General features: G+C 36.0%; 9 protein-coding genes, 2 long non-coding RNA genes and 1 pseudogene across 11 annotated transcripts in view; 7 read left to right on the forward strand and 5 right to left on the reverse strand.

The window, feature by feature from the left end:
* Positions 1 to 7,035, reverse strand: part of LOC100366735 (ras-related protein Rab-43-like) — a 20,309-nt gene extending 13,274 nt beyond the window's left edge. The window contains exons 1-2 of the mRNA XM_002730394.4: positions 6,729 to 7,035; positions 5,944 to 6,127 (exon numbers count right to left, since the gene is read on the reverse strand). Coding sequence (XP_002730440.1) covers positions 5,944 to 6,127; positions 6,729 to 6,926 — 382 coding nt within the window. The 5' untranslated portion in view covers positions 6,927 to 7,035. The remainder of the gene's footprint in view (positions 1 to 5,943; positions 6,128 to 6,728) is intronic.
* Positions 7,036 to 11,600: 4,565 nt separating this feature from the next.
* Positions 11,601 to 24,224, forward strand: LOC100366889 (calcium-activated chloride channel regulator 1-like). The gene is made up of 11 exons (XM_006811139.3): positions 11,601 to 11,753; positions 15,784 to 16,078; positions 17,158 to 17,441; positions 17,887 to 18,132; positions 19,169 to 19,393; positions 19,779 to 20,075; positions 21,583 to 21,819; positions 22,453 to 22,729; positions 22,989 to 23,159; positions 23,500 to 23,724; positions 23,815 to 24,224. Exons 1-11 carry the CDS (start codon positions 11,601 to 11,603, stop codon positions 24,222 to 24,224), a joined length of 2,820 nt encoding a protein of 939 aa, XP_006811202.3.
* A 3,418-nt stretch (positions 24,225 to 27,642) lies between these two features.
* Positions 27,643 to 34,870, forward strand: LOC100367042 (calcium-activated chloride channel regulator 1-like). Its single transcript, XM_002730396.1, has 11 exons — positions 27,643 to 27,795; positions 29,390 to 29,684; positions 29,983 to 30,266; positions 30,695 to 30,937; positions 31,666 to 31,890; positions 32,277 to 32,573; positions 32,726 to 32,965; positions 33,303 to 33,579; positions 33,760 to 33,930; positions 34,045 to 34,269; positions 34,467 to 34,870. Exons 1-11 carry the CDS (start codon positions 27,643 to 27,645, stop codon positions 34,868 to 34,870), a joined length of 2,814 nt encoding a protein of 937 aa, XP_002730442.1.
* Positions 34,871 to 40,562: 5,692 nt separating this feature from the next.
* On the reverse strand, positions 40,563 to 41,585 carry LOC146747583 (melatonin receptor type 1B-like). The gene has a single exon (XM_085497379.1). The coding sequence runs from the start codon at positions 41,583 to 41,585 to the stop codon at positions 40,563 to 40,565; it is 1,023 nt and encodes a 340-aa protein (XP_085353505.1).
* Positions 41,586 to 57,591: 16,006 nt separating this feature from the next.
* LOC100366746 (uncharacterized) lies at positions 57,592 to 60,729 on the forward strand (annotated as a pseudogene).
* Positions 60,730 to 64,154: 3,425 nt separating this feature from the next.
* Positions 64,155 to 64,685, reverse strand: LOC144353292 (uncharacterized). Its single transcript, XR_013420776.2, has 2 exons — positions 64,332 to 64,685; positions 64,155 to 64,248 (listed from the first exon to the last, which is right to left on the reverse strand). It is a non-coding gene; the product is annotated as an uncharacterized LOC144353292 (long non-coding RNA).
* A 1,496-nt stretch (positions 64,686 to 66,181) lies between these two features.
* LOC100367341 (sodium- and chloride-dependent glycine transporter 1-like) lies at positions 66,182 to 113,762 on the forward strand. The gene is made up of 14 exons (XM_002730398.4): positions 66,182 to 66,319; positions 71,709 to 71,871; positions 74,281 to 74,412; positions 75,396 to 75,678; positions 83,150 to 83,282; positions 92,628 to 92,762; positions 104,343 to 104,446; positions 105,628 to 105,752; positions 106,362 to 106,474; positions 106,740 to 106,871; positions 107,165 to 107,264; positions 108,486 to 108,586; positions 110,910 to 111,083; positions 111,607 to 113,762. The coding sequence occupies exons 1-14, from the start codon at positions 66,275 to 66,277 to the stop codon at positions 111,796 to 111,798; spliced, it is 1,932 nt and encodes a 643-aa protein (XP_002730444.2). The 5' UTR covers positions 66,182 to 66,274; the 3' UTR covers positions 111,799 to 113,762.
* LOC146747584 (uncharacterized) lies at positions 99,186 to 100,247 on the reverse strand. Its single transcript, XR_014928969.1, has 2 exons — positions 99,852 to 100,247; positions 99,186 to 99,359 (listed from the first exon to the last, which is right to left on the reverse strand). It is a non-coding gene; the product is annotated as an uncharacterized LOC146747584 (long non-coding RNA).
* Positions 113,763 to 123,871: 10,109 nt separating the features above from the next.
* Positions 123,872 to 128,027, forward strand: LOC102807668 (proton-coupled folate transporter-like). The gene is made up of 5 exons (XM_006811141.3): positions 123,872 to 124,124; positions 124,559 to 124,690; positions 125,013 to 125,096; positions 125,381 to 125,537; positions 127,604 to 128,027. Exons 1-5 carry the CDS (start codon positions 123,875 to 123,877, stop codon positions 127,686 to 127,688), a joined length of 708 nt encoding a protein of 235 aa, XP_006811204.2. The 5' UTR covers positions 123,872 to 123,874; the 3' UTR covers positions 127,689 to 128,027.
* Positions 128,028 to 131,564: 3,537 nt separating this feature from the next.
* LOC102807776 (proton-coupled folate transporter-like) lies at positions 131,565 to 135,994 on the forward strand. The gene is made up of 4 exons (XM_006811142.1): positions 131,565 to 132,411; positions 132,702 to 132,833; positions 133,292 to 133,448; positions 135,901 to 135,994. The coding sequence occupies exons 1-4, from the start codon at positions 131,565 to 131,567 to the stop codon at positions 135,992 to 135,994; spliced, it is 1,230 nt and encodes a 409-aa protein (XP_006811205.1).
* Positions 135,995 to 137,184: 1,190 nt separating this feature from the next.
* Positions 137,185 to 138,000, reverse strand: LOC146747585 (uncharacterized). The gene is made up of 2 exons (XM_085496528.1): positions 137,891 to 138,000; positions 137,185 to 137,543 (listed from the first exon to the last, which is right to left on the reverse strand). The coding sequence occupies exons 1-2, from the start codon at positions 137,939 to 137,941 to the stop codon at positions 137,247 to 137,249; spliced, it is 348 nt and encodes a 115-aa protein (XP_085352654.1). The 5' UTR covers positions 137,942 to 138,000; the 3' UTR covers positions 137,185 to 137,246.
* A 1,413-nt stretch (positions 138,001 to 139,413) lies between these two features.
* On the forward strand, positions 139,414 to 141,748 carry LOC102807887 (proton-coupled folate transporter-like). Its single transcript, XM_006811143.2, has 5 exons — positions 139,414 to 140,335; positions 140,542 to 140,673; positions 140,918 to 141,001; positions 141,288 to 141,444; positions 141,661 to 141,748. Exons 1-5 carry the CDS (start codon positions 139,414 to 139,416, stop codon positions 141,746 to 141,748), a joined length of 1,383 nt encoding a protein of 460 aa, XP_006811206.2.
* The last annotated feature ends 2,431 nt before the right edge of the window (positions 141,749 to 144,179 follow it).

Here is a 144,179-nt window from a genome sequence, read left to right on the forward strand (position 1 = left end):
CCTCCACCAATCAGATAACCGGATTCACGATTTATATTCTCTGTATTAATTGAGAGAAGTTAGTTAGAACATGCCTTTGTCAGCTGACTGTACTGTGCAAAACAAAAATAAAATTGAATAAATTGTTGTAAATTGTTGCCATGTTAGAAGTGAACTGTACTGAGCAAAACAAAAATAAAATTGAATAAATAGTTTCAAATTGTTGCCATATTGGAAGCCGGCTATAAAATAACCTATATGTGGAACAGCTACAAATTGACTTACTTAATATGTAAATAAGTATTGTATAAAACTTATTTTGATCATAGACACATGTCTGTTATTTAAGTAAATGTATGCGCTACTAATAGAGTAAATACGATAATGCCTGAGAATATGTAAATCTAGCAATGAGCAATATTCAATCATATCTATATGCTGTCTATATGGTAATTTAACACAACGTAATAACCATACAGACTCATATGATCATTAAAAAGATTCACAATTTTATATTTATTTCTGTGTTAAATTTTGCTGTTATTTGCCATATTTCACTAATCAGGATTAGAATGGCGATAGAATAATTCTTTTAAAAAACAATTTACCCAGCCTGTATTTGTTTTGTTTTTAGATCAGTCTGTGCAATGGGGAGTTTATTAGGTGGTCACTTTGTTGATCAGTCATGATTTAGTCTAACAATCACTTTGTCTGAAAGGTAGTTTTTCTAGTGGTCATTTACAAAGCTTTGTTTTGGGTTAAATATAATTACCAGGTCCCAGATGGCAAACATTTTTTAGTAGTTACAGAGAGGACATTGATGCACAGTGTAGAGATTACACCAGATTAGCAAAGGGTTTTATTCCAATTCCTGTTAAAAAAATTATAGATGTTTTTTTTTTTCATTTTCTCACTTTTCTCACTGTAATATATTATTAATTTTTTGCATGTACAATTAATACATTAATGAATAAAACAAATTATTATTATTATTGATAGTGGTCTTATGAAACCAACAGAAGGTAACAATGCCTTCAAATACGTGAAATCAAACTTTCTGATATCTGATTTTGTATGCAGTTTTCAGAAAAGTATTAGCAATGATTGAATATTTCCCTTTAAAACATTGAGAAACATGCCCCTGCTACACCGTCATCAGCATAAATGTTGAGTCCAATGAATATAAATTGTTCTACTCATGCCCAGAATCCTTTTTTAAAGATTTATTAATTTTATACTGCAAGTGTGGAAGCTAGTGGAACCAGACTAGAGTTCTCGCTCAAATCCATTCAGAATCATGTTTATAGCATCATGCTAACATCACATGCTAAAAACACTTCAGCTACACATGTTTTGACTAGACACCTGACTGGGAGTACACATAGTCTGACTATAGTTCAGCGTCTGAGATAGACATAAACTGACAGGCCTTTGAACAACAAAATAAGTGTCTTTAAAACATGATGAATGAGTGAAGAAATGGTTATTGTATGACAGTTGATATTACCCATGATATTTTGTACACAAAAAACATCACTACGCTAGTACAGCCTTTTGGCAGTGGTCACAAGTACTGGTACTGGTATTGAACATGACTCAGTTTTCAGTTACTAACTTATGTCTGAAATGTCTATCTTAGAGTCAATTGTTTAAATGTATCTTGGACAAATATACTTTTAGCCAAGGTTCACTCTTCCTGCTGCATGTAATTTTTCTTTCTTTCTTTATTTGTTCTGTGATGTATAATCTTTTTCGGGAGATATTATGAGTTAATATGAGGTTATTACGAGCATACCGAAAAGTATGCATGAAGACATTACAGCGGCAGTATCGACCGATGCGCAGCGGAGGTCGATGCAGAGGTCGATGGAGGTGTACTGTCTGAGTGCATACTTTGCGATATTCTCATAATACCCTTATTATTATAATCTTTTCCTTCCAAGGATACATCATGGGAATGCCGAAATCCAAAATGTTTAGAACAGATTTAGCGAAATTCCACATGTGCAGTCCGGTCAAACCCTGGGGGCAGCCATATTTGTTTTTTTATTATTAATCGCTCCATATTTGGAATTCGCATTCCCTAATATGGTAGTATGATAATATCCAGTGCAATACTGCTAAATTACGGCACGCTGTAACTTATGGTGTTACGTTGACAGATACATGTATATAATAATAAATAATATTATTATGGTGTGAATTAAGAGTCAGGAATTATCCTTAACTTTACTATGCATGGAATAGCATATTTCAGATTAATCATTTACAGTTCATCTCATTCAGACGATTTTCCTTAAAATATTTTGAGCTGAAATTAACTCATTTTTGTCATTGGTTGGTTTTGAGAGCTGCATTTATGAATATGATGTTTTTCTATATTGAAATTCCTTCTGAATCAAAATATCAATGTCAGACCACTCTTTGAAATTCCAGGCTAGTTGTGACATGATGAATGACAATCAAAATGCTGAAGCATACGTGCAAAACAATTATAAGCATTTTTATAGGTAGGAAATTGGAATTAGAATACTGGGAAGACATTAATTACACATTTTTCCGCTGATTAGCAGAAATTTTTGCATCACAAAAAAATGTGTTAATGTAAAACAAAATGAAATTTGAATATCAGTGTCAATTAGTACATTTTTTTTCTTCTAATTCATTGTTAACCATTTAACTACCAGAATTTCTTTCTCGCCCACATTTTCCTGCACTTTTTTTATTCTAAAAATTTCTGGAAATGAACCCTAATTTGTTTGAGCCAAACAGACAAAATTTGAGTCAAATTCAGTTTTAACCTAAAAATGTGACTACCGTAGTTTTGTCCCAATCTTCTGAAGGAAAGTGCAGACTATAAAGGGGACTATTTCGTGAATTTGGGATGAAAAGAGAGAACTGGTAGTGATAAGGTTAAAAAAACATGCCAGAATAATAGCAGAAGACAGTTTAACAAATGATTAAGTTTTCCAATTCACTTTTTAAAGTGGTTTCTGTATACATGACGGTGGCGGGACTAAAAACAAGAGTGTGTAATTCTCAGGCCACCATCACAATAATAGATGTCATTTAGACACAGCTGTTCAGTGTAGCTACATTTTTATATGTGTGCTATTGTAACATACAAAGTGATAAATCTGATAGATGCATAATTTAGTGCATTTGAATATGTATAATACTAATAAACGTAAGAACGTGAAAGGATGTATATGTCTTGTCACTGAAATAGATTAATCTACCTACTTTAGTTACTACTGAAAAATATGTATTAGAAACCGCGACTTCTATTAAAATGGTACAATGCAACGGAGGGAATGTGGCTTCTAATAGAGCATCTACACATATGAGAAATGATGAATTTTTGGGTCTCAATTATTCAAAAAGAATGGGTGCGGCTTCTATTAGGGATGCGTCTTCTAATACAGATTTTACGGTAGTGCCGATGATATTCCATGTACCGGTACTGTACAATACTTTATTTTCACTATTTTTGCTGAAGGGATGATTCCCTGAAAATAAAATCCAGCGAATATACTTTTTTTCCTATATTTCACATTAAACTCATAAATTCCATACAAACGCCCAAAAAGCCTTTTCAGCAAAAATTAATTCCAGCGAAAATAAAGTATTCCACAGTACTATGTTACATTGGTCTTTTCATAGGGACAATATAGGTACATCAGTAAGTCAAAGGTATAGCAATAAACAGTGTTATCACAAGGTAACCCAGTCATCATAAGGATTTCCTTTTTTTATTTTATAGTTTATCTCTCAGTGGACATCCCTTGATATCATAAGCAATAAGTAATTTGCATTGAGTACCGATTGATGGTTTATTACCACAACATTTTGATGAAAGTTGAAAATGTCACGCAGTGATCATGCAATTATTTATATCAAGGAATTAATGAATAATTATGATTTAAATGATATTACAGAATTAATCTAATTAATCAGTACCATATATACCATATATAAGAATGTTTGATGCAGTTATTAAACCAGTTCTTCCGTACTGTGCAGAAATTTGATCTAGTGACATAATTAAACACACTAGGGAAGTAGGAAGATATCTTCTTGTCATAGAAAGCACTAGGCAAATGATAAAATATTGGATGAGGATAAGAAATATGGCAAATAATAAGCGAAGCATATAAGCTTGGTTTTGAAATGCACAACTTATACAGTAATAGGGTATCTAGTGTGATCCAAATTTTAGATGAGAATTAAAACTCAATATCTGGAAAAACGAAGAATTAAAACACAGTGAAGCCTTAATAATAGACGTTTGTGAAAAACTTATAGCTCAATGCCAGATAAGATGTAAAATATTTATGCACACTGACTACAAAGTACAGAAAATTTAAAACAGATTTTTCACTAGAGAAATACTTCAAAATAATAAAAAACCACTATGTCACTCTGCAAAGACCAAATTGAGGATAAGCGCCCATCGCTTACAGTTAAAATGGGAAGGTACAAAAATGTACCAATCTCTGATAGAAAAAGTTCAGTTTGTGAAAGTGAAGAAATGGAAAACTTCTTGCTGTCATGTCAGTTATATGCTAAAGAAAAGGAAGTTTGTTTAGAAAACACAATATTATTCATGACAACAAAAACAATGAACAGTTATTAATTAATATTTTAAACAATAAAGATGAAAAAATTATAAATGATGTGGCAAAACACATCTATAACTGTTTTATTATATGAGAAAATTTAATTAAAGGAGAAATGCTTAAACCAGCTGTTTCAGAAAATACAAATTACTAGTATCCAATTTTTGAGCGTCTTGTTAGTGTTAGTGTTAGTTATTTTTTATGTTTTCAGAATTTATTACTTTATTGTACTTTTAATCAAAACCTCAAATATGAGGTACAAACAGCAATAAAGATTCTATTCTATTCCATACTGGTACACAGTTTTATATCATGGCCCACCCAAAACATTACTTCTGATATGTATGTTAAAATCCATGTTTACGATTTAGGATAAAAAACTCATGTTTTCTAGTGAAATAAGATACATGATGTTAAAGCGAGGAAGTTGTCAGATGATGCGTCAGATGACCATAGCGTGTCATTGTTTACAAACAAACGTCTATCCATGAGCCTTTGCAGTTTGTACTTTTATAGCATGCAGTAATTTTGTGGTATGTGTACAATGAGAAACTAGCTCAACTGGCGGTTAGTCACCGCGCCACGCATGCACGAGATATATGGGTCTCATATAAATAAAGATGACTTTGACTGTTGCGCAGATCAACGAGTACAAACTGAGACGTTATCAAGCTTTAATTAGGTATTTTTTCAGGTGATTGGAAGTCACCGGTGGTAATTAGTGCAAGTCGTGTCCAGGTCAAACCTCATACTGGTAATTTCCATTAGAAGAGCGCATTGGATTGTGGGAAAATCAATGTTTATCAACACAAATGTTGAACATGCGCAGCGCGATGACTGCCACCCCTTAACACAATAGTTGTGGTTTCATAACACTATTTAATCAATGTGTTGTTTTCAAGATGGGTCCCATGCTATATATACATATGTAACATATGTAAAATACATTTGCCTAAACAATATAATGACATACTGAAAAATCTGTGCTAGAAGCTGTATTTCTAATAGAAGCCATACCCATTCTTTTTGAACAAATGAGAACCAAAAAATTCACCATTTCTCATACGTGTAGATGCTCTAATAGAAGCCGCATCTAGTCTGTTGCATTGTATCATTTTAATAGAAGCAGTGGCTTTTAATATAGATTTTACAGTACAGTGACCTACTTTCTCTAATCTGATGTTCAGTCCATAATATTTCAAAATGGCAACAATGCACAATGTCATTGTCATTGTAAATTTATTTGTGAAGCAGTGGAATCAACAGTTCACTAAGATTTGGACTTATAAACTCTTTACAAGAGTAAAAGGTCAAAGTTGATATAAACATTATTTGAGATACTCACCTATGAGCATCTGCATAACATTAGCGCCTGCGTATTTTTTTACGTCTTCAACCCACCTTGGTACATTGTTAAAACTTTCTCGTTTTGTGATGTCATAGGCAATGATAACACCATTTGCACTACGATAATAGCTCTGTGTTATTGTACGAAACCTTTCTTGACCAGCAGTGTCCCAAACTTGTAACTATGGGAAAAATGCAAATTTTATAAAACAATTAATAATAATTTACATTAATTAAAAGTTGACTTCGTTATAAATTACCATTTTTATGATGACGTGATTTTGTTTTATCAAAAAAAGATATGTCTAATTTCAATTTTTTTTTTAAAATCATGCGTTAATGGCTGAATGGCACGTCAACATCGGAATACGTCAGTTGAGTTGGAAGAGACCGGTCAAAACAAGCGTTAGGTTTTCTATTCAACGTGACAACGTGGACTGTCGGCAGCTGTTGTCTGACCAAATGATATACACACATATCTCGATTTAATAGCGGAGTGGAAATGAAAAACAATGTGCTTTGTTGTATATTGATCCAGTAAGGTACAAGTTTAGACAGTGTTAAGTAGCACAGACTAAAACATTTAGACGGTCGAATCAATGAAATCAATCATGTTGAAGTCAAGTGCTCAGGAAACCAGTACACAGCAATCACTTCCGGGTTCTGAAACAACATTGCTTTCCGTCGCAGCAATCGGTTCGGTGAAGTAGAAAACACGACCCCAATAAAGAAATGAGGCCGATAACACATTTTCCACAAAACACGTCGATTTGTGTGTAATACCTTAACTTTTTTGCCGTCAATATGTAGTGTCTTCATGGTGAAATCCACTCCGATTGTACTGTGCTGTTTTTCGAGGAAGGTCCCTGACTTGAAACGTTGTACCACACATGTTTTGCCGACTCCAGCGTCTCCTATGAGTACGATTTTGAACAAAAAGTCGAAGGAATCATCTGTTTCAATCGGGTTATACGACGACATGCTCAAAAAACAAATGTTTGTTGGCGTATTATTGAAAATCAGGAACGACACAAATTTCTGCTCACTGTAATATGCCAACTGGCGTTAATTTTGAATGATGTCATCGACGCGAACTGCGCAGACGCAACAGAGACGCTGACCAATGCACTGTGGGAAATTGGCTTACTTAGTCATAGGAATCCCGTGACAACACAGTAAATACGTGTACGTGGGGCTCAGTTGCAAATACAATGCCCAGGAATGCGCGCGAATTGGTGTGTGTGTATTAAAGTAATTATTAACGATATTAAGGGAAGAGGAACACATGTCATGGGGTGGGGTGGAGGTAGAGGCAAACAAATTCACAAAACTGCAACTTTTACACCACCACTCCACAATATATTTGACCGAACCTAATTTTCCTTGGATTCTTTGATGAGTGTCAGTTCTAGGAAGAAGAGATGAAGTAGAAGTAACAGGAATTGTTTCCGTAGAAACAATACGTCATGCTCCAAAATGGCATTTCTGTCACGTGACCGTTTAGAGTATAGTTTGGAATCAGAACTATCTCTGGTTACATCCAATCAGGTTCAGGTTCAATATATTTGTTGTCACGAGTTTGTGGGGGCGATTTTCAAAAAATTCTTGGTCTAACTTTTGTCTTACTGCCATCTTTTCGGAATAATCCACATATACTTTTAAAAGTAATCATTATCTATGCGGGTATTCCTATCAATCCTATGCGGGTGTGGGGATGAGAACACATGTTTACACCGGTACCCCTTCCGATAAAAGTGACACAAACACCTAACGACAAAACACGCTATCAAAATGGAACTTCAGTCAGACGAATATTCGTTTCTGTCACAATAGCAACGAATATGCGTCAAAAAAAGACATCAGACTGGGTCACTCATTCATATTTTCTCAGCTTAAACTGAATATATCGACGTTTCGGGTCAATTGTTAACAGTAAAAGTTAGCAAAATGTATAGAGGTTTCTTTTTAATGTCCGAATCTTTGCATTTTATACCACGGTTAAATCTTGTTTGTTTCAGAGATTAAGTTAGAAGAGCGAATTGCCATACTATAGAGAATGCGCACTTATGTTAATTTGAAATTTAGAGGGCGCCCTTCAAATAATACACTCGACACTTCTGATGGCTTAGGAGTCATTATGTTTCTAAAATGAGAATGAAGATACAGATTTAATGGATTTCAAGAAAAAAAAATGTGGCATTGTATGGTATCCGCCTCATTATATTAATGTACCCCTAATGAAATCAAGGAGAAACATTTGTCTATCTTTCCGTTGAATTGCTTGTTGCTATGGTGATGTGTGCAATTAAAAATCGGCACAAGCTAGATTATTTTACATAAAAATAATTTAATGATCTAATTTTAATTGGTTATACTTTTTAATTTGAAGTATAGTTTCGAAAATTCCCAACGTAAGGTTATTGTCTAATTTGAGAAAATCTAAAACCAGAGCCTCTATATTATTTCGAAATTATATCAAATCGTACAAAGTAACAGACATACACTTAAGTACACTTATAAAACAAGAGCTCTTGGGACAATATATATTATCAATATATTTAAGATTTCAACTCCAATACATGTGTATATCATAATTCAGCAAAAAAAATGTTCAGTAATTGATCTCGAAAAACATTTCATAGATTTGGGTATGATGGTTTTTATATAGAACGACAAAACAATGTATAGTATTACCCGTATTAATGCGATACAATACATAACAATATATCATACAATACAATACGTGACTTTACACTACGTTACGCTACACTACACCACGCTACACTACGCAATGCAATGCCACTCGATACGAATACCAGGTGCTAAACAGGGTGAGCTCTTAGCCTCGGTCTTTTTTGTATTTACTTATATAGATCTACGTGTTATTGTAACCCAGAAATCATCTATCATCCTGTCAGCGTGTCCACACTGGACAATGTTATCATTCTTAAAGATCTATGACCTGATTTATTGCCACCATGTGGTCTGCAGCTTGTAAAGCAAAATAAAAATGACAAAGTTGGCGCAACAAATTAAGCAACTCACATTTATTTTAAATGTAAACTACTGTAAACCATTTATTTTCATCGTTATTTGATTTCATTATTTTGATGTTTTGAGCAATGTCTTACTGGGTTTTAATTTCACAAACCTGGCACGAAAACAATGAGTGCCATTGTTATTTCACATTGTTCAAGTGGATTCAATTTAGCGGATTTTACTTATCAGTGAAAACAGCGAAATTAAAACATAAATAACGCTATATAATGGTTTTGTAACGACATGTTTTCAGATTTAAAATTATGTATATATATATATATAATAATAATAATAAATAGTGGTAACTGAAATTGTTGTCTAATCATCGATTTTAACCAAAGGCGAAACATGTTGTATTGCATTTTATAATTTTTTTTAATATTGAAAAGTGAACCCCTGAATTTACCGATACTATTTCCCGACACATCGGAGCCAGGCATGCTGATTTCCTTACAAGAGTCCCCGCGCGCTGAATGCGTATGTTGGAAATATGACAAAAAAGAAACATGTCACCCTCAATGCTATGAAGGAAGTTTCAGTAGATTAACAAAACAGTGAATGTGACGTTGAGAATGCGGTCAGCCTAAGTTGCAATCTGAAATAAACAAATTGAATCGATGAGAAAAGCAAAAGTTAGGAAAGTTAAACTGACAAATGCAATAAAAATAACACTACGATCATTATCGGATATTTGTTTTATCTAAATATTTAGTACTTAGTTTTTCACTTTTCGTAATTTGCCAAAAAGGTGAAAAAAACTATTTAAAAATAGTTATTCCAGATAAAACAACAACAATTATATGTTTGGCGATACAACATAACCCATTTTTTGTGCCACGGAGTCTAGACATTTTTTTCCAACTTTTTTGCCAGTCTGAAAAAGATTCACCACAATCCTTGAAAATCAATAACTTATTTCCACTGGGAAACGGCTCATATGATAAAAACTTAAATAATTCTACTCAGTAAAGGGATATCCACTTTTCGCAGAACTTAGGAACATCCATTTTCGCGGCTGTTTCTCAAATGATAAGAGTCTAGAGGTACTGGCGGCGCACCCCTATCTTATTGCCCACGCCTCGAACATAGCCATCATCACCTCCTGTAATGTCATTACAGAAGTAATAGAGTAATAACAGTAGAAAAGAAAATTACACAGGTACAGTGTTTTCAAAATCTAAATTACAATGAAACATCTGAACTCACACCAGAGCACAATCAACTAGCAATACAAACAGGTCGCTATTAGTAAATGCAACACAACAATTACAAATTGAATGATTTGCAATTGAATTTAAGTATATTATAGAAAGTATTACCCTGGTACACATCAAATGTAAATCAGCCATTTTATTGCTTTTCTTAAACAACATTTATTGTCATTTTTTTAAATCCACGTAACATTATTGTGGTATCAGGCGTGTAGTACGGGGTATGACGGAATCTTAGACACAAAATGGCTGCCGAAATCTCGTTGCGCGCGAGAGAAACATGAGAATTGTTTTTGTTCTCAAATAGCGTTTTATTCAAGATTCCCTTGATCTAAGTTACCATGGTATTTTGAACAATTGGTGCGATGATTGGAGGGGATGGAACATTATTTGGGAAGCGAAAACAATTCCCGCGACTCTCTCGCTCTCAACGAGATCTCGGCAGCCATTTGCATCTAGGGTATATTGTGGAGATACAAATCCCCTCCCTGCTGCCTAGATATTGTCTACATGTTCTTACCATGCACATCCTGGCATGTGTGATAATGTTGTGACACAGCAGGTCATGTATGATTTTAGATCATTACATGTATCACAATATTACGGAAAAATAAAGGGCGACCTTTTAAGAGAACGAATTTACGATATATAGTTTTAATATAGTTTTAATACAAACTGATCATTTCATTGTTCACTCATATAGTAGATAATATTGTCGGCGCCTTGAATTACAATTTTATTGACACACAGTCGCGACAAAAAGAGAACATGTTGTCCAGGTCAGCAACTTCACGCCCGGCGGACTAACAACTGAGTGTAACTACACACAGTGCTTGGGATTCTCATTACGAACCTATTCTCTTCTCGATCTGCGGTGTAATATTCAACGCAAAACAGAAAACTAGTTTAATCCCGACTTGCGGTAGTCTCGTACGTTCAAGTGAGAATCCCCGATTGCGTGCATGATTGACAAATCCGAAAGTCTGGAAAGTAACGTTGAATTTCGTAAGTTCCTTTCTCTCATGGCATAAATAGTGTCCATCAATAGGTAGTCAAAATAGAACGTCGTAAACACCGGCGTTGGTAAAGCACACAAATTAATTACGCACTGATTCGCCCAGGAGTGCTGCTCCCAATAACCGGGGGTATATGACAGGAGTCCAAACCGATCACTAGCTTATTTAAAAAAATATTTCACTGTTAGTTTTGTTCAGCATAGCAACAACTTTTAGAGTGTTGCTATATAAATGATACATACAGAAAGACGAGCCTCCGTAACTGGCAGTGTCAACAGCAGCGGAATACCGAGCCACACCTCGTTTATTTGGCGGAACACTGAACAATCGGCCGCAGTCGAAATTTGAGTGAAGAAAAAAGCGGCGGTAAACCCACGAAGATAATGATCATGAGATTTTCACTTATTTTGACTTTATATTTCGCGGTTTTTGCGAATTGTAGCCGTAATCCCGTTTATTTGGAAAATAATGGATACCGTACAGTACTGGTGGCGATACACGAAAGTATTGAGGAAGATTCTGAGTTAATCGATCGAATCAAGGTAAAGCGTTTCGGTTTTCATCAGAGATTTTGTGTTTTTGTGAACTATGATATGAATTAATACTATCTCAAACGGTAGCATCAGAACGGAATCAAATTGAGACTTTCGGCGGCACCGTCACGGTGTCTATGCCACTTTGCGAAGTTGATAAACTGTGGACACGTTACAGAAATTTACCAACATTTCAAACATTTTCGTTCGAGATTTTATTTTAGACCTTGTTAACACATTTGGGTCTACCAATCGTATGTAATCAAAAGTTGCTCATATGAGTCAGGGGTGAAACGGGACACATACGCGATGAAGATCATCATAATAGGACAATCGGTACTTTATATGTATATATAAGAAGACTTCAGAAGTGACATTATCTGTATTATAATCGCTATGTGTATTCGGCAATATGTTTAAACTCGTGAAGGAGTGAGAAAAAAGAACTGTTGCGATTTTTAATAGAGCAGAACAAAAAATGTTACGCTGGAACAATAGTTATCGATTGCAAAAAGATGGTCACTATATATAAGCTACGTAACCGCAGAATACATTGTTGCTATGGATTTGTTGTCTGATTCATCTCAGAAGTTTCATTACACAATGATCCATCGTGATACGTGCAACCATGTACTTGTATCAATGACATTTATTATGTATTCTTTATTCAAACTGTGATGTCACGGAGCCCAACTCAAATTGATATACAATCTGAACGCGGTAGAATATGTTAAAATAGTGTCACGCTACGGAATGGCACACTGTCATTGCTAGATTCCCAATTATGATCATTTGGATGGATATAACTAACACTGCATAATAGAGATTCCGGTACAATTAATAACTACCGGTCTGTTTCCGCGTCAGAAATTATTAAAAAACAAACATAAGTTCAATTTGATCGCATGGGCAGCTATACTGAAAAAAATTACAAACAGCACTACATTCATGAAAACTTGACTCTATTGGGTGTGATTTGTTTTCTCGATCTGCGCAAGGCATTGGAATTAACATTGTTAACTAAGATTTAAAAAGATGAAATGACCACTGTTCAACGATGTCATAATCGTCAGACGTTATTCCACAGCTGGTTATTCTATTAATGATTATTGATCAAACAAAATTAAATATTGAATACCCCTAAATAAACTTAATTATATCTGATAACTTAGGCATGTACTCTGACGACACACCTATTTCTACGCATGCGTGTTCATTTGGTACCATGGATTCAATAACATTCCCCAAAAAACTACGAAGACCAGCGACAGGATTATTCAATGTATCGTGGCACGATGATACCGCTAGTATAGATACGAGTATTACCCACAGTAAATTATTACTAGTATCATGTTATAAAGATTTTAATAGGCTGTTCTCGATTTTTAATCATTTTGAACGTCACACATGATGTTCGAACTTATACTTTGGTTTCAAATTATGGAGCAAACTGCCAACGCAGGTAAAATCTGATTATTTTAAAATGATATATGGATAAAAATATTGTGACACACATCTATATGCCAATATTCGCTCAATCAAACAATGGCATATTTTAATGCGCATGTGGTCTGTTTTTTTTTCGTACGTACAATACAAACGCCCGCACGTATATTAGAGTTTTTAATGTTTTTGGCGAACGAATATTGTGTGTGGTGCAAAACCAACGTTTTTTGATGAACCATAATCCGATTCGGTTATCAACATACAACATTAAAACATCTTTCATATCGCGTCTCCAAAAAGGAAATACCATAATCTGATTCTTCTGCGTCGTATTTATAGATTGGACCCTTCCCTTCCAATTCCCAATTCATTTTCATTGATCAATTTTCTACTATGTAGACTGCATTAGAAAAAAAAAAGTTTCATCAATCTATGGGATGTACCATTCAGCGATAGCAGTGCATGTAGTGCATAGACAACATTTATAGGTCTTTCCCCGGCTTTTCCAAACTATTAGCATAGGAATATTATAATATCATATAGAACGACTTGCTTTAAGATGCAGTTGTTGTCAGATATAATGAGCTTGTAACTATGGTAACTGTAAGATGATTAAGGATGTCATCAATAACACTCGTAGGTCTGATATATACCACGATTGTCTAACACAAATCATGTGATTGTGACTCACAATGACGTACAGCGTCTATCTCGAGAGGAACAGGATGTGGTCACTGTTTTCAAAACAGATGACGTCACTTTTCTTGTTACTAAGGACTTTGTAATGTCAAACGATATCAAGCACGAGGTATGTATGGGGGTCTAAAAACTAACTCTGCGACGCGATTGTGCGACTCGCCGAATGTCGATTATTGCACTCTGCGACAGGATCGCAGTGTCATTCTGCGAAGAGCGCGATTCGCATTGGTTGGTTGGTCGAAAAGCGTGAATCCCAATGGTCGATGTTCACCGCATGCCTTATAAAAAATTAAGTTTTAAATGGTAAAAATGGTACGGTAAAAAAAAAGTGTGTAAACACTATGTACCGGCGACATGCCGCACTGTTGGGTAATCGGCAAGCACATGGAAGACAACTTGTAGGACCAAACAAATGACACACGGTTTACGGTGATTAGACGCATCACACCGCTGGCTAGAAAACTTAAATAGTGTAACGTGCACGTTGGTTTTGACTGCCTATTTACGGTGTAACGTTATCGCCATCTTGGAGTTGTAAGGCTTCGTCCCGACGACTATGCTCATTAGCATAGGCGGCAGCTTTTCACGCGTTCTGCAACGAATGTTGTACGTCTGCTTTGACTTTGTTGAGTGCAAGTGCAATAATTTGCAAGCAGTGAAAAAAATCATTCACGATGTGCAACGTTTTGCCATGACAGCAGTTGTTTGCAATCGTCTGCCTTCGTTTAGATCATAAACGGACTCCAAACTTGTGGTCTACGATCATGGAACTATAAGGGGTTTATAGTTCCATGTCTACGATCGATTAGCTGGTTGAAAATGAAATACTTTGTAACAGTTGTGAAAAGTAAACAAAAACGGCGTTGGTTTGTGGTATGAATGGAATTATTTGTGTATCATAATTTTCGAAGTCAGTATTACTGAAAATTATGGTTTATTTTTTTAAATGAACGCCAAATTTCGGTGGTCCATATTGATCTTAATGTAGTGGGAAGGGAAATTTTCGGTTTTTTTTTCTTCTTGATTTTTCAATAATTAATAAAACGGTTACTTTGTACATGTACCTTGATTCATCATCCCATCTTTTCCAAATTTCGGATAGACCAGTGCTCAAACGCTAACACTACTACCGTTTCGTTAATATTCGCAGAGTGCAATAATCGACATTCGGCGAGTCGAACAATCGCGTCGCAGAGTTAGTTTTTAGACCCCCATACATACATGCAAGCACACATGACAACAAGGGCAAATGTGAATACTGTGCAATATCGGATATAGTTTCGTGTCATTAGATTTAGTTTATCTCAGTTTTTAGACAATTGTCAACATTGGGGGATTGCACCGTGACAGTTATATGGCATTCGGCATTCTGGCGTAGTATTACGAAATAAATTCCTAGATTCGACGCATTAACAATATCAGTGCAAACAATGTGTGATGTAAGATATATTGTACTGCATGTATTATGACTTTACGGGCATCTGAACTGTTGTACTCTGTCTGGTTGTGTTGACTTAGAATAGAGTCTCTCACCATATTAGCGCTTTCTCTTACAATGAAGCATTGTTGCCAGTGTTAAAAGAAAAGGACGCATTCGACAACTATTTTGACATTTTCCGTAGATTTGTCGTTCTTTGTGTTCTTAAATAACTAAATCAATTGACACTGTCTGAGTGAATATTCTGCGTATGTGATATATAAAGAACACGTAGCCGGCATTTATGATATCGCCACGAAAGAATTTTGTGGACGAGCCTGAAATTCAGAATTCAAAATATGTACTTAGTTGATTAACACCGTGCAGTAATTATGACCACAGAATAGTGGATTTTTCTGTGCATTATTCCATGGAGGTAAAAAGATGATTATTCCTACTTCGTTTTGTTTTTCACAGGAAATATTCACTGACGCATCTTCGCATTTGCACCCTGCCACTAACTACTACGCATACTTTGACAATGTAACAATACTCATACCGAGGACATGGAGCGATAAGCTGAAAGAAGCCGACGCAACCACAGAGAGATTCGACATTGCTAATATCGTAGTAGATCAACCCCACCCTCACTACGGCGACAATCCGTATACGAAACAAATCCTCAAATGTGGACAACCGGGGGAGTATGTTCATCTGACGGAACGGTGGGTCAAAGACGAGAGGTATAGTTGGTATTATTGGGGCGACCCAGGTAAGCAGTCATTATTAAAGAGGAATAACTAGGGCGCCCTCTAACGGTACTAAAAGGGTAGAATGTACTATTTTCATTTTAATTTCGTGATCACGCCCTCAATATAGAAATACAGCCTGAACTTAAGGTAGCTGCAAGATAAAACCAAGATAAAATAAAATCTGATTACTAGTGTGTAACATTATATTGAATTTTTTGTTCATCGTCGGTTTGTCCAAATTTACTGTGCCCGATGCATATTCTTCGTAATGTGTACATTTAAAGGTTGCAGGTAAACATTATATTGTACATTTACATTAACCAGACTGAGTGACGATCTCATAAAGACAGTGGATTTAATTTGCATACTAATTAAACTGTTTCACAAGAATGGCATTGAATAAATTAGTTACATTGCAAGCCATCTTGTTTAAGATCAGACAACTGGTACTAATAATAAGGTTCACGTTAGCATTCCTTCTCAGTGAAATTGATCAGGTTTGTCAATTTCTGCGAGACACTTTTTTTTCCACAAAATAACCTCCAAAAAAAAGAAAGTCGATAAAACCAAAAACCAAAAAACAAAAACAAAAACAAAAACAAAAACAAAACAAAACAAAACAAAAAACAAGAAGCTCACATCTCGTTGTTTTGTATAGTAAATTATTCTTTTTTCCATTCATGTACATGTTTAACCAATATATTTTTGTAATTTTTTAAAACTAGAGATTTAAAGACCATCAATGCCTGATCGATGATAATGATCGATAATATCAATCAAAATAATTCAGTGTTCAATCAAAATATCAGGTGGAAATAGCACTTGTATATTTCTAAAATATGATCGCAATTACATACATATAATCAAGAATAAATCAATGCTTCAATAATTTTGTTTAATGTAAATTAATAACCATTTGCGAAGACGTGACTCTAAAATACACAGTAATAGTAGTATAGGGGTTGAACCTCGGCAGACGAGCCAACATCGCTCATCGTAAGACTGTCTTAAAAACGTTCAGTAGTTACCTTCAATCCCGCAACTGAATGCCAAACATGCGCATACAATATTTGTGTTTCTTATTTTCTGGTATTTGCAGGAAAGGTGATTGTACACGAATGGTCCCACTTACGATGGGGTGTGTACGACGAGTACCCCATTGAAGATAACGAGCATTTCTATTATGACGAAAATGGCCGAGTGCAGCCGACAAGATGTTCCGCTTCTGTCGTAGGAGAGAGTTTAGATTTATATAACGACTTCATACCGTGTAACACCGACCCTGAAAGTGGCGTTATGCCAAGTCCTGGGTGTCGATTCTTTCCTTATATGCGAAAAAACGTTGGTTCAGGATCGTACATGTACGCGCAGTATGTTGAATCTGTGAGTGGTGATTTTATGTGTTTTATAAATCATATTCGGACGAGATTGCTCCGAGATTAAGTCTTGCATATAAACAGCGCCACCTAGCGACAACACGTTCCCAAGTCGTCGGTTAATAGACACAATCTAAATGACAAACGACAATTCAACCAATCACAGTTTGAACCACAGTTTTTATTCATATACGCTATTTTTACTTCACATACGCGTTGGCTCTAGAAGGCACGAGTTATTGGAAAATTACTGTGGACTCCACAGTATGTGACTTCGAAATAATAGATAAACTGTGAGACTCGATTTACAATGTTCGAAGCTCACATGAACAAAGATATCACCGAGCCAGCTATCCGACGTCTTGCGTGCACAGTGGTGAAACTTTTTGTACAAATTGCACATTTCTAATCAGGTATCGTCATTCTTGTCTATTTTTTTTATTTGCAATTAGATTTTGACATTTTGCCACAGTGATGACGACAAGAACATAGAAGAAAAACACAATCGTTTGGCGCTGAACAAACATAATACGCATTGCCGTTATGAAAGCACGTGGGACGTACTGCTACGACACACAGACTTTACAGAGAACAACGGCACGGATGTCAATATCAATGTGATGCCGTCGTTCTTAGTCGTCAAGGAAGGCGATCTACGCATCGTGTTGATTCTCGATGTGTCGGGGAGTATGAGTACTGTAAGTATACGGAAGTTCAACATTTAAGCAAACAATACTAACATATAGCTTTGAAAAGACTATGGTACTGAGGGGGGGGGGGTATTTTCGTTCAACGTAATTGCAATATTTGTTTGTTCGTACAACGTAAATATAAAACGTAAAAATAAATTCCGTAATTCTGTTATCACAGGATAGACGTACAACATAATCAATCAAATATTTTGTTCGTACACTGTAAAAATGTGTCATTTTTCTCGGTACGTACAAGAATTTACATCCAAATAAAAAAAGTCGTAAAGAATAATCCAGGGAAATTACATTTTCGAAACTGTAAAACGAATAGATGACAGAATTCACTTCAAAATTCAATTTTCACTGTAAACTGAAAAAACGTCTTTTATTTCCTTGTAAATTGTAAAAAGCCCTTTTTATTTCCCGTAAAACTGTACCAGCTACCCCCTTGCCCCCTCTCTACTGAGCAACAAATAAGACTACGATAAGGACTCCGTTTTCAACATTGTGAAATTCTTTCGTTTTTATGCAGTAAAATACAGTGTTTTTACCAAGTAAAAATCATATTTATTAAAGTTAATGTTCATACATGAGTTGTTGAACACACTACATAGTTTCATTCAGCTTCTTTCAGTCATAATTCAAGAAAAATTAAAAGGCAAACTTATAAAGAATTTAGCAAATTATCTTTTTTTGTAATATTCTTGTGTAATCGATAATTATGATACATGTAATTATTTATGGGTGCTTAGGGAATAATTTCATTATGCATTATTCTTAATATTAATTTCTGAATTATCTTGTTAATGAAATCGGCGAATTTGAGAGTTTGGTTCAATTTTAAAATTTAGCGCTCTTTCGAACACACACATCACAAAGTGGGTTCCAGAAAATAATGCATTCATAGCACGTACCAGTGATTTATAGCGCATGCGCATTAGCATAGTTCACTATTTCATGAAAGAAATACTCATTTAAACACAACCAATGCAACACATTTATTCAAATAACCGTCTATAACGTGTTTTTTTTTCTTCTTCAGCAAAATCGTTTCATGCTAATGATTCAGGCGAGTACAAAATACATAGGATATACTGTACCCAATGGCACATGGATTGGTATCGTGGAATTTAGCACCAACGCCACCATTTTGTCTTATCTTGAGCAAGTTGGTGATCTAGAAAGCCGGCAGGAAATAATTAGTGACCTACCCACAACTGTTGTCGAAGATACGTGTATTGGGTGTGGTCTAGAAGCTGGCATCGAGGTATTGTTATAAGTTGCATCTCAGACGTATTATCGCATTACACTACACTATATCGCACGTATCGCATTTCATCGCACACTGGGCCACGTCAGATAGCATTAAAAAATAACTTACGCCACAATACTTCACATCACACCAGTCACTACACCACACCACATCACATCACGTCACGTCACGTCACGTCACAGCACGTCACGTCACGTCACACCAGTCATTACACCACATCATATCATATCACGTCACGCCACGTCAGGTCACGTCACGTCACGTCATCGCATCATACATTAACACCTCATCGTATGTCACTTATTCCATTGCATTACACCGAGTATTTCAAATTACAAATATCCCTGACGACAGGGTGAAATTGTTTGCTCTCCACTAGGTTCTCGAATACGGCGGGAAGGACCCAGCTGGTGGAATTTTCTTGTTGTTGACTGATGGGCGAGAAAATGTAGCCCCATACATATCAGACGTTATCGATGAATTAGTGGAGAAAGAAATAGTTGTAGACACAATAGCTTTTAGTAGCCAGGCCGATCCTGGTTTGGCCGAACTGTCAGCAGAGACTGGTGGAACGGCTTATTGGTATTCAGAAAGTGATGAATCTACAGCATTGCATGACGCTTTCACGGACACTATAACTAGCCGAACCAGTTCCAGTACAGATACACCAGTACAGGTGAGTTTGTGAATCACATGCTTGATTTCCTTGATTTGCAATTATTGATCAAATGTAATAAATTAAATGTCTTGTTCTGCTCTGTTTATGTAGTCTGATACGGTCGGCGCCGCGAGTCACTGCGCTCTCGCCAACGGCTTTGCGTCATGGTCAATTCACTAATCTCTTCAATCTCACGAGAGCTGCTTAAAATTTTTTCTTTCTCCTTTTTTGGGGGAGGGGGTCATATATCGCAAGCCTGGAGGGCGTTCTACCATGTTCCGTATGTGCACGATTGACCCTTCCATTTAACAACATTTCAGTAATGTGAAAACAAAGCTAAATATATCCTGGCAAGAATATCTCTGATTGTATCCTGTCATTGTACCAGTTAATCTACAATAGCGTAAAACTGTATCGAAAAAAAGTATAAATTTACGATACACAATCTGTTTATCTTGATTCGATCGCAGTTATCCAACCTATTACATAGAGGTGAAGAAATTTTAAAATATGATGAGAACAACATATAATAAACCCAACTTGTAAACATGAAATGAAATCTATAATTTGAAATCTATTTAACATTAAACTATTTTTCCACAAATTTCATGTTTATCGTCGCACATCTTGTATGACAAATAATTACCAAAATAAGGACAACTAAAAGAAAAGGAAAACAAGAGTAAAACGCTTATTTCCCGTTCCAATCTGAACAGCTTTATATCTACTCCTTGAAAACTAGAGGAGGATACCAGATATAGAAAAATTAAATTACCGGATACGTCATCAAACCATATATGGATGTTACAAATGATGCACTCGTTTGTATTATGTATCAGGGGGTAAATATTCTTCTCCTCTGGGGTCCTCCACACGTGTCAGGGGGAAATCTCGTCTCGGCTCTATATCTCGTCCCCTTGAGGTACGGGATCGGGGAAGTCAATTAAGCTTTACAGTCAAATAAGACACACACAACGAAATACGTTTCAACTTTCGTCTTAGTCGGTCAATCGAGCACTCTACCAGACACAGCGCCCTGGGGAAAAATCCCCAAGACTATCGCAAGGCTGAACCAAGACTCTCTTAGACTGCGTCAAGGCTTGCCCCAAGGCTCTCCAGGACTCGACTCTCTACTGCGTCTATCGTGCTGTGCTCCCAAAGACCAACTCAAACTCTCTTTATTCATTTTCAAAACTCTAACCAATTACAATGCAGTAAAAAGACTCTAGAGCGTAACCTTCAATCATAAAGCCAATCACACTAAATACTGAATACGTCATATCTTTTGATTAATCGTTCACTACATTAATAACTATGGATACCAACTGTCAGAATCTATAGAATAGCGACGGTTATCTCGTAATTAGTTCCAAATCACTGAGCCAAGTTCCGTCCAAAACTTCAAATAGGCCTAAACGATGACAGACATAACACAGCAATTCGCTAATAATCAGCTAATTAAGTCGATTAACAGATACGCGAAAACAAATTCATGACATATGTATATCACTTACAATCATTCCAGTTAACCAGCTACAAAACAACGATCGCTGCTGACGAAAGCATCACTGAATACGTCTACATCGACTCTACAATCGGAAGACACACCATATTCTTTATATTCTGGGACCCTGATCGAAACAAAAACGTGGAGGTCGTCATTAGCTCGCCAGATGGCAGTACCATAGATGAAGAGACGGGTCAATACTTTAAAGATAAAGACATACATACCATTATGATCATCATTAATGGCATTGCACAGGTAATCAATTATAAGTAATTTGCATAAACCTAAGTGTATATTTTTACTGAGAGCAAAAAAGATGTTAAAAATTAAAGCGCCGCGGTGGTCGTCGAGCTGCGCATATGCGACATTTGTATATTAATATTTATTTATTTTCCCATAATCCAATGCGCTCTTGAAATGAAAATCACAAGTATGAAGTTTGACCTGGTCGCGACTTGCACTGATTACTGCCGGTGATTCTTTCGATACCTTCCAATCACCTGAACATTACCTAATTAAAGCTTGGAAACGTCTCAGTTCATACTCTCGTACTCGTTGATCTGCGCAACAGTCAAAGTCGCCATCTTTGTTTATATGAGACCCATATATCCCGCGCATGCGTGGCGCGGCAACTACTGCCCTTTATATGAGTAATACAAGATACAAATGTAAGTAAATTCATCGACTGGATAAAAAAAGAATATGAAACTGGGTCAAGCTACAAAAGAAATCAAAATGTTCGCTGTATGACGTAGATTGTAATTGAATTAAGGGGTGGACCATTGTTTTTTAGTATTTCCCCTTTGAACGATTTTTTTTCAATGACTTTTTCTTGTGTATTTTTTATGACGACACATAAAATACATTGATAAGTACATTGTTTTTCAGTCAGGACAGTGGACATATACTATTACTAACGTCGATTCAAAAGATCAAACCGTTGAAGTTTCCATCGAATCGAAGTCTATTGATTCCAGTTCATATCCACTGCGTTTGCAATCAACTATTGGGAATGAAATAATTACAGAATCACCACCTCTAGTAATTATATACGCCGAGGTATTGAGGGGTTACGGACAAGTCCTCGACGCAAATGTCGTTGCCACTGTTGAGAGACCGTCTCCCTACGAATCAATCGAGCTAAGACTATTGGACAATGGTGTAGGCAAGTAATGAACAAAGTTGATAATTGACTAGGTCCATCATGAAAACGTAGTTTCGATTTCTCTGTATGTCGATAATCAATTTAACATCGCTATATTTTAGGGCGGAAGAAACAAGGCGGAGCGACACACGAGTGAATTACTACTGCACCCCATACCACACATATTCATTGGCGTATACTATGATTGTAATTGTGATTTTAACTGTTACGTCATTGCGACACTCACCACAATCGACTGAATTATTAAATTACGTAACAGGTGCCGATATCACAAAGGACGATGGGACATATTCAGCATACTTTCTAGATTTCGTCAATGCGATGTGTATCGACGATTGTCGGTATTCGATACAGATCAACGCAGACGACGAAGACGGTACGGCTAGTACTAGAACTGTCGTCAACACAGGGGCCCTGCCAATAAACTATGGTAAGCACGTCATATCATATCACCAATTATTCTTGACAACAATCATTTTTTTTTGTTCCGCGTGAGGCGATACAGTTAACGCCAAATTGTGTGGATTGGTTCGCCGCACCACCTCAAAAGACTACATATCATTTCCTATGTATATTGCAAGTAACAATATTTCGTACTTTGCAAACGTAATGCTGCGCACATCAAGTCACACTTAGTTTAGAGACAAATGATCACTCCTTCATTTACTTGCATAATTGTATTGAGACAAAATTGTTTATTCCAATGGGTTCGCCCTCATACATGTAGTTGATTCCATGCAATATCATAACACGAACGTTTTTTCTATTAGATGCAATTCCCATGAAAAGTGATCCTGTTCCCATTGGAGATTTTGAAAGAGTTACTTCTGGTGGATCCATTCAGGTTGACGATAGTGTACACATTCCCGGCGAAGATGAGGATCCCTACCCACCATCACGAATATCCGATCTAGAAAGCCCTTCATCAGACTATGACGAGCAAACCATAACACTACACTGGACTGCAGTTGGCGATGATCTCGACCAAGGAACAGGTACGCAACTAAAAATTACCACCTGTATTTCATGTTATTATTAGTAATTTCTATTCGACAAGGCGTTTAAAAATTTCCATTTCCTTACAGCTGACTTTTATGAGCTTAGATATTCGACATCGTTTAGCGTAGTTTTCGATACGTTCGAGGAAGCCACAGAAGTCACCGATGATGATCTTGTCACTGGCAATTTAGATGCGCCGTTACAGTCTGGCTCCCTGGAAACATTCACGGTGGTACTTCCGACGAGAGGTAATGGTACAACGTATTACTTCGCTGTACGCGCCGTGGACGATGCAGACAACAAGGGTGAAATTTCAACGGTTGCCCAGAACACCATCGTACCTATTCCTTCTAGTGGGCTGGCTTGGTGGGAAATATTTCTTATTGTCCTTGCGATCGTCCTAGCTGTTAGCGTCGTTGTTTTCATTGTGTTATACGCGTATTTCGAAAAGCAAAAAAAACAAAAGGTAGGACTAGAAGAAGCGAACTACGCATAAACTAAACAAAATCAACTGTTTCTATGGTTATTTGTTTAATTATGATATGCAGATTTACATAATATAAGAAACTTAGTTAATAACTCCTAGACATTAGATGCTATCTCACAGTTTAAAATGTACATCATCATATATTTATGTGTGTACATAATATGTATTTCATTTCAGACCCTAGAGATATCATACAATTAATGTTCATCTGTCAGTTTGTTATGGGTTTATAATATTGTAATACCCATGTTCTCTTGACCATATCCTGTCAGTAAATTGATTCAATATACCCATGGCTATATACACAGGTTAACAATACAACAGTATGCCACACTGGTTTTCCAGTAAGTCGAGTTGTTTTTCTTGAATATTGTGCACACATCAATGTTAAATGAATGATATAATTATAGTGCATTTTGCCCTTAGAGTTTTACACATTATACGGGTTGAATATTATGGTCGAGCTAATTGTCTCTTCATGCAACAATCATATATTTACAGACTTTTTTAAAACGTAGGGTGTATCAACCCCGATTTCAGGTATTGCGATTGTTTTATTTGTTCATTTACTGTTTGTATTGTAGTTACACATTTTGTAATTCACATTCTGATTTATCATTTTGATGACAGAATATAATTTTGTAAACAAATTAAATAATAAAATTTAATATTGTGAAAGGAATTATATGTGTTGAGCATATTTATATTACCATTGATGTGACAAGAGAAGACACGACGTGCGGTTGGTCCGAACACCAAGGTATTGTAAACATAGTCTATCTCATTATATTGATATGAAAAGGAGCTTCGTGTTCATGAATCGGGGAATTTCGTCTTGCTTGGCTGGCACTTACACGTAGAGATACCAGATTCGACCCAAATGAACACACATTAGTTCATTAAAGAAAGTCCAGCTTTATTCTTCCCATTGCTCTCCTTCTCTCCCTCTATCTTCTCTTTCTTCTCTCCTCTCTCTCTCTCTCTTACAAAAGGTTACAAACTCTCTATCTTTAAGTTAAAAGTCAAGTCTCTAAGGCGAGTAAACATGCGATCAGCCAATCGCTGTAATCGTTGGCACGATCACGTAATTATCAGGGATGTGTCTCACGGTGCCTTGCAAAGTTGCCATTACTAAATACAAATTTTGTAAATTTTTCTTAAAAGTAAATTGGAAATCATCAAACGTAGCATGCTTGATGGAATTGGGTCGCTACCCTCTCATTGTTACTAGTACAATTCATATGGTAAAATATTGGATCAAAATATCACAGAAGCCAGTATACACACTTCCAAATGAGGCGTATAGACTAGGTATTGGACTAGACAAAACTGGCACACCAAACAAGGTGTCAAGCATCAAATAAACTTTAAACTTGGTGAACAAGGATGACATCTGGAAAAGCCACGAGCCTGAAACCAATAACAAACTTATTACTGCTGTCAAGGAGAACATAAAACAGGTATTTCAAAGTCACTGTGATAAACTTCTATTCGATGACAAAAAGGAGGCAATCATAGAATCAACCTACGCACTTTTAGATTGAACTCGTAAGTTATCTTGAAATAGTCAAAAATCCATTCCGTAGGTCAGCATTGTCAAAATTAAGGATAAGTGCACATACTCTACAAATTGAGAAGGACAGATACACAAACCACGCCTTACAAGAAAGAAAATGTCAGAATGGAGAGATTGAGAATGAAGAACATTTCCTCCTAACGTGTTTACACCATCATGCATTAAGAAAAGACTGCATAAACAAATTTCTTGCAAGACCGACTAATCAAAATAAAGAAGAAAAACTAGTAAATATACTTAAAAACAAAAGACAAAAATATGTTAATAAATTTATTAAAATTTATTATAAATCTGTAACCGTAAGTTACAGCGTGCCGTAATTTTGAGGTACTATTTTACGGGATATTTTCATCCTACTATATAAGGAAATGCGAGTTCCAAATATGGAATGAATACGCGCGCAAGCGTTCTCTAATAATAAAAATACATAATAATAATAATATGGCTGCCACCACGGTTTGACCGAACTCCACACAAAGTTCACTAATTCCTTCTAAACTTTTTGGATTTCGGCATATATGTTTATAATCTCCACTCTAAACATGCAAGTTGTTGATTCTAAAGAATAGTGCAACGGCGCGTGAATCAAATGTGCAAACATGAAGTCGCTACCATAACACTATATAGGAGTGCTCGCGAAGGTGAGCACGTACCCAGATGTGAGAATAACTGACAATACCGTCACTTTAATGGTCATTGAACAATCACGTCGTGATCCATTCAACCTCTCAATCCAAAACCAGACACAACATGCCGTTCCAGAATCGCAGACATCTCACAATAAGTATATACCGGCCTACCTATTATAATGGTTCATTACAGACTTGTACTTTGGATTCTCCAACCCTTATTTGATTCGCAAGCTAACACTGAGCTATGTACTGTACATGTCTATCACTTTGTGCTCTTAGACTGTTATACGGATTATGACAGGCATTAGGTAACATTTGACATTTCTGCTTCTCCAATATAACAATCTCTAGCACTTATGTGTTGGGTAGGGACAAAGTAGGTCACATGTGTCAGTGAGACATTGTTCGACTAAGTTTGACCTGACAATGCACTAGCTTATAGAAGGTCTCACATTACCCCGTCCGACCCCCCCCCCACATCACTAGTGGGACCAGTGCAGTAAAGCCAGACAATACATGGTAACAAAGACACGTGGGATACATAACGGTCAATATATAGAAAAAATACACACATACACTTTTTTTTTCAAATGGGATGAAATGAAAGCTGTATGTAATCGTGTTAGCCATTGACACAATATTTGCAAAATTTGAATAAAAGCCCATAAATACACGGTTTCCCTGGTTACAAGACTTGTCAGCAAATCAAATAAGTTTAGCGTTGAATTATTAAAGTAGTGAAAACTGCTAGGACCGATAAATATAATATACAGAAAATGGTGTTAGGTAACGGTAGTACTTGATTCCTTTCTCGGTGATAGATATTTAATAGAGTCATATATCCTATAAAAAAGTACGCTTACGATTACCTGTTTTTTTACATTTATGTTCATCACTGTGCGTTTACATATACGTAATGCTATGGTTACAAATTCGACAACAATAACAAAGATAATAACATCGACATGACCTTTATGACCCGGGGTGCCAATCCTTGATTGCCCAATTGATCTTTAAATTACTGTCTTCGTATGTAGTATATCGTATTTTTAGACAAATAACTGCCTTCGATGGATTGTACATCGTGTACAAAGACACCCCCGGAACAAATAATTATATATAACGACACCCGTAAGCAGCAGCAATTTCAGTGGGGCATACCAGACACAACAAGTCATCAGTTTGTAGAAAGAAGAACCAGCGATATCGTGGTAACACAATGATGCGAGCCAGTGTTATTTTTTTATTCTATTTTGCAATTTTTGTTCACTGTCGTAATCCCGTTTATTTGGAAAATAATGGATACGGCACAGTACTGGTGGCGATACATGAAAGCATTGAGGAAGATCCTCTGTTGATTGAGCGAATCAAGGTGAGTAGCGTTCTAGGATTTTGTGTACACATACGTACATCAACGATAAGTATGATTGCAAATCTATTTTTAACATGATTCCATGGAAACAGCAACAGTGTTCAGCCGATAGTATTCCGATCGTATAACTAGTGAGTATCACAGTGAAATCTACATTTCAGGTTTTCAGTGTTGCTTGTGCGTGTTTGCTGGTCACTATGAATGGTTTCAATAATGAAGACCATATACTTCTTTGTTGTCCCACAGTCCCTCTATCTATATATGGCATACACTGTTTAGTGTTTTCTACGTTCACAATCTGGCATCAAGATCGCACACATCGTGGGCTGAAAAAATATGATTTTAGGGTACTTCAGAGTTACCGGCATTGTTTGATGAGTATTGATTGAACAGTGGCCTGCTGTGAGTATGCGCAGTGGTTTGTATGAAATTAACTCGTGATTTAATACTTATTATTAAACCAGTAATATAAGACCATGAGTTCTTACATACAAATAATATTAAATTAAAGAATGCACGCCGTTTGAAATTAAACTAAAGTATTATGTCCCTTTCTTGAAAATCAAACTAGATATGTCAACTCAGCTATTAAATAAGTTATTATTTTCAGCTGACGTTAGTTTTATAAATTAGTATAATACAAGTATTATGGTATCATTTTTTCTGTATATTTTTACACACTAAGCGAATAAGTGTTAGACGATGGGGGAATTTCCCGCCTACTGTGACCCATGGCAACGCACTGTTTATAAATCTACGTCACCCAGGCAACGTGGGGATGGTCACAACTATTTTGTCGGCACGAAACTATAGTTGCTAGGAGTGTTCCTCCAAAGTACTTGATATAAACGATAACGTAATGTCATTAATTATATAAAACACAGCACCAAACGCTACAGTAACATATATAACAATGCTTGTGTACCACCTTCCAATAGGTTCAGTTGTGCAATCTAACATCGATGAAACATTTCAAATTTTAATTATTTCATCAACATATTAAGCAAAACTTTTTTTTCTTCAATCGATTGTAAGTTTGCACAAGTAGTGCTCAATTTTGCACTCATTCAATTACAGTTTTATCCAGCACCAAGTTGGAACCGAGACGTTATTCATATTGTTTATAGTTTTGACCAATACTATTAACTATCAAACTGTGTATATACGATGATTTCTTAATTCCTTCAATACAAATTATTAAAGTTTTTATTGTTTGACCACGATACAACAATTAATAGACATTTTATTTTCCCGATTAAATAATATTCTAAATGTGAAATCAAATACTAAATCAGGATGATCTTTTTCGGTTCTACTGAAACAACTCACAATAATATTATTGTGCAGCTATATTACTGTACTTATTTATTATGCATACTTATTATGCATACTTATTATGCATACTTATTATGCATACTTATTATGCATACTTATTATGCATACTTATTATGCATACTTTTTTGTATCCTCCTAATAACCTCATATTATCATCTTGAAGGTATTATATGTACACTATCGCTATTAATCAAAACTAATAATCATTATGTAAAAATGTATATTATTTAATTATGTATAAAATTATAATTTTTTGCAGGAAATATTTACAAGCGCATCTTCACATCTTCATGTTGCCACTAAATACTACACGTACTATGACAGTATAACAATCCTCATACCAAAGACTTGGAGCGATGACCTGAAACAAGCTGCAGCGACTACGGAAAGATTTGATCTGGCTAACTTCATAGTAGACCAACCGAGTTCAATTCACGGCAATAACCCTTATACGAAACAGTTTCTTAAATGTGGAGAACCGGGGTTGTATGTTCATCTGACGGAACGGTGGATCAAAGACGAGGAGTACAGCTGGGCTTTTTGGGGTGACCCAGGTAAGCTATATGCGATTGCCAAAGGATCATAGAGGCAAATGGCCGTCGAGATCTCGTTGAGCGCGATAGAGCAGCGAGACTTGTTTCTACCCCTTAAATGGTACCATAATCTCCTCCATCATCGCGTCCACTGTTCCCTGTACCTATATGTAACCACGATATCGTGAACACTGTAGACACTGTTAAGTGACAAAAAATAAGTCTCGTGGCGGTCACGCTCTCGCTCTCCGCGAAATTTTGACAGTCATTTGCGTCTATGTTATAGACATTTTTAGCAATGATTATCTGGTATTTGCAGGAAAGGTGATTGTACACGAATGGGCCCACTTACGATGGGGTGTGTATGATGAGTACCCTACACAAGATAACGAGCATTTCTATTATGACGAGAACGGTCACGTGCAACCAACCAGATGTTCCGAGGCAGTAACTGGTCAATCGTTTGATATATACAGCAGAGGGAAAGAGTGTAACACAAACCCATCAGACGGCGTCATGCCGAGTTCTGGATGCAGATTCATCCCAGATCTAGAGGACAACGTTGCCACGGGATCGTATATGTATACAAGCGCGATTGAATCGGTGAGTGACATTCCATATTCACTTCGATGAATCAGCTGTGAATAGATGATAGATGTCAAATTAGGTCTCGATCATTTGAAATCATGTGGGATGAGCGGAATATTGGTTTAAAAACTAATTGCAAGCTAGGCACGCAAAGATTTTCAGGGAAAAATATTGGCACATTCAAGACAAATGAAATGTACAGATAAGACAACGTGAAGTAAATGCAATAGTCACACTCTTCCAGCAACCCCCCATGCTTTCAAATGTTTGACCCCTTACGAAGATTAATTATATCAAAGGTTAGTTGGTTATCACTCAGGTCACATAAGGTTATCATGACTGATAGTTGCATTCAGTAGCGTGGTGTCTTCCAGTCAATGTGGAAAATGGCACACAAATCCTTCATAATCATATTGTAATCATTATTATATTGAATATATCAGATGGTGACGTTTTGCCACAATGATGCCGAAGATTCTAAGTCAAGACACAATCGCTTAGCTCGAAACAAACATAACAAACAATGTTGCTACCAGAGTGTATGGGAAGTAATGCTACAACACACCGACTTTGAAGAAGGAGACAAACCAGCTGTCGATATCAATGTGATGCCGTCGTTCTTGGTTGTGCAAGAAACTGAACTGAGAATCGTTCTTGTGCTGGATATATCGGGGAGTATGGATAGGGTAAGTACTGGAGTTTTCAAGATGTATGTAGTATTATGCACACTCTGCATTACGTAGATGGAGATAGATCTACAAGAAAGTCAAAAGGAAAATTCACTCATATACAGACTTTGGCAATTCACTTACATACTTCATATTCATTGGTATTTACCACGTATATTTAGTGAAATCCAACATTACAACGTGATGTAAACGGCATCTAACTAAACTCATCCATTCAACCAAAGCATACGTGGCGATCCTGTAATACTCTCGACTTTGGCATTATTGGCAATTGATAACAGATCGAGTGTGCGTGGTGACCGTATTGGTGGGGACTATACAAATGCTAACACTGACAGTTTTTTTTCTCCAAATAAAATTATACAAATTATTCGACAAAGATACTGCGCGCTTGTGGAGCGATATAATTATGAATTTGGTGTTTGAACTTGTTTCAACTTGTTTGAAGTTTTTTTCACAAACTATTTGTGCTCGCCAGTCTTTAGCGATTTCCGTCTATCGTGGATTTTCCCCAGGTATTTTAATATGTTTTTCGTTGATTGCTTGCCATATATCCCCTTTTATGAGTGATGAATGTGGATACTTGTAATATGACTCATGAATTGCAAATTAACATTCTATCAGAGTTCGGAAATATAAAATATGATTTCACACTTCACACAATTCCAACAAATATATTTTTATTATTGTAGTTAATCCGTTCTACATTAACTCTGTTTTTACAGAACGATCGATTTGAGTTAATGATACAGGCAAGTACCAAATATATAGGCTACACTGTACCCAGGGGTACATGGATTGGTATCGTAGAATTCGACAACACGGCTTCTATTTTGTCTTATCTTATACAAATCGATGACATGGAAACTAGACAAGAGTTAATTGACCTGTTACCTGACGGCACTGGTAGTGGCACTAGCATCGGGAGTGGTCTGGAAGCTGGGATCGAAGTGAGTGTTATTATTGAGAGATCAGTTGTACTATTATTTAATGTACGCATTGACTTTTTCAACAACATACAGATTCACAATTCGTAATACGCAATGTAAATGTATGAATAATACGTTCAATTGGGTGAAAAAAGTAAGTATTTTAGTTTCGTCATTCAACTTGCTGTTTCTTAACGCAATATTTTGCCTTAAAAAATATTGATCAGATAGAGCCATGAAATTGACTTGACTATCTCTGCCGTTCTTCCAAAAAACTCCTTTGAAATCCAGATTGTGATTATAATACCCAACAGTTGTACCACTGTACCGTAGATGTGATGAATGTTTTAAGAAAATGTACGCTATAAATGATATTGTCATGACAATTAATAATATTTTGTCACCAGGTATTAGAAGAAGGTTGGGAGACTCCTGCTGGTGGAATTCTGTTTTTAATAACAGATGGTGAAGAAAATACTCCACCGTTCATTGATGACGTAATCGATGAACTTGTTGAAAAAGAAATTGTAGTTGACACCCTTGCTCTGAGTGACGAAGCCGATCCTGGTTTGGCCGAACTGTCAGCAGAGACTGGTGGAACGGCTTATTGGTATTCAGAAAGTGACGACTCAACAGCACTGCATGACGCTTTTACGGACACCATAACTAGCCGAACCAGTTCCAGTACAGACACGCCGGTACAGGTCAGTACAATACAGTAGTCTCATGCGAACATAGTAGTTATCTTGTATTACATAAATGACTATCATGGAAATGTTTTGACATGGTAGCGTAGTTGTTGCTGTATCAATCTCAATTTTAAACAATATTGCATAATTGATTATTGTTATTCCAGTTAACCAGTTATAAGACTAGCATCGATGCTGGCGATATCCTGAGTGAATACATCTACATCGATCCTACCATTGGAAGACACACAGTTTTCTTTATATTTTGGGATTTCAGTGGAAACATACCCGTGGATGTTGTCATTAAGGCTCCGGATGGCACTATTATTGTAGATGGAGACAGCGGTGAATACTATAGAGATGATAGCACTCATACCATTATTATTACAATTAATGGTGTTGCCCAGGTAATATGTAGTACACATTGTTTTATACATAGTAGTGTGTGTTATCTACGCCATGCATGGACTGCTTCATTCAGAAAAGATCTTCTAGCTTGTTTTTACAATCGGAAAAAGTTGATCTAACAAATGACACTGTACAATGCCGCATATACATAGATATATCTATATATCTGTTATGCTTCAGTTTATTCAACGCAATTTCGCTTTTAACTTATGTCTTCTATATGTTCTTCAATACGTTTCAGTTAGTTTAGTAGACTTGTTAATACATGCAGTAACAATGTTATAATTATTGTAAAATCTGCTGACTTACCGTAACTGTATGTGTCCAATCTTTCAGTCTGGACAGTGGACATATGATATTACAAACACTGATACAGATGATCAAACCGTTGAAGTTTCCATCGAATCTAAATCTGTGGATTCCAGTTCCTATCCACTACGTTTGCAATCTACTGTGGGGAGTGAATTGATTACAGAATCACCACCTCTAGTAGTTATATACGCCGAGGTATTGAGGGGTTATGAGCAAGTCCTTGGAGCAAATGTCATTGCTACAATTGAGAGACCGAGTCCATTCCAATCGATCGACCTAACACTGTTGGATAATGGTGCAGGCAAGTATTACGTTATTATTATCACCAAACAAATTGTATTTACAGCTAGTATAAGATTACGTTGACTTTGAAAATATATGCGTACCACCGATTCAATGTAATTACTGCAACCTTAATACCTTTGATATACCAACTGAATAAAAACCAAATTACATACATGCTTTACATATCGTAACCTAGGGTCTGATATCACAAAAGACGATGGAGTATACTCCGCTTATTTCATCGAATTTGTCGATGCCAATTGTGAGCAAGCTTGTCGCTATGGGATACAGGTTAACTCAGATAATACGGATGGCGAGGCTTACACCAAAACCACATCATCCACCGGAGCTATGCCGACTGACTATGGTGAGCAGAATATCAACTCACATTCAAGATAGACATATTTCAAAAGCTCTTGATTTATTTGTTATAAAATAAGTATTAAATAAATATACCTATACTTTAATGTATGTTCAACAGGTGCAATTCCCGTTGAGGGCGACCCTAATCTAATTGGGGATTTTGGTAGAGTGACTTCTGGAGGATCCTTCCAGGTTGACGATAGCGTCCACATTCCTGGTATAGGTGATGATCCCTACCCACCATCGAGAATATCCGATCTAGAAAGCCCTACATCGGACTATGACGAGCAAACCATAACACTACATTGGACTGCAGTGGGCGATGACCTCGACCAAGGAACAGGTATGCAACTATTAATTATTAAGTTACCGTGCACTGCATTAGATATACAATTATGGCACTAGTAATTATTGTATAACTAGTATTTGTTGTGCTATATATATTCAATATTTATCAATAGAAAGTATTTGTTTTTGAAAAAATAAACATAGGTAATGATTTATTCTAGCCATTACGATTGTCACCATTTACCATTTCAGCTCACTACTATGACCTTAGATATTCTACGTCATTCAGTGATATTTTGGATAATTTTGAAAATGCTATACAGATCACCAACAAAGACTTGATCTCCGGCGATGTATTGTCTCCATCACCTTCTGGTTCCTCAGAAAACGTTACAGTTTGGCTTGCAACGAGCGGAACTGGCACAACGTATTACTTTGGTGTACGTGCAGTGGATGAAGCAAACAACAAGGGCGATGTTTCAACGATAGCTCAGAACACAATAGTGCCGATTCCTTCGAGTGGGTTGGCAGGGTGGGAGATATTTCTCATCTGCTTAGCATGTATTACTGTTATAGCCGTAGCTGTTTGTGCCATCTTATACATGTATTGGCAACACAAAGAGAACACTAAAGTTGGCGTGGCAGACAAGGCATAAATGAGTTTCTAATTATTCGGTCTAGATCTTTCCTTAACTAATTGATAATACTAATCAAATTATTAAGTAAGATTAACATTATTACGGTACACAGATTTCAAGTAAATATTTATATGTGCAGAGCATCTATGTACCAAGCCAAGTGTAACTAAAGCCTTATTAGTGAATCTTGACGTATCAGCGCTAGCGGAACAGAAATACGCACACAAATGCACATACGCACGCACACACATGGGTAACTGCAACGAACTCACATTTTGTGTTCCAAATGAGGAGGGATACCGTACCACATGATATCAATGAATCTGTGGTCACTTATCAGTTCTTAAAATAGCTTCATAATTTTAAAAACTAAAATATATAACCGTTTTGAAAGATGAACATGACATTATTTTGATAATTTTTCATGTATATTTCCCCGTTTTGTAACTATGTAGTGTATGTATTTTGACAGCATAAATTTTAGATATATTTTAGTGCTGGTATAGTTTTTTGCACATAATGAAGATCGAGTAGTACATGCCATCTGATGATGGTAATCATTTTGATTTTGAACAGATATTATACAAAAGTCCACCCCAACAGAGACTCAGTTTCAATGCGTCACTTGGGCTCATTGCACTATTTTGCATCAGTTGACAATCTCCTCTGAGGGTCACTAACATTGTATGTTCACTGCTGTTGGGTTTAAAATTTGTTTTACGTCGAATAAAACACAGAATGTAACACTCTGTTAGATGGCATCCTGGTACCAAGTTTCAAACAGAACTGGATGCATTGCACAAATATATAATTTGAATGATTTCTTGAGCAGTGACTGATTTGTATTATTTTATCAGAGGTTTGGCAAGGTGGAGCTACATCATATTAGCTCCGTGAATAAATGTTGTTTATCTGTTATTGTTTATGTACGGTCTGATGTGGTTTTACTAACAGTAAAAGTACGGCTACGAAGTCGAGAACGGTAGGTAACGGCCTGTTTGGAGTCGAGGTTCTAGTAAACGTTCAAGGCCTGCAAAGATACATCACTTGCCTGAATGGAACGTTGACATTTGTTTCTTGTCCAATCATATTTTATGATAAATAAGCCTGTGAATCCAAAATTTAATATTCACGGTGCATAATGTATTACATATATTTTGATCACAGTGCGTTCACACGGAGTAGATCATTTGGTATAAATAATGGTCAAGATGGCCTAATATTAAGTCTTGGTTCGCTCCACACATGTACAATGTATTATAAACATATTAATAATATTTGTAATATAATCCGAGATGCTTAAGTACAATATGGTCTATGAACTGAGTATGTGTATGCACATCTTGGCGTGGAGTTTATGGGAACCCAGCACGGCGGCTATGGAGGAACCGTTATAAATGTTTCTTCAAGCAACGGCGATGAAACAAGGGAAATCCCTGGTTGTTTTCGCATGTACAGTAACAACCACTGCACATGCATATATTAGTGGTTTTGACTTGTCATCTAAAATTTAATGTTGTGTGTTCTACAAAAAGTGTAATTTTTTTAGTTTATGATAAAGCGTAATCCGATTCAGTCTACAGTATGGAGTATCAGTCTCAAAACTGTTGGCACCAATGTTTGCAATAAACATAATGCACGCTTTTTGTAGGCAACAATACATTGGCAACATGTAGGCTTTTCTGTTTATTCTAGCTTCTCATCGAACAGTGAATAGACACAAGCGAAACACAGTGTTTGTGAACTTCCATCATGTACCTTCAAATACTAAAATCAGTTCGATTCGAATCTTACCCCAACATAAATATAATATAATATTTGCTTAGTATATGAAGTTGTTGGTTAGTATCATACTGAAAAATATTGTAACTACGAGTTCAAACTAATCATATCTATGCGGTTGTTGTTATGCCATTCGTGTTGTATTGTTTATCCATAATTGCAAAGAGTAATGGGATCGTTGGTGGCGCTCGACCACAAATACAATTTCTTGAAGGATCTCTCGGACGGAGGGTGAGTTGCATGTAGTATTGTCGTAAAACGATAGAACATTTAGACCAATATAACTTTACAGAGAAATGAATTATGTGGTAATACTAACTTAACTATGACTCGAATTCTTTTGCTACCCTCTAATGCAAAACACTATTCGCTTATTGTCAAATAAAACTAATATAATATAGTGAATATAGCGATCTTTTTTGTTCTTTTCTCTCCCCTTGGTTGCATGTAAAGTTAAAAATTTGTGAAATAAATTAAAACAAACGTGAAACGAAAACAACGTTACATCAAGACAAACAGTGACAAGGTGCTAAGAAAGGTTGAGATGAGATTAAGCTCACACAATGGCGATGTGACAGGCACGCTACCTGGTACACGATGCCTGTCATTGGCTTCCGAGTTATTCATGAATATTCATTATGTGGATGTTGTGCATAGTTCATACCTGCCACAATTGCAGTATGCACATTTATGAGAACAATGACTACAAATTCAAACAAAATTTCAACGCCGCCACGTGCACGTGTACTGAATTCACTCGCAGTATAATAAACGTTCCTGGGTTTTTATAACATTTCATTTGACAATGTGTGTCTGCAATTGGAAATAAACTTAGATAAATTAAGTTATCACCACGAAATGAACGCATCGGATAGACAGAAAGTACCAAGTTTGAAAAACAGCTTCTCATGTACAAAAGAAATCCGTGTTTGGAACGTCGGAAATATTTGATCATGTATTATAACATTAAAATGGCCGCAATTGGCCCTCTTGACCTCACGTGCATGTGCACACTTGTGACACCACGTATAGTTAGAACATAGTTGAATTCATAGTTAAATCTGCCAAAAATATAGATCTGGAACAGTATTCACTAAATCAAAATGACCACCATTCAGCCATTTTGAACCTGATCTGAAAATAATGTACAGCAAAGTCACACAATGCCCGACGCATGTATACAATTATATCAATATATCAATCCATACACGACCGAGATCCAGGATTGCAGAAATGCTTTAGATGGAATTTTAACGTTAAAATGCCACTTGATCGTCAAAAAATGATGATGTGTGTAAAGTTTAAACATGGCCTGTCAGGGCATGTCAGAGATATAGCCATGGATACCAATTTGTTAAAACAAAATTGCCCGGCACCAGTCGGCCATTTTGAATCACGTAAATCAGCGTCCCATACTGTTCAATCAATGTACATAGTGAAACATATGTCTATGTACGACCGAGATTCAGACCCTCAATTGCTGAAATACTTGATATTTTTTACCATAACACGGTCGTCATTAAGCCATTCACTAAACTAATAGATGTACATGTGTGTAGTATGATGATGAATATATAGAGTTTGAACAAGACATGTGAGGGAATAACTTTCGTTAAACCAAAATGATAAAAAATGATAAACTCAACAATTAACCTTCAAGCAAATTCCGTGAACTGTTGAAACAAGTGCATCCCAACTAAAAGAAACAGAGACAGACTTGGCAATTCTCCACAATAAGATCGACTCCAAAACCAAATTTGCCGCATATTTTCGAAATTTCGGAGCTAAGAAAATGCCACAAAACCGTCTGTAAGAATCGAGATTTAAATCCATACATTATCACGAACAAATGTTTTGAAGATAGATAAACGGTTTTTGCTTAACAGTCCCCTGAAAAAAAGTTCATGAAAAACATAGAGAAAATTCCTGCCAGTCTTCAGAAGACACCCACACAATAAATGGTAATACGATACACAAGCATAAAACTAATGGAGTTCACGAAATATCACGATTTCGAAACGTCAAATGGTTTTTATTATAGCCGAAATTGATATACAGAAGAAAATAAATAACAGGTTGCTGCATATGCGGTAATGTTGCTAGGAACACATCTGTTTGCATTCCAAGTACAATAAATCTCTTGGATTCAGTTATGTATGATGACGTCACCTAACCAGCTAATATTTTGTCCAAATTACTAAGCTTTATAATATGGGTTTACCCGGTTATATTATTCGTATTTTAGTATTCTGGTATATCGTACACAGCCGTTCTGTGTCAAATGGGGTAGTACACTTTCTACCAATTTTAATGTTAACAATGGTGTACGACAGGGAAGTGTTCTATCTCCGTTACTTTTTAAATTAATGTGTATATGAAGCAGCTTAGTAGTTAATGTTATGTGGGATAGGATGCAACATAGGAGGGTGCGGATTATATGGTTATTATGAGTCTTTCTACTCGAGATTTTAATCACTAAGGGTGGTATACAACAACGCATTGTGCATTTCAATGGGTTTTGAGGGGGATTGCAGCGCGAGTGGAATGTTTGTAACTCATTCCATTCCCACATTTGGTGCATTGAGACGGAAATTGTGTTATTCATTTCGTTTTCGTGTTCGTATACCAGTCTGTTATTAGTATTTTAATTCGCTCCGAGGCTCATGCTATTTCTAAGATCATTACTAGTTTTCTAAAACGGGGTTGTTTTTAATATTCTACGTAGTGTGTTGTTATGGGATCTGTGATTTGCATTTTATCCTGAAATAATAAAGTACATAATAATAATAATGTGTCTAGAAATTAGATATGTGCTTGTTTAATGACATCACGTGGTCAGTTAATAGTTTCTATAATTATCAGCATCTATATGTGCACTATACCGTTAATTTTAAAAATCGCATTCTTAAAGCGCGGTGGTCGTCGCGCAGCGCATGCTCGAATTTCATGTAAATTAACAATGTATTTTACACGCGTTGTATACGTCGCTATGAGTCTCACATCGAACAGGACGCGGCGCGACGACTGTCGCCCTCAAAGGTAGAGATGCAGGTTCGTGGGCACTTGGGAGTAAAAGTTTTTTTTCTTCCAGCATTTATGACAAAACTATTTGTTCAACTAGCCTGTTCATGAAAACAATATGCTTGCCACACAGAATGATTTGAACTCATAACTATATCATATGCACATCGCCATTGTATGCAGGTACACTCGCTGTTAAAGTACAACACACTGGCCAACTGGCAGCCATTTTGTATATCAATAATTCTTGTTTTTACTTGAAATAACATGAAGTGAATACTAGCTTGGTTACCTTCCCTCATCAATAGTCTGCAAATTTCACCTTGATGTTGCTCAATAAACACGTTAATATATTGCAATGTCACGAAGAATGGGGTAGTCGCACTTTAGTCCCAGTGGCAACTGTCAGTCAGTTTGGGTTTTCGGGGGAGTTTTATTTTTGGTTAATTTAGTCACCCGGACCGCGATTGTCACCAAAAGTTGGCGCCTCGCATAGCCGTATTTAGTTAATACAATAATAATTAATGTTCAAATCCAAGGTCTCCGAGTTCACTGACAAGGCTTGCCAGAACGATATTCTCTCCCAAGCTAATTCAATTGGATTTTGGTTTGCACTGGTTCTGTGTGAAATTACTGTGTTAGCTGCAAGTAATGTCGGTGTACATAACTGGTAAGTTCGAACACTAGTTTTTCATATAAACTGAAACATTTTTGCACAATTTTAAACATCGCACACTACACTCACTGTAACCGCCATTGGTGATTACGTGATTATTATAAGTGTTTTATTTCAGCTGAGACTGAGTTGTTTTTTTAAAAAGCAAGCGTATATCTTCATTATATCGCACTCAAAAACACATAATTGAATTGAGTGACAGAAATGACGTTATAATTTGACTGAGTATGTTTATAAGTGCTCCTCTATCACAACATCACCAAATGTTACTCTTCTGCTCGCTGGCTGTGCCGGATTCAAGTTTTTACTAGTATTTCTTTCCTGGTACACAACTGCCACGCCAATAGTGTGTTGTTTGATGCACATAATCTTCAGAAATGCTCTTCGAAGTCGCACGTTGAAAATGGCATAAATCAGTGGATTCAAACAATAAACCAAGACCAAGTGATTTGTATAAATTATTACAATCACGTCATGGGGAACCTGAAAATTAATAGCGATACCGCGTACCACGGCCATTGGTAGATATCCTCCTATTAACACAACGAAAACAACGAAGACTGTCTTCAACAGTTGGAGTTCGTGAAATGCTATTACACTTGGGTGCACTTGGAGTCTTCCAGTCCCCGTTGCCACTGTCATATTGCATTGGCGAATCCTAAAAGCTATAAGTAAATAGGATGCGAACACAGTCACATTTAGTATCCCGATTAAAATCGCCATTATTGGTTCACGCATAAGGACCACCGAGACGCAATGCAACTTGTTGGTGCTGTATTGTACATTGTCCTTAATAACGATGATTGGAACAACGGCTATCATCCACACTGCTACAATAAGAACAGTCATTGACTTTCTAGTGGTGATACTGTTGTAGAGAGCCTTGTTGGTAACCATCAAACAACGGTGTACGGCGGTGATTGATATGGTCTGGAGTGTCACAAATGTGCACAATGAAAGAATATAAAGTTGAAGTTTACACAACGCCAAACCAAAGATCCACGAACCGGCTAAGTATGCTGTGCAGACAGGTAAGATCGTCACAATGAGTACAAGTAGGTCTGACAGCGACAGGTTAACCACGAGAACGTACCTTAGTGTCCGTAAGTGTTTGTTGTGAAGAAATGCAATTATCACAAAGATATTTCCCACTGTTCCGAAAAGGCCAAAAAGCAACAGAATAGAGGCAGCCGTCCATAAAACACTTTCTTCAGCTGAAATGGAGATTGATGCGTTAATGGAAACGTTGTACATTTTAGCAATGGTTGGAGCCTATATGCAACTATAGACAAAGTGTATGCTGTCAGTGCTGCTAGAACAATGGTCGTACAGGATGAATATAATGCCGTATAATTGCTATATTATAATACTTTATCTCATTTGGGACATATTTAGACAGCATGTGACTGATTATTGAATATATGTCATGCCGAGTGTATGTACACCCTAAGGGTAAAGAGAACTTTGATGCGTCATTGGATTTGTGTTTTCATGGTTTGAAGGCCAGACAATGTTTTTGTTGCCTTAAATTAGAAAACGTAGGATTCGACCACAAGGAGCCTAGATACTAAAAACAATTGTATGCCTAGAATCATACACGGGGTAGAAAGACACGGAATAACTTCAGCGATCTCATATTTGTTGAACTTAAAAAATAAAAGCCAAACACAACAACAGCAACAACAACAAAAAGAAGAAAAATGCCAGCATGGAGAATATAAGCTGATTTGTCATTAATGACGTACGAACGTACATAGATACGTACATGGATACGTCCTAAAGCATGTGGTTAATTTGATGTATAAAGATGTGATTCTGTGTTGAAACAGTCTTTTTAGATGCCCGTGCCAAAATAGTAGTCTTGATAGAACGTGTTTTTTGAAGCTTTGTCTGCGACTGTAACGAACTGATTCGCATAATTGTGGGCCATCGGCAATATGTTCGGAAGTCAACAAAGTCAACAGTTGCATTTAGTGTCTATATAGAGATTTTGTTTGTGACTGTAGACACCTTTGTCATTTAACGTAAATGCATAGCTTTTTGGGCAAATGTGATATTTGATACTTTGGACGACAGTAAAATGTGATGGCGTGAATGTCAACAAGACCTAGGAGGCACTCCTATCGTGTTCACAGACTAACTTGGTAAACAATCGTCAGCAGGGGTTAAAAAAGTCCAAACTGAGCCGACGTTGATATCGGCCGCCATGTTACTTGAATGTGTATTTGCAAAGAAACGAAACTCCAGAGCGAGGCTGATATTAAGGACGACGTTATTGCCATTTGCCATTTCAGGACGTATTAAACTAAATCGGCCTGGCGCCGGCTTATCTTGTTCATACGTGTTTCGACGCCGACTTAACTATAAACCTGGCCTCCAAACCGGCTTTTTGGCACATACGTGAAAACGGTACTAGAGCCCAAACGTCCGTCGTAAATTGGCCCGTGGGAAATAATATCTCTACCTATTGTATTGATAAGTCTTCCTTCCAGATAACCTGGGGTGACATCACATCATATCACTCCAAGCAAACTACGTCTGAGTCAGATCAAATCATTAATATACACGCACTTATGAGGCAAGGTTAATGGATTGCCTATATTATAGTATATAATTTCACAATTACTATGTCATTATTTCAATATTTTATTTTTCATGTTTATATTGTTTCACCATTAATTGAGTCATTAATTATTGCATCATTATTACGTCATGTCTAGGATTTATTCATTATTCTATCATGATATGTTTATATTATTTCACCAATATTAGGTCATTAGACTATCACGGGGGTAATTCTCTCTCTCTGGGTTCTCCACACTTGTCAGGGGGGGGGAATCTCGTCTCGTCTCTCTATCTCGTCCCCTTGAGGTACGGGATCGGGAAAGTCACTTACGCCTTACAGTCAAATAAGACTCACACAACGAAATACGTTTCAGCTTTCGTCTTAGTCGGTCAATCGAGCACTCTACCAGACACAGCGCCCTGGGGAAAAGTCCCCAAGACTATCCAAGGCTGACCCAAGACTCTCTCAGACTGCGTCAACACTCTCCCCAAGGCTCTCCAGGACTGGACCACGACTGCCCAGGACTGGCCTCTCCGACTCTCCAGGACTGCGTCTATCGTGCTGTGCTCCCCAAGACCAACTCAAACTCTCTTTATTCATTTTCACAACTCTAACCAATTACAATGCAGTAAAAAGACTCTAGGGCGTAATCTTCAATCATAAAGCTAATCACACTAAGCACTGAATACGTCATATCTTTTGATTAATCGTTCACTACATTAATAACTATGGATACCAACTGTCAGAATCGCGACGGATATCTCGTAATTAGTTCCAAATCACTGAGCCAAGTTCCGTCCAAAACTTCAAATAGGCCTAAACGATGACAGACATAACACAGCAATTCGCTAATAATCAGTTAATTAAGTCGACCAACAGATAGCAAAAACAAATTCATGACAAGACCTCCGTCAACACTCACTATAATGTATTTTTCTTAGTAGATCCGATGGCCTCTGGCCTTCTGTTTCTTCCTTTGTTTGGGATTTTGACGCGCTTCATTTCTGCAATTTTTCTATACGTATTTATATCACGACTTTTACGTATTTATATAACACAGTAACTTAGATTTCAACCTTCACTTGTTTCTTGTAAACACAACATTTGTAATTGAGACAGTTTTCTGGATTTACTAGTAAGATCGGAAACAGATAAGATTTTGAAAAAAAATCAAAAGTTTATGCAGTTATTAGGGGGTAATTCTTTTCTCTCGGGTTCTCCACACGTGCCAGGGGAGAATCTCGTCTCGTCTCTCTATCGCGTCCCCTTGTGGTACGGGATCGGGGAAGTCACTTAAGCTTTACAGTCAAATAAGACACACACAGCGAAATACGTTTCAACTCTTGTCTTAGTCGATCAGTCGAGCACTCTATAAGACACAACGCCCTGGTGAAAAATCCCCAAGACTATCGCAAGGCTGACCCAAGACTAGCCCAAGACTCTCCAGGACTGGACTGCGTCTGTCGTGCTGTACTCGCCAAGACCAATTAAAACAACTTTATTCATTTTCAAAACAAGGGCGTAACCTTCAATCATAAAGCCAATCACACTAAGTACTGAATACGTCATATCTTTTGATTAATCGTTCACTACATTAATAACTACGAATACCAACTGTCAGAAATAGTAGTCCGAATAGCGACGGTTATCTCGTAATTAGTTCCAAATCACTGAGTCGAGTTCCGTCCAGGACCTCGCCTGCCTAAACGATGACAGACATAACACAGCCATTCGCTAATAATCAGCTAAATAAGTCGATTAACAGATACGCGAAAACAATTTCATCATACAGTATTCAAAGAGGGGAAGGGTACAAGTTCTCGGAAGAGCTACAACATGAAACATGTTCATTCACCAAGAGTTTTACTTGCATGGTTATTATCATTTAGTGTGTGATTCACTTTCTGTTCAGTTGATTTGTTTAGTATTGGTATTATTTTGAATGTGCGGTACATTGTAAATATAACTGCCAGATTTTTTTCAATTCGAGATGAAGTACACGTGGAGTACGAATCAATCCAAAATATATTGCATACTATAATGGAAAGAAGTACAGCGCACTGTTGTGTCAATTTAAATTGCATAGTAAAACATATAGAATCTCAGTACTTCTGCTTTTTTCACAAGCGTGCGATTTTCAGAGCCCATTACAAAGCTAAATACACCATGATCCCGTGACCAATCCAGTGTATACTACTCTGTCATCAGTAGTTCCTGGTCTTTAGCACGACGAAAAATTACCCGGATTTCCGTTGTCTGCGTTTACCAATTGAAGTAGAAGCAATTAGCGCAAAGCTTATTCACATAACAGTGGCGGCGGCAAGGGGGCGGAGAAAAATGTTGCGTGTGTGTGTGTGTGTGTGTGGGGGGGGTCCGCCCTCTAAAATCAAGCTTAAACCCTTTGTGTCAGCAAAATTTGCCCCTCAAAATGCAGGAAATAGCGTTTCAGAGGGTCTATATTTAAAAATACGGGGGAGCATGCCCGGGCCCCTGAACCCTTAGTAAGGTCGCGCCTTCTGCGCAAAGGTTGGTGAGCAGATCTCGCCCCAATGTTAAATTTCGTGCCGTCGCCTCTGATTAATTAGCAGTTGTCGCAAATTTAGTTACAGTAGTCGCCATTTACCGTATATGATTTGTAACAACCTATAGTGCATGTGTTGCAGACATGGTTTTTTAATTCTCTAGTTGACGGACGACATTTTATTTCCAAGTTGTCCAAGTAGACCGATGACGCACATTGCAAGTTTACGCAGACGTATTTTCTAGTAGATGACGAAACTTGCACTTTCCATTTTCCAAGCTGACGCAGACGCATTTTTTATGACGAGTCAACACGTCTAAACCATACCAAACGACCAAGATTTGAAACCAAAAATTGTCATTCCAGCTCAGTAGCCGATCAGCGACGAGCTTACAGTTAGATGACAATTTCGGTTTCAAATACCCCGGGAAAGTGTTCTATGTTCTTCGTGTAATTAGGTGTTCGTATTTAAGGGATTTTTCCACACAAAAACGACAAATTCGGCCGAATTTTCTTATCGGTTGGCTTAATATTACCCCCAACGGATCGTATTTTTGTGAAAGATTGGCATTTTTGTCCCGATTTGTAGGAATCTGAAAAACGCGTTTCACAACTTGTCTCTTATTTAGTTTATGCCGCATTCAAGATGGCGGCCCCCATATAGTAAATATCGCATTTATTTTTTTTATCACTCGTGCGCCAGCTGACAGTGAGTGAAGGGAGTGCGTTCAGATCGCAGCTTTAAGACACGTCACCTTGGCGTGCTGCTTGCTTGATCCCTTTAGTTGTGATATGTGATAGAGGGCGTCATGAACAGTTTTTTGACGGTCCCTGCTAGCATAACCGGGGAAGCTTAGGGGCGCTGGCTAATGACAAAATCATTTAAAGTTACACAGTTACTTTTTTTCAAACTTTCAAACAAAGCGTGTTTTTAAAATAAATGCATTTCGCATGAGGGAATTGTTTATAGTTTCCGGAAAGTTACTTTTCACTCGTCGCCCAAAGACAAAAAAGGCAAATTATAAGAGCGCGCTCATCACTAATAAATCATTACAACGATATTATGATATCAAGCAGCCAGGTACGTAATACACATTATTGAGATTCATCATATACTGTGCTTGTATTGTAAGTTGTAGTTGTCGGTTATAGCGCCCTCTACGTCAATAAGTTTGTATATGCCAAAATATGAGAGTCAATATATATACATGTATATATATTACAATTTGTAGTACTTCTTCAGGTAGAAAAACTGTTGAAAATATTACAGTACGACAGATTGGTCGCCATGTGGTGACTGCGCCCTCAATAGTTGTTTCAAACGAAAACTAATTAAAACTTTCATTTTTCATGCTCAACATCATAAGAGATATCATCATAACAGTACTATTAATCATAACAAAAGTGCACTACTTCTTACTATAAACAATTTTAATAAAAAAATAGCAAACCTAATATTAACAATCAGAAAAAAAAAGAAATAGGCGTGCATGAAAAGCATTGGCAGCACAGGACTCACTAATTTAAATAGATGATAATTTCCTCGGGCGGCGGGTTTTAAGTAAGATAAAACCTTCATACTCAGACTCTTTTGGATAAAATGTCCTCCCCACATAACATGTTATCTCGGGGCACGGTCGAGACCGAGTACGAGCGTTTTATCCAATACAACAAAATCCGTGATTAAAATGCGTCGTTGGAGATATCGGAATGCAGCTAGCCATTGAGTGAGCTCAAATTAACAATTTCTAAAAGACCTCGAATTTTATTGGGGCCGACGAACAGGCGTTTTTATAGCTGTATGGATGGGCCCCCTATGAATATGGGACACCGAACAAAATTATCCGATTTTCACTATTTTTAGTGAGTCTGTTACACTTAACGGCTTATACCTATGATGCATATGACAACAATTTCCCCAATAATTAAAATATGGGTTTCCTGAAATGAAAATGTCTTCGGATATTTATATATAGATCGCGTAACATCAACGACTCACAGTGTCACTATGCTAAACAAATCTAGAATTCAGAATTCAGAGCCTACACAACGGCGATGTGACACGCTTCCCACTGAGCTATCCATATCGGTCGTTGGCCTCAGGGCTATTTGACCTTTCGAGTTAGATCATAAATATTCATAAATATTGTCAAGTATGCAAATCATACGCATATCCAAATGTGGTGAAAGCAGTGACTATAAATTCCGAAAGGTCAACACTCACGAACATGTGTACTGAATTCACACATTGCGTGTTACACGTTATCGTATTTTTGAGCATTTCATTTGTGATCACAGGAATGCCTCTCTCCTATTTTCCGATGTTCATGCAGAAATGTTGACAAAAACTCATTAAAGGGCGGTAGTGGTCGCGTAACGCATGCGCGAGATATATGGGTCTCATATGAACAAAGATGGCGAATTTGACTGTTGCGCAGATCAACGAGTACAAACTGGGACGTTACAAAGCTTTAATTAATTATTCTTTTAGATGATTAGAAGAAGAAGTCACTGACGGTAATTATTGCAAGTCGTGCCCAGGCCAAACCTCATCCTTGTGAGTGCGAGATATTGGAATATCGCGAACAATTGATTGAACTCAAATTAAATATGGGACACCTAAGGCTTACACGTAGTTGTTTTTTGTTGCTTTGTCGCAACAACAGATTGTAGCATTAAGTATTTGTAATTTCTTCTGATGGAATATCTTTGATTCTCCGCTGTATTCACATTATTGATACATATACATGTGTGACTAGTTTAGACAACTTATATCTGCACTCCACACCAAAAAACAACCTGTAAATTATTTCCATTTCATTCATCCACTTTCACTTTATTCATCTAGGCGCACAAAATTGTCAATACAGTTCCACAATTTTCCCACAAATGCATGTCATGCTTAAACAACAGTGAAATCTGGGTTAGTGTATATATATATTATATATTTGAAACAAATACACTCGTGTAAAAAATATTGAATTTCCTGAAACTAAATATAATGGAAATGAAAGAACTCCGCCAGATCTGGCCACACATGTCGCCACGTATGAACAACATTGAATAAAGGCACACATAAAATGCGCTAATGTATAGACACTAATTAGATTAGAAGGTTGATCGCGTATTAACAACGAATTGGTGGTCTCATTATTCAGATGATATTTCAAGTAATATGATCAATTTTTCCACCTGCTGTTTCACTGAAACGATTACGTGCATCTCAAACCAAGACCTAATATCCGTGAATGTACCTGCGATCTGGTTTATGAACCATGTGATACCGCTAAGGAGAGAGTTATTGTAACTTTCAAACATAGGAGAATGAAGAATAGCATTCGACTTCCCTCAAAATAGCTTATGTAACGCAATGGGTACGTCCAACTAACATACACACACAATAATCCTAATTTTTAGTTTTAAAAATATTTCATTAATGCTAGCCCTCCACCATATCAAGTCTAATGCCTCCCAGAAGGCGTTATTACACTTTATTTTTGTCTTTTAAGATAAGTATAATAGCTTCTTACAGGATGAAAGTTGTAGTCACAGTGTTTCGAAAACGTCGAAGAATTAAGAGCATTGTTGTAGAGATGTTTTTATTCCCCTTGCAGCTCATCGTCCGAATCGCACGGTCCCGTGTCTTCGACCTATAGGCCTCTAAACGATATCGTGCGGGATCGCATAGGCTAATTGCGTATCTTAAGCAGTAAGATCTGATTAGGCGCGCCTCGAAACAAGGCGCCCAATCATCTTGGACGTACCAAACATGTATAAAGTATGTGCCAAATTTGAATGAAAACTGACAAAGCATGTCCAAGATACCACACATAAAAAGTAAAACAAGATGCCTGCCAGTCGGCCATCTTTGATCCAATTGCGAAAGAAATTGTCGTGGACATGTATCCTAACATGTATATTCTATGTACCAAATTTCAATGAAAACTGACAAAACATGTAAAAAATACGACATTTTCAACAAACAAGTTGGCTTCCAGTCGGCCATTTTAAATCGAATCGCTAAACCACTACACGTGCATATGTCCCACATAAAGAACTAGGTAGATGCAAAGAATGAACGGAATCGGTCCAAAGGATTCTGAAATATGACTCTGGACGGACTGACTCAAGGACGGACTGACGCACGGACGGACAGACTCACGGACAGACGGACTCACTGACAGTCGGGAACATGTATCATAACATGTATAATCTATGTACCAAATTTGAATGAAAACTGACAAAGCATGTCCAAAATACAACATTTTCAAAAAACAAGATGGCTGCCAGTCGGCCATTTTGAATCGAATCGCTAAACCACTGCATGTGCATATGTCCCACATAAAGTACTAGGAACATGCAAAGAATGAACGGAATCGGTCCAAAGGATTCTGAGATATGACTCCGGACGGACGGACGCACGGATGCACGGACGCACGTAGACCGAATTATAAGTCCCCGTTTTCGGACTTCGTCCGAACGGGGACTAAAAAAAGATATGTAGAGTAAGAATATGAAATATAATGCCTTCATGGTAATATACAAAATTATCCACATCACTTACGTTAATCAAAAAGTAAAAACTCGAACAGCTACCCTGTAAACAAAATTGAGTCACTTTTGGTTATGTTTGTTCCATCCCGGGTATAATCTCTAGGGTTTAATTAATATTCCTATACATTGAAATAGACTATTCCATTGTTGCTAAGCTGGTATAAGTTTTGCCTAAATTAACAGAATGTTCTATTATTTGAGGGGAACCAAGTATTGATACCAGACTTAAAATATAACTGTTCTTGTAATGCAATTATGTCTGAGATTGGGTTAAATATTTTATTCTGCTCTGAAATTATACACTTGTGCACCCTAAATGAATAGTTGATTGTAATAATCTATGTGCATTATTGTGTGTATAATTTGTTCATGTTGTGTTTGTATTATCAATTGTCTATTATGACTGTATGCTTCAGATAATAGTTAGACTGGAATTTTAATGCAACTAAAAACAATGAAAAAGTGTATGTTGCATTTTATTCAACGAATAATTTCACTTCAACTTTAATCCTCTGCATCCCTAGTTGGACATAAAGCTGCAATTAACAATTTGGTAGTCATTAAAAACCTAGTTACTTGGTAGACAGGAACATAATCAGTCAACTTAATACTTACAGCGGGGGAGTCGTCACCTACGCATGCGTCAGTTGGCCATAGCGTGTCATTGTTTACAAACAAGCGTCTACCCATGAGCCTTTGCGTTTTTAGCGCGTTTTGTTATCGTCGCTTGGGACTCAATTCCCGCGCGTGCGCGGGTGGCGACACTCAATGCGACCTTCCCGCTTTAAAGCCGCACTACCCATGCGTACAGAATACTGCTCTTTGAATTTCGTCATCATGATCATAATAAAAAATGTCATTGTCCTGAATCGTTCAATAAATATTGACATTCTTTTGTAATAAGAGGGTGGGCAAGGGGGTAGCTGGTACAGTTTTACGGGAAATAAAAAGCGCTTTTTACAATTTACAAAGAAAAAAAGACGTTTTTACAGTTTACAGTGATAAAAAATGGAACATTGAATGGTCTGAAGAGCTCTCCGACTCAAATTCTCCGCCATTACTGCGCCGTGTGTAGAGACGCATGCGCATAATACCCTCGTAATGCTCTTCATTCGGTTAGAGAGCCTTTTACGTCTTGACATTCAATTTTGCAGTGAATTGTGTCATCTAGTCGTTTTACAGTTTCTAAAATGTAATTTCCCTGGATTATTTTTTACGATTTTTTTATTTGGATGTAAATTCTTGTACGTACCGAGAAAAATGACACATTTTTACAGTGTACGAAAAAAATACTAGTATTTGATTGATTACGTTGTACGTCTAGCCTGTGATTACAGAATTACGGAATTTATTTTTTCAATTTACGTTGTACGAACCAAAAAATATTGCAATTACGTTGAACGAAAATAACCCTTGCCCCTCTCTAATAATAATACCTTAGCCTCCCTTAAAGCAAATTTAATGTGATATTCGAAAAATAAACTGTCATACGTACTAGTAGCCATGTCAATAAGGTCTAAGCATTTTAAGTAATGCATTCACTGTTGTTATTTATTTCTGAACTCATAATAATTTATTTGTAAAATAAATCAAAAATCAAATAAACATTGTTGACCGACTTATGCCTGAAATCAAAATATGCTTGATATGGACACTGTCTAATATAAGAATTCTGGTGTCTGTGTTAAATTATGCCGTAATATGTATAACAATGTCATGCCAAAGAAAATACATTTTTTCAACAATTTGACATAAATTTACATATATAATGTTAAATGTTCACGTGAAAAACAAAACTTTGACCCGATTTGTTGTTATCTTAGGTAAAAGGTCAATTAATAGAAACGCTGTGAAGGAGTTGTAATCCAATTCTTAAAAAATAATATACCGAAGGACCAGATGTAAAACTACAAGACACAATGCTGTATGATGGGTGAACATTTCTTGATGATAAAAAAAGTAAATATATTAGGCCAGTATTTATCGTTATCTGCACCAGGGGAAACCATGTTCAAATTCTTTTATAAATGTTGGCTTACATATAAAAACGATTCTCAAATCAATCGGCAAAAATGCTATCACATGCATATGGACAAGCTGATGAGAATGAGAACTTAGCTACCGTTTACATGTACCAATACAAAATGAAAAAAAAAATAGATAGATGCTCGTTGTATTTTCTGTAAATCATTTCGAGTTACTATTTTCTTTGTTATAATGTTTTACATTAACTGTTATCATGCATTTAAAACATGTTCACCAATTTTGTTTTGCAGCTTGCAATCAAATCATGACAACCAATAGAAACACGGCACGTATTCTTCGCGGACGAGGCTATGACTACATTATGATAACCTGAGCTGTTTAGGTGATCAGTTTTTATCTTGCCCATATCATTAAAGATGAAAGGGAAAGGTATATTAAGGGGAAAATGTCTGTCGTCGTTATTGTCGTCGTCGTCGTTAATAATTGTTAATGTATACCCAATAACTTTACTAATTTTATTCCAAACTTTATCAAACGTGGTCACCTAATTCATCAGTATAAAATCCTCCTTTAGTGTGAACGGCAGATTTCCTGTGTGAAAATATCATACAAAAACTGAGAAAGTAGTAGTCAAAATCTGATAAACAATTTTGACTGTTTCTACCTGACTGATTACTGGTGATACACAATCAAAGGTCACTGATCCCAGTGGAAGTATGCACTGGTGTATGTGTTCAATAATCAACTCATAGGTCCGATTATTGCACAGTCGAATACACATTTGCAAACATACTAATACAATACATAATCTATTTTAACAGGAAACAAGATGTCAGATAATCCATATAAGCACTCCTAAGAATAACTCTTTCGGTGCCAAACGTTTGTTCAAGATCTGAAACCGATAGAAAATTATGTCTGTTTAGTCAAAAGTTATCAAAAAAATAATGCCCTCCCTATCTGTTCAAATTAACATTCTATGCTCACAATTTGTTGAGCATGTGATGTTTTTTTTTTTTGATGTGTTGCACCCTAGTTGAATGCAGGTTTGCATACATTTGTGATTCAAGACTGAATTCATGAAAACCATACCTCCTCTGCAAATATATTTGCTATACCTGAATTAATAGATTTTTTCTTCAAAAATGCTCTCGATGAATTGACTCTCTTTCCCTAAAAGAGTTATGCAGCTCTCAATATGAGCCATAAATATCCCCTCACACACAGATATGCTATTTTGCAGATATGTAGATATGCAGATGTTCTGCTCCCAATATGTGATGTGAATTATAACTCCCCCCCACAGACTATGAATAATAATTCCTACATGAAGATTTTTTTGTTTTGTTCAGCCAAATGGAGATTTTGTGACTTTAAAATAATTAAACAAATTAGGCACCACTGTTTTTTGTAAAATATTTACATCAATCAAGGACTTTTGGTAGGCTGTTTTCCCACTGCTGTTTCAATCCTAAAACTTGTTTGTATTCAAAATTAATTATGACAATGCATATTCCTATTTAAACAAACTATGATAAAGAAAACAATATTATATAACAAAGGGCAAGGTCACCAGAGTTAAACTATGTTTCTGCTCAGTCAACACCCATTTAATGATTTTACTGATAATCCTGGGCAGTTTTGTGTCAAAAATTATAAAGCTTAATATTTCAATGCATCATTTTTTCGGTCGTTTATACTCGAACTCCCGGTTGTGTGTTCGTGTTCGTGTGTGTGTGAGACAGTTAGGAGTGCTACGGTAAACTCTCACCACATCTCCGTGGAGTGTGGGGATATCTGCGAGGACAAAAATAACGATATATATCAACTTCCAAGGACAAACACACCTTCCGATGACGTTTTTAATAGTCCTCGGAAAACATAATTTACATTAACAGTTAATTCAACTTATAACATCCTATATAGAATTGTTATTTAATTTAGTTTAATTGAACTCCAATTAAATCTCAACCAAATATAACGCAACTATATTACAAGTTAATTCAACTATATTAAGTCAGTCCAATAGAGTCCTTGAAACATATAGCAATATGTACAAGGATATGTGCATCGGTAGCGATGTCGCAAAGTACGTTGTATCAAAAGGTTGGTTGCCTGAAGTTGTATGGCCGTGCTCGGCGACCTCTGGTACTAAGGCACTCCATGAATGAGGTATTGCCAGAGGTCAGGGTTCGTCTCATTTGTATCGCCTGTCTCGTCTGTAGATGGATGTAACCTGCCTAGATTTACAATAGTTTCCCTTCCAAAGTGACTTCATTTTCTCACTGGCGTTTGGGCGATTGAGAAGTAAAAAAAACTGCGAATATCCGTTGTGTAGCAAAATATTACGGCTCATTTCAACCGGGTCGTCTAACTGAAACAGGAATAGCGTTGAACTTCGCACGGTTCATTTCACCGGGGATCGCGAAAAACTGCGTCGTACAAAATATTTTTAAAGGTTTGAGGAAAGGTAAATTCAGACTCAGCCCACCCAATGGTTATTGCTATGTTTATATGAATTTATGAATATCTCATCAGCTTTACGTAATTTATTGTGCCCCTCATTCAGTGCAATTGATAACACGACGCCATGACTGTTTTCACGCAAGGTTGTGACTTCGCGGACGATTTTTCGCCCGTTTTCCCCGAATTGTAAATATTTTCATTTTATTTTTTTACGTGACGATTGAATAGCATTTAGTCGTGATGCGATAGCCATTTTCTCATAAAACGGGCATTATCTCCGTTCGTGTTTTCTGGTTGGTCAGAGCATGGCGGTGTTATACCTCCATGGTCAGAGAAATTGGAACTTAATTAGCTCTCACTGTTTTTGTCAGTTTGATTTCAATTTTCACACTATTTCGACGACATCTTTACGAACAAAGGGACATCTGGGTTTATTTTTAAAGCTTTGCATTCTCAGACAATGTGTGAAATACTGACCGGCAAACGTTCTGCTCGACAACTTTGTAATATGAAAACAAAACATACTATATATACACCTGGACGCCCATTTGTTAATAAACAGCCAACAAACATAGTGTAAAAGTTTCATTTGAAACAAACAACAATTGTGCGAGCTATTTAGATGTGAACTTCCCTGGTAAACTGAAATAATTCACAAGTGGAGATAATGGATAATTTGCATAACCATTCACTCGGAAGGAATGTTGCTAATGCTCATAATTAAAATGGATGTAACAATCTCAAATTTAAACCTATCATCGTTTCGTAAAAGGTTAAATTTAGTGCATAATACGGAGATTCCGTCATCACTTTTTCTCCATGTTTCTTTCTTATTAGTTATGTACAGCCTTGTAAAATCTTGCTAAGCATTCGAAAGAGAGAACGTATGTACATGTTTTCCATATTTTAAAATTGTTTAAAAAGTATGTTCCACTATTCACAATGCTGCGAAATGTTAACAGTCTATCGCCAAGACTGTCTGGGTAATTAAAAACAATCACTCTCAAGTGCCCACGAATCTGCATCTGTACCTTAAAGCGGAGAGGTCGTCACCTGCGCACGCGCGGGAATTGAGTCCCAACCGACGATAACAACACGTGCTTAATTAAGTGGGACGCTACGTACGTTGTAATTACCCGAACACATGTATCCAAGTTTTGTTGTTTGGACTTGTTTATAAATAATAAATAACACCTGACTGCTCTGTCCACTGGATTTAATACAAAGTGTTGGCCCCATGTGTTCCATCAACGTGGTAAATTTTGCTCATCCATTACGATAAGTATTTGCATACCGTTTACCTCGCCTGTTTTGCTAAGCTTGAGCATGGAACTATAAACCCTTATAGTTCCATGGCTTGAGTCAGCATTAGATATTTAGTACCCGTTTCTCCCCTTGAGACTGACATTTTCACTGCTGTGTGACCTTGTTTCCTTGTATAAGCGTGATTATACTGACCTACCTCCTATTTTAGGATGGCACTTAAACATTTATACTAGCCTTATGCATTGTCTACCTGGCTTGGATTAACACTTCAAAATATGTCCTGGCCTGATGCAGCTGTCTACCTACTTTGGGTTAACACCCCGACATTTGTACTACCTTTCAAACGTAGTTCCCTACCTGAGAGCGACAAACCAGCATTTGTAGTGGGTTTTCAATAAAGCATCGCTATATGAAACGTGCACAAATATCTCAATTGTACATGTGTCCACAGTCCATCGATCGAGGATAGATGGGCATGTAAATGTTGTGTGTTGGGTGAAACGTATTCTACTTTTAAAATTACTGTGTACTCTCTGCGTCATGCACAGGTCAGCAACCCTTGACTGTAGTACATGTTTACTCTTATAATCAGTCTGTACAAGAGAACTGGTGATGGTTGTGGAACCATAACTGCCTCAGCTCAAAGATTGTTATGTAATACATGGGAATGTGAAGGGGAATATATTGTAGTGTTACCCCTGTGTAATTTACAATATATCTGAATTAACCTTCACTGTGAAGGACAATATGGGAGTTGACTTAAATGACTGGCTGCGTAGAAGCAAGACTGGTCAAATTTTGCGAAATAGTAGTTAGAATTTCCAGATACACATTGTGAGGATATCAAAATATGGATGATAAAAACAGCAAGTGATATTTCCAGAGATGTAGTTGGAATTGAAGCAAAGGAGTGACCTATTAATCCATGAAACATACTCACACATATCCGTACATATCATCGTGTCTTATTGTGTGTGGGCAAAGCTGTCATGCACACAATCGGAAAAATATGTTATTACTGTAAATAATAAAAACAATAAAAACTGAAATTTAGAAAAACTATGAACAATTAATAATGAAAATATGTGATTTGCTGTACAGTTTCCAGAAAATTATTACAAGTCGCAGAAGTGCATAGGAGTCGTCAAACCGTACAGTTGAGAATGATACCAAGATTTAACAATTCCATGAGAACATCGCAATGTTCTTTTAACACATGAAACGGATGTGCATTGGTCGAATTTTGTATAGTTTCAATAGGCATACAAGCACCTGTATATATTTTGACAATAAACCCCTCATTCACATTGTGCAAATACAAACAAGACATTATACCTTCTTGATAGTACCAAAGACACTAGAACACTAGTGTCTTTGATAGTAACAAGCAAGTGTTGTATAAACCCCAATGAAAAGTCCGGAGTCACGGCGAATACTTCTGGCGAGTCACCCCTCTAAACACGTCATTACTGTGCCAACGACATTGAAATTTGCTCTTCCATAAAGCAGCAGTTCCCATCTTCAAATAATCAAAATAACCTTGATACCCTGGCGAAGCAAGTCTATTGTTTCACAACGACTGTCCCAATGGATTTTTGTCCTTTCAATTTCTCAAGATAAACGTCCCAAGGTTGTTTTGTTTACTAGAAGGATGTGTCTTTTGGCAGCATTTCTTGTATTAATTTCCATTGCACAAAAAAGTAGCAAATACTGTTACTGAAGCACAGAATTTGCATGAATTTTTCTCCCAGCCATTCACGCAAACTGTAAACGAAGTCTTTTATCTCATCCATAGTTGCTGACACTTTGCAACCGCCTTGATGGATGTATTGTGACGTATTTTGACCCTAGTCTGGTTCCCTGCCCCATTTCAACGCTGAGGGCGGTTTTAGAAAAGGGTCAGGTACGGGGTATTACATCCAAGGCGGTTATTGGTAGTTACGTACGGAACATCTGATTCGTCACTGAGACAATTCAACATGGCGGCTTCCATGGACATGGAGTTTGTTATGAAAACAAAGATTGCTTTAGCACATGTAAACGCAAACAGTCATTCATGTTACACATATTTAAGACCAAAGCAAGTTGATTGTTTGAAGGCATCCACTGATAGTGATTGTATAGGCTTGTTGCCTACCGGTTATGGAAAATCACTGATTTTTGAGTGCCTTCCCTACATGTCAGCTTCACACAGTCCCAGGACAGTGATCTTGATCTCGCCATTGAATGCTATTATAGAAGAACAGTCTCGTAGACTCGGCGCAAGGTCAGTGCGGTTAAATCCGGAGTTTGACTGTAGTTTGTCCAGTTTCATTAGTTGTGAGTATTTGTATATACTGTCTCACCCAGAACACATAATGACCAAGAAACTCTTCGCCGTATTTCGTGGCGACATTTGGCAACACAAGGTATCTCATATTGTTGTTGACGAAGCACACTGTGTAGTACAATGGGGAAGTGATTTCCGTCCGGAATATCGAAATCTGAAAGACCTATGACCACCGGTACGAAAAGAACACAGCAAGAAATATCATCACATCTTCTGCTTACCAATCCTGTTATTATCGCTGCCAGCATAGATAGACCAAACATAATGTTCCATGTGACAAAAAGACTTCCAAACAACAGAATTGAAGAGTCTTTTAAGGAGATCTTCAAACCACTTATTGATGAATTGCGCAGTAAACAGGAATGTTTTCCACGAACAATTGTTTACTCATCACTTAAATGGTGTGGATTTGCTCACGAATTGTCCTTAATGCCAACTTTTGACAGTGATATAGATGATATATCTGGTCTGGTGGCTCAATTCCATGCCTCATGCACTAACAAGGTAAATTTAAGTTATTTTGTTAACTATAAATACTAACTTGGATATGACTTCTACTGTTTAACGATTGTTTTCCATATTCTGTATGGTATGGTATGTTATTTTTGTTGTTGTATAGTAAATAACAAATTGGTCCTCTGATGGTTTTACCAATAAAAAAATAAAGTGAATATTTATTTGTTAATTGTTATATATATAAATCATTTGTTCTGGGTTTATAAGCAGCTTTGTCTATAACATTTAGGTAAACAATGTGGCTGTTGCCTCATCAAATGACACACTGAAAGATCAGACACGTGATAAGTGTGTGTTCTTTATCAAATTGGTGAATGCAGTTCACTTTACACTTAAGCCAAATTTGTATAAAAGATATAGCGACTGTGCCCCTTTAACTGTATTTGCTATATTAGATGTTTATCTCCAACACAAGAACAGATAAGCCATCAAAATTTGTTGTATACTGTTCTGTATATTAATAATTTGTGCATTTTTTTTACTATAAATGCACCTCTGTCATTTAACTATCATATGATATTCTGTTACATTACCTTTGCCACAACAATTAACTTGAGCCATTTGGCTATTTCATATCAACTTGCATATTGACAATTTATATATCATACTTTTATCATTAAGCAGATGAAGAAAGAGGTGATCGATGGCATGCAGACCATGAATTGTGGTATCAGATTGTTATTTGCAACTGAGGCATATGGGATGGGTGCAGATCCAAAACAAGTCAGGCGAATTATCCATGCTGGTGTACCAAGAACAATGGAAAGTATGTTAAAATGCATGTAGTTCAGTCTAAATGTAGTAATGCAATGTTACGCACAAAATTCATGAATTTTCAGAGCGCATTGTACATATTTGACATACAATGTGTAAAACCAAGTTCCTTTATTGTGTGCATGATCTTATTATTATACTGCTTGTAAGTGTTGCCAACATTTTGAATGTTTTATTTGTTTTGATTATTTAATGACCACAAGCAATTGGTTGGTTCAAGAGAATCTGAAGTCCCAATAATCCTGTAATCCTGTCATGAGTGTAGTTATTGGATGACGATGATGGCTAGGAAAGTTATTTTATGATGAAATGCCACAGGTTACATCATAGAATGGATATAACAATTGATGTCAGTCACCCAAGAGAACTCATGAAAATACGCATTTGCTCAATATGAGAAGTGCATCTTCAATAGAAGTGTACAATAAACTAAACTTTTCCTGTACTGTATAGAGATATATTACCATGTCATTTACCTATGCATATGCTCTAGTAATACAGCAAATACAGTCCAGTACCATATTGCACTATTTTCGTAACTTGTAGTGAAGCTACTTAAATGTTAAATACAATTCTCATTTGTTCATTAGCATACATTCAGGAAGTTGGCAGATGTGGGAGAGATGGGGAAGAATCTGAGGCTATTTTGTACTACAACGCATCTGACATAGCACACAATGTGAAAGGCATGACTGAGGAAATGAGGAAATACTGTACAACAGATGAATGTCATAGAGTGTCACTAGCCTCACATTTTGGTCAGGAATTTCCCAAGGACTATATCATTAAACATCAGTGCTGTGACAATTGCAAGCTATTGTGTGACTGTACCATCTGTGATTCTCAGTTTCATTATCATCAGGCTGTACATCAGATCCTATTGTTGCGGGCTGTTAGCAGCCAGCTGAAACTGATGGCTGTTAGCAGCCATCAGGAGCAGAATCTGATGTACAGTCAGATGCTGATGAAAGTGATTTTGATGATCACAAAGCACAGGTAATATGTGATGTGTTATTACAGTATTTTGAAGCTGAAAATAACATCTGTAATGCACCTTCTCCTTCAGTTGTCACAGGATGGACACCATCTTTAGCGGAGAAGATATCTTCAAAATATACAAGATACTCCAATCGCAAGTTTTTGATTTCTGATTTTTATTTGGAGGATCAATATGTTGATAATATAATTTCTCTTATTTTGCAAGTGTAGAAAGAGGAGAATCTTTATAGTTATGTACCTCAAATTTTCACTGGAAACTGAGGGGAAATGTTATTTGCTCATGTGTTTGCTTCCAGTTGAAAGCATACAAATTAATATATATGTATATATGGGTGCTTCAAGACATGCATATTCAAAACAATAGTGAGACATTTTGTTAGAGCAGGGTTTCATGCTGTAAAAATAAGGATAAATTCTGAAAGTTGATCACTTTGTTGGATGTGTTGATGGAGTACTGTTACGTATATTCAATAAAGTGACCAAAGACTAATTTATCCTTAATATGGCAACTCACTTATTGTTAGCATGTAGTGATACTCTATATATTGTCAATGTATATACTGATTGGGAGCTCAAACAATGGCATGCAATACATTGATAAAACAATACTGTTTTCAACTGGATGTCCAATACTCTTTGACAATGATTTCTAGTTCATGAAAAAAAATGTGTGTTTGTATGATACATTTTATCACACACATCAATTAAGCGCTGTGCCTTAGTGTTCATAATCCCCCTCAGTTTTCAGTGATACACCTTACTTTGACAATATATTTCACCTAAGTTTTGAATCTGTGTGTCTTGAAGTCCTATATATATATATATATATATCAATTTGTATGCTTGCTCTCAACTGCAATTTAGATTAGGGCTAGACCATTTGATATCCTGGATGCACAGGATTCACAGCAATAAATTCATGGCACATAGACCCCTTTCATAAATCAAGCGCCCTCACTCATTAACCGTTGACCTTAACTCAGAGTGAGGCCAGTAGGTAATGAATGCTTAGCAGTGTGTTTTTACCATAGAGTGTACAGTGCAGACAGTCCTTTTGAAAGCTAATAAACTCCCTTGGTTGTGAAATAATTAGTATTTTTATATTTTGTAGAGTTCAAGGATGAGGTTTCCTGTGTATTTAGAGAGGAACTATGCTAGATTTATGAAAGGGGTCTATTGCTTAGATAATCAGAAGGAAAAACTTATGTCACTATCCTGTGAGAGGAGATATGTTTTTGCTTTGATCTACCAGGATATCCTTTATTTAAAAAAAACTGTTCATGGTATTTCCATTAAAATCCTCGGAGCTTATCAGTTTATCAGTTTTGGGAATTAACCAGCTAATTCTCATATGGTTTTTGTTACTTAGTTTGAATTGTCTGAACGTATTTGTACCAAATTTAAGGATTAGACATATATTTGCATCTTACTTCTAGACACCTTGACCGATTTGGACCAAATTTGGTGTGATGACAAAGAATCCCTCAGTGAATGTTATAATGATGTTACTTTTCTGAGAGGGGCATTTTTGAGGGGGCGGAGGGTGGTTTTTATATATTTGCCTTTTACTCCAAGACTCCTTGACCAATTTTGGTGTTGTGACAAAGAGTCTCCTAGTGAATGTTATAATGGTGTTACTTTTCTGAGAGGGTCAATTTTGAGGGGAGGGGGGGGGGTGTGATTTTTATATATTTGCGTTTTACTCCAAGACTCCTTGACCAATTTTGGTGTTGTGACAAAGAGTCTCCTAGTGAATGTTATAATGGTGTTACTTTTCTGAGAGGGTCAATTTTGAGGGGAGGGGGGGGTGTGTGATTTTTATATATTTGCGTTTTACTCCAAAACCCCTTGACCGATTTGGACCAAATTTGGTGTGATGACAAAGAGTACCCCTGCGGGTGTCCTAATAGCAGTTTTTTTTTGAGGGGGGGTATGAATTCATTTAACTCCAAGGCCATGTGACCGATTTGAACCAAAATTGGTGTGATGAGTAAGGGTCCCAATCGAATGTTTTAAAGTTTTTAAAGGGACTTATATTTGGAGGGGGAGAAGAGGGTGGTGTGATATAGTTTTTTTCAAGACCCCTTGAACTAAATTTGGTGTATTACAGCCCTGTACCAATGCTGCCATAGGTTCGAAACTAGTTGATCGCTGCTTGCAGCTATATTTCAAATGTGTTAAGCTGGTACATTTCACAATACAGCAGAGCTGTATCAACCGATAGACTGCTTGTTTTACAAATGTATATATAATTTGGATATGCCAGCCTGCAGCAATTAATTTCTATACATATGCATATCTAAGTGCTGATACACAGCATACAAGTTGGTAATTCACAAGGACTGTGCTGTGCATGACTTGTTTGTTAATGCAATCAAGTCAACCTCACTCTTGTAACAACTCTTGTGCAATGTGCAATTAGGTTCATGCATGGAACTATAAACCCCAGTTCCATGGTTCATGCAACTCTGCACACATTTCTTGATGTCTGTCCAATACGATTGTTCACAATATGTGGGAGCCCTTTTGAAGCTTTCTTTGGGTCGAAAAATACCAATGACACAATTACTAAATTGATGAGACAGGGATGTTTATTTACAAATATTTTATGTGGTATGTACCAAACTTGCAGTGAAACATGTATATAATAAATGATTATCTTTAACTTAAAAAAAACATTGTGCTGTCTTACTTGCATATGTAATATTCACAGTGGTGGAAAGATGTAACCCTGGAAATTGTCACACTATGAAGCCCACATTTGTAAAATTGCTGATGCATTTAAATCAGTGTCACAGCATTAGTGTCATTTGGGCCAATAACATTTTGATTTTTACATGGCACTCTATGGCTGTGATGCGCATAAATGTTGCAGTTTCTAATTTATAAATCCAGTGAACATGACCACTCACTCATACTTAGATGTACTGTATTTGTTACATTAGAAGCGCATGCTCTTAACTACATGTCAAGGTCTGTCTGGCAAAAATAATTGATACTCTAACACTACAGTATACAAACAATTCAAATTTTGGTTTAGGTGCGCTTCTAATGTAGCAAATACACATATGGTACACAAATTACTTGTAAATTTATTTTCTGAGGTCGAGTATATCATAGAGGAAATTTAGTGCCATTATAAACATTACACTAAATATGTGATATCAGATAAACATAGGGGTTAAAGACTATTTATGGTGGCATAACATAGCATAGGACCACTAAAACCCTGGAATCTGACTCGCTTGAAGACCTGGAACCCATATTTGTGATGGGGTTTTGCCACACAAAATGTGCTGACCATTATATATAAAATCAAATTCTTTTGAAAAGAGAAATATGAATTGTTTGGATGAACAAATATTCACCAAAATAAGTTATTATAATTAAGTGTCCCCTGGGAATTACATTGTCCCGTAAAAACTCAATCAATTCGGCCATGTAAAAATAAATATTTTTGGGGGTGGGCCAATTGATTGAATAAATATAGAAAATATGTTTCCGAAGTGGTCGATTTGTTTGAATAATTTTTCAACGTTTTAAAACTGGGTTCGAAGTGTGTATCACCGGTAACTGAATAAATATATCGTTTTCCCGAGATTAGAGTAAAGGTTTCGTACTAGTCTGAGACTTGACCCAATTTTAAAACAAACTACGAGCGCGTTCAAGAAATCTGACGCAACCAGGCCACCTGCTGTTTTGTTGCCGTGAAGACGACAGTTTATGTCACGCTCCCCGTAAATGTAAACAAACATGGAGTTGGACATTCTTCTGCACATCTTATTTCAACACTGTCAGTGAATTCGGTGATCTTACAACTTGACAAATTGGAGTGTTTCTTAAAGCTTTTTCCTTCAGCAACCAATGGAGATCTCGCACATCGCTTCACATTCGAATTTAGTCTGCTCGAAGTTTGGCATTTCTCTCGAAATTCATTCACCTGACCCATGGAACTATAAACCCCGGGTTTATAGTTCCATGCCTGACCACAGTCCCTCTATCACGTGATAGAGGGACTGTGACCTGACGATCTAGTGTCAACAAATGGCGTTCACAATTCCTACAAATCAAACCCTCAATCGCCTCTACTTCGCCATATTTCGACAACAACAACTTCAAGTTATGTTTCCCGGTACCTTCGTGGATTTTTTTTGTTCGTGTCCCCACTGTACTACAAACAAAACACGCTTGAGATGAATTACTTATCTTGACCGGCGTACATGTCACAGTGGAGGCAGCCATTTTGTTTGTTGCGAAGTAACCATGTGACCATCATGTGACTGTCATCCATTTTGGCCAGAAATCTGACCAAGATGTCGGCCCGTACCTGACCTTGTTTTTCTTTGAGCCCTCAGCGGTGAAAACTTGGGCAGGGAACCAGACTAGGCAGGGAACCAAACTATTTTGACCCCGGATTCTGACCTTGCATTCTGGTTACATTTACTGCCCTTTCATACCAGTTCAATTTCCTTTCATTATTACATCCACATTTCATGATATTTAATATTTAAAACCAACCTTTATTTCACAGTCACTTTAGTTTTCACTTTTCAAAAATTATTTTACTGATCAAAAGACTGTTCACTCCCATCATGCAATCTCCCATAGTACTTCCGAATACACAGTGGCGATTGCCAACATAACTACAAATAACCTCGCTCTCACGAGCTGAGGAATAATTGCGGTAGTAACAGTTAGGGCTTCTTCTATGACAACCAGGTTGTCCCTCGCAACTGATGCAATTTGACGCTGATTGGCTGGATTCTGATTGTCAATAGAAAGCTACTCGATCTTTGAAAATATAGTATGTTTAAATTAATATATACTCGTTCGGCAGTAATAAGACGGAAATAATATTGTAATTTGTGCAGTCCATGCTAACCTCCTTGAAATTTAGATGATTTCTTAACAATCTGAATCACTTAATTAATCATACACTGGCTAAATAACCCACTACACAGATCATCAATGACCAAACTAAGATTAAGCGCACATGTTTTACAAATTGAAATGGGCAGATACCATAAAATTAATATTACCGAAAGAAGCTGTCCTGTATGCAATACAAATGATATTGAAGATGAAGAGCACTTTCTGTTAAAATGTCAGTTATACAAACGTGAAAGACAGATCCTTCTCAACACAATTATACAGTGTTCTGAGGGCAACACTGATACAAGCTTTATCAACATACTAGGCACAAAGAATACTGCCATGCTAAAATGTCTAGCGAAATACATATTCGAATGTTTCAACATAAGAGAAAGCAAATTAAAAAAACCAAAAACAAACAGCTGCCTCACAGATATCTAAAAAAGTAATCTTAACATTTACTTTATTAATTTGCATTTCTAACCCACTTTCGGGCAAATTTGTTGTTTTAGTTTTGTTTAGTTTATTTTTTTTATACTAGTGTATCTTCTTTTTTTATTCTGAATGTTTCTGACATGGAAATTCAATGACAACCAATTACTTGACAGGTCAACACCACAGCTAGTGAATGTCTGGTAATGTGTTACTAATCGTAATTCCCCGCTAAAAACTCTGAAATGTACCTGGTTCGAAAGTTTCAGTGTTACAGCCTCGGGTCGCAATATAGGCGTGGACGCTTGTTTGTAAAGAACGACATAGTATAATATAGTATTTTTGAACGAATGAAGCTGACAAGGAAACTGCATTACGTGTATATACACTGGTCATCTTTCACATTGCAATCACACGTGGCATTTTCGAATGTTTCGACCGTGTTGTACCACAGTCCCTCAGGGAGGCTTTGCTTACATAGGTTCTCAACGCTGTAAAATGAACTCTCCCAGCGGTATTCAATTGTGAAAAAAATAAACACCTCTTCCAAAGCACACTTTCCATTGTCCAAAAGACACACCAAGGCCTTCGTTTCGACGCGCACACGAGAAGTGACGTGACACTACTTGTTTAGTTGGGAATTATAATACTAACGTGCAACTATGGGGTTGGAACCACAGACCGAAAAAGATGCGCCTGAGAAGCAGGTGAGTGCTAACACTTTTCTACGGGATCGTTTAGGGTCTGCCTTTAGCCAAAGTTCCTTGTGGGACTGTGCTTTAGCGTTACTTGCTCAGCGATTGTTGTTTTACCGCTTATACGGACACCATAACGCAAACAAGGACAACTTGTTCTCATCGCGTCATGCCGGTTACTTTCCAGCAATATGTGTGCGGGAATTACCGTACACTACGGTTGATAACAGTTCTCAACGATTCAGTTGAGGAGGGGGATTGACATCTGCGCGCGTGTGTGTGTGTATTTTTTTTGGGTGGGGGCTGTTTAAATCACATAGTACGTAGACATTTTTTAAAAGGTCAATAGGTCAACACTAAAATAACGTAACGTAGTCGATTCAGTTGGCGCACTCACTAACGAAAGGATCGTAAAAGAAAGAAAAACAAAGCAGTAAAAAAGAACAAAAAACAAAACAAATGGTTATTAAGAACTTAAAAACACTAAAATGGCTGGGAGTGCCGGCGACAAGGTGCTAAATTCAGTCAGAATGATCATTTCAATTTTGGAAACATTCAAGAAAGGGGCGTTATCTGAAAAGGAGGTCAGGTTAACCCTTGTGGATACCCCGGTAATTTTTAGCAGGTGTGGCGTGATTTGAAAAGAAAGATGTTGATTGTACCTACACTTGATATATTTCACAAGTACTACTGACCAATGATTTGTCCCGTAACTCACCCGCAAGTATTACTGACCAATGATTTGTCCCGTAACTCACCCGCAAAATTAGACTCAAGTCTGCAAACAAGGATCTATTTATTACAGTCTTTTTAACCCCTTTAGAATTTATTATGTAGCAGGTTTTATTATACGTTAAGCACAGTCCCTCAACGCCTTGTTGAGGGACTGTGTTTAGGTCAACGTCCTAATGTACAATGGAGGTAGAAAAGTCTCTTTTTTACCTCCATTGTAACACCGAGAGAACCCAATACAACAACGGCATGGCTGTACAAATAACATAAGTGACCTGTAACTCAAAATAACTCCGACGTTATATATCGGCTCCGTGTACTCTGGAATAATGAATACGGGGCCGAGGTTGATAGGTATTTCTTTGCGTTAAAAGTGAATGTGTGTAGATAATAATATAAACAACGACTGAATGGAATGAAATATGCCGAACAGTACATGTATTTACATTATACATACATTCCGTTTTCGACATTTTGAAATTTGAAAACACCTTTAACAATTTAGAAACATATCAAGAATATTTCATAACAAATGTAATCATATGCACACCAATAATAATTTTCATAATTACCAATGACACGAAAATATTAAATATGTGTAGCGTATGTGTGAACAATAACTTTAAATATGTTACATGGTAAAATACTAGTACTTTTCTTCCATAAAAACGAAGGAATTCCATAGTGTCAAAAAAGGAAAGCCTTAATAGTAGTGTCCGACCTTCCTCCGTAGCCAGTCTTTATTTTACAACAATCCCTCTATCAAAGAGGTACTTTTATTACATCCTAGCTCAGTGGTCTGTGTCGTAACTTGTTATACAAAATGTATAACGATGCATTGTCTGCTACAGGGCATGCTCGTAAGCCCATGTCTTGTATTTATCTTGGTTGTATGAAGACAGCGGGGTACCAACGGGCTAAATTGTGTGTCGGGGAGGTGGGTACTTACGTCGATCATGGAAGTATGCTTTGATTTAGGGTGGGAGTGTTTCGCAGCCAATTTTAAAACTTGGCCTAAAAGGTAGACGTTGAGGGCGCTCCCAAGTGACGTTTATCGTCAAATGGAAGTACCCGCCCGGGTGGTTTATATTTTCGAATATGTTCGTTTAATTGTCGTCAAGACGTCAAAATGATAGTGCATTTGTTACATTATCGACGAAACCCATCAATATCAGACTTGTTTCAGTTAGTTCTATCATAGACCTTGTTTTCTAAGGTCTATGGTTCTATCGTTCTATTATGATAATAAGGATATTGGCTTACACAAGTTTGTGGTCGCCAGCCCATAATAATAACTTTATTGATATTATTCATTTTTAATAGAACATAGTCAAATACTATTCTAAGAAACAAAACAAAAATAACAATAGATGAAAATAACTATACTGTTGACACTGGTTTAGAAAATTTCACTTTCGTTAATATAATACTAGTATACGAGAATATATGAAGGTTGTATTTTAGTGGACGGCAACCATTTTACTATAGGTTCCTAAGATGGAGATAATATGACATATCTCAAATTTAATTTTCAGTCGTGAGGCGCATTTGTCGAGTTGTGAGTTCGAATATAATTGATCATGTTCATATGTTCGTATATTTGCCTGTAATTTCAATTGTTGACTAATGACATAGGGTGAATAAATAAATATCGCCACGGGACTTTATGCACATAGATTCGAAATTATTTAGTTTATGCTATGAAAGTCCTGTTATGATAGCGACTTTACGTTCGCACATTCGGTTCACAAGCCGTTAGACTATTATTTAGCATTCCTTAGCCCGTGCTAAGCGTTCACGCACGTTTTCTTAGCACGGACTAAGGAATTTGACATCTTAGCCCGTGCTATGGAGCTGTGCGTGAACGCAATTATAGATTTCAGGAATTTGATAAATATATTGTTTATTTATTGTATTTAGTATTGGCGACTTCACAAGGCTTTAATCGTGAGACACATCCCTGGCAATCACGTGATCGTGCCAACGACTGCAGCGATTGGCTGGTCGCTTGGTTACTCTGCCACGCCTTAGAGATTTCACACTGAATATAGAGTTTGTAAACTTTTGCAGAGAGGAATAGAGAACGAGAGAACGGTGCAGCGAGGGGTTACCTCGGCTGGTTGATTGGGAGCATAAAGCTGGACTATCTGTAATCATATAGTACCTTCCATGCTGTAATGAATGTGTATCCTTTTGGGTCGAATCTGGTACCTCTACGCGCCTTCTGCTAACAGAACAAAGAGTTTATTACACTTATACATTATTCCACAGAGAGAGGTAGTTAAAAAAAACTAAAAATACAAATACACGCTAGGACTGGTCCCTGTAAATAATGAATTGTTTCGGTGTTAATTGTTGAAAATGTAGATACCCAACGCATGTATTATATGTCCATCATGGTAAATTAAATTTGGATAAGTAGATTATATTTATATTTAAAATGTGTATTCATTCTTTACCAATTTCCAGTTTCACTATTAGCATGGCCGGGCATCCATGCTGTCGGCCATACTTGTTCACTATTAGCATGGCCGGGCATCCATGCTGTTGGCCATACTTGTTCACTTGGATGGTTGATGGATATACGCATGTGTATGAAGTTCGTGGAAAAGGTATAATATAAAAGTGCGCAAGTCCTCGAAAACTCCCAAATTGATTTTTTGTATAAGACTCGTAGCTACTCATAGGTCAAGATAACAAGAAAGTTTTTTGGCAGTGGAATACCTTTTTTGTTTTAGAACCAAACACATAAAATACACGGAGACGTTCGAATACAACGGGACGACAGCATATCTTTCTGAGGTTTCTCTAAAAAAAAGGCGTTTTGATTTTTCCAAAAATTTTATCAAGGAAAAATTGCTATTTAAAGATCAGTGAAAATTTAATTTTTTTGTTTATAATTTCGCAGAACACTCATAAGCCCTTTCTTTACCAGCCATGTGCCACACCCCTCTCGCCGGTCTTCCACTATGTTTGTGTTGGCGGTACTGTGTTTTTTTTTTATAAGGGGCTTACACTATATCATGATTGAACGGGTCAATGATTTTGAATGAAAAGAACGAACTCCGGCTTAGCGGGAACACTCTCGCGTTGGCACCCTTAAATAATTTAATTTTCCCAGTGATATGTGATTATAATGTTAGTGTTCACCAAAGCCAGGCCCTTCTTTCAGAATACGGTCGAGTGTCATTAGCGGTCGGCTTTAGGTAGATGCCTACTCATAAATGAAAATACCCAGAATTTATTCATTTTCCAATAAATTGTACTTCCAGGCAATATAAAGATATTGACGGACAAAACACAGTTTGGGGTCACCAGCTTAATTTGCGAAAATATTATGTTTGTATTATGGATAGTGACCTTTTTGACAGAATTATAACGCGTTTACTATATGTTACTATGGAGGAGATATCACGATATATCGCAAATTGTAGACTGGTGACATAGGCTGAAAAAATCATACATTATGAATAATGGGACACCTATTGTCCTAAATAGAGTTTTAAAAAATGTCAAAAAATGCAATTGTGCTCTATGTAATTGTTTAAAGAATATCGATAAAAATATTAGGACAATTTCAAGTTTCTCAAAATACGTCACTGTAACACGCAAGAGAATCCAATGTGTATGACTGTGACAGTTTCGTATTGTGTTCTTGATTTGTGGGAAGCTGTACGCCATGGATGGAATGGCAAGGGATGAACCATTATTTAACTCGGTCTTGTAATTGGCACACCTGTATGTTAGTTTATATATTATATTATATATAAATTGAACCGTTACATGAAATCGCTTTCATTGGCTATCCGAGCGATTTGGCAACGCCTGCTACCCATAAGTCTTTGATGGGCTACTTCAGTCATTGGCCGATTTACTGCAATGTAGCCTCCTTGTGATGATTTCGCGGTCATATCGTTTCGAGAGTTATCAATGTGTACTTCCATTGGCGAGCCCCTAATTTAAAAGAGTAATAAATGAATAAATCAATACAAAAATGACGGTAGATCCTTTTTGAAAGCAAGCAAAACTCGAAAGCCAATATAGGTAATGTTTGCAATCACGTGGCACACCATGTCGTACCCTGCGAAGGACAAGTCTGTAAACTGAAACTGCCTAGAATTTTAGGAATGTGAACTTGGTAGATAACTTCGTACATGGCATGCAAGAACACGGCACTTGGCCCTGTAATATGGATGTAGCCGAGAAAGAATGTTGCGCGGTTTATTCGACTACTGTAATTCGTGTTATTCCCATATGCTAAAGGACGTTGATCGTCGCGCAGCGCGTTTACGAATTAAAACAATATATTTTACAAGCGTTGTGTACGAATCTCATATCGAACAGCCTGAGGGCGTGGCGCGCCGACCACCGCCCTTTAGCTAAACTTAAACTTAACCACACACGTTTTTACATCGTTATTTAATAGTACAGTGAACAGCTTTGGCATTTAAACAAATGTGCTGATCGTGATTATATAAATAGACTAACCTATTTGTGAAACATTGCTCCGTGATGTTGATGAATGAATATGTATTTTTAATTCAGCTCGTCGGTTCGTTGTGCGCATGTGTACAAAGCTGTGCACGTGTGATGCCAGAGTAGTGAAAGTATCGTAATATATTAATACTGCTCTCTCGTCTTCTTTTAATCGCGGTGTATCGGCTGACAGGAAACGATGGCGAAGCAAGAGGGCATGTCCACTGAAGGAGCGGAGAACAAGGAACGTGGAAACTGGACTGGCAAATTAGACTTCATGTTGTCGCTTATTGGCTATGCCGTGGGCCTGGGGAACTTGTGGCGTTTTCCCTCTCTGTGTTATCGGAATGGGGGCGGTCAGTATATTTTATTATGAATCTTTGAATATTATGTTTTAACAATGATTTTTATGTTTTTTAAATGTATAAATAGTACTGCATATTATATCACTACAATGCATCACACGGTCATTGTCGTACAGGTTCATAGTGACCGTTACACGAACGTGATCATTTCGCGGTTCATTGCTACCATTGCACTGACGTCATGAGTTCAAATTTAACGTGGATGACCGTCTTCAATGTACGTAGGGTGTCAATTCACAGGTATCGCCACTTTTTCCCTGCTTGACTCTCGCATCTGGCTTGCAAACCCAATGTGCGGGAGTGTAGTGTGTTTTAGTTAATCACCCAGTGAAATGAGTATTTGGAAATTCATCTTACCGGCAGTTGTCTAGGAAGATACTGCACATCTACGGTAGTGGTAGGTATGTTCTAATAATACGACAATACGAGTGAGATTTCTCATGATGACTTGAGGCAGAAGTGGGTTTTGTAGACACCATACTGTGTGCTTGTTTATCGGCTTGCTGGATTTGCGTGGTATCTATAATTTTTAATTTTGAAATAAATATGATCAAATTGCTGGGTACTTTAGTTGGTTCACAGTAATACTAGTGAGTTACTGTACTTCCCCGAGCATAAGCCTCTCCCCAAGTATAAGCCCACCCCTCTGTTTTTAGACATTTAACAAGTTGAGGCCATCCAGAGTATAGGCCCAGGGTGTTTTTACATTTATTAAAATATGCATGCAAAAAGTACAGTAGTGGTTCCTGCTTTTAGGAGAAAACTCGCGATAATTTCAGAGTGCATGGTGGGCGAACGTACAGAACATGGTTTGCACCTTTTCTATTCTGTTATTTACTCAGGATGAAACCCGATGTTGCAATACTGAAGTAATCCATATTTCTTTTGAGTACCGGTAGTAGTTTTCAAAACTCGTGCTCGTCAATTCGTGAGACCTGGTCATTGAATATCGTTTTACTTTTCTGAATAATCATGTCCATTGAGACGATCGTAAATGGGATGTGAACGAGCAAACTATTCTTCGACATGACATGTTTGCGACTGTGAAAGGTTTAAATACTTCTTCCACCCTCAGTTTACCTTTCGAAAATTGCGAATCAACATCTTTTAGGAGAAAAAACTTATTGTCGAAATCAGTGTTAACAGATTGCATTTTAACATCGTGGTAATTCACTTTCGCATTGCGTTAAAAAAATTACTTCGTCAATAGTCGGGAAAACTGTCTGTATGACAACAAATTTTGATTGGTTAACGAAAGATAAAGATGCCCAATAAAATAAGGTGTAGGTATACAAAGTAAAATCTAATAACTTCCACTTATGCTTGAGACTGTATGTGGTTATTGGAACGAGATGCTGTCTTCTTCCACTGTAAACTGGTTGTAAACACAATTTTTATTTTAGCAATCTCCATGTTGTGGTAACTGCAATTTCACATCAACTAATTTTATTGCAAAACATGTCAAAACATGTCTTGCTTAAAAATAATTTAAAAATATCATGCTATGTACATATTTAATTTGTGCAGGGTAATTTGCATAAATATGTCTTGTATTAGTAACTAAGGCAAATACCACAAACAATATGTTAAAATTATTGATACTCGCTCAAAAAAAAGTTTTTATGAGACTGCAAAACTAGATGTTAGTCGGCTTGGAAGTTAAGTTATACCAGGAATTTACTGTAGGTCTTCAAAAAAGTTATATGCATTGTATCTGTTGGGGACTCCTAAAAACACAAACTCAAATTTTGGGGTACCTGATTTTCTGTTTTTCCACACATAATTTGTTTGGGAATTTTATTTTACCATATCGTCGATTACAAAACTAAGATATTTGCTATATACCTATGTACGATTTTCTGTTGCTTCAATGACATACCAGGGGATAAGCATAATAGTCAAGTCATATCTCGATCTGTACATATAGTGTACAAATGTCAGTCAAACTTTTTTGAACCAGTAGCAAATTATGCCATGGAACACTTTGAGACCATTGTTATTAAAAGAGTTAATCCATGCACACAAAAAAACACAACAATAACATAATTAACATTTATCACATTCTGTTTAAGTATGCAAGGATACTAGAAAAATTAACTGGGGATGAATCCAACTATTTCCTTTTCAGAGATCCATTTGCATATTTCAAATTTTTAGAAAAGTACAATTCGTGGGAAGTTGAAAACTATTTATTTTTTGGCAGCACATGCTTAAACATGTAATTGTAACTGGTCACATAGTCTCTCCTTCTATGTCTCTATGTCTCTGTGGCTCAAATGGCGGGCCGAGCTTATCCGACTTGTAACAACCCCCCTCCAAATGCTGTGAAAACTTCCATACTTTTTTGTGCTTAATTGTAATGAATGAATGAATGAATGAATGTATTTTTTTTTTTGACAGGTGCTTTCCTCATCCCATATCTGATTGCCATGTTGTTATGTGGTATGACATTGTTTTTCATGGAGGTAGCATGGGGTCAGTTCTGCAGCGAGGGGCCGATAACAGCATGGAAACTGTGCCCTTTGTTTCGAGGTGAGTATGGAATGAAATATCATAATGTGGTTAAGTATATATTTAAGATAAGCCTGTTCCACTATGCGTTAACTATTAAAATTCAACTGCTGTGGTTGGGTTCAGCATTCAGACGTCATCAAATGTGCTGGTATAATTTGGTATTGTATTCTTGTTTTTTTTTTTCACAGCCTTATGATGCACATGAATCAATGTTTTATTTGAATAGATGAAAAAAACTATACAAACAAGAATAATAATTACATATAAAACAACCTAAACTGGTTGGTGACCATAAATCACGCAATACATGTACCCTTAGATCAAAAATGGCCGCCATTCGGCCATCTTAAATCAGACGTGAAACAAATTGATGTGCATCTGTATAATATCATGTATGATGTATGTGTGAAGTTTGATTGTGATTGGTCCAGGCATTTCTAAGATACAGGACGCAAGCACAGAAGCATGGAGGTCAAAACATAAGTCCCTGAGACGTTATTGATTTACCAGAAAATAAGGGGAGACGAGGGCCGGGCTCAGATTCTTGTGACCCTGTTTTCGCTAAACAAGGTTAAGTTACGTTCTTGAAAAATAGTTTGTATGGTGCATTATTATATTTGCTTTATTAGTAGCGCAATGCGGTGTGTCTATATGGCGAGATTTTAATGCAGCATACAATAAATGCAATTTAGTGACTCGTGTTTGTGTGGCTGTTTTGTGTTTTTGAGGGAAAATCATGGTTAATTGTTGGAAATTTTCAAATCCTTTTTGGCAGAGACCAATTTTGAATGCATATCAAGTGCCATAAAAATACAAGTGTGCGAAGAGTTTTATTGTTAACAAAATAAAATAGGGGTGACAATTTTTTGACAATTAGTTGTTTCAAAAATGTTTTTTCCCCACAAGTGTGAAAAACCTGAAAAACATTTTTGATGTTTTTTTTTTAAACAAAAATGTTGTTATATTGGGAGAACTGATAATCTATTTGTATTGATTACTAGGTGCTGGCTATGCAATGGTTATAATTTCTTTTATCACCACAATCTACTACAACGTTATCATCAGCTACACAGCGTTTTACCTGTTCTCATCATTTACGTCCACTGTACCATGGGCAGGATGCGATAACTGGTGGAATAGCGCTGCTTGCTCTATTGCTAAATCCGTTAACGATACCTTTGCGGCCAACATTACGACCAACAGTACGCTATATTTGACTAATTCAAGTGCTCTTCTAAACTCAACGTTGCCTGCACGTATCAGCCCTGCCCAGGAATACTGGAAGTAAGTTTCTTTTCATCGATTGAATTGCATTGTGGGTGCCATTATAAACTTTGACAGAAATGAAATCAATTTCAAACAATTTAGAGTGAAAAAATAAGCATCATTTGTGAGGTGAAGGATTCAGATGCTGGGATGATTTTTATCATACGAGTGATTGTCCGTCGTTGTCCGTGTCAATGTTTTACTTTTTTGACTTCTTCTTGAAAACTATAAGCCTGAATGCTTTTGATACTTGGTGTATATGTACCGTGGGTAGACCTCTCTCAGATTTGTTCATTTTGTAATGATATCTTTAATTATCTACAGTAATTTTGGTGAATATTTTTGTCATTTTTGGTAAAAAGTGATATTTTCTTCTTGTTAAAAACCACAATCATTTATGGTGAAAAATGATATTTTTGAATTTTTGTTGAAAACAGCAAGTCCCATTGCATTGATACTAATGATATTGTTCATTTTCTAATGATATCTTCTGTTCTATAATTGAAATGTGCATTGCTAACAGCGGAGCTATCTTAGCCGAGAGGCTGCTTGTCTAATGATATCTTCTGTTCTATAATTGAAATGTGCATTGCAAACAGCGGAGCTATCTCAGCCGATAGGCTGCTTGTTGTTGTTGTGATTGTATATATAGATTCCCTATTTTCCTTTTATGAGATATCTACTGTTTTTCTACATTCATAAAATATTACATGTAACGTGTGTACGGAGATTACGCAGTATTTATAGATATTGCTGTATTTTGTGATGGTACACTGCTCAGCTTTGCGGCTACGTTTAGCGATATTTTGTAGTACTTAATCAATATGGGAAATTAATGAAAGGTCAAAACTTTGTTTTGGCACGTTTTAGTCTTCTTCTGAGCCAATTTGACACTGAGTGACTTGACTATTCTCAATAATCACAGTTCATCTATCATAGCGCGATAGTGCTACAATAAAGCCATGTTAAATATTAATTTTGTTGGTCATGTACTTTATTTTCGCTTGGAATTAATTTTCGCTGTTTCCACTGAAGAAATGATTCAGTGAAAATAAAATCTAACGAATATACCTTTTTAACTATATATTACATTATACTTGTCAAAAATCAGTAAAAATAAATTTCATACAAAACACCCAAAATGTTTTTTCAGCGAAAATTAATTCCAGCAAAAATAAAATATTCTACAGTTTATAACATTAAAGGGTTATGAGCCAGTGATTATTTTTAGCTCTGCTGTCGACTTTGTCGAGCGGAGCTTATCATATGAGTGATTGTTCGTCGGCGTCTGTTGTCGTCCGTGTCAATGTTTTACCTTTTAGACTTCTTCTTGAAAACTACAAGCCTGAATGCTTTGATACTTGGTGTGTATGTACCTGGGGTAGACCTCTCTGAGATTTGTTCATTTCATGATGATATCTTCAATTCTCTAATTTTGGTGAATATTTTTGTAATTTTTGGTAAAAAGTGATATTTTCGACTTCTTGTTAAAAACCAAAAGTCCAATTGCTTTGAAATTACATATATAGATACTACATCTGGACCTTTCTGAGATTTGTTCATTTTGTGATGATATCTTAAATTCTCTAATTTTGGTGAATATTTTTGTAATTTTTGGTAAAAAGTGATATTTTCGACTTCTTGTTAAAAACCAAAAGTCCAATTGCTTTGAAATTACATATATAGATACTACATGTGGACCTTTCTGAGATTTGTTCATTTTGTGATGATATCTTAAATTCTCTAATTTTGGTGAATATTTTTGTAATTTTTGGTAAAAAGTGATATTTTCGACTTCTTGTTAAAAACCAAAAGTCCAATTGCTTTGAAATTACATATATAGATACTACATCTGGACCTTTCTGAGATTTGTTCATTTTGTGATGATATCTTAAATTCTCTAATTTTGGTGAATATTTTTGTAATTTTTGGTAAAAAGTGATATTTTCGACTTCTTGTTAAAAACCAAAAGTCCAATTGCTTTGAAATTACATATATAGATACTACATGTGGACCTTTCTGAGATTTGTTCATTTTGTGATGATATCTTAAATTCTCTAATTTTGGTGAATATTTTTGTCATTTTTGGTAAAAAGTGATATTTTCGACTTCTTGTTAAAAACCAAAAGTCCAATTGCTTTGATATTACATATATAGGTACTACATGTGGACCTTTCTCAGATTTGTTCATTTTGTGATGATATTCTCAATTCTCTAATTTTGGTGAATATTTTTGTCATTTTTGGTAAAAAGTGATATTTTCGACTTCTTGTTAAAAACCAAAAGTCCAATTGCTTTGATATTACATATATAGGTACTACATGTGGACCTTTCTCAGATTTGTTCATTTTGTGATGATATCCTCAATTCTCTAATTTTGGTGAATATTTTTGTCATTTTTGGTAAAAAGTGATATTTTTGAATACTTGTTGAAAACAGCAAGTCCGATTGCTATATACATACTATACTTATTGTTCATTTTCTAATGATATCTTCTGTTCTTTAATTGAAATATGCATTGCTAACAGCGGAGCTATCTCAGCCGACTGGCTGCTTGTTTTTTTTGTGGTGGTGGTGATGACTAGCAACAATGAATTAATTTTTTTGCCTTTGGGTGTGATCAATTGGTGCCATGCAGTCACTCAAAGTATGAACCAGTGCAATGTGCCATACCAAAATGTTCTTGAACAAATAAATATACATACTGTGGAATACTTTATTTTCGCTGGAATTAATTTTCGCTGAAAAGGCTTTTCGGGCGTTTTCACTGATTTTCGATGAGTTGAATGTGAAATGTAAGAAACAAAGTATATTCGCTGGATTTTATTTTCACGGAATCATCCCTTCAGCGAAAATAGCGAAAATAAATTCCAAGCGATAGTATTCTACAGTAGTACATGTAGTCATAGGATTTACAAATAAACAACATACAACTTGAACGTTAACGTATCGTATTTTAATGTTGTTTCTTTCCATTTATTAGCTTTTTGTAGATACTTTCAGCAGGCGTTGCTAATTTTAGTTTCAAAGCATTTCATTTTTTTTTTGCTACATTGCATTTGCATGTTTTAGTGGCATTAGCCAATGGGTATTTATTAAATGGAACAGAAAGTATAAATAGTTTCTAAAGATGCAGTTTATTGTCTTCAATTAAAGGGAAAATATTACTCAGAAAATGGAATTCAACAGTTTAGTGAGACCACTATTTAAAAGCCCGTAAATGAGGTTTAGTGGGAATGTGAATACATGCATTAGAATCTATAAATAGACTTAAGAGTTTAGCGCATATTAAAATTCTTTTTACTTTAGACCACTCTAGAGGGGGTCCATATAATTTCTCAGTATGTGCTACGTTCACGTTAAGGGATCTTGGCATGTGCTGAAATTTGTAACCCTTTGCGGTTTGCAGAGGAATTACAGCAGTTGCATTACTTGGGACGAGCTTGGGACTGTCTCGGCTCGTACTGAAATCACGCCCTCATTCTTCTATCTATTATTTGACCCAAACATGGAAAAAAGATATGAATATGATAATAATAATCATTGCTATATTGAAATTGTATACATTTGCTGTTATGGTAGTTATTACGAGTCATCATGCACATGAACGGCAAAGAAAATTTGAAAAACAATTACTTTTTCGCGTTGATGTAGCATTTGCAGCAACACTTAAATATGCATTGCAACGTTCTGCATTTATCTGACCATATACAGCTGCACTTCCCTCCATCGTCATGTCATACTAGTATGAATTCGTACAAGTGTACGAGTTATCTTAAATTCACCACAGAGGATGTGATTTCGGCTTGTGCCGAGTGTTCAAGCAGCAAATCTTGGCATGTACTGAGTTCACACGCGCGTTTTCGTACATGTGACTCGTTCCTGAGTCTCGTCATGTAACGTGAACGCCACTATAATCTGTTAAATTTCCCGGAATTCCACTGAATATTGGGGTACTATTGTTCTAGTTGTTTAAACAACTAATCTACATATTACATAACAAAACAACCACACATGAATCTCTGTTCACCATAGCCAAGGCTACGTTCAATTTTCTTATCCTTAACATTTAAGGTAGCGGGACTATTATTTACATACTTGGGTTCATCTTCTAATTGTGACTAAATGACTACAAATAGACCCAGGAAAGTATATATTTTTAGAATCGCCAGACTTCAAGCTTTTCACAAGTGTATTTTGCATGCCCGTATCTGCATTCTACGACGCGTTACTCAATCAAAGGTGAAAAATGACTTTTTCTGTAAAAAAAATAATTACGCATTTATGCTGGCGATAAGAAGTATTTTTTTCACTTTTCCTAGTTGTTCAATAGTCTGGTAAATTGAATGTGTCTGGTCAGTTGTATTCAAGCAACGCGTTTTAAAAAATAGTGTGCTGAATTTCAATTACTGTTTTAGTCGCATTGCCCCCAACTCAAACCACAACTCGTTGGTAAATAATCGATGAAATAGTTTGTCTGGACACATTCAAGTTCCTCTCACTGTCACCTTAAAGCTGTGAAAATTTGGTGTTAATCCGACGACAATAAGTATACGTTATTTTTTGTTAAAGACCTTGTATTTTGAAAAACATAAACTCCTAGAAAACGTCCATGAAGTAACAGCAAAGATTTTCAAGCTTGTTTATCGGCACAATCAATTTGTTTTCCCATCAAGGTCTGTTTTAACATGTGTAGGGACACCCAAATGTGTAAGGCTATTGGAAACCAAAAAAATAAAGGAATGGGATAGTTATAATTGGATAAATTCGGCATATGAAAACACCAAAATAAATGATTTTTTTTCAGTGGCTGTGTGACCTTGTGTCTGACACATTCATATGCAAATGACTAATCTGTGAAACAAACAGGGGCGGAGACAAACCACTCAAATGTTTGGAAACACTCATTGTGTGTCAGATAGCTACTGATAACACATCCTAACATTGCTTTGTCTTGAGTTTATCTTTGAAACTTATAGGCACACAGATTAAACCTGTGTTGTTGATTCTGGAAAACACTACTGAGGCTGCCTTGCTTCCCTTCAGAAAATCTACATTTTAACCAACTTACATGACATTCTATGTTATGTTGACTTTATCACATGAAAGTTTATAGTGCATTTCATCAATTAATAAATAAATGTGAAAATCGTAATTTTCAACACAAATAATAGTCTCGCTACCTTAATACAAAGTTGGTTATAACATGGTTTTGTTTTTTCACAAATCAGATAACGTTACACTCTCCATAGGCTCGTAGCTAAGATATGTGTATATGTATCAAGTCTGATGAAATGGTATACGTTTGGTAATTATCTGTTTATCCACAGCCAAATACACAAACGTTTTATGGTGTTTTTACAAAAACTAATTTTTGACTAGCGCGACTATCGAAAATGTAATTTTTTAACACTTTCTTTTTATCTAACAATGCACGAAGTAACACCATCTATACATCGCAAAATGGGCTAAAAATTGACATCTCATAGACGTTCCAGCGAGCCGTAGACTTTAAGTTCTGACCACAATATCATGAAATTTAGTCTATAAAGTTTGACGGGATTTGAGGCACATAAAGATTACGAGACCCAGTTGCAAAGATCTTATAAAGCAACACTGAAAAAATCAAATTCTTAGAAAGAACGAACTACGAAAAATGGCCAATCCTGGGTAAAAATCTTTTTTTAGGATGTTTAAGAGGATTTCCATAACTTAATCCCCTGAGTGAATATTAACATGAAAAATACATGATCCTATTCTCATGTATCTCGGCTTTCTGAAAACGTATACATTGCCATAGCTGCATGTTTACTAACATGGGGGAGGAAGTCCTAATCACAATGAAACTATTAGTCCCCTTTCCCCTCTCCCCTCTCGCTACCTTAAGACAGTACAGTACATATTGAGTCACTTTTCATTCTGTGATTTAATAAAAATTTGATTTACTCGTTTTTGACTCCCGTGTGCGAAGCACAAAAAGAAAGTCTTTGCAGTTAGTGTCTGTCTGTGTGTGTGTGTCTTTGTGTCTGTTCCACTAATATCTCAAGAATCATACATTGATTTTTGATGAAACTTGGTGCATAGATGCTCTGGACCAATGCGCAGATTTGATTAGGTTTTGGTAAAAATCCATGCATATTAATTACTTAATTTGCATGATAATTAGCTGATTTTTAGCTGTTCCATGACTGTTCCACTGATATTTAAAGAACCACTCATTTGATTTTGATGAAACTTGGCACATAGATGCTCCAAACTAATGCGCAGATTTGATTAGTTTTGGGTAAAAATCTGTGCAATATTAATTACCTAATTTGCATAATGATTAATCAATTTTAGGTTTTTCCACTGATATCTCAAGTACTAATCATCACATTTCAATCAAACTTGGTACAAAGATGTCATAGGACACTGCACAAACCTGATAGTTTCTAGGATAATATCAGTAGATATTAATTACCTAATTTGCATAATTAATTAATTTTCAGCTTTTGATATTTTAAGTAGTAATCATCACATTTCAATGACACTTGGTACATAGTTACTTAAGGACTGTGCAGACCCCTGATTGGTTTTTGGGTAAATATTTGTCCATATTAATTACCTTATTAGCATAATTAGTTAATTTTCATCTTTTTGCCTGCTATCTCAAGTACTAATCATCATATTTCAATGAGACTTGCTACATAGATCTTCTAGGACTATGCAGAGATCTGATTAGTTTTAATTGGATATTAATTACCTAATTTGCATAATGTTCCACTGATATATAAAGAACCACGAATTGGATTTTAATGAAACTTTTAAAGAGAACTATGCAGAGACCCAATTAGTTTTCGGAAAATATTCATGCTCATTAATCACCTAATTAAAATAATTAATTAACACTGATATCTCAATTACTGATCATCACATTTGAATAAAATTTGGTACATGAATGCTCTAAGACAATAGACAGGCCTGATTAATTTTGGGTTGAAATGTGTTCATATTAATTCTCTAATTAGCATAATAATTCATAATTTTTTTGTTCTGTTCATATTAGTTACCTGATTTACATAATTAGTTTCCAGCTTTTCCATCAATATCTCGTGTACAAGTAATTTTTAATTAATTTTTAATGTGTCTTCAATACTCAGCACACGGGAGTTATTTCTAAGCTTTCTTTGATTATTTTTTTTTTTTATTTCTATTAAAGTAATATGTTATGCAGTTAATTTATTTTTTCACCATGCGACCCACTTTTATGACGTGTGTAAAATACATGAACACAAAATTTGCCATGTGTTGAGTGATGTCACGAGCACTACATGTAATTACAGGGATTGTGGTTTAATATGACTTGTTTAGACCTGTATATTTCTGTTTAAGAGGTAAACGTTTCAAAGGTTTTTCTGTGGTTTCAAGATTTTTGTGTGTGGAAATCCCTGTTTTTGATGGGAGGGGTTGAATTGAACTTGTGTACAATTACTTTTTTCTCTGTTTTCAGTAACTATGTTCTCAATATCAGCGACGGCATTGACAATATGGGCAACATACAATGGAAACTGGCACTGTGTTTATTGTTCTCATGGGTTGTCGTGTTTCTGTGTCTTATGAAAGGAGTAAAGTCATCTGGGCGGGTAAGTCACCCTCAATATAACCTTGTATGGGTAATCTTGTCACATGATTCATCATCACCATATACGAGTAATATTGTCACATAACTATCACCATATATGGGTAATCTCGTCATGTGATTCACCATGACTATATGGGTAATCTTGTCACATGATTCACCATGACCATATATAGGTAATCTTGTCACATGATTCACCATCACTATATATGGGTAATCTTGTCGCATGTTTCACAGACACCATATATGGGTATAATCTTGTCGCATGATTTGCTATCAACATATATGGGTAATCTTGTCACATGATCGACTATCACCATATATGTATAATCTTGTCACATGATAGACTATCACCATATATGAGTAATATTGTAACATAACTATCACCATATATGGGTAATCTTGTCACATGATTCACCATGATCATATATGGGTAATCTTGTCACATGATTCACTATCACCATATATGGGTAATCTTGTCACATGATTCACCATATATGGATAATCTTGTTACATGTTTCACAGAGACCATATATGGGTATAATCTTGTCACATGATTCACTATCAACATATATGGGTAATCTTGTCACTTGATTTACCATCACCATATATGGGTAATCTTGCATGATTCACTATCACCATATATGGGTAATCTCGTCACATGATTCACTATTACCATATATGGGTAATCTTGTGACATGATTCACTATCACCATATATGGGTAATTTGTCACATGATTCACTAACAAGATATATAGGGTAATCTTGTCACATGATTCACCATCACCATATATAGGTAATCTTGTCACATGATTCACCATCACCATATATGGGTAATCTTGTCACATGATAGACTATCACCATATATGAGTAATATTGTAACATAACTATCACCATATATGGGTAATCTTGTCACATGATTCACCATATATGGATAATCTTGTTACATGTTTCACAGAGACCATATATGGGTATAATCTTGTCACATGATTCACTATCAACATATATGGGTAATCTTGTCACTTGATTTACCATCACCATATATGGGTAATCTTGCATGATTCACTATCACCATATATGGGTAATCTCGTCACATGATTCACTATTACCATATATGGGTAATCTTGTGACATGATTCACTATCACCATATATGGGTAATTTGTCACATGATTCACTAACAAGATATATAGGGTAATCTTGTCACATGATTCACCATCACCATATATAGGTAATCTTGTCACATGATTCACCATCACCATATATGGGTAATCTTGTCACATGATTCACCATATATGGATAATCTTGTCACATGATTCACCATCACCATATATGGGTAATCTTGCATGATTCACTATCACCATATATGGGTAATCTCGTCACATGATTCACTATCAACATATATGGTAATCTTGTCACATGATTCACTATCACCATATATGGGTAATCTTGTCACATGATTCACTATCATATATGGATAATCTTGTCACATGATTCACCATCACCATATATGGGTAATCTTGCTTGATTCACTATCACCATATATGGGTAATCTCGTCACATGATTCATTATTACCATATATGGGTAATATTGTCACATGATTCACTATCACCATATATGGGTAATCTTGTCACATGATTCACTATCACCATATATGGGTAATCTTGTCACATGATTCACTATCGCCATATATGGGTAATCTTGTCACATGATTCACTATCGCCATATATGGGTAAGCTTGTCACATGATTCACTATCACCATATATGGGTAATCTTGTCACATGATTCACTATCACCGTATATGGGTAATCTTGTCACATGATTCACTATCACCATATATGGGTAATCTCGTCACATGATTCATTATTACCATATATGGGTAATATTGTCACATGATTCACTATCACCATATATGGGTAATCTTGTCACATGATTCACTATCACCATATATGGGTAATCTTGTCACATGATTCACTATCACCATATATGGGTAATCTTGTCACATGATTCAATATAGCCATATATGGGTAATCTTGTCACATGATTCACTATCACCATATATGGGTAATCTTGTCACATGATTCACTATCACCGTATATGGGTAATCTTGTCACATGATTCACTATCACCATATATGGGTAATCTTGTCACATGATTCACTATCACCATATATGGGTAATCTTGCATGATTCACTATCACCATATATGGGTAATCTTGTCACATGATTCACTATCGCCATATATGGGTAATCTCGTCACATGATTCACTATTACCATATATGGGTAATCTTGTCACATGATTCACCATCACCATATATGGGTAATCTTGTCACATGATTTACTATCGCCATATATGGGTAATCTTGTCACATGATTCACCATCACCATATATAGGTAATCATGCATGAATCACTATCACCATATATGGGTAATCTCGTCACATGATTCACCATCACCATATATGGGTAATCTCGTCACATGATTCACTATCAACATATATGGTAATCTTGCATGATTCACTATCACCATATACCGGTAATCTTGCATGATTCACTATCACCATATATAGGTAATCTTGTCACATGATTCACCATCACCATATATGGGTAATCTTGTCACATGATTCACCATATATGGATAATCTTGTCACATGATTCACCATCACCATATATGGGTAATCTTGCATGATTCACTATCACCATATATGGGTAATCTCGTCACATGATTCACTATCAACATATATGGTAATCTTGTCACATGATTCACTATCACCATATATGGGTAATCTTGTCACATGATTCACTATCATATATGGATAATCTTGTCACATGATTCACCATCACCATATATGGGTAATCTTGCATGATTCACTATCACCAAAAATGGGTAATCTTGTCACATGATTCATTATTACCATATATGGGTAATATTGTCACATGATTCACTATCACCATATATGGGTAATCTTGTCACATGATTCACTATCACCATATATGGGTAATCATGTCACATGATTCACTATCACCATATATGGGTAATCTTGTCACATGATTCACTATCGCCATATATGGGTAATCTTGTCACATGATTCACTATCACCATATATGGGTAATCTTGTCACATGATTCACTATCACCGTATATGGGTAATCTTGTCACATGATTCACTATCACCATATATGGGTAATCTCGTCACATGATTCATTATTACCATATATGGGTAATATTGTCACATGATTCACTATCACCATATATGGGTAATCTTGTCACATGATTCACTATCACCATATATGGGTAATCTTGTCACATGATTCACTATCACCATATATGGGTAATCTTGTCACATGATTCACTATCGCCATATATGGGTAATCTTGTCACATGATTCACTATCATATATGGATAATCTTGTCACATGATTCACCATCACCATATATGGGTAATCTTGCATGATTCACTATCACCATATATGGGTAATCTCGTCACATGATTCACTATCAACATATATGGTAATCTTGTCACATGATTCACTATCACCATATATGGGTAATCTTGTCACATGATTCACTATCATATATGGATAATCTTGTCACATGATTCACCATCACCATATATGGGTAATCTTGCATGATTCACTATCACCATATATGGGTAATCTCGTCACATGATTCATTATTACCATATATGAGTAATATTGTCACATGATTCACTATCACCATATATGGGTAATCTTGTCACATGATTCACTATCACCATATATGGGTAATCTTGTCACATGATTCACTATCACCATATATGGGTAATCTTGTCACATGATTCACTATCGCCATATATGGGTAAGCTTGTCACATGATTCACTATCACCATATATGGGTAATCTTGTCACATGATTCACTATCACCGTATATGGGTAATCTTGTCACATGATTCACTATCACCATATATGGGTAATCTCGTCACATGATTCATTATTACCATATATGGGTAATATTGTCACATGATTCACTATCACCATATATGGGTAATCTTGTCACATGATTCACTATCACCATATATGGGTAATCTTGTCACATGATTCACTATCACCATATATGGGTAATCTTGTCACATGATTCAATATAGCCATATATGGGTAATCTTGTCACATGATTCACTATCACCATATATGGGTAATCTTGTCACATGATTCACTATCACCGTATATGGGTAATCTTGTCACATGATTCACCATCACCATATATGGGTAATCTTGTCACATGATTCACTATCACCATATATGGGTAATCTTGTCACATGATTCACTATCACCATATATGGGTAATCTTGTCACATGATTCACTATCACCGTATATGGGTAATCTTGTCACATGATTCACCATCACCATATATGGGTAATCTTGTCACATGATTCACTATCACCATATATGGGTAATCTTGTCACATGATTCACTATCACCATATATGGGTAATCTTGTCACATGATTCAATATAGCCATATATGGGTAATCTTGTCACATGATTCACTATCACCATATATGGGTAATCTTGTCACATGATTCACTATCACCGTATATGGGTAATCTTGTCACATGATTCACCATCACCATATATGGGTAATCTTGTCACATGATTCACTATCACCATATATGGGTAATCTTGCATGATTCACTATCACCATATATGGGTAATCTTGTCACATGATTCACTATCGCCATATATGGGTAATCTCGTCACATGATTCACTATTACCATATATGGGTAATCTTGTCACATGATTCACCATCACCATATATGGGTAATCTTGTCACATGATTCACTATCACCATATATGGGTAATCTTGTCACATGATTCACCATCACCATATATAGGTAATCATGCATGAATCACTATCACCATATATGGGTAATCTCGTCACATGATTCACCATATATGGGTAATCTCGTCACATGATTCACTATCAACATATATGGTAATCTTGCATGATTCACTATCACCATATACCGGTAATCTTGCATGATTCACTATCACCATATATAGGTAATCTTGTCACATGATTCACCATCACCATATATGGGTAATCTTGTCACATGATTCACCATATATGGATAATCTTGTCACATGATTCACCATCACCATATATGGGTAATCTTGCATGATTCACTATCACCATATATGGGTAATCTCGTCACATGATTCACTATCAACATATATGGTAATCTTGTCACATGATTCACTATCACCATATATGGGTAATCTTGTCACATGATTCACTATCATATATGGATAATCTTGTCACATGATTCACCATCACCATATATGGGTAATCTTGCATGATTCACTATCACCAAAAATGGGTAATCTTGTCACATGATTCATTATTACCATATATGGGTAATATTGTCACATGATTCACTATCACCATATATGGGTAATCTTGTCACATGATTCACTATCACCATATATGGGTAATCATGTCACATGATTCACTATCACCATATATGGGTAATCTTGTCACATGATTCACTATCGCCATATATGGGTAATCTTGTCACATGATTCACTATCACCATATATGGGTAATCTTGTCACATGATTCACTATCACCGTATATGGGTAATCTTGTCACATGATTCACTATCACCATATATGGGTAATCTTGTCACATGATTCATTATTACCATATATGGGTAATATTGTCACATGATTCACTATCACCATATATGGGTAATCTTGTCACATGATTCACTATCACCATATATGGGTAATCTTGTCACATGATTCACTATCACCATATATGGGTAATCTTGTCACATGATTCACTATCGCCATATATGGGTAATCTTGTCACATGATTCACTATCACCATATATGGGTAATCTTGTCACATGATTCACTATCACCGTATATGGGTAATCTTGTCACATGATTCACTATCACCATATATGGGTAATCTTGTCACATGATTCACTATCATATATGGATAATCTTGTCACATGATTCACCATCACCATATATGGGTAATCTTGCATGATTCACTATCACCAAAAATGGGTAATCTTGTCACATGATTCACTATCACCATATATGGGTAATCTTGTCACATGATTCACTATCACCATACAGTACAGTTCTCGCGGAAGCCTTGGCTTTTGTGGCATCATTGTCGCCTACGCATGGCTTCATTGTCGCCTCAGCAGCGCATCATTGTGGCATCAGCTTCGCGTCATTGAAAATTGAAGCTATGTTCGCCTCGCTATTTTGTGGCATCATCGTGGCCTCAGCTTCGCAGTCTCATGGCATCAACATGGCATCAGCTTCAACTTATTGTGACATGAGTATGACCTCATTATTTGCACGCAGAAGGGCAGTAGACAAAAACATGTACAGAAGTTCGATATGTAATCGATTTGAAATTCAAGGCGAATAAAATAATATGATCAAGAGTAAAATGACATTTTAAAAAGATATCTTGTTTAATTATTTTAGTGTTGCGAGTATTGGGCACCAAAAACTTTGCGAAGTACATTACAATCGGCAAGGTGACGAGTTCCATATTGACTAGAAGGAAAATCGTGATAAATTCAAATCACACGATTCAATCTCGTTCTGATACAACACAATTTGCTGTATACGAAGTGAAACTGTTCTTGTTATAAAATTTACCTTTTTTCGCTCATTTTATTTTCTGCTAGAAGAGCAGATTCAGATTCCTTATTTCGGTGGTATTTTTTCTGTGTTTCGTTTAGTTTTAGCCGAGTCCGACCCCATGCCCGGACTACTAAAACATGCAATACACGCGTATGCCGCCTGGAGCGTCGGCGTCGTCGCCAGTCATCTTGATACAAAGTTCTAAAACAAGTGCGTACATTTCTAACATATGATTGGATGGTTGTAGTGGCGTCGGTCTGGTAAAATTTGACAACCAATTCTCAAAATTAAGTCACGATCAGTGATCTGAGCTCGATCTATATGTACTTTAAAAGTATTCTTACAAACATATTTTCGAATGAAAACGAGCCACATGCCCTGTAAAAAATCGAATAGCGCTTGACATGCAGAAATAATTTATTGGGCTTCAGAAAAAAAACGTGTCCATTTAGTGTGGCCGTAAATATTTGGTGACCAGCCGATGAACAATTTGAAAATCATGATTCACACGGAAGTCCTTCGATACTGAAAATTATCGACCCCAGTCTGGTTTACCTTATTTCCCAACTTGCAAAACTGATTAGTATCTCAGCCCTGTTTTCTTTTCTTTTCTTTTTTTTTAACTGAGGTAAAATCACATCCGTTTGTCAAAATATACCGATGTTTTTCAGTGAATAATTGCGAAGCCTGTCACAGCACAAACAAAACTTTGTGAATCGACGATGGAGATTGGATGGTACGACGACCCTTCAATTTGCGTTAAATATGTTTTGTTACAACATCATTGATTGGCTGAAAGTCACCTGATCGGAGCACGACCTGGGTCACAGAACCATATTTGTCCGTATTATCAACAGGACTTTGCGAAAAAACCACACCCACATTTTCAACCATTTTAACGCAGAAGTTGCCAACAAATGTCGATACTCGTGAATTTTATGAATTCGAATAAAATAAAGCTAGCGATTCGTAAGACTGGTTAATAATATATCCCCCGATGCTCTTCGATTTTTTTTTATTTCAAGGTGAGAAATGGATACTAGTAGTTGAAGTTCCATCGATTTCAAGGCGACTATTTAACCGCGACAACTCTACGCTCTGTTGTAGTTTCGCGAGGTAAAACAAAAATACAATAAATAGTACTTGTTTAATTATTTGGTTGTACAGCCCGCAAATTACGGGACATGATCCCCATGAATTGCGATAAATAAATGCTGATTGTGTTGAATGACGGACGTCGGGACCGTTTGGAGAAACAAATTACGGTCGGTAGACATTTCAAACAAATGAAATTATTAACGAAAGACGAGATTTTTCTAGGTATTTACGATCATACGGTCATACCAAATATATACAAATTGACAAATACACAAAGAGGTGTAATAGTAGGTCATTTTTATTTTAGCCTTAGAAATATTTTCTGTCACTCAGTCCACGTCCATGCGTGGGAATTCTATTTAGCTTCATGGTCCTTCGGCTTGTCTTCTGCTTGGGGGGAAACAACAATAATTATACAAATCGTAAACTCAACACAATCAGGAAAAGAAACCCAGACAACCGTGTTGTACTTCTGTTGAATACATTTTGTAGCAGTGCGTCGCGTCGGAATATTGTCTAAAATAAAATATTCAATCCCAGCCAAATCTAGGTCAAAGGGTCAGATTGCGTGCATATAATTATAGACAGTTAAAACAAAAAGTATTTGCACTTTTGACGGTTGTTCAACATCTATGCACGGTTACTAAACTAGTAACCGTGATCTATGAAAAGCAGAATAAATAAATAAAACGGAAATTGACTGGTCAAAAGGTTTGGGGGAAATGAGTATAGTACTTCTTTGTTTGATGAAGCGATGCTGATGCCACATTGTCGCCATAATGAGGCCACAATGAAGCGAAGCGATAATCGCCTAACTTTTTAATGTCGCGACATTGAAGCGATGCTGAAGCCATAACAATGCCATAATGATGCGATGCTGAAGCGAAGGTGAAGCTGAAGTGAAGCCAAAGCTTCCGCGAGAACTGTACTGTATATGGGTAATCTTGCATGATTCACTATCACCATATATGGGTAATCTTGTCACATGATTCACTATCGCCATATATGGGTAATCTCGTCACATGATTCACTATTACCATATATGGGTAATCTTGTCACATGATTCACCATCACCATATATGGGTAATCTTGTCACATGATTCACCATCACCATATATGGGTAATCTTGTCACATGATTCACTATCACCATATATGGGTAATCTTGCATGATTCACTATCACCATATACCGGTAATCTCGTCACATGATTCAGTATCCCCACATATGGGTAATCTTGTCACATGATTCACTATCACCGTATATGGGCAAATCCTGCATAAAAGTATGATCCACCATTATATCACATGATCCGTCATGAGTGAAACTGAAAATGAATTAAATTGTTTAAAAACAGTACAAAAAATACATATTTAAAAATGAATATCATATTTCTCATAGAACCTGAATTTTAAAGAACTTTTAATTCTATTAATAATTATTTATGAAAACTATAACACGAGGATATTGGAAAAGTTATCTATAGGCGCTGACCACCTATATGAATTAATGATAGTGATTGTAACAATTGATTTGAAATTGATTTGTTAATCTTAATTTATAATTATGTGCTAATGATGTAAATTATATTTTTTTTGATATTTAGGTGGTCTATTTCACGGCGACATTTCCCTATGTTGTCATCACTATACTACTGATTCGTGGAGTCACACTACCTGGTTCGGCAGATGGGCTCAAGTTTTTCCTCATCCCCAAATGGGAGGCTTTGTTGATACCAAAGGTATGTATAAAAAAAAATCTGGAAATTATTTGGGGAGCCAGTTACATATCTTGTGCTTGTTTAGTGGTACGCAAAACTGAATTTCTTGATCGTATTCAAAACCGACGCAGCTGTTTTCTCAGAAAGGTATATATCTGGTTCAGCAAAGGTGCGAATTTTGGGATAAACATCGGAATTTTCCAAAGTATGTCAGACAGCAAAGTTGTGTCACTCAGCAACTTTTTAACCCTTTGAACACCAAAGCTAAGTTCAGGGACCACTTACAAAATACAGTCAAACCTGTCTATAAAGGACAGTCAGTGGACTGAGCCAAACTGTCCTTTATAGACAGGTGGTCTTTATATGGAGGTGGCCTAATTTATTCATTTAATCATGAATATTAATTAGGATCGGAATTTTAAGGGAGATCATAAGCAATACATAAAAACAAACCTACAATGAATATGTCTTTTTTAATAAAAGTCACTCATTTTCATCTGGATAATTACAGGTTTACTTTTTTACTACAAATTATATCATGTAAATTCACTGAAACCAAGTGATTCTGCCCATGGATTCATTGGTGTATTTAATGCATAAGAACGATTGTCAACGATCGGCCGCATTGGCGTTTCAGCTCGGACTTTCACACTCTCGCCAAGCAGTCTTATTCCCCAGTCTCTTACACATATTCCATCACAGGCGGTAATCAGTCCCACCGTTAGTATTGTCGATTGTACACTGTGGCAAAATGCACAGGCAAAGTTGCCGTGATTGAAAAAACAAACAAGCATTAAAAATGAAGAAGCATTGGTAATAAACAAAATTGACCAAACTCATAACGATTGCTCCAACTCTCGGTGTTGAATCAGAAAATCAAACGAACCGGAAATGAAACACGGTGATCGTACACGCAATTTTACAGTTAATTGTTGCAAGCATTGACGTGTCAAAACTGCCCAAACGAATTTTCTCGATTGCGAAATATTGATATTACAGTTTATAAAAAAAAGAGGATCAAAATAGAAAACATCTTTCGTTGAAAATAACCCCGAGATGACCCCTCAGTAACAATACGTTTTGCCCATGCGCTCATTGACACGCAGATCGCCGTAAACCAACCAATTCTGTGCTGAATAGCGCCACCTGTGTTGACACAATGCCATGTGCTAGCTTCATTAGCATAATTTATAACGATCAACAACAAACAACATGGCGGCCAAAATAGGTCGGATTTTGCAATCCCGCGATGAAAACTAAATAAACGAATGTTTTATTATTTTGTTTGAATATTTCATGTCGACAAGGTAAATAAAACGTCTCTCATTTAATAAAACTGGTTCATTTTTTTTGTTTTCGAGACGGGGGGAATTTGCTCTTCATGTGCGAGACAGTTCACAGAAGTGCCGCTGGCCGGCTGGGGATCGATAGTATACCGGGGGTAGTACTGATCGGTAACAAGCTAGTTTTTCATTTCAAACTTTGAATGAAACTGTTTGACTCCCATGTGCGAAGCACAAAATGGGAGTCTTTGCAGTTAGTGTGTCTGTATGTGTGTATGTGTGTATGTGTGTATGTGTGTATGTATGTGTGTCCGACTGTTCCACTGCTATCTCAAGAACCATACATTGGTTTTTGATGAAACTTGGTGCATAGATGCTCTGGGCCAATGCGCAGATTTGATTAGGTTTTGGTAAAAATCCATGCTCGTTAATTACCTAATTTGCATGATAATTAGCTAATTTTTAGCTGTTCTATGACTGTTCCACTGATATCTAAAGAACCACTCATTGGATTTTGATGAAACTTGGTACATAGATGCTCTGAACATATGCGCAGATTTGATTAATTTTTGGTAAAAATCCGTGCATATTAATTACCTAATTTGCATGATAATTAGCTATTTTTTAGTGGTTCCATGACTGTTCCACTGATATCTAAACAACCACTCATTGGATTTTGATGAAACTTGGTACATAGATGCTCTGAACTAATGCTAGGTTTTGATTAGTTTTTGGTAATAATCCGTGGATACTAATTACCTAATTTGCATAATGATTAGTCAATTTTCGGTTTTTCCACTGATATCTCAAGTACTAATCATCACATTTCAATGAAACTTGGTACATAGATGTCATACGACACTGCACAGACCTGATAGTTTTTATGGTAATATCAGTACATATTAATTACCTAATTTGCATAATTAATTAATTTTCAGCATTTGATATAAGTAGTTAGCATTACATTTCAATGAAACTTGGTACTTACATACTCAAGGACTATGCAGAGATTGATTGTTTTCGATAAATATTTGTGCATATTAATCACCTAATTTGCATAATTAGTTAATTTTCAGCTTTTCCACGGGTATCTCAAGTACTAATCATCGCATTTCAATGAAACTTGGTACATAGATCCTTTAGGACTATGCAGAGACCTGATTAGTTTTAGGGTAAATAATTGTGCATATTAATTACCTAATTTGCATAATTAATTTTCAGCTTTTCTACTGATATCTAAAGTACTAATCATCATATTTCAATGAATCTAGAATTATGCAGACCCAATTAGTTTCCGGTAAATATTTGTGCATATTAATCACCTAATTTGCATAATTAACCAACTTTCACACTGATATCTCAGGTACTATACATCACATATCAATGAATGTACATGGATGCTGTAGGACAATAGACAGACCTGAATAATTGTGGGTTAAAATCTGTACATATTAATTACCTAATTTGCATAATTAACCAATTTTAATCTTTCACACTGATATCTAAAGTACCGTAAAAACTCCAAAATTTCGACTGGTTTTAAATAATTTGTGTTAGAAATGTGACGTGTTTTTAGAGTCAAAATTAAGGTGCATTTTCGGACGGTCGAATTTTTCAGAATAGAAATCAGCAAAAAAAAATGGGGATGATAGACAGTGTGCTTCATTAGTTTTTAAAAAATGCAATGTCCGTCAATTGACGTAAACTTCCTCATGTTTCACGGTAAAAGCAAAGGTCGTGGCCGAGTTGTAACTCAAAATCTAAACAAAGTCATCAATCAGTGAGTATTATGACAAGCAAAACAAAACATCAAGACGCGGAGAAGAGGTCAGCACAAAACTAATAGGTCAAAAGACAAAGCTGTCTCGCACTACCTAGGAAAACTTGTGAATGTTCGAAGTACAGGTACCCATTGGACAAAAGATACATGGAAGTTTAGCAAACGATCTCCCCGACCCAGTGCAATGTATCCGGTTAGAATCAAAGCTCACGTGTCCCTTATTTGAGCACCGTACCGGTGATTTGAGGGACCAAATTCTGCCGTAAATTCGCCCTTGGATTAAAAAATATAATGGGATTTAAGAAAATAAAATGGGACTTTTAAGGTGTATTTTGGCGTCATTTTTCGGACATTTCAATCAATCCTGCCGGCTAAAATAGAGTCTAAGTTTTACCGTAGTCATTGACGTCTGTCTATTCAAGAGTACACGTGTATGATTTTTATCGTGACTAGCGTGAGCGGGTAAGCTTCCTTTCGAGAATGAGCTGTTATCACTGTGAACAATGTTAAATTATTCTTCAGATGACCAGTTTATTTTTTAAAAACAACTAATTTTTTTATTTAAAAAAAATCATGCCGTTTTCGCATCATCCAGCTTTTTGATTGGTTAATTAGCGATTTGACCTATTTGACCTAAGAGAACATGGCGGATATCCTACAGCATCAAACGTTTATACGAGACCGGAATCATTCGCTTACGATGAAACTAAGTTGACTTTTATTTGTATTTCATAACCATTCAACAAATTTATTTTGTGTACATTATTATAATCACTACTGAGTACAGTAATAATCAACAATTCAGAAACGCAGCATGCCGAGATTTTTGTGTTCGTTTTTATTTGAAACTTCGTTTATTTAGAATATATTTTCGTTACCAATAAAATAAAAATCTCTCAGTCAATCAGAAACCCGGATTCATGCCTTTGAGGAAGGTCCCGTTTGAACGCTCACATCGGTTTTTTTTTCGTTTGGGGGAAAACTAAAACTGGTCGCAATTTTCGAATAAGAATGAGTCGGCAATTTTTAGTGGAGTCGAAAATTTGGAGGTAAATAAAACACCGAAACCCGGCAAATAAATAGGCGGTCAAATTTTTAGAGGGGTCGAAATTTTGGAGTTTTCGCGGTGTTAATTATTCCATTTCAATGAAACTTAGTACAAAGATGCTCTAGGACAATGTACAAACCTAATTAGTTTGGGGTAAAAATCTGTTCATATTAATTCCCTAATAAGCATAATAATTCATAATTTTTTGGTTCTGTTACATTGCGCAGACCTCATTAGTTTTACACTCAAATCTGGTCATATTAATTTTCTGATTTGCATAATTAGTTTTCAGCTAAGTAATTTCGAATTATATTTAATGTGTCTCCAATACTCTCAGCACATGGGAGTTCTTTCTAAGCTTTCTTTGATTTAACTTGTTGTTAAAATCTTTCCAGTCTCTAGACGTTACATTCAGATGATATTCAACTTTTTTTTTTTACTTTTTTCGCAACTTCACAAACCAAGTTGCGATGGTACCCCTGTCTATTAGCCCTAAAGATTGCGTACTCAGTAATCTGGACGTAACATATGGCCACTTTCCAGGTGGTCGTTAACACAGGTTTGACTGTAGTTCCATTTTGGAATAGTCTTTCCTCTTCCAAAAATTAAAATGAATTCATTGAAAATTGACAGCTATTTTGTCTGAAAAATTTTTAAATTGCTGTAAATTGTAAACATGTCTATTATAGCAGATAAATGTGGTGATTTCAGTTAAACTTTGTATCAACTTTGTAGGCATTTTGTTTTTATTAATGTTTATGTTGATTCCTCGCCGATAGATGCATGTCTCCTGTTTTAGATTAAAGTATGCACACAAGTATTATACTCGCAGGTACTACTGTAGATTGTGTTTTTTTTGATCAAATTTATCAAAATAACTATTTTGCCAAATAATTGATGTGTGACCGGAACACTGATCTTATTCAAACTTTGTATCAGCTCATGCATATTGGGTTTACACAAACATATCATTTTCATTTTTCATATTAAGGTAGAGATGCAGTTTATTGGTGAATTTCAATCAAAAATAGTTTTTTTCGTTTTTTATATAGATTTTTATCTAAAGAACATTCTGTGAAAATTTGAATTCTTATTGGAACACCGTTAAAATTGCTGTTTATTTTCTGGTTAAAAATAAAAAACACTCACACCTGGCAATGTTTATGTCCAATTGCCTAATTTGCATGAGTAACCAAATAACAGGACCTTTGATTGACAATATGCAAATCGAGATTGTACGGGTCATAGTTCATTCAATTCATGCGCATGTGCAATTATTCTCAAATCAGTTCTCGCTCGCTAGCAAACCAAACATTATATTTCCTCAGCGTTTTTTCCTAATTTTTATCATTACATTATGCGTGGTGTGAAAAGAAAGAGAGGTAGAAAGAAGATTCAGATGATTTCTATGTCGGAAGAGGCAAAAGCTACACTGAAGGCATCAGCTCACCGAACGAAAAACAAAATTGATGTGAGCGTCCAAACATGACTTTCCCTGAAGGCGTGAATCCGAGTTTCTGATTGACTGAGAGATTTTATTTTTAAATAATTGTTCTCAAAAAATAAACTGAGCATGTGAAGAATAATTTAACATTGTTTACAGTGATAACTGCTCATTGTCGAAACGAAGCTTACCCATTCACGCTAGTCACAATAAACATCATACTCTTGAATAGGCGTCAATGACTACGGTAAAACTTAGACTCTATTTTAGGCATCAGGAATGATTGAAATGTCCGAAAATGACGCCAACATACACCTTAAAAGTCCCATTTTATTTTTTTTCTAAATCCCATCCCGAATTTACGGCAGAATCTGGTCCCTCAAATAAGGGACACGTGAGCTTTGATTCTAACCGGATATATTGCACTGGGTCGGGGAGATACAAACTTTTGTGTATCTTTTGTCCAATGGATACCTCTACTACGATCATTCGCAATTTTTGCTAGGTGGTGCGAGACAGCTTTGTTTGCAACCGGACGAACTCAGTTTAATTCAATGAAGCAAACAACTGACACAATCTGATTAAAATCTGATGTAGTGTACGGGCTTTAATTATTTTGGCTATAAACTTTTTTTAATTTTTTTTTTTTTTACTTTTGTTATTAATGCCCTTTTATTTTATTATTTTACTTTGATTTTGATTTTTTTTAATTCCGCCCTACCTACATCTGATCCGACGCCTATGTAAGTCCCGTTCAAATCTCGCGTAAGTAACAGCCAATCACAGTCCCCCTTTTATACAGGCTGTCGGTTGCTTACTTTTCAGTGTATACGGGCAATTCTTCTGTACATTTATATTTTGCCCACTTGAATAAACCATTAATAGAAAATTGCTAGTATATTTTTATTTGCAAAAGAAATTCCACAGCATTTTACAATTTTTGTCATTTCATTGAATATTTTTTTCACTTCCAACAAATGTGTACACTTCCAGATACATCTTCGCCAGCCAAGGTTTGTTCATTCAGTCATCGCTTCAATTTTACATCACTGAGCATAATTATCTAGAATGGAAGCAAAAAAATAAGTAAATCGTAATGATTAGAACACTGTAAACAGCTATAGTAAACAATGCAAACTGATTTTAAATTGTATAGCGGTCACCGGCCCACGGCATCGACGCAGAAAATTGGAGCAAAACAATATTTCCTGATCAATTGCGATGTGTTCCAAATAAAAAATATTTTATTCCAGTCCAAATCAGCTCATTTACTTTAATAAAGTGTTATTGTATAATGTACAAAATGTTGATACAATTTGATGAATATTTACGGCTTCAATATCGTAGACGATTTTGGCCCGATCGTCAACAAAACATCACCCGTCTCCAGGGCAGGCGACTGGAAAAAGACACTGGTGTTCGGTCGAACCGGTGGTGGAAACAAAATCGTCACTCCCAGAATAACTATGCAAAATAACGATCTAAAGTCGAACCATTCGAGCCACAATATTAACATAAAAATGACTTTCGTTGCATTTGACAATGATAAACTTACCGAAAAGCCGTGTTTTTCTCGGTCGGTATAATCCGCCATTTTATTTGAGTGTGTTTGCCATCAGACTCTGCCCGGTGACGCCATCATGTGCGCTATAGAAGGAGGTCTGTGATTCGTTGACTAAAATCGTCGATAGTGGGTCTCGTTGAAATCTCGTTACATAGGCATCGGTTCAGATGTAGGTAGGGCGGAATTAAAAAAAATCACAAAATCAAAATCAAAGTAAAATAATAAAATAAAAGGGCATTAATAACAAAAGTAATAAAAAATAAAATTAAAATAAGTTTATAGCCAAAATAATTAAAGCCCGTACACTACATCAGATTTTAATCAGATTGACAACTGACAATGCTAAAATAAATTGCAGAGGTACGCTAAAATTAATTGAAAACAACCAAATAATTTCAATGAAAAATAAATCACAGAGAGAGGTAACTTGATACATTACAGTAACAACTCTTTTGATGCGCTGACCGCTTCTCCGCGTCTGATGTTTTGTTTAGTCCCCGTTCGGACGCAGTCCGAAAACGGGGACTTGTGTTTTGCCCTGTGTGCGTCTGTCCGTCCGTGCGTCCGTGATCACCTGTATCTCGAACATGCATGGGCCGATTAAGTTCAAACTTCACTCATACATCACACATTATATGGGACATATGCACATGCATTTTTTTCATGATCCGATTAACGATAGCCGAATAGCGGCCATTTTAAGGCCGAAAATGCATCAAAATCGCACATTTTCACCATTCCGGACCCGGATCTCAGTTATGCATGGACGGATTTCATTCAAATTTGGTACATACATTAAACATAATAGGACCTTGATGCACGTCTTTTTTTTTTCCCGGATCAAGTTCGAAATGGCCGACTGGCGGCCATTTTGTTAAAGAATTCAGTTCTGGATCCATATCCAAGACATGTCTGGATTGATCAAGTTCAAACTTCACACACACATGGTACATCATGTCACAAATAGATATGTGCATTTGTTTCATGATCTACTTAACAATAGCGGAATGATGGCCATTTTAAGGCCGAAAATGCTTCAAAATCACGTATTTTCACAATTCCAGAACCGGATCTCAGTCATGCATGGATGGATTTTGTTCAGATTTAGCACAATGTGTTGTACATATGCAGGTGCATTTCGGTCATGATCTGCTTTGAATGTATATGTCACTCAACTATGAACGGAACAGGGACGTGTCATTGACAATGACTTGTTTTCCTTGTCATAATACTTACTGATTGATGATTTTGTTTTGATTTTTGAGTTTTTTAGCCTGCAACTCGACCACGACCTTTGCTGGGGAAGTTTACGTCAATTTGACGGACATTCCATTTTTTTAAAACTAACGAAGCACACTGTTTAGCACTCCTATTTTTTTCATTTGCCGATTTCTATTCAGAAAAATTCGACCGCTCGAAAATGCACCTTAATTTTGCACTCTTAAAACATGTCAGATTTCCAACACAAATTATTTAAAACCGGTCGAAATTTTAAAACTTTTACGTTAGGAGCTGGAGCTCTCTCCTTGCAGCGACCGTCGCCGGTAGTACATCAGCATGTTTTGTACATACATCCGTGCACTGATTGTCTGCGACTGTCTTAGAAAATCCCTGAATAAGGCGTTGCCAAAATCGGAAAAATAAAAAAATGCCTCCTTAAAAAACGAACATAATTCAAATATTTCTTTTAACAAATATATTGCAGTGGGAAAATGGAATTGGAAACGATGAACAACACTTCTGTGCCTCGCGTTTCGATTCTAGGATTACGCGATTATTCATTATTGTGCATTCGCTTCCTGGAGTTGGTTCTCAATACTACATAAAAATCATCAAGGATAAATAATTTAATATCCCACTTTGTATTCTTCACGGTAAACCATAGGCTCTGAAATACTCGTAGATTTTTTATTGAAAATACATCGAAGAGAAGCCATGATGTTTTGATCGTGATAAAAGGTCACCTTCCTAGGACCGCCCCCTGTTTAATAATTCATGAGATGACGTCATATTTACTGGGCACTGCCATGTGTTTTTACCGACCCCCATCAAAACACTGGTATGAATGACGTGTTTCTGATTTATATATTCAAGAGCAGTTGTTCTGGTCCAACGATTTTACATAAAATGTCTATGTCTATACGTCAACTTTCAATTTCAATAGTCTAGAAAGTATGACGAAGCAGTAATTCCCGGTTTAACGCGCAAATATGCAAATTAGCCTTTTTCTCGTCTTCTATTTTTGGTGAATTCTTGGGTTTTAAATTAAAATAGCTGATAGACGCTTTGGCCATTTGCCTCGAAATTTTAACACATTATTGACAAGGTGTTCCCCCTTCAAAATGCGTCCGGACAGTTTATTACGGCGAGTGGAACAAAAATAACAAGTCCGCAATTAACATGGATATATAAATTATGCAAAAATAGAAAAGGATGAACTTTGAGGTCATGCTGTGCGACTTTGAAAGTCGTTAGAGAGATGAGTAGACGCATTTGAATTAGTAGTATACCAAGGTATCCAGTGATGTAATTTTACCCACAAACGGACTTGAAGTTTTTAAGCTAATTTTTTTTAAACCACTTTTGTCCAAAAAAGCATATTTTTGATCCAAAATCAAAAACGCATTCTGGATATTTAAAATAAAGACAAGTTTTACAAAGTTTGTATAATAAGCTTTCAGAAAATATATAACATGTTGGATATATAATACCATCTTCATTGTCTAATTACTCAATTAAAAAGCAAGCCAAATAAAGTACATCTCTACCTTAATTACCTAATTTGCATAATTAATTAATTTTCAGCTTTTGATATTTCAAGTAGTAATCATCACATTTCAATGACACTTGGTACATAGTAACTTAAGAACTGTGCATACCCTGATTAGTTTTTGGGTAAATATTTGTGCATATTAATTACCTTATTAGCATAATTAGTTAATTTTCAGCTTTTTGCCTGATATCTCAAGTACTAATCATCATATTTCAATGAGACTTGCTACATAGATCTGCTAGGACTATGCAGAGACCTGATTAGTTTTAATTGGATATTACTTACCTAATTTGCATAATGTTCCACTGATGTATAAAGAACCACGAATTGGATTTTAATGAAACTTTTAAAGAGAACTATGCAGAGACCCAATTAGTTTTCGGAAATATTTATGCTTATTAATCACCTAATTAACATAATTAATTAACACTGATATCTCAATTACTGATCACATTTGAATAAAATAAAATTTTCATACTTTCTAACGTCTCCAGTACTGTAAAATCTGTAATAAAAGCAGCGGCTGCTATTAAAATGTTACAATGCAACAGAGGGGATGCGGCTTCTATTAGAGAATCTACACATATGAGAAATGATGAATTTTTGCTTCTCAATTGTTTAAAAATAATGGGTGCGACTTCTATTAGGGATGCAGCGTCTAATACAGATTTTATGGTAATGTCCATTCCTCTGAGATGGCTTGGATGATTTCCTTCAATCTCTGTATGCGTATGATGAATATACATCCTGGAATTCGGTTGCACATTATATTTTTAACCAGTTGAACCAAATATTCTCTGCCTAGTGCCGTACAATGCCAGCAACTATTGACCACATGACTATATAACCGCAAATACCTCCATAAATCTGGATCACTGCTTGGAATAAACTTAAATACAGAATAAAATACATTCGCAATGCAGATTTAACACTAATTATATGACAAGTAAATTTAGGTTTGTAAATTTGCATTTAAAAAAAAAAGTGTATGACATGTGTCAAAATCAATAATTATGTGACAATTTTTAAACAAAAAAATGTTGATAATTATTTTGCTCCAATTAAGTCAATTTAAATTCATTTTAATACGGTATCTGTGCAAGTCGTTGGCGAATGAAGCTTAGAGTGTACATTGCTTATATATAACCCTGTAAAAACCCAGCTCATATGCCATGATGTCACAGCACTGAAAAAAACGCCATCTCCTTTTAGAATGGTCTAGTAAAAGGTCAATTATTACTGGCTTTTGTTTTTACTTGTGAATTCAAATTGTGGGTGATTTTTAACTTGTTACTGCTTTTTTGTCATCCTACGAAACTTTGTTTTTGAAAACTGACTTTCTGGATAGATGTGACTTCTGTGTGCTTACCCATCGCCTCAGTTGACTGGTCACTCAGCAGTGTAAACTCACTGTGTCTTTCTGCCTAGCCAGGAACCTGTGGTACTTGGTTTAGATGAATGGCATCTTGTCGAGTGGGGATGATACAATCATTGGTTGAGTGTTCTGCACATTACCATCACAGTAGTAGGATACCACTGTATATGGGTTTCCTTTCTCTTATCTTATCCCTCTTAAGGGTTAGCTGAGAGCTTTTTGTTCTTTAATAAACTTGCCCAACAAATAAATAAATAGTTGTGAAATAGCAAATTGCAATTTTAAGCTTTCTCTAACAATCATTTATGTTGTATTTTTTGTTTGTTTGTTACAGGTATGGGGTGATGCGTTTTCCCAGATCTTCTACTCATTAGGACCAGCTTGGGGGGGCTTACTCACTATGGCGAGTTACAATCGATTCCACCATAACTGTTTGATGTAAGTATGCCGAGTCGCTGCATATGAGGATGCTGTTTAGTTAACAACCAAGGAAACTATATTGGTGCTTCACAGAGTCACTTCGTGTGAGGGCGCTGTTTAGTTAGCAACCAAGCAACTATATCAGGGCTTCAGACTACATCTACATTAGTTTTTTTTTTTTTTTCTTCGTGACTCATTTGAAATTTTTTCTGTCTGTTTACTTGGTTTGGTGCGTGACTGTTGTAAATAGTGCATTTCATTTTATTTGATAAATAAAAACAATACAATAAATAAAAGCTAGCAAATAGAAGGTTCATACATAATTGTGAATAAATATTTAATTTAGCGTAATTAAATAATGTGATAACATCTAATTTGATTGAGAAAGGGGCTCAGCTGATATGCAAGTTTTCTGGCGTGATGCTGTCCTCACTGTCAATGGTCGGTCACATTAATGCTGTAGTAAAGTTCACTGTCTGGCTCTGCATTAAAGAATGACATTTGCTTTCATGCCAAAGTCATTTTTTTCTTTCTCCATCCTCAATATATAAATTGTTGAGCTCACTCTTATGATATATGCTTCGGCTACGGTACATGTACCTGTGTATGGTTTTTGTTGGTTCTTGTGCAAATTATATTCAATGTTGTTTTTTCCACTAACCTTCTGTTATCTTTGTTATCACAAGTTCTTGAGGGTACAGTTTCCTGTGACACAACCATTTCCAGACTAACTTAATAAAAAAAAAAATTGATTTTAGATGTTTTAAGGGATGAATTTTGACAAAAAAAATAACCTATCCCACTTTGAGGTATTAAAACATAAAAGATGTCTTACAAACCTTTACTACATCCTTAAAGCAGGGGGAGTCATCACCTGCGCATGCGTCAGATGGCCATAGCGTGTCATTGTTTACAAACAAGCGTCTACCCATGAGTCTTTGCATTTTTAGCATGTGTTGTTAACGTCACTTGGGACTCAATTCCCGCGCGTGCGCATGTGACGACCCTCCCGCTTTAACGCATCACCTGCTTAGTTTGGTGTTTCATTTCGTCTATGAATGCTTTAATAGGACAATGTGTTGTATACAAATAAACTGTATAACGCATACACAAAGTTCATATTTTCAGACTGGAATATAACTGTTTTTATACCTGTATTTTATTGTTATATTAATATTTTTTTTTTTTTACTCTTCCAGGGACGCCCTGATTGTACCTCTTGTAAATTCCGGAACTAGTATCTACGCTGGATTGGCTATATTTTCAATCGTCGGTTTCATGTCTCATGAACTGGGTGTACCAATTGATAAAGTTGTTACATCAGGCAAGAAATTATTTGTTAATAATAATATTGCACACATTTTGAAACTATACAGAGAAATGATCAGACCTCATTTGCATTTACACATGATTGTTTGCATCATGTTAAACAAAAAAATAATCATTTAGACGCACACATACCAACTTTTCATACTTCACCTTACCGATCATTTCTATTTAGTTTAACAACTGATTAAACAAACAAAAAATCAACCCAAATATACATAAAAGTGGAGGTTACAATCATATTTTCTGTGTACATTTAATGAATTTAAATATTTTAAATCATTAAACGTTTTTCGGCATTCTTAACTTCGCAAATAAATATTATTTTACAAGTAAAAATTAGGTTTACATTCAGTGCAAAAGTGTACTTGAAATTAGCACTGGATCTTTTAAGATTGTTAGAACTATGGAAGCATGATCAATTTCTACTAACTTGTATTATCTTCTCATTTGCAGTTAAATTTTACCTACTCTTACTCTTTACAGGCGTTACTACAGTTACTGAGAGGAAACAGCAGCTACCTTTCTCTTGTGTTTACACCACTTACTGACATCATTGGTGATTTTATGCCCACTCTTTTGTTCATTTCAATATTTCTCTCCGCAGGACCTGGTTTGGCGTTTGTAGCATACCCAGAGGCCTTGGCTCGTATACCGCTAGCTCCGTTCTGGTCAATTCTTTTCTTCTTTATGTTGTTTACGTTAGGACTTGATAGTCAGGTAACTGTACTCCCCAAGTACTATGTAGTTTGGTGAGGTTGAGGAAGTTTATCTTTTGCATTCAAGGTGGTAATTCTCGTCGGAGCAAACTAACTTCAGTTGAGTTGTATGATTATGCTTATTATACATGAATATTCATTTTACAGAGCAGGGCACGCGTCTCCAGATAATGGTAATCTGTTTAATTCGACGAGTTATATCTTAACATTTACTTGCACCAGTGTTCTTATAGTCTAGACTTGATTGCTGTTCTGTTTCTATTTAGTTTGGCATGGTTGAAGGCGTATGCAGTGCGATCACGGACATGTTTCCAAATGTACTCCGCAAACGAAAGACATTTTTCATGCTGGGCCTCAGCATTGTCAGTTTCCTTCTTGGGTTACCACTAGTTTGTGAGGTACGTTTATACAGATTGGTTCACAAATTTTATTCAGCAGATACTGCAATGTATACACGAATACAGTGATTAAGGTTGAATCAAGTAAATATTATTTATTTTCTTGTCATTTCTCTTCGTGTGTTACGCTAAAGACTGGGCAAGGTGATGACATTTTTGTTTCTCTTTACGAGTTTACTCACTATCACTGCCATCTTGGAAGTATCACGGTAATTTTTTAGAATGTAACTGCGATTGTTAATTTAATTTGTATGAATGATTTGATTAAATTTTTTGCTAATTTTGTGTTGCAGGGTGGTATATACATATTCACTGTGCTGGACTGGTACACTGGAGTCATCTCTTTATTCATTGTTGCTCTCGTTGAATGCCTGGTGATTGGATGGATATATGGTAAGGTTTCATCACATTATGCAGATTCTAAAATGTTTTGATTTCTAGATGATCGACTTTTGGGAAAGAAAGATATTACGACACAGTCGTGTGCAAGATCTGATGTTTGGTCTACCGGTAATAGTTTAAAATACATTCTGTTGGACAATCACAAATAGTGTTAGTTTAGTGGCATAGTTATTGTGTCAGACCTGTTCAAATCTAACTGGGGGTTGGGCAACAAAAAAAGTGGTCAAATCGTACCCTGGCTGAGTGCGTAATGATGTGATTCATTCGCCAACAGATGTGCATCAAATTATCGTAATTTGGTTATGATAGGATAATGGTGACAGTCTTGCCACGTGACCAGAACATTTAAAAAAAGTACATTCTGTTACCGTTTCGTAATTGGGTCAATATGGAGATAAATAATCAACCATTTTTCATTCACTGCGAGAATCACGCGTTAGGCATAAAATCGAACATAAAAACAAGACAAACAAAGGTCATAGCGTCGTAGTGGCGTCAAATATCACGTGGGATTTGACAAACGCGAAACTATTTTGAGGCCATTTCCGTGCTTAATAATGTGCTGTACACATTTGATGATAGACAATTTCAATTAAGTGAGGGTATTCGAAAGCAATATTTCTCTGTCGAAGATCGGTCGGTCGATGTGAGTTACGAAATGAAAAAATTTGAGTTCAAAATCAAATCGTTCGATTTTTGCGGCAGATGTTAGACACACGTTTCTTGTGCATCTTGCGAGATCTCGCAGTTGAATGGAAAATCACCTATTATAATTATATTAGGTACATTACTTTAGTTCAGTGGAATATTTTATAGCCTAATTTTTTTTTGTGGCAAAACCAAATAGTTAACAGTCCAGTTATTTGTTAAGTAAGTCCGCTATATTTTGTTTGCTAACTGAAGTTTTTACAAAGGCTAGGTGGTGAGTCATTACCTAATTTAAATATTCTATGATTCAATGAATAAGTCTATTTTTCAGAAATGTGACACTCACTGTAAGCCTTGCGTTATTGGAAACTTTGAATTTAAAATTGGTCAAAAAACATACAACATGAAGTCCAGGATTCGAAAGCTTGTACGATTATCCAGAGATTTTAGAATTTTCAAATAGCAAGTCACAGGCAAAAACTTTCAGAAAATTGCTGCATTAAGAGTGTGTTAAGCAACCATCTCTTTTCTTAAATGAAATAACCATTTCTTAAATTTTAACAGGAGCTGATCAGTTCTATGATGACATTGCTATGATGTTGGGATCACGGCCAAATCCTTGGTGGATGATATGTTGGAAGGGAATTACTCCATTGTCTATCGTAGTGAGTATTAGCTATTTTTTCATAATATTTGCACATAAAATTGTAGCAATCATATTTATTTCCAGAATGCTTGTTTTTAGTTTTCCCATACAATGTAATCTGAAAACACAGGGCCTTATGCTATGGGTTCCAAACATTTGATTTATTTCTCAGACTTGCCTGGATTTGTTTGATTCAAAGTTGACACAAAAACAAGCATTATGCACATTGACTTTGTTTTATTTATGAATCATTAACCATAATATAATAATTACTGATTGGCCATTTCTTTTCCAAAAAAATATTTGAACATGTGATCAGATTTAGTACAGACGTTGCTCATGATTGGTTATGGGTGCACATAATTTTTAGTCCCTGTTCGGACATAGTCTGAAAATAGACTAGGGAATAGGGAAAATAGTGTGTGCCCAGACTTATCTCTTACACATGCTTGGACCTATTACATTCAAGCTTAATACATATATCATACATAATATCAACATATTCACATCAATTTGTTTCACAATCTCATTCAAGATGGCCAAATGATGGCCATTTTGTGTGCTAAAAATCATCAAAAATCGAGCATTTCTGGCATTCCGGAACTGAATATCAGTCATTTATGGACGTATTTTGTTCAAACTTGGTACATACATTTGACATTATGGGTCCCTGTTCATCAGATCAGATTCAAAATGGCTGACTGTGGTGGCCATTTTGTTTTAATGGATGTGGTTCCAGAGCCATATCTCTGACATGGTTTGACAGATTGTGTTCAAATTGTATATATTCATTATACATCATGTCATAGATTAGTTTGATGATCTGATTCAAAATGGCTGATCGCTAGCCTCTTTGTTTTAATTAATGCTGTTCAAGGGCAATATCTCTCAATATGGACATATACTCGTTTGATGATATGACTGAATGTCAATCATTTTAAGGTAGCGAGACTATTATTTGCTTACTTGTTTTCATCTTCTAATTGTGACCAAATGACTACAAATAGACCCAGGAAAGTATATATTTTTAGAATCGCCAGACTTCAAGCTTTACAAAAGTGTGTTTGCCATGCCCGTATCTGCATTCTATGACCCATTACTTAATCAAAGGTGAAAAATTACTTTTTCTGTAAAAAAAAAATTACGCATTTATGCTGGCGATAAGAAGTATTTTTTTCACTTTTCCTAGTTGTTCAATAGTCTGGTAAATTGAATGTGTCTGGTCAGTTTCATGCAAGCAACGCGTTTTAAAAAATAGTGTGCTGAATTTCAATTACTGTTTTAGTCGCATTGCCCCCAACTCAAACCACAACTCGTTGGTAAATAATTGATGAAATAGTTTGTCTGGACACATTCAAGTTCCTCTCACTGTCACCTCAAAGCTGTGAAAATTTGGTGTTAATCCGACGACAATAAGTATACGTTATTTTTTGTTAAAGACCTTGTATTTTGAAAAACATAAACTCCTAGAAAACGTTCTTGAAGTAACAGCAAAGATTTTCAAGCTTGTTTATCGGCACAATCAATTTGTTTTCCCATCAAGGTCTGCTTTAACATGTGTAGGGACATCCAAATGTGTAAGGCTATTGGAAACCAAAAAAATAAAGGAATGGGATAGCTATAATTGGATAAATTCGGCATATGAAAACACCAAAATCAATGATTTTTTTCAGTGGCTGTGTGACCTTGTGTCTGACACATTCATATGCAAATGACTAATCTGTGAAACAAACAGGGGCGGAGACAAACCACTCAAATGTTTGGAAACTCTCATTGTGTGTCAGATAGCTACTGATAACACATCCTAACATTGCTTTGTCTTGAGTTTATCTTTGAAACTTATAGGCACACAGATTAAACCTGTGTTATTGATTTTGGAAAACACTACTGAGGCTGCCTTGCTTCCCTTCAGAAAATCTACATTTTAACCAACTTACATGACATTCTATGTTATGTTGACTTTATCACATGAAAGTGTATAGTGCATTTCATCAATTAATAAATAAATGTGAAAATCGTAATTTTCAACACAAATAATAGTCTCGCTACCTTAAAGTTAAAAAATCGTCATATTCAAGCATCAGCTTCTGGATCCACATCTCTGACATGTTTATGTTCAAACTATACATCTTAAATTTGATAACTAATGGGAACTGTGCCATGCATGGCTTGTTTTTTTCAAAATTTTATTCAAAATAGACAACTGGTGGCCATGTTATTTTTTTTTTTATGGGAGACATTTTTTGGACATGTCAGAGATTTTGTTTAAAGTTGGTAAATACAAAGATGATACAAATTCGTGTTAGATTATCATGTCCTTGACAGTCACTTTTTAATTGCAGTTTATCATCATAATGACTTACGTTGACTACGTACCAGTTTACTATAATGACTACCAATACCCACCGACGGGTGAAGTGATTGGATGGCTGTGTGCAGCTGCATCAATGGTCATGATACCACTAGTGATGGTCCAGGAATATTGTGTCAATGGTGTGGGAGATGGATTTATAGAGGTAGGTTTGATATTGTCTTACAGTTATACTGTGATGTGCATGGTGTTGTATATGCCTGTGCATTCACTTCCTCTTCCTCAGATGTCAATAGTTAATTAGTGTCAGATGGGATTTGGCTACAACAAATTGTAATTTTTATTACTGATGTGTCAGACAAATTAGAATGAGAAAATGCTCGCAGTCTAAAAATTTCATTCATAGGCAGGTAAATTAATCATCTGGAACAAAAACAATTTTCCTAAATATACTGTCTGAATTTTTTCTTTATTTTTTTGGAAAAAGACACGAAAGATAAAAAAAAAAAAATACTAACAGCTTCTAATTAAAAAATGATAATTCAGATTATAGAATTTAATATAGTTAGATCCTTGTGAAACTACTGTTTACATTTCAGTAACCTATCACAAGTAAACACGCTGCTGGTAACACAGACTGCAAAGTTTTTTCATTATATCCTTGCAATTAAGTCGTGCTGACTGTATGAGCAGTGTTATAATTATTTAACATTTTTCTACTTTTTCAGCGTGTCAGGTCGCTGCTTGTACCCACACCAGACTGGGGTCCTGCTTTACCCCAGTATCGTACAGGTAGATATGCTCCCATTAATGAAAAACCAGCATCTTATCACCCAATGGAACAATTCAAAAGCAATGGCACAAACACAGGAAAAGATTCCGAATTTAACGATATTTCTTCTTATTCCACCAAGATTTAATTGTCATGAATATATTATTTTCACAAACTAACACTTTTTTTTCTCGATAAAACACAGCACCCTTGATTTAATTTCCTGAAGTATATATTATTAAGTACACATTATTTAAAAAGTTCTAAGTTTTGTATTCATTTCTATTTCTATAAATATCCGATTTTTTTTACTAAACATTCATATGCGAGATCTCCAATGCTTTACAATTAGATACTTGTTGTTGTTGTTAGATGTTGTTGGTGGCCTTTTAGTTGAATCGGTTGGATGTGTATCTTCAGAATTCAGAATATTAAATTGTAATAATTGTATTTTTATAATTAGCTAGTATGTGCTTAATGTGAAGTGTCCTCTCATATTTGAGAACGTTATAATTATGAAACGGTCACGTGGAATAGAATAAATCATATTGTATCACTAAGTTTATTAAAATCACACCAACATTCCACTTTTTGTGTCACTCTGAGCTGCATTTGGTCATTGAAATGGAATATTTTAATAGAACAATTACAGACAGTCATAGATTAAATTGTGGGCAGGACAGATCTACATAACCAAACCAATATTCCACCTTTATTGCGTCAGCACATTGAAAATTGGAACAAGATAAACACTAACCTGGTTATCAACAACTTCAGAAATTTGTGTCAAATACTTGTACCATATTGTATCAGTTAATCATTAAATAATTTGTATATAAGGGAGAGGGCTGATAATTTATTTTATCAACTAAGTAATACATTGTATAAAGTTATTACAAGAATATTGTAAGGGTATGCAAAAAAGCAGTATGGTGATCGTATAATAATGTTTTATATTTACATATCAATCGAATGTCTATTTTGATCTTTTTTTCTCAGTATTTATCTGCCTTGGACAATGATTTACAATGATTCATATGGTCAGTTTTTAATGAACTGTTGAGATCTATATATATAATATATGATATATACGGTAATAGAGGAATTAATACACAACTACATGAATATTGAAACTTAACAGCACAAGCATACATTATAAACTGCAGTGAATTATTAAAGATAAAGCTCCTGATGAGTGAGGTACTTGTACCTTATGAAACAGTGCTGTTGAGTTTCAATATTCATGTAGTTGTGTATTCATTCCTCTATTACCATGTATATTATATATGTATATGTATTAATCCTCTATTACCGTATTTATGCGCTCTACATATACATTGTATTGAGCACTTTTGTTTTGGAATAATCAACTCGCACATCTAGACTATAATATATGATATATATACATATATTATATATATATATATAAACTAGTGATTTTTGTTTATACCATATTATCACACCTTTGTATTGCTGTGGCAGCATTATTAGTACACTAAAAAAACGGGTATATAGAAGTACTGGGACTGGTAAATAATACATAGAATGTAGTTGTCTTGGTTATTACTCCATATATCCAGACGTGTCTGGTAATGACTCTTCATCTGTGGTATATGAATGAATATTCACACTGCTGATGAAGACCAATGGCCAAAATGTCTATTGATTAATTACCATGAATTTTAAAATATTTGTTTTATACTTTATGAAATACATATGCCTTAATTTGTTTCACAATAGTTGATTTTCCGTTAATGCAAGATCCTGCACAGTGCATGAAAGGTGTGGATCAAACTCCTCCTGCAAAAATTGAATGATTTGAACTTTCATTTTTTTGTGGTTCAAGGTTGATATGCCGATCTTTTAGAGAGGAATATGGCATTGAGATCATAAAATGATCATAAAATATTTATAGTACATCATTAAGTGTCAAAATACCTAACAAATATTTTAGCGTTTGTCGCACGTGATGACCTTTTAAGCATAATGTGGGATCTAGCAGTGATTGTCTATTGGAAATACTTTTTCTGATGTGAAACTATTGACTAGAAAGTTAATGTAAAATTTCGCAAATAATCAATGCAATAAATTATTAATTTCTTCATCTGAAAAGATATTTGTGTTTATTTTATTAAATGCTATGTGTTTTGTCATACCTGGTGGTGTATTTAATAATATGAGGTTATTCAAAATATACCGTGCATTGTACAATACGGTTAGTGTTTGTTTCAAATAACGTAACTAGGATTGAGGACCTTATTGTTCATGAGGATTATGATTCAGACAAATGAGTAAATAAAAACTAGGAGTGACAGACTAATTTAAAAATTACTGCATCCAAGCTAGTCTACTTCGTCATTTATCATTGCCAATTTCTTACACTATAATAGTATAATTCTTCAACGAAGTAGGTACTAGTAGTCCGCATTTTTAGAAGCAAAGCTAACACGTACACGTACAACGGCAAATAACAAATTCCTCTCTAATAAACTTTCTGGTGCTTTACTGGAAAATGCGTGCCGAGAACATTTGCACAATGCATTAAATAAAATGTAGGTAATATTGCGTACACGTCATTGTAAAAGACTGAATATTTGGGAATATCGTGTTAACTAATATTGTGGAACATCAAACGTAAAAGGTGTATTAAATAAAGTGTGGATATCATTGTGTACGTGTCATTGTAAAAGTCGGAATATTTGGGAACATGTTAACTTCGAACGTGACATGTGAAATGTAGAAGATAACATCCAGTAGGGATCATTTACATGGTATAGAATAAGTATTATAGTGTCAAATCAAAATGAGTTGAGATAAAATCACAAACAATAATGTTGATGTATATGATACTGTACTCAAACACTTATTTATGTAGTCACGGGGGAAAATGTTGAATACACTGCTGTATTGTTACTGAAAATACATAATTATTTAAATTATTTAATTGACAAAAATAACAATTATAACAAGTTGTGTATATGCAACTGGAATACTAATTAATTAATCGAGGATGACAGCAACGGGACTGCTCATATATACTGATTAACTGTCGTTCTTCCGACCTTCAACAATTGCGTAATTTTTTCATTTCCTTGAAAACCAGTAGCCTGAATGTTTTGATGTATGCAAGTACCTTGGGTGGATCTCTATCATATTTTGTGTCAGTATTTTATTTTGTTATTTTGGTCAAAAACGACGAGTATTTGAAAACTATCATTTAATTTGATCTGATACGTGGTATGTAGGCATCGTGGTTCAATCTGTTATATTCTCATTCTGTGATATCAACTGTTCTCTATTTTTAGTAAATATTTTGTCATGTTTGGTTTAATTAAAAAGATACATGGCCATTCCTGGTGTTTGTGGAATAACCAATAGGAGGGAACTAGAAGAGAAACAGCGACAGTTATGTACAACGTCAAGTAAAATAATGACAATCTTATAAAGAACATGACACATCTGGTGTTTGCAAGTTGAACTTCCACGTGTTGTACAGTCGCCAAGATACACATAAAAACACAGGTGCTCATGATATTGCTAGGTTATTGTATTTTGTTTGCAAATAAAGATATGATAGTATTACTAGTAGTTTCTGCAATGTTACGAGTTACCTTTTGTATCAGTATTTCAGAAACTTATACTTTGAAATATACATTCAAAATATACAAAGAACGTCCAAAATTTAAGAACTTTCACTGTGCATATGTGTCGGCGCAATTCTATTAATAATTATTAATAATGAGTCCCTACGCATGCAGACTTCATCAGTTTTTCGCCATGTTTGTTAACCTAAGGATTTCATTCACTGTAACCAGACTGTTGGCGTTACCATCCATCCCAATTGTTGCACTACTACTGCTTATTACTAAACAGGTAATCAGATCTGATATTTTCACATGAATTCGGGAGGCTAGAAATCGCCCGTTTCCTGGGTGATATACATTTATAGTACACAAGCATGTTTAAATTGCCTGAACTATTATGTAATAAAACAACTCTTTGCAAATGTTTCTTCCTACTGCAATGCACAACTCGTTTATGCATTATTTCAGTATTTTATCCCTCTGATATGATATTGTATTGATTTTGTATATTTTGATAATAATAATGTGCAGTTTGGGTTGCTAGTTTGCATTTTACCATTAACACTATAATGTTTGGTGTACAGCAAATTCGGCAGGATTTCCTCATCAACATTCTCCAGAATGGCCTGCTGCAGAGACCCATGTGGTAGGTTCAATAATTCAGAAGGCTGTAAGAAATTGTCCAGAAACTGTTGTGAAATTGGAGGATACAGATATAGTGAGTTTGATTGACACTGGAGCGGAAGTGTCAACCATTACAGATGGATTTTTCAATGAGCATTTCGCTTGTGATAGAGACCTTGTTGTCGTATTTTGGTTGATCCACAGTTCTGCTTCACTGGGATTAGAAATCCCCTACATTGGTTATGTGGAGCTTCAGTGACAGTATTTAACATGAGGTTCAAGGTCTTGGCTATCTGGTTATAAAGATCCGGTCAATACCCCAGTTGAAGACAGAAAAATAAGGATTACTGGTGTGCTTTGATCAAATGTATTTAGATAACATTAAGAAAAAACTTGTTTATCAGTATGGTGATAGTTACAGAGAAAATTTTCAAAGTCTTTAAGTAGTAGTGATGTCCAGACTATGCATGCTGTTGAGTTGTATTGACCAGTAGTGATGAACCAATAGACATTTGCTACTATTTCTGAGGTTAGGTGTGTTTGTGTTGCCTGTAGAATACCTATTTTAATACCAGCTCCCTCACTTAATGTTATTGAAGGTTCTGTTCATCCTGCTGCCAAATGGCAAGTGTACCATGCTTTGCATGACAATCTTCAGGCTCATGTTGATGAGTGAATTTAGAGTGACATATGTGTTCCCAGGGTTCCCATGCAAGTTGCTAACTGCTGTGAATCAGATGTTGATATTTACTTACTACCTCATACACCAGTTGGCATAGCTCAGTCTGCCACTCTAGAGCCTACAGTCGAATTACATACAATCAGCGAGAGTTCTGTGCATGTGCAGGTGGTACCTGAAAGAGAGACGCATTCTTCTGTAGTTAAAGATATAGTATCAAAGATAGATATTGGTCAGCACAATGATGCAGAACTGAGATACTTGTATGATGTGATAGGCAGATATAGCCATGTTTTTAAAAAGCATGACAATGATATTGGGTCGTGTGATTTGGCTGAACATAGAATAGCCACAGTAGATGATGTGCCAGTAAAGATATCTTACCGAAGGTTCCCCTATCAGTGGGATGAGGTGAAAAAGTACCTATGCATGTCTTTGGAACTCAGTATAATAAGACAGTCATGCAGTCCTTATGCCTCTCTTGTGGGAAAATGATGGAAGTTTGTTTGTGTTGACTATCGTGTACCATACAGATGCATACACTCGCCCAGAATTGATGAAGCATTAGACATATTGAGTGAGGCTAGGCACTTTTGCAGCCTTGACTCGGCTCATGTCATTCATCAGTTACCAGTTGTGGTGAAGGATATAGAAAAAACTGCTTTTCTCTCATGCTCAGGCGGCGACCACTACGAGTATGTATAGATGCCCGCAGGCTTGTCAGGCGCTCTGGAGATTTTCATGAAATTAATGGTGTTTGGTGATCAGAATTTCCTGATGCTACTTGTTTATTTGGGTGATATTCTTGTATTTGGGTCGACATTTGAAGTAACACTTCAACATCTAGAAATGGTTCTTTCACACCTGACAAAACTCAATCTAAAATTAAAACCAAGCAAGTGTTATCTATAACTATTTCGGTCCTTTACCCGAGAAGGTTGGAGCTGTACAGCATTTGCCAAGAACTCAAACTGAGCATTTTTCCGGATATAACAAGAGGTTTATACCAAAAATTACGCTAAATCAGCCGCACTCTGGAAGAACCTACTTACAAAACCTGATAACATATCCAGTCAGAAAACTATTATGTCAAGTCTAACCTACATCGCCAGATCACAGAATCAATGGAATCAGTCATGTGAGGATTTGTTTCTCTGTTTAAAACAAGCTCTTGTATCGCCACCTGTGATTTTAAATCACCCTCTATCTCGGAGACTGATGCCAGTTAGAGGTAGTATTATCACAGCAACAGGGTTACAAAGTAGTAGTCCTGGGTTATGGGTCATTAAGCTGCCGAGAAAATTACAGTGCTAATTAGAAGTCAATGTTATTAACCGAGTATGCTAACTGAAGTCACTTCTAGCTGTAAATGAGATGTACAATGGCCAAAGCAGGGAAACGATTGTATCCAACAATGGGTTCCCTAGTTGATTCCAGACCGCTTGAGATATTAGCTATGGATTTTACAGTTCTGGAACCCAGCTCAACCAGTATTGAAAATGTTCTTGTTATGACGGATGTGTTCTGTAAATTTACCCAGACTATTCCCACAAAAGACCAAAAGGGTATAACAGATGCCCGTGAACTTGTCCGTGATTGGTTCACACGATTTGGTGCGCCTCAACGTTTTTAAGAATTCTGTAAAATTTACGATGTGAGAAAGAGCAATACCACATCAAACCATACCACCCTGAGGGCAATGATCAATGTGAAAGATTTAATCATATTCTCAATGACCGTTTTGCACTGCCAGCTAAGGAACAGACATAGCCGGAGTACTTACCTGAGCTTACATATGCTTACAATATTACTCCACATCCTTCTACTGGCTATTCACCACATTATCTTTTTGTTGGGAGAGAACCAGATGGTGAAGATAATGAAAACTAGATGGAGGAGTGGGTTGTAGAACACCAGAAAAGGCTGCCTGAGGCCATCGCTGAGTGCCTCAGAGAGCACAGAGAAATAGGCTCTGAGACGAATAGCCAGAAATAATTCCAAGGCTGATATAACTGATTTATCTATCTATTGGTGACTCGGTATTCCTTAGAAACTTGGCTGTTAAAGGACGTAATAAAATCTAGAACAAATCTGATTCTGAACATTTTCATGTAGGTTAGATACAGGAGGTCACACCTATTATCACACCAAATGAATCATTCTCCTTAGCTTTAAGGCAGTCTTTTCTGTGTTTGATCTCCCAATGTTTGATATACGGACAGCATATCCCGTCTGAGTGTGTTTACCTTGCTCACTTTGAAACATGTGCAAAGAACTAAGAAATTGATTCATCCCTTGTACTGTACCAACATGAAATGATAAACAAAAAATGTCGGAAAACCTGTTTCATGTGTCAGAATAAGAAACACTTGTTTTAAAACATGACACATCTAAACTGTGGCTAGGTGATTGGATTGTGGACAAGAGATTATATCTCGCAATTGTGTGAAATATTACTGTGTATTTTTAATAAGATATGATTAACCTGTTAATCACTATCATAGCATAGACATGTGTATTCTACACACATCACACAATATTTATAAACGGATTGGGTTAAGGCATATGCTTGTTTTTTTATGATTAATAAATACTCATTAACTCTGGACAAGTCAATGTAAAAGTACATGGGGCTGACAGGATAAGTGTTAATGTACCGAATACCTGCAATTTGGGTTAATAATCATTTGCTGATAGACCAACTAAAAATACAATTCTATGACGAAAAGAGATGTAGATAACCTTATTTGTAGAGTCTTTCAGGAAAATCAGCACCAGGCCTGTGAATAAAAGCGAAAACATTGTTTTGGAGATATCTCACTTTTACATGTGAAGTCAAGAAAGTGTCCAGTTTCCGGTTCAGCAATGGAATGGAAAATTTATTTGGATAAAAAGGGAGTCGATGGATACATTGTACACGAATTTTTCTAGTTCATAAAGATTGTCTGTGAGTTGCAAATATTGGCAATATTGTTTTTTGTGAAAGGCGGTAAAGACATGTATTAGAAGCTGCCATTATATTGAGTGTCCCTTCTCTGGAAAAGGAAAAGTACCAAACAATATCAGAAAATCAGAAAAGATTCATTGGACGTTGTATGAAGTAGAACAGGAATATTATCAGAAAAGTCGGACAAGTTGAGTTGAATGAAAAGGCAGAATGTTTGATGACCATGGAAAAGCAGATATGAAAGCCGGGAAATTTTCTTTTGAAAGTTTTGAAATTTTTCTAGAAATTTTCTTCGCGAGACGTCAAAGTAATCTGGGAGTTATTGTTCTGAATGTGGAGAGAATATCTGAAATGTGAATCAAGGAGTTTGGGATGGTGGTAAAGCCAGCTAGGAAGTCCTGCAAGTTTCCTGGAAAGGCGAAAAAAAACAACAACAATCAGGTAGTTTCATTTTCACTTTCGTCAAAAACTATCAATATTATGTAGTCAAAATTATGGTCAAAATTATAAACGGAAACATAACCTGTGTGAAACCAATACTGGATTTCTATTTTCTACATCCGATATGAGAAACAGTGAAGTAAAGAAATAATGTATTGTATGGCTTTGTTAGTTTTTTTCCCAAAGGAATGGTAAAATACAAGCACTTTACTAAACGTGTTTATAAAACATTTTTAGATAAATAAGTAATTACCAAAATATTTTGATTTTGTTGATTTATCATGAAATAAATATGCTCTGCAAAATTTGTAAAGCGAAATCTCCTAACATTAATTAACATTAGACATTTAAAACATATATAGAATATGGTATACGGCTCGTAAGACGTTCATTCAGGCGTGCGACAACAAGACAAATGTAAGCTCGAGAAAAATGAATTGTATTTCATATAACAATCTTCAAATTCGGAATGCGTATCTACTCTGCAGGGGTTCTATGTTGCATCTTTATTTTTTGGGAATGTTTGAGCTAATTGGTGACCATCACTTTCAATGTGAACCAATTTTTTAGTACGACTTTAAAACATTTCCATATTATGGAGTGTATAACTCCGATTGGTCTGCAATTTTGTATGTGTATTCCACTGTGAAGATGTTTTTATTCATACATATATCACATCGCTTGGTCACGTGGCTTAATGCACATGGTCATCTGTCTTCATTAGCAGGCCGTAGCCAGCAATTTTGAATAGAGGGTTCGAAAACAACAATAATATATTTGCTGTGAAACGTACATTTTTTTAATTTTTAAAAGGAAAAAGAGTGAATTCTTTGGTATCTTAGAGCTCTGTTACTGACATTTTTATATTGTCGGTTTTAAATTTAATTGGCTTACTTTGTGTTACGTTGTTAAGTTATTTCACACGACATCTTTAACTATTTTACCATTTTTAGAGAAGGGGGTTCCTGAGCTAGCGCCCACCCACCCACAGACAAACACACACACACCCTAGACCCATTACGACAAATTGTTATACACAAAAAAGACAAGATTGTGCGCATTATTGTCTAATCCTTTTAAGGTAGAATGCTACTCACAAGTTGTTTCACTTTTCGCAGATAATAGCGCACATAAATTCAAACGTATTATTGCAATACTACAAAATCATTGATCTAACGGTATTTTTGTGTATCCGCCTAACTCAATACTAAGTTTATGGCGAAAACTTGCTTTGAAATTCCAATGAAGTATCTCTCAGGTTCTAATACTACTCTTATTTTTCCAGTAAGTACACAGCCTGGATGATTGTGAAATTGAGGCATGCCATTCTTGCTGACAACAATCTTTTATTCCTTGAATGAATATCCCTAAGAAATTTGCAGTATCCCAAACTTGTTGACAATGCTAAAACCATATTTGAACAGGAGATTTTTTTTCATGTGGGTTGCCCAAGTAAGTCTGCCGGTCTCGTCTAATCGTTTAAGCATTATATAACATGTTTTGAGCTGGTACCGGCTATTTTCAAGTAATTTCAACCAATATGAGATACAACGTTTGAAATAAACACAGCATATTCATGACAGCCTCCCACATTCGCCACCGCTACATTGTTTGTACAACTATTAACGCTAAGTAGATATCCGAATTTTCGTACCCCCATATCGCTACCATAACAAACAGCTGGCACAATGATTGCATCAAACAAATTACATGTAAATGCATTATCCAATGGCATACCACCAAGGTTTCTAACAGTATGTAAATGTTTTGATTCACTGTAAATCTTTGGGGGGGGGGCGGTAAAATAATATGCATTCGATGGTATTTTAGCAGCGGTCTCCATAGACTACAATGACTACATTTTTTCTATGAACTCACTCAAAATATTGTCAATTTTCCAAGACATCAAAAAGAAATGTGTCAGGTACTATATATATCACTGTTTCATCATATGTTACCGTGAATAATTGTGAGATATTGGGATATATGCTTGCCATAAAAAACAATAGTAATATGCCCTAAAACAGACAAAACTTGTTAGCTTCACTGTATTTTATTGATTGAGTACGGTAACCTCAAATTTTGTATTTAATTTTCTTCATTCTTGTAATATTTTTACATGATATATTATTTATGTAAAAATGAAGAAACTGACAATAGTTTGTGTAACACACTACTTTGATAATGCAGACTTTGGCATACCATACAGTACATTACATAAGTTATCCTCATTGGATGTAACTTTGCAAACGTATCGACAACACAATCAATATCGATTTCGCAATGAATGTGGAATTATGCTAGAGATGTCTATTTCTCTTGCCCCGGATATGTTTTCAATATTTTCAATGCGAAGAAACTGCGCTCACACTCACAGCTTGTCACTGAAATGACCGCAGTTTTTGTAGTAAAACTAATATGTTTGAATAGTATGATTCATCGCATATTTCGAATGCTGAAACAACACACTGGAGTAAATTGTTGACTGCAAAAGGCTCTTCGACCTATACAACTCGTGAACGAATTTTGCTTCCAATCCGTAGCTGTGCACTATTGTCCAATTACACAGGCTACACGCTCTAATGCAATAAGTTGACTACATTTGGCTGATTTATAACAGCTTGCCCATTTATAACAACTATTTTGTATTGGCTGCTGTTTAGTCTTTCAACTCAACACCAGCCAATCAAAGCCGGCGTAACTTCGCGATTGATATTTAAAGCTGTTTGCCACCAAAATGCTCATTACTATGTAATTTCGGCTGAGTTTGATAGTTACCTCATTGGGTCAAGTGATTTAAACGATGATAATTATTTTAATTATCACTATTACTGTTTTAATATGTACTAATATACGGTCATAATTACATTCACTTCCCAAATTTAGGGGGTTCGACTGAACCATACTCCCCACCCCTTACTACGAGCCTGATTAGTATGCATACGTCGCCCTGTAATACGTCACCATGTATGATCAGGTGACCATCAATATGCACGAGTACGTAGCTCATTATATATTCAGAAAACCATGGGCATGACTGCGCAGAATATGGCAACAAGTGATAGCATCTCGTGACTGGCATTGACACTGCTATGAGGGCGTGCTTTAGGGATATTTCTCACAACCAGACTAGGCAGCTGGATGGCATACACTGGATATGTAGCGACCAAATCGGACAGGCATGTGTCAATGGTTTTGTGATCGAACCATCATATACCTCGCGTTCAAAGTTCTTCAAAACCTCGGCAAGGTTCACTGGTCGTGAAACACAATGGCTGCTTCTATTATAACAACAATGCGAGCAGTCGTAAACATGGAACCGGTAGTATTCTCAATAATGTTTGCTCTGTCCACCACAATGACTGTCCGTGTACAGTATATACAGAACATGGTCGGCAATTCGTACAACTACACCCGGCGAAACACAAGCGACTGTGCTGTTAACACATCTGATCCGAATTATAAGCTGGGTCAAATCGTCAATTCCGAAGTGTCGTACTGGTTGCTTTATTTTCAAGCGCTGTCGGCAGCCTTGACCCTGTTCTCCGGGACGTTACTTGGGTCATACAGCGAGAGGGGTGGAGGTAGAAAAGTACCGCTACTTATACCCCTGGTAGGGTTCACGTTTTACGTATTTTCTAGCCTGGTAGTTATGTACTTTGGACTTCCTTTGCAGTATTTCTTTATCAGTGAAGTTATACGTGGAATCACAGGAAACGTGTACACGATCTTTGCCATGTCCTGTGCTTATGTGTCCGACATCTCATCAAAGGGAAGCCGAACATTTCGATTGATCGTGCTTGAGACGTTCCTTTTCTTAGGTGGCACAATTTCGCAGATATCCACTGGATACTGGATCGAACTGCAGGGTTTCATACCGCCGACGTGGCTGGCTTATGGTTTGATGATATTTAGTGTGTTTTTTGTGATATTGTGGGTCGACGAAACTATGACTATACCGAAACAAACAACGTGGAACATCCAAAAACAATTTGTGGATGTTGCTAGATTATTTACCAAGAGCACGATGAATACGAGCATAGAACTTACATTGATATTGCTTGGTATGTTCGTGATCTTCGTGGTTATTGGTTCTTCAGTTAGTATAACTATGCTGTATATTCTCAACCCACCATTCTGTTTCACTTCTGTTCTTGTCGGTTATTACCAGGCTATACTTTGTCTTAGCAACGCTATCGGTAAGTCAACTACCGGCGTTTTGGTACATTTACGGCACACTACAAGGCCCTGTGGGTATCTTCATTGAGCAGGTTAATATATATTATAGAGGGCTCCATCAGATGACACGTTTTTCTTGAGCTATTGGGTCTTGAAATATATCTAAGTTCAGCACAAGTTTCTGGTGGACAAACGTACCACAGAAATCCAATACAAACAATAAACTAGTTCACTGTTCCAAATTGATCTAGGTATAATATGCACGATTCGTGCACTGGTGAACAAGTGATCTGCGTCATAGATGAGTTTAAACCACCCACAACAAATAAAACAATTACGTAGCTTATCACTTAACACTAGCGCAAATCAGCGAGACAGTCCCTTGTTTTACTTACCCGTGCTCGAATGCTGCCTCTAAATGTTGTTATAATATTACGTTCACTTTTTTTTGCAGGTTTAATTCTGGGTGGAAAATTGTTGTCCTGTGTACTTGGCGATCTTGGCATGGCACAAACTGGGCTTGTATCGCAAGGTGTTAGTAATGTTATATTGGCATTGGCGAGTAGTAATGCAATGATATTCATTGGTAAGCCATCAATTTTAGTTATGCAATTTCATAATGCTTGCCACGGTTATTTATTATGGTTGTCATGGTATAAACACGCTTAACATAATAAATGTTAATTTGATGAATTGGGCAAATATATTAACAGTCTGTCTGCCAATAAATATGGTCCAATATTTTGGCTTACATTTACTGCACACGTGCATACTTACACTTACATCCTACGCTGGTGGCGTTCAGGGAAATGATTAATGACCTTGAAAGTCGATAGGTTTTTAGAATAATACGTACATTTTCCCGGTACTTTTATGCCGAAATAAATAATGTATATCACTTATTTTAGCTGGTGCAGCTGCGCTATTTACTTCTCTATCATTGCCGGTCCTAAGAAGTCGACTGTCTAAACTATACGGTCCTGGGAAACAAGGTAATGTAAAAAACAATAGATGCAACAATGATTTTTTTATAAAAATAAAGGCTGGAATTTAATCATACTTTATTTGCAATGTTTAACTATTTGCTTTATCTTGCAAACTGCCATTTACCTTGACGTATTTATTATATACTAGTAACTGACTTGCCATAAATACCTGGCGGCTCGTTAAGTTCTAAAGAAAACACTGCTTATTCATAAATCTCACACATACCTGGCTTGAAGTGCCACGTTCTTTATTACTAGCTGATTGTTCTCGAATTACTTACATGTTTCAGCCGTGTTATTTACACTACTGGGATGTGTACAGGGATTGGGGGAATGTTTCGCTCCGCTCGTGTTCAACAGTATTTATTCTGCCACAGTGGAAAAGATGCCAAGTTTTGTGTTTTATACATACGCACTGATTCTAATCGTTCCAGCAAGTCTGATTGGGTAAGATTTGCATTTATCATCACATGACCTCGTTTCAGCAAGTCTGATTGGATAAGATTAACATTTATCATCACATGACCACGTTTCAGCTAGTCTTTTTTTTTAATAAATACAATGCACAGATTTTAATTAATCGTATATTAAAGTGTGATGTAATAAATACATTGCACAGATTTTAATTAATCGTATATTGAAGTGTGATTAATAAATACAATGCACAGGTTTTAATTAATCGTATATTAAAGTGTGATGTAATAAATACATTGCACAGATTTTAATTAATTGTATATTGAAGTGTGATTAATAAATACAATGCACAGATTTTAATTAATCGTATATTAAAGTGTGATGTAATACATACAATGCACAGATTTTAATTAATCGTATATTAAAGTGTGATGTAATAAATACAATGCACAGATTTTAATTAATCGTATATTAAAGTGTGATGTAATAAATACAATGCACAGATTTTAATTAATCGTATATTAAAGTGTGATGTAATAAATACAATGCACAGTTTTAATTAATCGTATATTAAAGTGTGATGTGATAAATACATTGCACAGATTTTAATTAATTGTATATTGAAGTGTGATTAATAAATACAATGCACAGATTTTAATTAATCGTATATTAAAGTGTGATGTAATACATACAATGCACAGATTTTAATTAATCGTATATTAAAGTGTGATGTAATAAATACAATGCACAGATTTTAATTAATCGTATATTAAAGTGTGATGTAATAAATACAATGCACAGATTTTAATTAATCGTATATTAAAGTGTGATGTAATAAATACAATGCACAGGTTTTAATTAATCGTATATTAAAGTGTGATGTAATAAATACATTGCACAGATTTTAATTAATCGTATATTAAAGTGTGATTAATAAATACATTGCACAGATTTTAAATAATCGTATATTAAAGTGTGATGTAATAAATACATTGCACAGATTTTAATTAATCGTATATTAAAGTGTGATTAATAAATACAATGCACAGATTTTAATTAATCGTATATTAAAGTGTGATGTAATAAATACATTGCACTGATTTTAATTAATCGTATATATTAAAGTGTGATGTAATACATACAACGCACAGATTTTAATTAATCGTATATTAAAGTGTGATGTAATAAATACATTGCACAGATTTTAATTAATCGTATATTAAAGTGTGATGTACGGAATACTGATTAACTTGTTTTTTAAATACAAATACAAAAAAAAAGAACAAAAATAGTTGATCAAAATACAAATACAAAAACACAAAAAAACAGCTTTTCAGCAGTTTCAGCTAGTCTTATTGGGTGAGATGTTACGATATGCGTGTTCATTTTTTATTGACGCCCTCAACGTGATCAATATGTTTTTTTATAATCATTATATCTTATGTTGTCGCTGTTCCAAATAATGTTTTTGATATCTTTCCCATAAAAGGTATGATAGGACTATTTCGGAATGTTGACGTTACTTTGCTGTTTCATACTTTCGGAAATATAACGCGAATAGCCCTTTCATCTCGCGATACTTTTGCTATCACTCTCTTGTAGGTGTGTCTGCTTTTCTTGTCCGTAAAACACGATTTATCATTAGCATTTATCATCACATGGCCACTGTGTATTTCATTGACCTGAGTAAGGTTTAATGTGAGATAAAAATATGTATATCATGCGATATGTTACGGTGTAATGTCATGATATTGACGTAGCGTCACCATTCTGAGTATATCAACGATTTTAATTGGTTGACGACCAATCGATAATGATCCCATAATGTTACCCGTAACTGAACTATAATCATTGTTTGGAGATATAAACACTTTCCAATCAAATATTATTTAAATTGCCTAGATATGTCATTTTTGGAAACAAAATATTGTTTATACGTGTGTGTGTCAGAATGAATAATGGGCATGTTATAAATTGTGTAAATTGCTTGCAAACTCTGTAAATATGACTTGTATATTGGTAAAAGTTTAATATTTTGTTCAAATCTTGTTTAAAATATCAATTTTTTATGTTATTGTTTGTTGTGTTTCACTTTTTAGGATGGTTCAAATAAGACAATATAGACAATCACGTGACATTATTGAAGTGCCAACAATAAATGATGATGCCTCAAATAGCTGGTAATAATTCCAAATGTCTGACGTGTTCCAGCATGTACTGCCCTCAACCTATGTGGTGTTCTTACCCCTGAAGAGGTTATTTGCTGCCAAGAGGGACGACGTAAAAGCAAAAAGTTTCATTTAATGAATGTATATATTCGATGACGAGTCATATGACAGAATATTAGTGTGGTTCGCCTGGTTAGAAACACATGCGATAAATATGATATACAATACATTAACATTACGTGGACTTATGAATATTTAAAAAAAACATCGAATACCTCGACTCACCTCTGATCGAACTTGTTAATGCACAATTAATTGAAGGTACAGAGTACATGAATATATTTACATAACTTAACACTTACTATTTATGCAAGTACAGTATATATACTAGTTATGCACTCACAGACATGATCACTGTATACAAAAAGTACAATATATTGAATTACCATACAAATTGAACATTTTAAAAACCAAACACTAATATGCACAGCAAGTAAAGACAACTCACATATGGCCAAAAAGAAATCATCTTAAGAACGAATAACTTTCCATTCGCCAAATGAAACCAAAGGAAATTTTTTCGAACGATTGTTTTTGATAATTCAGGTTTATGAGACTTGTTCCGAGCACATAGCGCGCTGACCAAGTGTTGATATTGCTCAGTAGACGCAACCAAAGAACACGTTTACATAAACAGACTACTACCGAGAGACGTTGAAAAGGTCCGCCACTTTTTTAATTCAATTTCCGACGTGTTCGAGGTCGTAGTTCTGTCTCCAATTGGCATTACACTTTGCGCAAAACAAAACATTGTATTTTAGAACGAAATCGCTATTTCATACGGACTGTTCAGTTATAAATTTGTGCAAGTAAAACTATTAATTATATTATTTGTGTGAAGCGCCTCCTATGATATTGATGCACTTCACATGACGTATTTCTACCTGTTTCATATTCGTACCACTGAACGCCAACATACTCGAAAACATAGGTGAAACACATTATGCTGCTTTTAAATGTCGAAGCTTTAACCTCCTTATTTAGCCGGAGATGTAATACAGCCGGCGTTTTGCCAGTGTTTCCTGGCATATCTTACACGTTTTGTAATAAGAGTTATTTATACACTCTGGTGATGGGGTATTAGAATTATTGTGCAAATATTTTCTCTCACTAAGATTTGAGGTTTTTTTTTCAATGACACGATAATGTTGCTGTACATTTTCTTTTGCTTTTCTCTATCACGTGTTTGTGATATTTCCCCTTAACGTTACTCTTGGCGCAACAAAAACATTCCCTTCATCTTTATAAATATGTATAAATTTCAAGAGCAGTTGAATCAAATCGGACAATCAACGAATACAGTGCGCAACGACAATGTTACAAGCGACTGTTGCTAAAATAATGTCTCGCTGTTCTCTCATTGATTGCGAAACAGTTGCTAGCTTTTGCCGCTCTGATCCCACTGCCTCGTACCAATTTTACAGTTTTTGCTTTCTTTCTTGGCTTATTCAACTGGAAACCCTGGGCACTCGAATTTAAAATAATTCCTTGTTGTAATCATCGTTATTTTTGTTTTGTTTTGTTTTAATAAAACTAAATCCAACGGACAGACCTATAAATTAAAAATTTGTTATTACGAATGTCATAGGTCTAATGTGGACACGTAAAGAAATTATTGATTCGTTGCAGCAAAGACGGTCCAAGTCCCCAGTGACTTTTTTCATTCCTATCATTTACTATAGACAGTATGGTATGTATTTATAATTTCTGTTTTTAAATGTAATTGATGACAAATATGTTATAGTGGGTTATATACCACTATATATAAAATTATATTCTGCAAAGCGGGTTTATTTATCATGATTTGATGAAAATGCGAATGATTTGTGTATATCTGTGACATACAAACACTCTAAATGCTAAAATGTTGTGTGTTTATAAAAGGTGTTGGCATCTATTTGGTAACTATGGAGCTTAAATAAAACATTCTTGGAGGGGAGCTAAGTGTCATACAAAAACAAGGTGTCATAACTTTAATCATGGGGAAAAGACTATAGGCCAATAAATCTCATTAACGTGTAAAATTGCATCAAACGTTCCGACAAATCGTATTATAAATGTTCTACTCACAGTGATCAATTAAAAGCAGTACAACAGACCTGGAATTTTGTTATCCCTGGATTTTCATAATTCTGTAGATTTGTTGTGGAAGCTGTAAAGGCATTTAATTTTGGGATTAATTTATGAAGTGGATTGAAACCTTTTTTTTTAAAAAAAATATCTCCTTTTTATTGTAGTTATAGAACTGTTTGAAATTATTATCCACAGAACCCCAATTAGTAGGTAATGAAATTTCCAAAAACAGTTAGCAATGTATGCGGAAATATTACAATAAAAAAGTATTGAAGAGAATTTTAAGAGAAAATTAAACAGTTAAAAACAAGTCTGTGAATTGTGGTCCCAGAGGGCGCTGTCTACCATCAAGATTTCGAAAACGTTTGGGATATAAAAGTTTATAAATGTAGCACAACATGAACTCCCAAGTCTATTATTACGGAATTAAAAATAATGTTTTATTTGGAATGGCAAAGATAAATTGCAGACATTGGAAGTGATGGATTAAGATGATTGAAATTGACACTTTTCTGAAAGCCCAGAATTTTAAAGTTTAAAGATTTAAAAAAAGTTTACCATGGAGGTCGTGACTGATGGCAGGTGATCATCTAAGATGTGGTAAATAATGTTGGTGGCAGCAAACATTTTCTCAGCACTTACGTTGTAGGGGATTGAAAGACATTGTCTCGCAATTCCTTTTAGATATTTGCTCTGAATGGGCAATATTTGCACAAGTTTTCCCTGCCTCATCTGATATGAAATGACAGCAAAACTTTAATTTAATTTCAAATACAGTTTGTAGTGTTCTAAATATTATACTTGGCATTTATGAGATGAAAAATATTATGTTGAATTATTTTATTTTATTCTTTAAATAATACATAATAAAACAAATTTAGGGGAGAAACGAAAATCTTGTCACTCTTCGGTTGTAAGATTTAATTCAAAGACCACGAATTGGTCACTGCCAGCAGTCAACATTGCTCAATTTTATCAATATTATGGTGGTAAACTTGAGTTTATTTGGAGTAAATAGTATAAGCAAAACATGACAGCTGGCAATGAGGTGTTCAAAACGGAAAAGGTCACATTATCCGACATCTCAAACAGGTTTCCTTTTTAGTCCGAGTCCTCCTCCCGGGTAAACGACTTTTATAACTTCTGTTTGGTGAAGCCATTTGTTAATGATTTGTTTATAATATACAAAAACAAATTGAGTACATTTTTCAACGGGGGGGGGGGGGGGGGTCCGGACCCCAAGAACTGGAGGCTGTAACTTTTTATGATGACATGACTTCTGATTTGAAAATCGGAATTGCCCGGCAAAATAAACGATGTTTTGGTTGGAACGCGTGTGGGCTCTTATTTATATACACATTGTTCCGCGGATGCGTATGCGCGTCCACCGAGCAATTTCAACAATAGCCGTCATCACTGTATTGTTATTACGTAACAGTATGACTATTCTTACTTAGAAACTGGGTGGATATATGAAGGTCACGAGTACCAGAACTGGAAGATCAGTAACTTTTTCATATAATTGTAACATTATTTTTACTTCGTGAATTGTGGTTCAAGGTCACGCATTCCATGTGACATTTAGACTTTGGTCTTCGTCGCATAAATGAGTCCCGTGACATCATCTTTACACGGTACACTTATAATATTAAGCATGACTGGGACGCGCGGTAAACATGTTAAGCTGATGCTTTTAAACCTACGTGGAATAGTTACCATGGAACCCGTTCTATTCTCACTGATGTTTTCCTTCTCCAACATGACCGCCATTCGTGTCGACTACGTGAAGAAGGTAGTGGCCGCGTCGTACGATTATACATCGAATAACGACGATAACTGCACGGCAAAGAACTTGACCGACCCACACTACATTCTTGGCTTGACAGTAACCTCTGAGGCATCTCAATGGCTGCTTTATTTTGGAGTGGTTTCCATGGCGTTGTCGCTGTTCTCTGGTACGTTTCTCGGATCGTACAGCGAGCGAGGCGGGGGTAGAAAGCTACCACTACTTGTACCGATAGTCGGGTATACGTTTTATATGTTTTTAAATTTAGTCTTCATGTATCTTGAACTGTCGCTTGCATATTTCTTTATAGCAGAAATAGTGCTGGGGTTGACTGGGAATATGTACACGGCATTGGCTATTAGTTTTGCGTACATTGCTGACGTGACGCCTCCGAAGAGACGAACCTACCGTCTTGTCATTCTTGAAAGCTGTGTTTTTATCGGAGCAAGTATTTCGCAGCTCAGCACAGGTTACTGGATCCAATCCAGCGGTCTAATCCCGCCTGTCTGGATGGGTTACAGCCTGATGATTTTTAGCGTTTTCTACATCATTATCTGGGTGCAAGATACGTCATCTACGCAGAGCGACACATCCTGGAGTTTGAAGAAACAGTGTTTGGATGTGATGCATTTATTTACACGTAGTTCGAAAGATGCATGCCTTCAGCTCTCTGTTCTCTCAGTAGTCGTGTTCATGTCGTTCTTGGTAATTGGTTCTGCCATGAGCATCTCTATGTTGTATCTTCTCAGTACACCGTTCTGTTTCAATTCTATCTATATAGGTTACTATCAATCCATATTATTCGTCTCCAATGCAATTGGTAAGTCAAAAAATTCCAGTCAAATTTGCATAAATTAGTTTATTAAGGCAACAGATCCATTAGAAACATTACTCAAGAAGTATGCTTTGGTTTCGCGGAATCGAATCGACGGTGACTAAAATCTCGATGATGTGCTTCCATAATAGCAATCAATATTTTTACCAACACCTGTGTTAGATTGACATGATTTACACGACCTCAAAGTTCGGCGTTCGGTTTTATGTTATGACGCACACCGGCCTACCGTTACCTTCCCTATGGTAATAACAACGGTTCATTCTTGTTCTAAGGTTTGATATGTTTTGGAAAGCTACTATCTTACTGCCTCGGAGATCTTGGTATGGCCATAGCAGGTTTGTCGTCTCATCTGTTTGGCATGGTATTATTGGCGTTCGCACACAATAAAGCAATGGTGTTTGTTTGTAAGTCCTTTAAATGTTGATGTTATCGCTGACCTTCTCGTGCACTTTATTACTGAATTCTTACAACCTTTCGGCCATTAGTGACTGAAGTACGCCCTCTACCATTGTGGTGTGTTTGATATAGTGTATGGGCGACGTATAGTGTATATAGGTGAAGGCATTCTGTATAATATAGTAATTTTTTGTTGTTGAAAAAACAAACTCGTTACTGACCTTCTTTCAGCTGGAGTTGTTGGTATGTTGGCGTCGTTATCATTACCGGCTTTACGTGGACATTTATCGAAGCTGTTTGGGCCAGAAACGCAAGGTAGAAGCTCACAATGTTTCATACATTTTCATGATGTGCAGGTTGTTATTTAATAGTTCAACCGTCACAACAAACTTCGTAATTTCATTAAACGTACAGTAGTTGATTAATATTTATGTTTGCACTCAACCTAATGCATTATTATTTGCAGGTGTTTTATTTACTATCCTAGGGTGTACGCAAGCTATTGGCATCTGCATTTCCCCAGTCGTATATAACAACATATATTCTGCCACAGTCGATACTCAGTCAAATGCAGTGTTTTTTGCGTTCGCTATTGCCTTACTCCTTGGTATATTAGTTGTCAGGTAGGTAACAATGAACTGGTTGTTTTATTGCCATGGTAATTTGAAAGGAAGTTGAGCTTTATATTCTTGTAGTGGGATCAGGCTGGGGAACGAGACGAGATATTAGAATACATTTTGCTGTCCAAAATATATTCACATTGATAGACACAAATATACTATACTGCTAGGTCATTGAGTGAGTCCTATATCAATACATTTCATGTGGAAAAGCAATATTAACGTTGAATATTACGATAAACACTTTTCAGTAAGAAAACAGTGTAGCTGTCACATGCCGCCAATATCGAATAGGACGCGATGTGACGATGATGGCGCTTAAAAGTTCAAAGCTCAAGCTCAAAGTTGAATTGGTTTTATTCTTGCTTTGTCAGTGTGTGTGTTCGTTCGGTTTCCGCAGTCACATTTCAATGGAACTTGATTCCAAGGAACACGTAGTGGCGTAGTTGTGCCGCGTGGAGCAACCTGATAAAGTAAAATCGACACCATTGACGCCAAGATTCCACAGTATTGATTTTAAACTATATAGATATTACAATTTACAATTTTTGAATTTAGCTTTATTTCTAAAATGGAAACCCTATAAATATTGGGATTCCTGAATATTACAATCACCATAACAGATTGCAACTGATACGATCAGACAGCAGATTTCAACCGACATGACATAACTCCTAACATATTTCAACCGATACGACCACAACTTTAGCAGATTTAAACCGATACGACCACAACTTTGGACGACACGACTAGCATAACGCTAGCAGATTTTACCCGACATGACCATAACTCCACAAGATTTCAACTGATACGAATATTATGCTAGCAGTTTTCAACCGATACAACCATAAATCTACCAGATTTCAACTGATACTACCAAAAATCTAGCAGATTTCAACCGACATGACCATAACTCTAGCAGATTTCAACCGACATGACCATAACTCTACCAGATTTCAAACGACATGACCATAACTCTACCAGATTTCAACTGATACGAACATAATGCCTGCAGATTTCAACCGACACGACCATAACGCTAGCAGATTTCAACTGATACGGCAATAACTCTAGCAGATTTCAACCGACATTACCATAACGCTAGCAGATTTCAACTAATATGCCAATGTTTACCATGTTGCAAACACTATTTATAGATATGTCGTTGAAGGTTTTTGACTGGAGGATCACCCTAGTACTAAATGTATAACTTAAACATCTTTTCAAGCAACACCCTAACTTGAACATTTTAATTTCTCACTTTTGACTGACATTGGAGCAAATTATCTGTCCTCTCTTTGTCCGATTGCTGCTGTGTGGATGAAAATGCTCTAATGAATACTAGGCTTGATTCCATGAAGACATATAAAAAAGTAGAGCATAACTCAAATTGTTATACCCACCCTCAAAAGACATGTGGGAAGTAGAACCAGCAGGAATTACTGCTTTGGCCAGAGCCCTGTGTAGTTATTATTATGAAACCAAAGAGTTTTTGGGTATGATGTAAATGATGATGATGATGTCTGTTAAGTAGCGGGAAACAGAGCCATATCCTTGAAAGCCAATGGGTGAAACATACTGTTACACATGTGTACAATTTGCATATAGAGATGGACGTTTTCAACACACATGTGCACCAAGTTCACTCACTGATTTTTCAGTGAGGTGTGAATGTTAATACCATTGTCAACACAGGACACCAGATTGTTTCACCAGCCATCATTTGACATACATGTACCAGGAACCAAAATGTCTGAACCATTGCAGCCCAGGGCCACTGAGCAGATGGTGCGTGGATAGAGTATGTGAGAATATTAAATTCGCTGGCCTGATAATGAGTTGCGAACATAGTTTCTCTAAAAAAACTGACAGATAAATGTCAGCAACCTGTTTTACTAGTGTTTATTTAACACAAGTAGAATTTCATTATTTTCTAGTTCTGACTTGACAGTTGTAGTTGGTCATATGATTAATGTCATGGGCAGTATTATCCAATTACCTTTAGTTTGTAAATTATAACACTCCATGATATCACTCATATCAACCAGATCTATAAAGTGATAACAGATGAAAACCACAATTTATTAAATATATTTTCCCACTTTCCTTATTTTAAATATTTTTGTGCCAGAAAACTATGCAGTCAATACAATATTTTGATAAATCATTCTGTAGCGTTTTATCAGGATGCTGTGACAAATTTGTTATGTTTATAAATGTTCTAAGGTGTGTGCATGGGTGGGTGGGTGTGTGTGTGTGTGGGGGGGGGGGGGTGTGGGGTGGGGTAGGGTGGGGTGGGGGGGTGTGGGGGTGTGTGGGGTGTGTGTGTGGGGGGTGTGGGTGTGTGTGTGGGGGGGTGTGTGGAGTGTGTGTGGGGGTGTGTGTGTGTGGGTGTGTGTGTATATATATATATTGCATATTTAATGATAATCAGTTATTTTGTTCAAACTTTCAGTACCATTCAAGTTCTACATTGTCGAAGGCCTTCAAGTGCAATTCCATTGAAACATTTAGAAGACAAGAGTGATGATAATGATGACTATGAGTAATATATACGATCGTTGTAACATCACACATGTATTATACGATTTGTCATTTGCTCATGAATCATTTCATTGCATACCACTTGATATGACCATAATAACTAACTTAACTGTTTCAATAATCCAGACAATGTTACAAGTTATGTTACAATTATGTAGTCAAGACAATGCAGGTTTATGAAATACGTTATGTAAATCAGACATCACACTGTGCCTAAGCCAGTGCAAAGGTCTGAAGTTGACGTTGAAGTTTCTTCTCAAAGATTTAAAAAGTTGGCTAAGAAAGAACTTTGAAGCTACAACATCAACCAAGGCAGATAGAGCCTCTAATCACTGGATTATTGCAATTTTTGGTGGCGGTTATCGGGGAAACAGGAATTAGTAGGTTCATTTCAAGTTTTATGCTTTGAATTATTCATGAACAAATGACAAAGCGTACAATACGTTTTTGCATTTATGTAAATTAACACACCATCAGCGATATGCACTGGCAATGCAGCTGGTTGCTGATTATTTCGATTTTATCTTTTTTCCCAGGGATTAACGAGGAAACACTCACGAAAGTAATTTAAAGGACTCGTATAATATATCTTTCCGAGTCATAATCAGACGGTCCCTTTTTGAAACGAGGGGTTAAAAATTGTGTACTGTTTTCCTGACAGGTAAAACATTACAGGCGCTGGTGAATTGTTAATGTAAAATATAATAAATACAGAGTACGCATGGTTATAATATCGCATTACAGTAGTTCAATGGATAGAGAATTTTCCTGGATGTGGTCGTTGACTGTTCACGCGTGAGATACTATTAAAATGACAGGACATTGGCTTTGAAGGGTCATACGACTTATCTCCCAGAAAACTGTTCTTCATAACAAAAGTATCAGTTGTTTTCTAAATGCAATGTTTAGAACGTTTCATGAAATGCACAATAATTATCAAGAAATTAAATGTAGCAATAATGATAGTTATACTACTTTTTGTCTCGTCCCCATTGTTCTAACTATGTTTCTTACTTTCGTTAGCGAACAGTTTCAACCTAATTAATTGTGCATTCTTGTTAACGGTACTGTTTTATCAATAGATTAACAAGCCGGGACTGTTAATAATGAATGGGTTAATTTAAATATTCATGAGCACAACAGGAGTGAAAAGCTGATTAACATAACAGGTGGCCACTGAATGAAAACAAAGAACAAGGTGGAATTTTCATTTAATTATTTAAATACTAGTACGCAATGACGATTATACGATACATTTTAAAAACGTATTTCAAGTTTCACATTTCCTTTTACAAAATTCACGGACACTTGGGAAGAATCGGTTATGACAGTGGTATTAGATTTGTCCTCGTCTGTTGGGGTGGTGGATAGGTCATGCGTTTTCGCTTCTTTCGCAGTTTTCGGTTTGGGTGGCTGCAATGCGTCTGACACCGCTTTCGTCTGCTCGTCGCTCGTCCGCTTGTAGCTTCTAATTGCTAGACTGGAGTGACCCGTTCTTTCTGCTATTAGCTGCTCGTCGAAATTTTGCCGGAACAGCGTGGTTGCCTGTGTAACCTGTTTAATTAAAATAAAATAAAATACAATGTATCAATATGAAAGTACAATAGCTTGTAACAGTCCACCTCATAGCAATGTAAAATATCAATATATTGTTATAGTACGTTCAATCGTTCAGCTTTTTTAAAACACGCCAAAGCCGTTTGCATTAAATCTTTATCGCGTGAAATGAATCCGACATATCGTCCCAGTGAATATAATATTTAAATGGTATTCCACCAAACAGTTTGCATGAACAAATTGAGTTAACGAGTAGTGATTATTTTCGACATAAAGTTATGACCATTTCTCGTCAGCGGGGAAATCGAACATTGCATTACTAAAGTGCAAATTCTAATACGTACCTTTCCTGAATGCCCAGTATGATAACCTTTTATCCCAGCGATATCAGTCATCTGCTTTGCTCTTTCCACTCATTCCATGTTTTGACGCCCCATTTTGTAGCGCTGCGAGTTGTCTGGTTGTCTGCGTGACTGCTGGTATTCGATGACTTGTTTGCTGTCAACTGGAGGCAAAAAATGGAATTCTTTCTGAATATCGCTCAGTTTAAAGTCCTCGGCGTCGTCCACATCAATTTGGGACAACCAGTTTTCCAAATCCCAGTCAATTTCCGGAGCAGCAAATTCTTGAGCGGACATGATTCTGGCGGATCTCCGGAGTTCACCCAACAACGTGCTGCACTGTTCTCACAAATAAGCACCAAATTCACGTGATCGAATGTTTTATATGCAATTCTACGTGGTCCAATCAGTGTTGGTTATGGTAATACAATAAAGTCCACTGTTGGTGGATTCTATTGTTAAACAAAACAAACTGCTGAGTAAATGCGGATTGGCTAGAGCTTTTCAACACATCTGTTATAGCCAATGAGCACGGCTGATAATTGCGGTTGACTACACCTGGTTTAGAATTGCGATTTACACATTAGCGCTGTAAACATCCGCCATGACCACAGGATTTAAAATAGGCCGTGCAAAACTCGTCAAATTCGCAGTATAACTTCGTTATACTACCCCCCCCCCCTCGTAGATTAACGGGAAATGCGCGCCTCGGACTTTTGCCAGACCGAGGCTCCAAAAGGAGCCGCTATTTCCCGTTAATCTACTCGTAGGGGTAGTATAACTATCAGATATAATGATAGTGCATACTATGAGCATGGAGGTATTTTTAGTTCTGCTTCGAATAGTATGCCTGGCTGGCTGAAACTGATTTGACAGATTTGCACCCGGGACCAATAAACAAAGTGACTGATAATTAGTCCATTTGAGGGCGCTATCACACTATCCTCAAATGTACGCTATTATCATTGCTTGTGATTTAATCGTTATTTCGAAAAAAAAAAAAAACTGTAAAAACAGATTCTCGGTGTATCTGGCAAGCAATATCAGTTGCACTGATACTTAATGACACTTAACACCAAAGCAGTTATTCCCTCAATCCTGTCACTTCTATCGCTAATGTAGTGCACCATTGAATATTAACGTGTACATTGATGACAAGGAACTCACACGGGATCGGCAGTTGTTATCGTCTTCATTTAATATTACGCTGCTCCCCCAAACTAAACATACAAGTAGGTAGCATGGAATAAATGTACAGTCGACCCTACAGTCATCGATGCGAGTTGAACACAATAATTGTACTACGTTCATGTACGCACAGCATATTTACTGATATTATTAACCAATTATTAACTGGTAATAACAAATCTTATTCTGACCGAACCATGTACCCTGGTTAAAGCGATAGGCTGTGATTCAAAGTCACGTGGAAAGCAAACAAGATCGCAAGGTGGACACAACAACGCTAACCTAATCGCCAATACGTCTTCTTACGAACTAAGTAAACCAGCCATAAATTACGCAAGATGAAGCTTCTGGTGTTGAAATTACGAGGCATTGTAACCATGGAGCCGGTTGTGTTTTGCATCATGTTCGCCCATTCCACCCTGACAGCCATTCGCGTTCAGTTCGTAAAAAAGACAGTGGCCGCCTCGTACGATTTTACATCGGATAACAACGATAACTGCACGGTAAACACGACCGACCCACATTACATCCTTGGCTTGACAGTCACCTCTGAGGCATCTCAATGGTTGCTATATTTTCAGATAATTTCCACTGCGTTGTCGCTGTTCTCCGGAACGTTTCTTGGATCGTACAGCGAGCGAGGTGGAGGTAGAAAGCTGCCACTTCTAATACCGACAGCCGGGTATACGTTTTACATGTTCTTAAATTTTGTCTTCATGTATCTTAAGCTGCCGCTCCAATATTTTTTCATCACAGAAATAGTAGCTGGATTGACCGGAAATACGTACACGGCGTTGGCCATCAGTTTTGCCTATATGGCCGACATAACATCTCGTGCGAATAGAACCTACCGCTTGGTTATTTTAGAAGCGTGCATTTTCATCGGAGGCAGTATTTCGCAGCTCAGCACCGGTTATTGGATACAGTCAAGCGGTTTGATGCCTCCTGTCTGGCTGGGCTACGCGCTGTTGGTTTGCTGCGTGCTGTACATTGTTATCTGGGTGAAGGATACATCTCCGACACAGAGCGAGACATCATGGAGTGTAAAGACGCAATGCTTGGATGTGATACATCTATTTACACGAAGTTCGAGATACACCTGTTTTCAGCTCTCTGTATTGTCAGTCGTCGCGTTCCTAATGTTCGTTGAAGCATCAATCAATAGCATCATAATGCTCTACCTTCTCAGTACACCGTTTTGCTTCACGTCAATTAACATCGGTTATTTTCAAGCCGTTTCGTACATCTTCCGAGCAATAGGTAAGTCGACGAGACGCGTGATTCATTAAAAGGCATTAACAATGAGATTAGTTTACACAATAGTATAAATATGTTTTAATTTAAACTTTTATAACAACGAGTTTCTAACATCCATCTTTTTATAGGTCAAATAACTAAATTTTATAACTCCATCTTTAGCTTTGAATACAATATTATGATAACTTGTTTTTTATTTATCGATCAAGGTTTACTTGGAGCTGGTAAGCTGATATCATTTTGTTTAAAAGATCTCGGCATGGCAATTACAGGATTCACATCTCATTTTGGTTACTTCGTGATTCTGATCTTTGCCACAAACAAGGCCATGGTGTTTTGTGGTTAGTATCATTTTAATTTATAAAATCATCGATGGAAAATATCCATAACGATCGCGAATCTTTGATATACATGCACAGTACATATATCAAATATCTTAACTATATTTTTCATTCGAAAGCACAAAAGCTTGTGTCTAACTACACAACGGACATAACGCGTGAAAGCTGCTATATCGCTTTAAATATTTGATGATGAAGTCGTTTGTTTGTTGCCACTACTATTTAACATTGTGATTTTTCGTAGCTGCTGTTGTCGGATTCCTAACCTCTCTGCCACTGCCCGCTATTCGAGGTCATATGTCCAAGTTGTTTGCATCGGACAAACAAGGTAATCCATTGTCTACACTGACAGTCATTCGCGTTCAGTTCGCAAGGAGGACGTGTAGTAGAGCCATAGAACAGATGATGCAAATGGGAATACATACCATTACATACAAGGACTGAGATGTATGGGTTTAACCTACTGGAATGGAAATAATCGCTGTACACGCGATATATTGTGCACAGCGACGCACGCACAGTATAAATAATTCTCAATGATATGTATTTATATATAATTATACATTTTTGACAATTCATATTTTTTCATTACGTACTCTGTCTGGTGTTTGTAGGTGTTCTATTCACCCTACTAGGATGTATCCAAGGTTTTGGGGATTGCATATCGCCACTTATATACAACAACGTCTATTCAGCCACACTGGATACCCAAGCTAACGCAGTGTTTATTGTATGTGCCGTCAACACGATGTTTGCAATAGTTCTTGTCAGGTACGGAACTAAGATTCAACTATTTAATTGTAATATATACTCTTATTCCCCTGGTAAGACATTTGGGTGTATAGATGAATGATCATTCATGCATCAATGTCTAAATCATGTACAGTGCATTCTATATCTCACTTGAATACCAACAATTTGTTTCTGTATTATGTATCGGCAATTCAATTCTTCATTAATGTTTACATTTGGTATTTTATCTTACAGTGTCCTGCAGGTATCACGATGTATGAAGCCATCACAGTCGGTGCAACTACAGCGATTCGATGACAAGTCAGAAGAAGAAGAATACTAAAAAAAAGGAGTCAATTTGGTCTTAAAACATTCGGCCACTTTGGTAATTTATAAAGAAAACGCCAGAAACAATTGCGTTACAATTGTAACTAAACTAAAGCGTGTGCTCTTAACAGATTAGAGATTACTTCACCAAACTTCACGCAGAACAGCGAGTGTCGCTCTTCACAAATTACCTTAAATCTATACTGTGACATTGTTCTATTATTCAGTCGAAATACAATTCAGACTGTAAGCTGAAAATTATTAATAATGCATGAGATAACGTAGCTAACGTACTTCCGATGTTTACAAATAAAAAAAAAAACTAATAGAAATGACACTTATATTTCTTCAATTGCTTTAAACCAGAGTTCTAACCTGATATTACATATTCCTTATTTTACTTAAATTAATATATACATTATGAAGTATTAGCACGTGGAACATTGCACAGGTCTTAATAAGATATAAGAATAAAATGTTCTCTACAACTGCTTCAAGCATTTATTTTGTCAGGCTCCATGAAAATCAGGTCTGTTGTGTTGTATTCATGTCACAATATTAGCATATATCAAACAGTTACATATATATTATATATATGATTTTTTTGTATTAAGTTATTAAGTAAAACAATCATAGATGTTTTAATATAAAACGGTAAATCTCATAGTTGTAAACGGCTAAGTGTCGAATATTCACAGCGTTGATAAATCTTTTTTTTTAATTTTAGTAACGACCTGAGATTAGAACAGATGTCGTTTCATGTATGGTAATATTATGTTAAAAGTAATATTAAAATAGGTCTTTCTTTTTATGTGAAAATAAACTGATGACGAGTTTTGGTCCAAATGTTGTTATATAATCAAAACTTGAATATATTATCAGGCACTTTTGGATCTCGCATCATGCATGTATATATTTAAGATATATTGGATATATTGATAGAATCTCACCAATCACTATAAAATGTCAACCAAGTTAAATTTTGGTGTGATTAGTATGAATAATTTTCAAAATATGTGTGAAAATTTCGGCTTTTATACAGCTGCTCATGTAACCCATATTTTTTGTATAATTACTCCCCGAACTGTTATTCACATAGTGCAGTGACCCGATAGATTATTTTCATTATGCAGTATGAATAATTTTTCTTCTAAAATTCGGGGCAGTAATTTCCTTGCCAAATTTTTCTTCAATATAATTCTGTACTATTTTAAACAAAATATATTTATTAACATATAAACAAACGCTGACAAGTGTGACAAGTGTAAATTACTAATCTACCTGTGCACATACCGAAAACCTGGTTATCACTAATATACATATAAAACAAACTGATGCGATTACTAATCTACATATTACGAAAACTGTGGCTGATAACAAATCTACATAGAGACAAATAACCAATTGTGAAGTTACAGAAAATAATTCTCTGTCAGAACAATAGGTCACATGAGGAAGAGTGGAAATCAATCAATATTTAAGGAACTCCTGTGCATTTTGGTGTGATTGAAGGCACGTCTAGTATTAATGGTTTACCCACTATTATATTACGCGTATTAATACAAATGCCTCAATTTACTTATCTCATATCTTCTAATTTGTACCGCCTGATTTCTCATTCGTTATTTAATGTCTAGATTCTCAACGGGTAAGGCTGTAATAGTTACACTATATATATATCTATCTTAAGACTTGTTAATTTTATTGAATTTTAATGTAATTAATCATAGTTGGTTATTCTAAAGTGGAATAACCCTTACTGGACATACATAACAATGGACATGTATTTGTGACTATACTATCGCACCCCGTATTACAATCATAACTTTAACAGTTGCTACTAATCGATAATTTGGTGATACGTTTCCCAATTGCCAACAGATAGCTATGTGGCTTTACAAGACATTATTGCATCTGTGTCAATCTGACTTAGTGTGAATACATATGATGGACTCATTTTGTTTTATTTCTATAACATTAGTTCTAAATTGTGTGCACTTATCATTTACTAAGTGTCATTTTGTGACAGTGCCCAGTTGATCACAATTTATAACAAAAGAAAAGGTCATACCTCAATCTAAAAAAAAAAATTAAGACAATATTTATTTGCAGAATCGTATACAATGTATATTGTACATCACCGATGAGTATGCAGCAGACACAATTTTTCCGAAAGATAAACTACGATTAAATATTTGATACAAAATTGTTATTTCATTTTACACACAACATTTTCAACACATTGTATAAAGTTTGGCCTTACTGTAAAAACTATTGACGAAATGTGTATTGCCAAAATGTTTGTTTCGACATGAGTTTTATTTTAGTCTCCTACATTGTAAGCGACTCGTCTGTATAGCAGAACGACTCGAAAGCTATACCATATGTGTGACATGTAGAAATGACGTCGTCAAGTTTATCGTGCCGTGGACCAAATAACTATAGTG

Source organism: Saccoglossus kowalevskii, chromosome 3, assembly GCF_978046115.1.
Source record: "Saccoglossus kowalevskii chromosome 3, keSacKowa6.1, whole genome shotgun sequence".
Taxonomy (NCBI): domain Eukaryota; kingdom Metazoa; phylum Hemichordata; class Enteropneusta; family Harrimaniidae; genus Saccoglossus; species Saccoglossus kowalevskii.

Coding starts and splice junctions, on each gene's coding strand:
- LOC100366889 (XM_006811139.3), top strand. CDS start 11,601: ATGAGATTTTCACTTATTTTGACTTTATATTTCGCGGTTTTTGCGAAT. Junction 11,754..15,783: donor AGTTAATCGATCGAATCAAG/GTAAAGCGTTTC, acceptor TGTTTTTCACAG/GAAATATTCACTGACGCATC. Junction 21,820..22,452: donor TCATTAATGGCATTGCACAG/GTAATCAATTAT, acceptor ATTGTTTTTCAG/TCAGGACAGTGGACATATAC.
- LOC100367042 (XM_002730396.1), top strand. CDS start 27,643: ATGATGCGAGCCAGTGTTATTTTTTTATTCTATTTTGCAATTTTTGTT. Junction 32,574..32,725: donor GTACAGACACGCCGGTACAG/GTCAGTACAATA, acceptor TTGTTATTCCAG/TTAACCAGTTATAAGACTAG. Junction 33,931..34,044: donor AGCTATGCCGACTGACTATG/GTGAGCAGAATA, acceptor TATGTTCAACAG/GTGCAATTCCCGTTGAGGGC.
- LOC146747583 (XM_085497379.1), bottom strand. CDS start 41,585: ATGTACAACGTTTCCATTAACGCATCAATCTCCATTTCAGCTGAAGAA.
- LOC100367341 (XM_002730398.4), top strand. CDS start 66,275: ATGGGGTTGGAACCACAGACCGAAAAAGATGCGCCTGAGAAGCAG. Junction 107,265..108,485: donor GGTGATTGGATGGATATATG/GTAAGGTTTCAT, acceptor AAATTTTAACAG/GAGCTGATCAGTTCTATGAT. Junction 111,084..111,606: donor TGGGAGATGGATTTATAGAG/GTAGGTTTGATA, acceptor CTACTTTTTCAG/CGTGTCAGGTCGCTGCTTGT.
- LOC102807668 (XM_006811141.3), top strand. CDS start 123,875: ATGACTATACCGAAACAAACAACGTGGAACATCCAAAAACAATTTGTG. Junction 124,125..124,558: donor TTGTCTTAGCAACGCTATCG/GTAAGTCAACTA, acceptor TTTTTTTTGCAG/GTTTAATTCTGGGTGGAAAA. Junction 124,691..125,012: donor TAATGCAATGATATTCATTG/GTAAGCCATCAA, acceptor CACTTATTTTAG/CTGGTGCAGCTGCGCTATTT.
- LOC102807776 (XM_006811142.1), top strand. CDS start 131,565: ATGACCGCCATTCGTGTCGACTACGTGAAGAAGGTAGTGGCCGCGTCG. Junction 132,834..133,291: donor TAAAGCAATGGTGTTTGTTT/GTAAGTCCTTTA, acceptor TATTATTTGCAG/GTGTTTTATTTACTATCCTA. Junction 133,449..135,900: donor CTTGGTATATTAGTTGTCAG/GTAGGTAACAAT, acceptor TCAAACTTTCAG/TACCATTCAAGTTCTACATT.
- LOC146747585 (XM_085496528.1), bottom strand. CDS start 137,941: ATGACTGATATCGCTGGGATAAAAGGTTATCATACTGGGCATTCAGGA. Junction 137,544..137,890: donor ATACTGGGCATTCAGGAAAG/GTACGTATTAGA, acceptor TTAATTAAACAG/GTTACACAGGCAACCACGCT.
- LOC102807887 (XM_006811143.2), top strand. CDS start 139,414: ATGAAGCTTCTGGTGTTGAAATTACGAGGCATTGTAACCATGGAGCCG. Junction 140,336..140,541: donor GTACATCTTCCGAGCAATAG/GTAAGTCGACGA, acceptor TTATCGATCAAG/GTTTACTTGGAGCTGGTAAG. Junction 141,445..141,660: donor TTTGCAATAGTTCTTGTCAG/GTACGGAACTAA, acceptor TTTATCTTACAG/TGTCCTGCAGGTATCACGAT.